The sequence below is a fragment of the Microtus pennsylvanicus genome, chromosome 15 (genome assembly GCF_037038515.1).
Source record: "Microtus pennsylvanicus isolate mMicPen1 chromosome 15, mMicPen1.hap1, whole genome shotgun sequence".
In the NCBI taxonomy this organism is placed as follows: domain Eukaryota; kingdom Metazoa; phylum Chordata; class Mammalia; order Rodentia; family Cricetidae; genus Microtus; species Microtus pennsylvanicus.
Genome location: NC_134593.1, coordinates 20,817,786 through 20,961,964, shown reverse-complemented (window position 1 = coordinate 20,961,964; position 144,179 = coordinate 20,817,786). Strand labels below are relative to the sequence as shown.

General features: G+C 45.7%; 1 protein-coding gene across 6 annotated transcripts; it reads left to right on the top strand.

Annotated features, from left to right (window-relative positions):
• Positions 1–54,410: 54,410 nt before the first annotated feature.
• Positions 54,411–142,371, top strand: Tnfrsf19 (TNF receptor superfamily member 19). Of its 6 annotated transcripts, none has more exons than XM_075949098.1 (10): positions 54,411–55,114; positions 72,374–72,466; positions 75,738–75,848; positions 95,562–95,740; positions 102,625–102,710; positions 133,160–133,324; positions 134,334–134,459; positions 135,236–135,338; positions 136,495–136,876; positions 139,765–142,371. In XM_075949098.1, the coding sequence occupies exons 2-10, from the start codon at positions 72,389–72,391 to the stop codon at positions 139,771–139,773; spliced, it is 1,239 nt and encodes a 412-aa protein (XP_075805213.1). In that variant the 5' UTR covers positions 54,411–55,114; positions 72,374–72,388; the 3' UTR covers positions 139,774–142,371. The 6 variants fall into 6 exon arrangements, with proteins under 6 accessions (XP_075805213.1, XP_075805214.1, XP_075805210.1 ...); XM_075949099.1 differs by having other exon boundaries at positions 54,660–54,882; XM_075949095.1 differs by lacking the exon at positions 139,765–142,371 and adding an exon at positions 137,015–137,139 and having other exon boundaries at positions 54,660–54,882.
• Positions 142,372–144,179: the final 1,808 nt, after the last annotated feature.

The following is a 144,179-nucleotide window of genomic DNA, read 5'->3' as shown; positions in this document are numbered from 1 at the left end:
TGGCGTTTTTCATAAGCAGCCACATAAATACTGTCTATTCCAAGGGGGTTTTCACCACCCAACATCTCTTGCTTAACACCACTCATTCTCTATGGACCCCTTTCCCCAACTCCTGGTACTTGCTAATTTAGTCTCTGTCTTCATAGTTTTGCCTATAACACTTATGTAAATGAAGTAATACATAGGAGTCGCTTATGTTTGCTTCTCTTTTGAAGCTTACAAAGGATCTCCAGGCTCCATGCGTGTCGCGGTGTACGCCGGTTACTCATCCCCTTTGTGTCCAGTCCCTCTCTGTCAATGGAGCATTAGCCTACTTCCACTTTTTTGCCATTACAAGCAATGTTGCTTTGAGCATATATACACAAGTTTTTGTGTGAACATACGTGTTCTGTTGCCCTGATCATACTCATAAGAATGAGATTACCAAGCAATGTGGTAACCTTATATTGAACCCTTTCATGAGCTATCAAGTTCTCTACACTGAAGATATTTTACAGTCCGTTAGCAAATTGTGAACGTTTCCACTTCTCAATATCTTTGCCAGAATTCATTTCCCCTTGGAAAAGTGATTATTATAAGCCAGGCGGTGATGGCGCACATCTTTATTGCCAGCACTGAGGAGTCAGAAGCAGGCAGATCCCTGTGAGTTCAAGGCCAGCCTTGTCTACAGGGTGAGTTTTAGGACAGCCAGGACTGTTTCACAGAGAAACCGTGCCTCAAAAAAAAGAAAGAAAGAAAGAAAGAAAGAAAGAAAGAAAGAAAGAAAGAAAGAAAGAAAGAAAGAAAGAAAAGAAAAGCTTATTATAGGCATTCTAGTATACATTTAGAACCACACTGTTACTACTTGCATTTCCCTAGTGACTGACAGCCGGCATCTTTCCCCATGCTTGGTAGCCACCCACGTGTGTTCTTTTGAGAAATGGCCATGTAAATCATTTGTCCCTTTTTTCTGTAACTGATGTGTCATACAAGTAGAGGAATTCATGTGCATCCTTTTGCACTGTGGCATGTGAGGGCGCTGACAAAATCTAATTTTGGATACTTCAATATTTGAGATCATATTGAAGAAACATTAATGAAATCATAAAGATCTCTGTGTATTTTTTTTTAGAAATAGTATACATATAGCTCTTAAATGTAGGCCTTATCCATTGCAAGTTGGTATTTTAAAAATGGTGGGAGGTGAGAGCCCAAGCTCATGTTTTATTTTGGGATGTCCGACTCTCCAGACAGCTGCTGGAAAGATGACATGGCCCACTTAGTGGACTTGTTTCTGGCAGGGTTATTTGTCCATGGATGCAGACAACTTACCCCCGGACTGTCACCACCTCTGTCAGAGTATCTGTTGTCACCACTGTGCCACACTGTCTTGAAGACTGCAACTTTGTGGTAAAATTTGAAGCTGAAAAATGAATTCACAAGATGGTCCTGGATTATGTAAGGAGGCAAACCTAGCAAGCTGTGGGGTAGCCGGCCAATACGCAGCAGGCCTCCACCGTCTCTGCTTCGGTTCTTGCCTCCAGATTCTGCCTGTTTCTGGATGGTGGAGTGTGGTTGGAATGTAAAATAAAATCTCTCTCCCCAAAGTTGCTTCTGATGATGGTGTCCATCATGGCAAGAGAGACCATGCCAGGACACCTTGGGTTTTGAGATAGAATTTCCCACTGGAACTCACCAAGTAGGACAAACAGCTAGCCTTCAGGCCCTAGGGATCCCCCTGTCCCCACCTCCCCAGGGCTGGATTGCAGAGATGTGCTATGATGCCTGGCTTGTTGTGTGGGTTCTAGGGCTCAAACTCGGGTCCTTTTACTTAGATAACAAGCCCTTTACCAACTGAGCCATCCCCAGTCCCCTAATAGGATCTCTCTGGGGTGGGGGGGTAGAGTATGAAAGTCAGGAGGCCACTTTTGATCATTTATAGTGTTCTGAATTTGCCGATTTTGCTTCTCAATGTATGTAGTGCTGCGGTGCGCTATTCATCTTTTTTTTATTGCTTGTAAGAGTGTCATGTTTGTATGCATGTAAGTGTGGTTAGCACGTGCCAGAGCATGGGCTTGGTCAGAGGACAACTTTTGAGAGTCAGTTCTTTTCCCTATGAACTCCAAGAATCAAACCTAGGTTGGCAGAGTTAGGCAATAAACCCTTTTACCCACTGAGCTATCTAGCCATCCCTCTGCTGTGAAAAAAGAAAAAGAAAACTAGACATTTAGATTCTTTGATTTAGGAAGAAAACATTGTTTGCTTTTAAGCCTTTAAAATTGAAACATGGATAATAATGCCCTTGGGGCAAATGATCAGAACTGACTCTTTTTTTGTCTATTAAAGTTCAGACCCAAGTAGAAGACTATTTTACAAGGGGACCATTGGTGACGTGGTGGTGTCAAGAACTCAAGCCAGCGTGGTGGGAAGTCTGCATCTCTCCCAGAATAGAACCGTGAAAAGGAGACTAAGCAACTGTCGGTGTCGGGAGGAGCACTGGATAGCTGTGTTGTATGGTTGCCATGGACGAACCCAGCAAACACAAATAATTCTCAGGGAAGCAACTGCCCTAGAAAAAGGAGATGACAAGCGAAGTCGCTAATGTTACCGGCTGCCGTCATCTGTTTGTACAAGAACCCTGCCAAAGTCACCTCCAAGGGCTTGGGGTTTAGGTCTCGGGGGAGTCTTCTAACTTGAGCAGAAATTGAGAAGGTGCTGGCTGAGGGCTGCTGGCCTTGAGGCTGGTTTAACAATTCACTGAGGGCACTGCAAAGCTCCTGGGACCTTCCAGGACAACTTTGGGTAGCCAGCTTTCAAACATGGACTCCTTATCAAACGAAGCGGGATGTGAACAGCAGTAATAAAGCCACAGGGTACCCACACAGCCAAGTAGGCCCACATGTACAGCTTTTCTCAGTGGAAGCAAATGAGGAGGCATATGCCTGCCTTTTGCTCGAATCCATCCACACTCCCCATATAAAGGTGCGAGCTTGCCTGCCAATGACTGTTTGTTGCTGGAGTTGTACGAAACCAATACAGTTAACCCTCCATCTCTCTGGGCTCTGCAGCCTCTGATCCAACCACCTGTAATCAAAACAAAAAGACCAGAGTTGGCACAAGACACCCCAGAACCAAGTTCTCAGCACAAAGGAGATTTATTTGTTCCACGGGGACAAAGGGCAGAGACTAAGAGACAAAGACAGAGAGAGAGGATGAGGGAGAAGGAGAAGGGAACAAGGGAGAGTAGGAAGGGATATTTACCCTGGAGGGACAAAGGACTTCCTCTGGATAGATGTGCCCATAGGCAAATGCAGTTTATCAAGGTTAAAGGGCAAACCCCACATTAGGATGAAGTATTTCATCTTGATTGAGCATGTTAATTAGGGTAGCCAAGGGGGGGGGGTTGATTCCTGGTCTTCAATATTTTGATAGCTGGACCATGGTAGTCAGCCTCAGGAAGAGAAAGTGGCCAAATAAGAGAATAGACCTTGGTGGCTAGCTTTAGAATTTACCAAGGAAGAGGAACGGGGGAAGGGCAAGGCCTGCCAGAGACTTGTTTGTTTGCCCTGCTTGGGCCCACTAGAGCCCTTCAGAAACCAACTTATAAATATTCGCGTCTGTACTGAACATGCACAGTCTTTCTCTTGTGGGTTTTTTTTTTTTGATTTGTTGTTTGCTTGTTTGTTTTGTAAACGGTATGGTGTAACAGCCAGTCACATAGCACCCACATTACATTAGGCATCGTGCTTTGTGTACTGGGTTTAAAGTCTGATGCAGACAAACAGTACATACCATTTTATCTGAGACCCATGGGTGCTGGTGGATGTTAGTGTCTGCAAGCGTTCTCCAGCAATTCCCCTGTGGATGGCAAGGATGATTCTGTTTCCTGCAAGGTTGGCCTCATTGCCTGGATATGCTAAGTCCTGTAGGTACCAAGGATACGGTTGAGCTGCTCTTGGTGTGTCTGTTTCTTCCGGGTCTCTGCTCTGGGGATGAGCAGGCCAACAGCACACCTGCCAAGCTGGGCTATCCTTACCCCCGGGGTTATTAGATGTGGTGGTTAGTTTAGCCTGAACTTGACCCAAGCTAGAATCACATGAGGGAGAGTCTCAGTGAGAGATTGTCTTGATCACATGGGTCTGTGATCTGTCTTGATTATGTTAATCAAGATCGTAAGGCTTGCCTGTAGTGAATGGTATCATTCTCCAAGATCGGGTCCCGGACTCTACAAGAATAGAGGAAATGCGCTGAGTACTAACAAGCTCCCATGCATCTCATTCTCTCTCTGCTCTTGACACTGGATGCAACTAGCTGCATCTAGTTCCTGCCTGTCCAGTGAGAGGCCTTGTCTCAAAACATAAGGGGGAGTGTAACGATACTTCGTTCGTTTGCGATCTAACAAATAAAGCTTGCCTGAAGTGCAGAGCTAAGTCTACTAGTTGCCATAGAAACCAGGCAGTGGTGGTGCACACCTTTAATCCCAGGACTTGGGAGGCAGAGGCAGATGGATCTCTGTGAGTTCAAGGCCAGCCTGGGCTATGCGAGATGGAATCTATCTAAAAGAGAAATGGAACTCACACAAAGGTGATCCCAGCGCTTGGAATCACATGCCCTTAATCTCAGCACTAGAGAGGTGGAGACAGGAGTGATATGGCTGGGTGGAGAAAAGAATATAAGGTGGGAGGAGACAGAAGTCCGGATGCAATTTGAGAATTCAGTCTGAGATTCATAGAGACCAGATCACCCCTTCAAGCTGAGCATTGGTAGAGGCAAGAACTCTCTTGTGGTTGGCTGCTCTGCTTCTCTGATCTTCCAGCATTAGCTTCTATATCTAACTCCAGTTTTTTATTAAGAGCGATTAGAATCTGTGCTACAGTAGAGCAAGAAAGAAGACAAAGCTGACCTCTGACCTCCATATGCTCTTGCACACACGAACACACCCATGCATGTACATATGTACATACTTGGGGGGAGGGAGAGCGATGGAGAGCGTGAGAACACAAGACCTGGAAGGACCACAGAACTTTATCATGTGAGCCTTAGCGAAGGCCTGGAGCAATGGAGCGGTGCTTTTGAGATTCTAAGGGAAAATGTTGTTCCATCTTAGATCATACAGCAAGCCCAACTGTAGATCAGCTGAGAGGACATAGGACCTTTCAAAACTTGCACACCCTCCACGATGGCAGTGGCCTCACACATCTCATGTGAAGCCTGGACACTAATTTCTGTTCCCAAGGACCAAACCAATAAAGGAGGGAGTCAAGAGGGGCTGGGATGTTGGCTGCGCACAGGTACAGAACACAAGCCCTGTACACCAGCAGGACCACAGATGCTGCTCCAGAAAAACAAAACAGATAGGAGGCCCAAGGAAAGACAAAGACAGCCTGTGAAAAGCTGGAGCTGAGTTCACAAGATGACCCCAAAGCAAGGAAAAACAGAAGTTTATGCAGAAATGAAACAGTCATCTAGATTCACTGCAAGGCCCAGACAAGGATAGCTTTGCGTAGTGGTGAGGATCTGAGGGCTGAACTAACTGTCTTGCAGTGTATTTCAGGAGAGAAGAGAACTGGAGGAGCCTGGGCGGGTGCACAGATGGAACAAAGAGGCAGGAGAATAGCCAGCATTGCTAATGGAAGGATGCCAGCTACAGAAACAAGATCGGTTCACAGGGCATTTAGAGAAATAATGGCTAAGACCAAAACAGCTCAGACACAGACAGATGCCTGGCTGGCGAAACTAAGGGCATCTGTAGACCTGACAAAAACCCTAGCGAGGACAAATAGAGGCAAAAAGCGAAAAACCAACAGTGCATTTGTGCCCAACACCCCAAACCAGCGAAGTCTGGAGCTTATGATGGTAAAATTATTCTCCAAACTGACTCAGTATGCAAAAAAAAAAATTAGACATGTACACTTTAAAAAAATCATTGGAATTAAAGTTACTGGAATTTTCTAGAATTACAAGCTTTTGGAACTGGTGAAAATTATGAAGCATATTAGAATAGGAAATAAGAGCTCCTATTATGAAATACAGCTGACTGAAGATTCACGTGGTTTCATGAAAACACAAACTGTGGGTTCAGGTTGGGGGGTGCTTTGGTGTGTCATGTGGGGAGTTGCCACAGAAAGCAATCCAGGCTGCAGGCTGTCTCTTTCCATTACGCAGCATGGCCCCACATCTGTATAGCAAGAGATGTTGTGGGGCCCTCGGCTGCTGTTCCAAGTCCTTTATCATTGTTGTTTTGTTTTTGTTGCGTGTCTCCTTGTGGAAGGCTGTGTGCCACAGCGCATGTGTGGAACTCGGAGGACAACCCTGGGAAGTGGGTTCTCTCATCCCACCGTGGGATCCAACTCAGGTTGGCAGGCTTGTGGGGCAGATGCCTCTATCTGCAGAGCCATCCTGGCAGCCCACTTCTTCCGTTTCTGCTTCATGACTGGATATCAATGGCAGAAGCTCCCATCTCAGTTTTCAAGAAAGTTCGGCGAGAGAACAGTCGTGAGGGACTCACTATGGCAGAGGAGACTCACTAGGGGAAAACGCAGGAATCGGCACAGGCACCTGGGTGGCTGAGAAGAAATACAGCCGACTAAGCTGCGAGGATCCGAAGCTAAAGCTCAGTCCTTTGGGAGGCAGCATAAAACGTAGAAGCAGGAAACAGCCCAAAGGGAACTCAGGCCCCGTGACTGACAGCACACTCTGTCCCCATCTGTTTGGGTTTACGGCTTTGCACGCTGCCAGCCAAGTTGGAAAATGCATAAAACAATCCCATCCCATCTCTGGCCAGGAGGATAGTCAGAAGGAGACTACAATGAAGCCGGTCATGGAAATGGCGGGGGCGTATCCTGCAGAAATCAAAGCCAGCAGGCATGAGCCAGGACTGCCTCTTTACAAAATACTGCTGGAATTCTCAGCTCAGCATCCTGAAAAGGTCCTGGGAAGAGAATTCTGGACCACTTCCTAAGCCCGAGAACTCTGTGACAGATGCTTCGAGAGAATGCCTTTAGAAGTACTCAGCTGGGTTCTTGGTTAATTTCAATGGGAGTCAGATACAGAGTCAACCTCAAGTAGGAAATTAGACAGCGAAAAAATCTCCAGCAAACCATCCCTTAGTCTTTTGTGTTTCCTAACCGTTGGATTACTAACCAGCACAGTGTGTGTGTGTGTGTGTGTGTGTGTGTGTGTGTGTGTGTGTTTCCATCCTTTTCCACAGGGAAAGGGGAAGGAGAAGCCAAGCCTGGTCCCTTACCAACAAGTCTCAAAGGACCCAAAATGTCACTCAAAGGATCTACTTTACAAGAGTGTTTTCAGGGACTATATACAATTGAAGGACACACTGGATGATGTTGGGCGTACCACCCTTTCACAAACACACACACACACACACACACATCAAAACAAACAAACAAACAAACAAAAACCAAACGCTAAGCACAAACCATTTTAGGTCATAAAACTATGGGGAGGCGTAGTATACTGGACTCCCCACACCCTTCAGGATTCCTCTATCAGTATAGATTGAGGCACCTATGCTATTTAAAAGCCTGTCATGTCGAGGCCAGCTTGGTCTACACAGAGAATTCCAGGCCAGACAGAACTGTGTATGTCTGGTTAATATTGCACTGAAGGTCTTATGTAAGGGCAATTTAAATCATTCAAAAATTCTAAATACTGCAAAGACAGTGACCACCTGCAGAGAAGGGATAGAAAACAGCAACCCCCTCACCAACAGGGTAAAACCCACTGCAGTAAAGGAGTCAGGGACTCGGTAGAAATAACTGCTTCTAGGGCCAAAGCAAAGAACACGTTCCTGGGATATCCTGTAGTCTTAGAACAACTTTGAATCACAATGACTCAGAGGCTAGCCTGGGCTACATAGAGGAAGCCCATCTAACAACAACAACAACAATAAAACATAACAAGAAGTTTAAAACCTTTCTTACTGATGATTATTGATGTTCTCATATGGCCTTGAAGTTTCTGCTCTTGCTGGTGGACCAGCCCTAAGACCTGGAGAGAGCAAGCGGAATAGATGTGCATGTGAGCATTATCTTTCCCAGTGAGACAAATCCCTGCTTTCACTAAGTTGTTTGAAGATTGTATAAAAAATTATATTGCTCTGAGTTTGGGAGAAAGTGGTCTTATATTTAAACAATTACAGACGACTCCTTCTTTCTTTTTAATAAAGCTATTAAAACCACAGTGATAGCATCAACGTACCACATGCCGCAAGGAGTCCTGAAACTACTTTTTTTCTTCTTCTAAATTATAAGCATGAAAAGTCGCATGTTTATGATCAGGCCTTGGGTTCTGATATGACAAGCTGCAAAACACAAGCCAGGCCCGTTGTCATGGAATGCTGTAGCAAATAGGTCAGAGCAAAGCTGGAGGCAACCGTCTTAGGTGGCTGTGACTATCATCCCAGGCTTGCAGAACATCATCAGATGCCAGGTGTGCTCCCGCAGGCAGGACTCCTCCAGGTGTGCTCCCACAGGCAGGACTCCTCCAGGTGTGCTCCCGCAGGCAGGACTCCTCCAGGTGTGCTCCCGCAGGCAGGACTCCTCCAGGTGTGCTCCCGCAGGCAGGACTCCTCCAGGTGTGCTCCCGCAGGCAGGACTCCTCCAGGTGTGCTCCCGCAGGCAGGACTCTTCCAGGTGTGCTCCCGCAGGCAGAACTCCTCCAGGTGTGCTCCCGCAGGCAGAACTCTTCCAGGTGTGCTCCCGCAGGCAGGACTCCTCCAGGTGTGCTCCCGCAGGCAGGACTCCTCCAGGTGTGCTCCCGCAGGCAGGACTCCTCCAGGTGTGCTCCCGCAGGCAGGACTCCTCCAGGTGTGCTCCCGCAGGCAGGACTCCTCCAGGTGTGCTCCCGCAGGCAGGACTCCTCCAGGAGTGCTCCACCAGGGGAAGCTGCGCGACCTCCAGGGGATGCTTCCTGGTAAAGGGCTGCACGGTGCTGCGACAGATGCCTAAAGCCTAGAACCCCGTTGGTGGAATAAAGCAAACCGCTGGCTTTCCCTGTCCCCAGTTCTGCGTTTGGCAGGAGAACGGGGCAAGAATACATTTCTGGAAGCCACCCAGACCCAAACCCAGAGAAGAAAGGAATGTCATTTTTTAAAAAAAATATCAAAAATAAAAAGAGAGGCCAAGTATTCGTTAGATAAGAAGTACGTTTCAGAGGAAAAAACATGCCAGGTGGAAACCATATTCCACCTAAGCAGACTAAATGCCCCAATGTAATACTGGACAAAGAGTTGCTAACAGATCGTCCCGATTCCCCATCTCTTCTCTCATGTGAACATGTCAGCCAGCTGGCTGTGTCCTTCCCTTTTCTTGATCACAGCCACTCAAAATGTCCATATTTTGAAAAACATAGAATTATCTTATATGGTTTTTCCTCAAATTTTTCATTCACTTAGAAACATTTAAGATTTTCTTCGAACATGAAGTTTCCAATTGGTCAGAAATGTACAATTTTAATTTTCAGAGAAAATAGGTTCCATGCATTTCCTTACCTTGTGTGTCAGAAAACAACTGAGATCTTCAGCCACATTGCGCCTCTCAGGTTTGTTGCAAGGGATTTCAAACCACCATCAGCTGTCGTACCAGGATCTTCGTTTTCAAAGTCAATGTGCATGCCTTCCCTCAAGGCAGAATCGCCATGGACCCCAAACCACTTTCCTGAAGGAAGCAATGTCTACCGTGGCTAGCCCACTTCATACCAGCTGTCCTCAGTATCCATTGGCGCATCTGTTTCAGGGGGAGATCTAAAAAAACCAAAAAGGTTGAAAGAGCCTGCTAGATATGGATAGGACAACCAGGCACAGGATGTGTTCCTCCTTCTCTGAGGAGCTCCCAGGACACAGCCTGACTGTGGTTCCAGCAGAGCCACTTCGGTAACACAAGAGTGATGCTCCAGGGTACCACTTTACAGTGACACGCAGAGGTTTGTCACTTTTCCCCAGTGGAGGTAATGTTTCACATTCAAAGTTCATGGCTACCAATCACAGTTCCTGTTGGGCTGTTGGGATTGGGAGATCAGTTAAGCTGATCTCTCTCTCTCTCTCTCTCTCTCTCTCTCTCTCTCTCTTTCTTTTCTTTTTGGTTTTTCAAGACCAGGATTCTCTGTAGCTTTGGAGCCTGTCCTGGAACTAGCTCTGTAGACCTCAAACTCACAGAGATCCACCTACTTCTGCTTCTCGAGTGCTGGGATTAAAGGTGTGTGCCACCAACGCCCCATTTAAGCTGATCTTGACAAAGTCAAGACACTGCTTTCTCTCACTGGTCCTCTTGTTAAGGCAGTCTGCCTCGGGCTGGAGAGATGGCTCAACCATTAAAGGCTAGGCTCACAACCAAAAATATAAAGTATTCTGCCTGTATTCAGGAAGATGAGAATAACATTAACACACAGGAATTTGAGTCTGGGAAAATAATTTAAATAGAAAACCTGTACAAGTCACCAGGTACTATAGAAAACATATTAACAAGGGGTAACAAAGAACCAGGCACTGAGGAGCCATCGCTGCTCTGTGGTCTCCATTACAAGGATTCCCACCGCACTAGATACTGCTTGCCAGCCTCCTCCCAGGGCCCTCCCTTCTGTACAAGCTAGGATCACAATCCTTTGCCAGCAGGTGGTGCAAAAAGCATATCACAGAAATATTGCTCATAGAACAAAACCAAGACTTCTGCTGTTGGTGTCCCTGGTGCCTGAGGTCACTGCTTCAGGAAGAAGACTGACCCCAGCACTTCTGGAGTGAATCGTCTTTTCTCCACACCTTCCTCCTTGCCAGTTGAATGTGTTTGGTTAACAGACAACCCATTTTGAAGGCCTCAGAGTTGCTATTGGTTAGCCCTTTCTCATTCTCTCTGTCCTTAAAGTTACTCCACACCTGCCCTATATCCTGAGACATTGCCGAACAAGGAAGAGGGGAGTGACACTTTGGGACTTGTCCATCTGGTAGGTTCAGGATTCAATCAGGGCCTTCCAATTCGCTGGATCTCTGAGCTAGATTTCTACACCCCACCCAGACACCTGCTCCTGTTTTCCAGAGATGAAATCCAGTACATCCCAAAAATCCAGATTCAAGTTACTACTGTTGCTATTGCTTAGAAACATTAGACTGCGGGATGCACACTGTTTTATGGTTTAAGAAGTCTGAGCTATATTCACGGGGGCGGGGGTGGAAATACAGATCAAATTCTGAGCAGCTTAAGAACTGCAAGGTTTGTCCTGTGTGACCTCAGATGAATTTCCCAACATGCGTATGCCACAGTGTATTTCCTCGTTGACAGGGCATCCACTGTTTTAACACCTGATGAGACAGGGTGTGAGAGAAGCCGAATGAACTGTAACCTCCAGAGAAAATGGCTCACATCAGACACGGGTTTCATTTTCTTTGCCATGATAGACTCACTCCAAACTTGACTGAAAGAGCTGCTGAGTGGGGCAGAGCCAGGGTTTCAGTGCAATTGTTAGTCCCTCAATGCCTTGATTCTTATACATTGATTCAAAAGTGAGAATTTAATTCTAGATTAGAGAGTCTAGGGTTCAGAACCCTGAACATCCAGAGGCTGAAGGCAGTGTGCCTCCTTAGCTGCTTAGAATGCTGCTGTGGCAGAGGAAATACTGAGGGGAAATCCTAGACACACACACACACACTCACACACATACGCACATTCACACACACACATGCACATTCACACACACACACTCACGCGCGCGCACACACACACACACACACACACACACACACACACACACACACACACATGCATGTATTACTTCATGATGCATGACAATCTTAGGAACAAAAGATCCAGGCTTGAAGGACAAGATGTTCTGGTCCACATCAGACAGATGTGTGTGTGTGTGTGTGTGTGTGTGTGTGTGTGTGTGTGTGTACTGACTCTTCTACTCTTTTGTCGTCAACTTGACACAAACTAGAGCCATCAGAGAGGAGGGAGCATCATCTGAGAAAATGCCTCCATAAGATCTGGCAGTAAGCAAGCCTGTGCAGAATTTTCTTAATTAGTTATTGATGGAAGAGGGCCCAGTGTGCCAACTTTTTCTTTGGGGCCACCAACTGGCTCCCAAATCATGACACAGAGACTTATTATTAGTTTTGAATGTTCAGTCTAGCTTAGGCTCATTTCTGGGTAGCTCACCTAACTTAAATTAACCTGTTTCTCTTCATCTACCTTTTGTCTTGGTGCTTTTCACCTTCTTTCTGTATAGCTTACTCTCACTGCTTGTCGGGTGTTGGCTGGCAGCTGCCTACCTGGTCACAGGTGTTTCCCTCATTCTCTCCTCTCTTCTTCTTTCTGAGCTTAGATTTCCCCTCTTACTTATTTTCTCTGCCTGTCAGCCCCGACTATTCTTTCTCTGCCTAGCTGCTGACCATTCAGCTCTTTATTAGACCAATCAGGTGTCTTAGGCAGGCAAGGTGAAACAAATGCAACACATCTTTACATAATTAAACAAACACAGCATAAACAAAAGCAACACACCTTATATAGTTAAAGCAATGTTCTATAGTATAAACAAATGTAACTCATCTTTACATAGTTAAAATAATATTCCACAACATCCTAGCCTCTTGTGGGTGGTGCTATCCCTGAGCTGTGGTCCTGGATCCTGTAAGAAAGCAGCCTGAGCAAGCCATGAGGAGCAAGTCAGTAAGCAGCGCCCCTTCATAGCCTCTGCATCATCTTCTACCTCCAGATTTCTACCCTGTTTGAGTTCCTGTCCTGACGTTCTTTGATAATGAACAGTAATACGAATGTGTAATTCATATAAGCCCTTTTTCCCCTTAAGTTGCTTTAATAATTATAGCAATAACCTTAATGAGGACACCCTGCTATCCAGTACCCTACTGGCAAACTGATCAACTCATCCCCCTACCTTCCTCTGTTCCCATAACCCAGTCATTTCAGGAGCTGTTCTAAGGACCAAAGATCTCTTGGATTACTCGATTCTCAAACGAATGTCCTCTCTCCTCGGCTATGGTAATGGCTCTTCCTGTCATCACTTACCTACCCAAAGGCATCTGACCTCCAATGTTACGTCCATCAACCCAGCTGTGACCAAGTACACAATTCACATTGACTGAGGGGGATTGGCTTCAAGGCCCCTGGGTAGAAACCAAAGACTTTAGAGGTTCAGATCATAATATAAGGTGACGTGGTGTTTGCTCAGAAGCCACACATCCTTAGGTAATGACAAACTCCTAATAAATTGTACATGCTAGGGAAATAATGGTTATGCTGTTCGGTTTAGGAACTGATGATAAAAATATGCACATATTTTGTACAAATGTTATTCAAAAACAAGCAAACAGTTTCCATCTCAATTGGCTAAACCCAAGGCTGCAGAGGGCCAAGCGTGGAATGTGTGGATTTAGAACCCATTGTGAAATGAATAAAGAGATTACACGGAATGCTACAAATTTGCTCTAGATATCCTCTGGGGGGGGTTTTGTTGGCTTTGTTTATTTTGTTTTTAGAAAGACACTAGCTGTTTTGGGACTGGCCTCAAGCCCATGATCTTTCTGTCTCAGCCCCCTGAGTGCTGGGGTTACAGCCACATGTCACCACCCTCATCATGAAGAGCATGTTTTGCATCAACACACTATTCATCAACCAGAATCCCTTCTGCTGATGCTCTATTAGCAAACGTTTCGATTTTGATTGTTTATGTGCTTGAACATCACACTTAAAACTAGAAATGCTGAACCTGGACCTGGTGTTGCAAGGACATCCCAGGTGCTCCAGATGCTGTGTCAGGAAGATCACAAATTAAGAAACAGTCCAGGCAACCTAGCATGACCCTGTCAAAAAAAAAAAATAAGAAGGAAAGAAAGGAAGGAAGGAAGGAAGGAAGGAAGGAAGGAAGGAAGGAAGGAAGAAGAGGGAAAAGGTGGAATGAGATGCAGCCGCAGATGCAGTGGCAGCAGAGGCAGCAACTTTCTAATAGATCACTGCCTAGCTTGCCTAGCACAGCCAAGAGAGGCCCTACGTTTAATCCCTGGTATGGAGGCAGGCCAGCATAGCAGGTAGGCTAGTGTCTGGGACCACACCCTCTCGTAATAATGTACTTGGCAGCCCAGTCCCTTCTACAAGGATTGTGTACACTCACCCCTCTAAGGATAATTCACCTAGCAACCTCAGAACCCCTACCCTCCCTCTCCGTGTCATACAACTGTCTCTGAGCAATGGGATCGGTTTCTCTGCCCCTTGTAGCAATCAAATTTAGACAGTTTCTACTCAAGTGTATTCCCAATACATCCTGGTATGAAGCCTAGAAAAGGCAATCTGGGATGAACTAGTTTGGGGCACATGCTTGGTAAGTCAAAACTGTGTCGTCTTGGTAACCTTTTAGGGAGGGTCTCTTACTGCCCTGTGCCCGTGCATAACTGGGTGAGCATATGATTAAAATCAAAAGCATAGGGGGAGTAACATGCACAGTAGGAAAAATGATTATATGACCTAACCTGTCAATCAAAATAAAGAACCACCTAGACTATGCGCACCTAAGCTGCCAACTCCTCCTTTCTCTGTCCTTCATAAGAGAAGCCCTGAGCAGCAATCTGGGCCCCTGAATATCTTTACTCACACAGGCCCTGTCCGTCTGGACAATGTCTTCCTCTACAATCTGCACCATCACTTTACCTCAGATAAAGTCAGTTAGCTTCTTCAGCAGATCTGTGTGAGCCCTTATTGTCAATTCTTCAGAGAAGAGGCCAAGAGCATGCAAACACCTAGGCCAGGTCAGCCTACCGGTTAACAGCATGGGGTGGGAGGGTGTTTGACGCCATTTTCACCGGTGATGCCACTTGTGCCTCTTCCTAGTCTACTTTCATATCAGATTTATGAAACACGTGACTTGAGAGCTGTCGGCACCCATATACCCTTTTCATATTACCACCTTATTTAATAAATAATACACAGTTTCATCCTTTTCCTCCCTCCAACTCCTCTCTTGTGCCTTCCCTCAAATCCATGGCCTCTTTTTCTTTACTTGTTGCACACATATATTCTTTTTTTTTTTTTTTTTTGGTTTTTCGAGACAGGGTTTCTCTGTGGCTTTGGAGCCTGTCCTGGAACTAGCTCTTGTAGACCAGGCTGGTCTCGAACTCACAGAGATCCACCTGCCTCTGCCTCCCGAGTGCTGGGATTAAAGGCGTGCGCCACCACCGCCCGGCTGCACACATATATTCTTAAATACATAGATACAATCTTCTCAGGCTGTCTGTTACTCGAATGCATATGGTTGCAGGGCTGAACCCTTGGTGATAGATAAGCAATTGGGGGGCTGTGCCCTAGTGAAGGCTTTGTCCCCCACTCTCAGCGTTCTTTAGCTGCCTGTCATTCTCTGTCTAGGGTTGGGACCCTGGGAGAGTCCCCCTTCCGTGGTAGCATGCCTGTTGCTATCATCATGGTTCGGGGCTTGTTTAGGCAGCCATGTTGGTGAGAGTTCATGGGTGTAGGTTCTCTGAGACTTTTAAGAGGCACAATCTCATAGCAGACATCGTGTTCCTCTGACCCGTGCAATCTTTCTGCCTCCTTTGCCTCGGTATACCCAGAGTCTTAGGCACAGAGCTGTGCTGTAAATAAATTAGTGGAGCTGGGTCCCCAATGTGGTCACTTGTCTGAATTTTAATTGGTTGTGTTTTTCTCTAATGCTTCCATCTGTTGCAACGAGAAGCTTTTCATGCTGAGGGGGAGAGCCCTACTTGTCTGTGGGCATAAGGACAACTATTTTAAATGCATTTAGGAATTACTCTGATTTAGTATGGTGTCAGTGGTAGGTGCTCCTCGAAGATTCATGACCTCACTAACCTGAGTCCTTGGCTAGATTTCCAGTGTCAAGTATAATCTCCTTTCTGTGGATGATCTTTAGGTCCAATTAGGGAGTTGTTGTCACCACCAAGATATACATGTGTCTGCTGCGCCCTCAGAATTATTATGCCATGGTGGTGGTTGTAGCTTGTAGGCACCATAGCTGGGTAGGACTTTTGCTGGCTTTCCTCCCTAGGAAGCTTCCATGATGCCTTCCGATACCACGAAAGCTAGTCCTCGGGGAGGGGACTCTCAGGTCAGATCCAGTTGGGATTTTCTGGATCTCATGTCCCAAATGTATAGTGTCTTCAGCAAATACAGACTTATTTTCAACTTCTGGGAAGTAATCTAAGGCAGGATTAATCATCTATGTTTTGGGAGTCTCTTGGGCTACCCTGACCAACAACTCAAAAGGATATTTTCACCCATAGTTGTGGTAGTTTGGATGTAATTGGTCTCCACAATCTCATAGGGAGTGGCACTATTAGGAGGTGTGGCTTTGTTGGAGTGGGTGTGGCCTTGCTGGAGGAAATGTTTTACTGTGGGGGTGGGCTTTGAGATTTCCTGTGCTCAGGACTTCCTGGTGCTGGCAGGATGGAGGACTCTCAGCCACTACAGCAGCACATTTGGCTGCATGCTGCCATGCTCCCTGACATGATGACAGTGGACTGAGCCTCTGAAACTGTACATGAGTGCCCTCGATTAGATGATTTCTTTGTTAGAGCTGCTGTGGACATGGATTCTTTTGCAGCAATAAAAACCCTAAGACAGTGCTATTGAGTTTTGGGAGGGGGGTTATGTTTGCTTTTAGGTAGTCTATGGCTCTTTGGAAGATCACTGTCAACCCAGATGGGAATTTTTTGTTTAAATTCTATGTATATATGTATATACACAGACTTATATGTGTTATTCTTTATGGCTTGTTTGAACATCTTTACTGCGATTTTGCTGCCCCCTTCCTTTTCCTATATTAATCTCCCTGCTCCCAATTAAGCATAGCCCTGTTTTTCCCATTTCCCCATCAGATTTCTCATACCCTGCTCTTTCCCTATCCATTGCTCCCGGATCAAGGTTCCTATTTCCTTTTCTAGCTTCAGTGTTTATTCCAGGTTTGGTACTCATATGGAGGTTTGGAGCTAGGAGCCACAGGGGAGAGAGAGTATGAGCTGGCTGTCTCTCTGGATCTGGGTTACTTCACTCAACAGGATCCTTTCTAGTTCCATCCATTTGTCTACAAATCTTATCATTTTGGTTTTTTTCTCACTATCTCATGGCGTGTGTGTGTCATGTTTCAACTAGCCATTCCGCAGCTAGAGGACATTCAGGTGGCTTTGCTTCGTTCACATCTGGCTACTGTGAACAGAGAGAGCAGCAATCCGTGGCACAGGGTGGGGAGTCAAAGACTTGGTAGAGGGTCATAGGGTAGATTTATTTCTAGCTTTTGGAGGGTTCTCCACACTGGTTTCCAGAGTGGCTGGACCAGTTTACAAAGGCCCCCAACAGTTCTCTTTTCCCCACATCCCCTCCAGCATTTGTTGGTTGTGTTGTTTATCTTTGCCGTTCTGACTTGGTGTAAGACGAAATTGTAAGGTTGGTTTAATTTGCATTTTCCTAATTGCTAGGGACAATAAAGATTTTTGAAATATTTCTTAGTTACTCTTATTTTTTTTCTTTCGGGAACTCTTTGTTCAGATCCTTAGTCCATTTTTTAGAATGGGTCAGATTTTCATTTTGCTTTTTACTATTTTTTTTATAATTCTTTATATATTCTGGGTATTATTCCCTGTCAGATGTACAGCTGGTGAAGATTCTTCCCCATTCTGTGAGCTTCTACTTCACTGGATTGTCTCTTTACCTGTGCAGAGGCTTTCAAGTTTTAGGAGGTCTCACTTCTCAATTGTTGCCCTGAATTCTTAGGCCAGGCAATATTTTTAAGTATAGACCAAATAAGTTACTGAGACTAACTCCTAGATAAGAAAAAAGGAAGAAGAAAATAAATAAATAAATAATAAACAAAGCAAACAAACAGAACAAAGAAGACGTCAGCACTCCCAAGTGCTTTATGTGGAGAGGGGGAAAATTCCAGAACCCAGTTCCATTTAAATTAAGAAGCAGATTTGACAGAGCTAAACAGAATAGTTTAGAGACACAGAAGAAGGAAACTGGTTTCCTGGCTGCTACAGAACTGTAGATGCTCCTGGCCCGTGAATGCTGATGCTCAGAGTTTTAAAAAAAAGCCTGGATGGATAAATAAAAACATTAAACCTTACTTAGTAACTCTGGTTTCAAACAGAAGAAATGTGACGACAGATACCAGACTGGAAAGAAGCCTCCCTGCCCTGCAGGGGCTGGTTGGTTCACCAGCTCCAGATAAGGGGCTGGGCTGGGAGGACAGGGAGGACCTGGAGGAATGGCAGGAGTTCACTGATACCAGCACGGAATCAGAGCACACAGAGGCAGATTCCTGGAAATCCACCTGTTCTCCCTAGGGCTGGGGGACTTGCTGAGTTGTAAGGAAGCTTCTGCCTGGAAGGCGCAAGGTAGAACTCACTGGGTTTGTTACAGAAGGAGGGTAGAAGTGCCTCTCTCTCCAAAATCTTTCTTATGACGTCTGCAGGAGCCAATGGTCCAGTGAGCCAGATATAATCAGCCCAGGTCATGCCCATTAGCATCCATTAACATTGTCACCACCTGTTGGTGTCTTTGAAATTCAAGAGATTTCGTTTTTTTGGCGGCTACAGAGCTAACCTGAGACCCTCAGGAGACTGAAGACAATGGGAGCTAGGAAACTGTGGTTTGCCTTGTTTCCAAGAAGCTGGGGCTGGGTTAGGACATCCATTGAAGACTTGCTGTGTAGCTGAGGCCAGTGGGTCACCCTCTGGGACTTCGTCATCTCCTCCACCAAGCAGAAATTATGATGGACAGACATGATCCTGGAGGTGCTTGTCTTAGTTAATGTGAATTTGAGTGTGTGTGTGTGTGTGCGCGCTCGCGCGCGCGCGTGCACACACGCAAGCATGTGTGTACAGAGAAACATCCGTTAGAACTGAAAAACTTAAAAATCTGAATATTTTCCTCCTTTTTTATTATATTTTATTTTTTAGCACATCACTTCCAAACAGCGCTGCGGAGTGAAACACATTCCAACACAGAGCTGATGGAAATAACATTCCTCATTCTCGACATCATTGTGTCGTGTCAAAGAAGTGCTTTTTAGAGATTATGGAGCGTGTTATTGGAAAGCTCCAGTAAGCCACATCTTGTTTCCCTAGGAATTTCTGGAAAGTTCTCCTAGAATTGTTCAACATGATTCATAATACTCCCACATGGCTAAAAAGAATCAAAGGGTACCTGTGGGCTGGAATTAAATCGTGTTGCCACAACAGCATGAAGAAACGCTCAGGACTGGATTTTAACCAATGCTCGTTTTTCATCAAAGCCAAGTAGCATTTAGGGGTTCTGAAATTCACTCTTGCTGTGTAGCTAGCTCATTTAAAGTGTAATCTTCTCCATCGCTTTGATGTGTAGATTTGTCTGTTGTGTAATCATTTCGTAGATCTGTTCTGTAATTATTTGACTGCTGTGCCCATTCTTTCAATCCTTGGGTATTGGTTGAAAGCATCACCACAGCCCCTGGCATCCATTTCAAGCCCCCTCCCCTGGGAGCTGCCTTGGTCCAGACTCCACCTCTGGGAAAGCCCGCCAAGTGGTGACCTTTCCCCAGGGAGGGTCAGGACCATTCCCACAGGCTATTTAGGCTGCCACCCAGAAAATGAACAGGTGGTCTCTGGGTTTTTTGTGGTCTCCCCTCCTCTCTCTTCCCCTCACCATGCTCTGCGGTCACATCAGGAGCACTGAATTAAACATGGGCATCTTCTATTTGGTGTAATTTGGTTTGATTGGAATTATTTGCGTCGGCGGAGAGACTCGTCCTTAAGAAATATTCCTAACATTGGGGTTTTAAAGTAGTACCTGTCACAGGCAAACTCCAGACTATTCTGCCAAGAGAGAATGGTGGGAATTAATGTCCCCCACACAGGCAAGGGATACCGGGAACCTGGTGCAGCTAAAGTGTATATTAGATCAAGGACAAATGCATCGTCAACTTCAGAATTTGCGCTTTAAGAACCCTTCTCATCTAGCTGAGACTGTTGACAGTCAGTCTTCTGGGATGGGTGGACTAGGTACCTGTCACTCTTTGGAAAATCCCACACAGTGACTTGTTCAACAGGCCACCACGTTCTGCTTTTATTTTCTACATAAAAGAAATATTGCTAAGGGGATGTGCTAGGCAGGTAGTTCAGTAGGTAGGAGGGCTTGCTGTGTGACTATGGTGGTCTGAGCCCAAAACCTTTAGCCCCCAGGTAAAAAGCTGAGCGTGACTGTGCGTACCTGTAATGCCAGCATTGGGTGATGAAGACAGGGAGTTTCTGGGAGCTTGCTCTCTGGCAAGCCTAGTCAAAATGGCGAGCTTCTGGTTCAGCGAGAGACCCTATCTCAAAGGAATAAGGCAAAAAGCTGCTGCAGAGGAAAACATCACACATCCTCTTCTGGCCTCTGAATGCATATATGTGGAAATATACAACCACATACTCATGTATATGCAACACTACACACACACAATTTACAATACATATGCAAAAAGAAACAAAGAAAAGAATTAACTCTTCTCAAGAGGCAATCCATGATTCTATTTCCCCAGATACCCATTTCTTACCACCTGCTGTTTGAAAGCCACCACCTCTGCACAGGTGGCTCTGGAGGGGAGCCTGAGAGCAGAGCCCTCAAGAAAGCTAGGCTAGTGAGTGTCCTAGGAATCTGGGACATTTCTCATTATGCCACTTTCCCATTAAATTGCTAAAGTAGAGAGAAACTCACTCAGGTTTCTCAGTCGTGAATTGTCACTGTCAAAAGTAGTACACGAGTTGACTCTGTCAACCACTGAACATGTCAACGTTTCAAAATAAAAAGCAGATGTCACCTCCACAATGTTGGGATTTGTTATCATTATGACAATGGTTCAAACCATTCTTAGTAAGATGCAAAACACTTTCCTAATCTTAGCTAAGCAGGGCAAAGACGGCAGGGACAGTGGTGACGGTGATGACGATGGTAGTGACATAAGAAGGGTACAGCTGTCAGATTTGCTGTTCTGCCTTTCTATCGACTATTCTGTTCTACTATAGAACATTACGAGCTCTATGTCAAAAGTGTGTATAATTATTCCTTGTGTTGCATTTCTTGTCCCTTACGTGGTAACTATAGATCCAAGTCTGTTGATCTGGGTATAAAAGGATCCTTTAACGTGTTTCAAGTTTGGTTTTATTTGAGGCAGGATCTCATGTAGTCCAGTCTACTCTCAAACTTAGTTAAGGATGGCCTGCAGCATCTGATTTTCCTGCTCCTGCCACTCCAAGGCTGGAATTATAGGCACATGCCACCACAGTGAGTTTTTTGGGTTCTGGGGGTGGAACACAGGGCCTTAGGCATGCTAGATAGCACTCTTTGTCATTAGTACATTTTGGTTAATAGAGACCCCCTGTGTTCAGCATGCCTGGCCTGCTCTGCCACAACTACATACGAAAACCTCAGGCCTGAGGACAGAGGGCTCAAAACTGTTGCCTTTCTTTCCCAGTAGCATCTGAGTCTTCTGCAGAACCTTCTAGGCCTCTCGCATGCAGCACTGTGCCTGGCAACACTTGAGAGTACCTTGTGCTCTTCTGGGGTGCTTGTAGAAGCTTGCTGTTTATCTCTTTCTAAACACTGATACCTCCTGGATTCATTTAGAAAATCAAATGATCCAGACACAGAAATATGCCTTTCCTGTCCTTAACAAAATGTCCCACAAGTTCCCACAGGTTAGGTACATTCCACTTTTTTATACAAATCTGCTTTGATTTTTCTCTCTCAGGTACTGATCCTCCACAGAAAACTTTGAGTGGTTTTGTGGCTCTGCTGGGCCCTCTCAACACAACTTCAATGACCCAACTGTACTGTGGAGTGCATTCTTTACCTGGGTGCCTTTTAATGGATAAACTGCATTTGTTTACTCACAGTAAAACAAAACCCAGCCAACGTGGTACCTGGGCTGCTGGTATAAAGGGCCAGTGGTTGTGGTACATGCTGCGTGGTTACCTAGTTACAATGCACTGTCTCAGCAGAGCCACCAGGAAGAATCTTTGTGTTATAACTCACTGCTTCCCTTTCCTTATTTATTTATTTTTTCTTGTTTGTTGGTGTTTGCAGTACTGGGGAATGAACATGGGGTCCTCCAGATGCTAGGCAAGTGTTCTGCCTCTGAGCTACATCTTCATCCCATCCCTATGTAAAATTTTATTTTGAAGGGTTGGAGCAATAGCCCTGTGTTTAAAAGGCTCCCCTTGCAGAGGAGCCGAGTTTGCTTTCCAACACCCACATGGCGCTCTTATAACCACAGCTCTGGGAAATTGATGACCTCTTCTGGATTCCGAGGGTACCAAAACACAAGTGACATATACTCACACAGAGACAGACACACACAGACAAACAAACACACACACTCACACACATTTTTTTTAAAAAAGGTAAATTTTTGCTTTGAGACAGGGTCTGGCTAATTTGCCCAGGCTGACATCAAACTCGATCCTTCTGCCTCAGCTTCCTGAGTACCTGGAACGATGGCCACTGGCCAGCATGACCAGTGAATGTTCCTTGGTCATTATTTCCTCAGACTTTCAAGCCTGATCATGTTCTCGGTGGCAATGATTTACAAAAGAGAGAACTAACTAGGAAACTGATCTAACCCAGAAGTTCTCAGATGGGGGCAGCTGTTGTCCCCAAGTGCCATTTGCAAAGTCTGGAAAGAGCTCTCATCGTGACAACTGGGGTTGAGGACAGGAGTATCACACTAGCCAGTCCCCATGTTGCAGAGACAGAGTCCCAAAATACCAGCAGCACCAGGCTGAGACCTGGCCTGGATTGTACCCAAAGGCTGTGTGTTTGGTTTTGGTGCTGGAGGCTGATCCCAGGACTGGCCCTGTACTGTTAAGCAGATGCTCAGTCACTGAGCTGTTCCGCCCCAGTCCTGCTCTTCTCACAGGTAAATGTTCTTAGCACCCCTCATCAGATTCTGAACTGCACCCTGGGCTTTTGAAACAGAAACAGAACAGATAGGAACACACAATGCTAGTGAATCCCATCCTTTTGTCAACAGCCACTGATACTGCGAAGTCCTCACAAGCATCCTTCATCTGTGCTTGCACCCATGAGAGATCCTGCACGGGGGAGGGAGGAGCCTTCCGAGGGAGGCAGCAGGCTGAGAGGGTTCCCTGAAGAGCAGCCTGAATTTTCTCTCCCTCTCCCTTTTCTGAGCTGGTTTGACTATGGATTGGCACGCTCTTCACTCTGCAGTTAAGGCCTTGAAGCAACGCTGCCCTCCAGCATCTCTGATAACCACCTCAGTCCTGGTTGGATGGGTGGAGCAGGCAGGTTCTATCTGCCAGGGGAGCCTTAAATTAAATGCACCTAAATTTAACTTGAGAATGTTCTCTGTCAATTTATTTAACATGCTTTGACCTGCTCAGTCCTGCAGCAAACAATAGAAGAAAACGAAATAGATTTTTTTTTTTAAGCATTTAAATTCAGAGCAAACAGTAACCCACATTCAAGGTATTTGAAATTCCAGGAAGATGTGAGGGGTTAGAAGGCTTACCCACTCATTCTAACAGTGTCTAGTATAATTGCATTGAAAGGTACTTATCATAATTGTTGTAGGTTTGTTTATCTAATGTGTGTGTGCATGCATGTGTTTATATGTGTGTTTGCATGTGTGATGTGTATGTACATGTGATGTGTGTTTATGTGTATGTATACATATGTGTTTGTGTATGTTGATGTTATAGATTTCTTTATGTGTGTTTATGTATATGTACATCACGTGTGTGTATATGTATCACATGCTTGTACATGTGATGTGATGTGGTACATGTATGTGTATGCGTGTACATGTGTGGAGGTCAGAAGACAATTTGCAGTAGTTCCCTCCCACCACCATGTTGGTTCCAGGAATTGAACTCATGTCACTAACTTGGCTGCAAGTACCTTTATCTGGTTCTCTTCTTCCAGCGTGGAGTGTGGAGATTAAAGTCCGGTCACCGGGCTTCCTTGGCAAGCCCTTCTGCCCCCTGAGCTGTCTCACCAGCCCTAACTAGACATTTTTCTTAATTTGAAAAACATTGTATTGCTTGGCAGTGGTGGCACATGCCTTTAATTCCAGCACTCAGAAGGCAGAGGCAGGTAAATCTCTGAGTTGGAGGTCCTCCTGGTCTATAGAGTGAGTTCCAGGACAGCCAAGGATACACATAGAAACCCTTTCTCAGAAAACAAACAAACAAACCAGACCAAACAAAAAAAGAAAGAAAAAAGGAAAAGAGTATTTAAATATAATATTGAATAAATCAAAACAAATCAAAAGCTATGGTAGGGTGTGTTTACATGTGATACACGTACAGTCCTGGAGAGGGAGCAGGACAGATCAATGAGATCGCATAGAGTGTTCAAAACCTTTCAGTCTGTCACTACCTGTGAGGATTTTGACCCTTTTTTTTTTGTAATCTTCAAGTTCTAAGTAACATTTGGTTGTTGTTTTTTTTTTAAAGTTTGAACTGTGTTAATAAAAGTCAGAAATTTTAAATACCCTCTTTCTTGCTAATGGTATTTCAGCAAGAGCCCCCACTGCTCTCAGCTGGTTAGACCATATATGCTAGGACCATATATGTTAGACCGTATAGCCTAGGACCATATGTTAGACCTTATATACTGGGACCATGTACGTTAGACCATATGTGCTGGGACTATATACATTAGACCGTATATACTGGGACCATATATGTTAGACCGTATGTATGGGACCATGTACGTTAGACCATGTATGCTGGGACCATATACGTTAGACCATATATGCTGGGGCCATGTATGTTAGACTGTATGTACTGGGACCATGTATGTTAGACCGTATGTACTGGGACCATGTATGTTAGACCATATGTACTGGATCATATGCGTTAGACAATATGTACTGGGACCATGTATGTTAGACCATATGTACTGGATCATATGCGTTAGACAATATGTACTGGGACCATGTATGTTAGACCATATAAGCTTGGGAGGAAAGTCTCCCATTACAATGCACAAATAAACACAAATGCGGTAGACATCTAAATTCAGAGAGCAAAAGACTGACTGTGAGAAAGATGTGTTGGCCATAGATTTCAGGTGGTTTGGGGAACAGGGAATTCTAATTTTGACAGAGAAAGATAATAACCTCTCATGAAGGTGTAAGTCATAAACAATGCCACACCAGTTTGGAATTATGATTAATAGGGTGGTATTTATTTAAAGGGGAAAAAACTTACAGATCACCGTCAGCCCTCTGCGCAACCAGGAAGGGAGTCTAGTCGCTGGCGGAGCAGGAAGTGAAGAGAGAGGAGAGGGAAGTGGCCGCTTTTTTAAAGGGAGAGAGACCACGCCCCAAGGGGCTGGTATCTCAGCGGCTATTGGCTGGAGGAGTGGGAGGACCTCCCGCAACACTCTCAGTTTAAAAAAAAATGTATTTTATTATCTTTTAACTTCAGTATACTTATTTAACTTTAGCACACACGAAGTATCGAAGTATCGTAGGCAAAGATAGAAGATGACCGCTGCAAATACAACCAGCCGCGAATCGCTATTTGAAATGTACATATAAGATTAGGCAAATGAAGAAGCAGGAAGCAAACCTGTGAGGAAGGTGGTGGAGCATGGTGGATGGGCAGCTTACAGAGGACCTATTGGGAAAGACTGGTAAGCCCTGGATTCTGACAGGCTTACCCTCCTCCCACAAAGCTGGGCCACCATGACGAACAGCAAGGTTGTCCTGTGGCCTTGTGCCCTGGAGGAAGGAGAGGGCCTCCCCAGTCGCCAGACCACACATGAGGGCTGGAGCTTCAACACCTGTGCTGGAGGCTCCTGATCTGTCAGCTTCCAGAGTGCTCCAACAACATGCTGTAAAACGGATTTCAACAGCAACCTGAGGTAGCCATGTCTAACCCAGAAAGCTAGATGTGCAGAATTCTGCATTCCCTGGGGTCCAACAGGAGCTGTTTCGCCCCTGAAGGCGACTCCGATGTTCTGCTGGGCACTCAGATGCCCACTCTCTAGCAGAACTAACTCAGGTTCTGTTTGTCTCAGGCACTGGAACCTGTGTTTCAGCTCTAGCTTCAGGCGGAACCTACCTTCCTCAGTCGGCTGAGAGAGTGCAGCCTAGTGCAAGACCGAGGAGGGTATGAATGTCCTGCCTTGGGACATTCTTAATGGCTCCATATCCCACCAGAGCTACAGTGCGAAAGAGAACCTGCGAGTCTGAACACTGGAACAATGGCCTGCAACCGTCTGAGGTGTCACCAACCAGGAGACGTTCAGTATGCTTTAGTCTGATCTGCTCCTGAGTGAGTTCTGTAAGCACACTTTGTACACCAGCTCTGCACAGAGGATCACGTCAGCCCTGTCCATATTGGTTCCATTGGCCTGTCCAACGTGCTATTTTGCTAAGAATTAGCTAATAAACATTTAATTAACTAAACTTTTGGCCGCCTGGAACAAGACCAGAGGCTTTTATAAACACTGTCTTCGTGCACAATGGTTCTTAGGACTTTAAGAACAAAGCCGAGTGCCTGCTGGAAAATGTCCCCTTTTGAGTCTAAGGTATGACATTGTAGAAGGAATATGTGCAGAGGGATCGCTAACTTCAATTTTTTTTTTAACAACAAAGCAAGCCTTTTAGAACTCATGGGAAAGATGCCAAGACAGAGATTTGTCCCTTTGCCATTTCCAGTAGGAGAATTCCTCGGGGGGTTTCTCTGTGTCTCAGACAGATTTCAACAGTGGCTAAGCAGCAATCGCTGACTCAGAAAGCTAGATATGCAGAACTCGGATTCTCTGGAGCCTATCAGAAGCTTTCTATTTCCCTTCTGAAGGTGCCTCAAAAGCCTTGATTTAATCTACACAGATCTTCTGTCCATAATCTGAAATTCCTTAGACGGCTCAATTCCCTTTATACTTCCCACGGCAAGAGATACCCAGGCTCCGACTGCTTGGGGAGGGAACACCTGACCTCCGGGGGATATGAAATTTGAAGACAATAATACCCTGAGCATTAGCAATGTCCTACATGCGAACTCATGTTGAGTTCAGCAAGCACAATCCTGACTAACATACTAGCAGTCTTTTTGCAAAGTTTGCAATCCATGACTGCAAAGGTGAAATACTTTTTCACACGTAAAATTGAGAAACAACATTAAAAGAACAAATATTTAGGAACCATGCAAAGTAATTTATAGAGCAGAAAAGCAAAGGCACTGTGTTAGAAACCTAGGTATACCCTGGACAAAATGAATATTAATCAAGCAAAATGGAATGGATCAATTCAAGAAAGTTCTGAATCCTGACAAAGATCAATCATGTGTTTTTTCAAAATATTCTTTTTTGGTCCCATGCAATGACACATGCCACAGGACATGTCAAGAATGGCTACTTATTTATTTATTTTTGGGTGTTCGAGACAGGGCTTCTCTGTTAATAGCCCTGACTGTCCTGGAACTCACTTTGCAGACCAGGCTGGCCTCGAACTCACAGAGATCCACCTGCATCTGCCTCCCAAGTGCTGGGATTAAAGACAAGCACCACCACTACCCAGATAAGAAAGGCTATGTATGTATATAAGGTATTGATTGGGTCTCCTAAGTTTCCTAAAGGCAGGGCTAATTTGGACCCAAACTCTGAGATATATAACTTTTGCCTTCAGCTTTCCTATTCTTGATTTTGCAAACTTCTGCTAGTCCCTTTTCTCTTTATAGTTCAATTTTTAATTCTAAGTACCATGACTAAAACAAATAAACACGTTAGTAATTGTATATCCAGCTATAGTGGTTGTAACTTTCTTACGTAAGTACTTTATTTACATCATTCCCACTTCTTCCCGTTTCCCCTCCAACTCCTCTCTCACTCCCACTCAGACTCAAGACCTTTACTTTTCTAGTTATTATTATATATTATATATATTAAATGCTGTGTACTATATACACACATATGTATATACATATACAATAGTATATGATATACAATTACATTGAGTCCATTTACTGTTGCTCATAGGTACATGTCTGGGACATTTTACCTCAGACGCAGTACCACGATCTTCGTGATAGTTTTGTTGCGAGCTGTAGTATCTTTACTGTTCAGACAGTTTTCTGCTTTATAACAGTTTGTAGAAACATGATGACAAGAAAAGACAAAGACTTTCTACCTTGCCCAGCGTCATTTCTCAGCACGGATGTGTGGTCAAGTGAGTATATTTTGGGTTGGCTGGAAGCAGAATGTCTGATCTTGAGAGTTGATTTTTAAGCTGCTGAGTTGAGTTTTATTTTTAAAAACTCTTTAAAGGACGTTGGTTTGGGGTTAAGGAGAATTTCCAGTTTCTGAAATGGCCTTAAACATGTCTCTGCTATTTTGTACTACATGTTGATGTGAAATGGTATTCTCAGCATTGATTATTATAAAATCAAAACATTAATCAGCTCTGAGAAGTGTTCTCCAATGCTCTACAATGCCCTGAAGTAGCAAACACTCTGCCAAGATTTAATTATTTATGTAAAAACAAACAAGCACCTCATCTCATTACAATGCAAATTTACTTTTATCTAACACACGATAAAAAAAATGTCTGCATGCTGAAGATGTGTTTTAAACTGACTTAAATTTATTATCAGTGAATAATAATAATGTTTGATGTGTATAGCTACTTTATATCCCTGTAACCCGGAGTTGTATAAATATTTTGCAAATGGAAAAGGAGTCGTGTGTGGAAAAGCTGAAGATATGCCACTTAAACGTCAGAAAGTCACCTCTTAGCCTTCTAGACTGGGAAGTGCAGGATGGAGCAGCGGGCAGACTGAGTTTCTGGGAGGTCCTTCCTGGATGTCAGGCAGCTGAGCTCGTGAGAGTGTTGCAGACTCACAGGGAAAGAGAAGAAGCAAGCGCTCCGGTGTCTCTTATACTGTACTGTTTACCCCAGGAGCCCCATCTCCATATCCTCATGGAAACCTAATTGCTCCCTCTAAATAGCACCAAATTTGCAGTTAAGGCTTCAATATATGGAGTATCCATATCTTAGAACGTATCCATTCCAATTGAAAAAGCAGGGTGGCAAATCGGAAGTGGAAAGAAACTCCTCAGTGGAATGTGTCGCTTAAAGGGCCATCTTGTTACCCATGAGTCAAACTATGTTACGTTTTATCATAATTAGGACATTATTTGAACGGAAATCAGTTTTGCTTGAGGTTCCTCACAGGGTCATGGTTTGGACATCCGGCATCTGTTCTAGAAACATAGAAGGCAGAACTGAGCTGGAAGAGACAGGTTACTGGGGCAGTTCACTGACAGGGCGAGGGGAGCATAATACCCCTGGCTGCCTCATATCTCGGTCTCTGCTTCCTGGCCTTCCATGGTATGTGCAGCAATGGTCTGCCACAGCTTCCCCAACGTGGTGGGCTTGGGCCCTCTGAAACTGTGAGCCAAAAGAGTTTTCCTCTCTGGGGTTGCTTCTGTCAGGTACATTGATGCTAGTGACGCTCATTGACCCTAGTGACACAACATAGCTAACACACGAGTCTACTCCTTCCTTCCTTCCTTCCTTCCTTCCTTCCTTCCTTCCTTCCTTCCTTCCTTCCTTCCTCTCTCTCTCCTACCCACCCTCCCTCAATTCTTCCCTTTAAAAAAATTGACAGCTTAATTTTAATTTTTATTGATCTGTGTCCATTATATATAGTAACAAGTTTCACTGTGCCATTTTTATGTGCTTGTAGTGTAATTTCATCATATTCACCCCCCTCTTACTCTCTCTTGTCCCCCCTCCTACCCATGATCCTTTTCTTCTTTCCAACCCTCTTCAACTGTCATGTCTTGTTTGTTTGTGTGACTTAATGAGTTCCACACAGGACTACTTACTCGAACACGGGTTAGGGGTATTTATGAGAACACGAACGACTTACCAATGGCTACATCACTGAGCTAGCTTTCTTTCTTTTTTAAAACAGGATCTCACTAGATTGCCCAGGAGGGCCCAGAACTGAACTCAAACAATCCTCTTGCCTCAGCCTCCCCAGAGTTTGGGACCACAATCATGCACCATTGTACCCATCTCTTAACTGTACTCTTCAGGGAGCTTTAGTGGATGTTGAAAAGGAAACCTTGAGCTGAGTCCAATGCTGCAAAGGTTTACATCATGGAAAGAAAGAAAGGAAGAAAGAAAGAAAGAAAGAAAGAAAGAAAGAAAGAAAGAAAGAAAGAAGGCAAGGCACCAGGAATGTACTCTCTGTGATCTGCTTCTCCAAAGACCAGCTGGAATGCTGCAAGTGACAGAGGAGCTGTTATCGCCAAGAGGGTCTGAGCACTGTATCCAGATGATCAAAGGAACAAATAGTGCATTAAGATCAAACGCCCTGGTGGTGCAGACCAGGTAGCGGTGGGAGGGAGACAGCCAGGACTTGATAAGAGTCCACAGATATTTAAAAGTGTTAACAGGGAGGAAACCAAGTCCCTATTTTGTCTGCCTGGAGGAGCTAGAATGGGGACTAGCAAAGGCCGAGCTCACAACAGAGAAATGTGTGGAGAAGAGCAGAAAATACTCCCAACAGAGAAAACTGACGTTCTTTAAAAAAAACAAAAACAAAAACACAGTAGGAAGACCTGTATCTATTTGTCAAAGCAGAAAATAACCATGGGTAATAACTACTCCTTGTTCGCAAAGCATTAAGACTGACCGCTGTGCCCCTATTAGCACACTATTTAACACCCTACCTGACCAAAGGCTTTCCCATCTTTGTGATCCTATCAGTGATACAGGGTGTTTTCTCTGGGTCTCTCCATGGAGCTCTCTGTTAAAGGCTTACTATTCAGCATGGTGGTGGTGGTACACGCTGTAGACCTTCAAGAACTGGGACCAAGCTAGACCCCGTTAAGGATCAGAACCTCTAAAAACATCGAGTTCTTTCTCTTGGGATTCTGAGTTAAATTTTCTGCTAAAGCTGTCACAAAAGTCAAGCACGTGCCCACCTAGCTCTCTAGGCAGCCTGGGATGAAATGTGGCCACTTGCTCCCACCGTTATGTGACACTGAGAGCCCACAGTATAAAGTTTCCTGCCCAGTCGGGATGGAGGCTCTCTGATGGCCAGGAAACTTTAGCCTGGAGGACAATGGAGCAATGGGGGAAAGAAAAGAAAACTTCCCAATGGCACAAGGGACAGAGAGAGGACCAGAGCAGACCCGTGACCAGTCTGGAAGAGCAGCAAATGGATGTCTGCAAAGATGCTGCAACCAGAATGGTGGGCAACTGACAGCTAGCTCTTCTCTGATTGGCTGTATGTGGTTAGCGACTCAGAGAATCAGGGCCCAGCTGGTCCTGCAGATTGGACACACTCTCTCTGCAGAATTTGACAGAGGAGGAAGATGGGATGACTTCAGAACTGACTCTTCAGGCCAGGACCCTGTGGACTGGCAATTCACATGCCATTCCTGAGACTTCTGTCCAGGCAGAGTGATCACGTGAGCCAGCTTCCAGGACTCCACCAGCAGTAGCAGGTAGTGGGACTCGGTCCCTAAACCGCAGAGACCAGAGACTAGAGACTCCAATCCTCAAAGTCTGCTAGAGACAGGAGGGGAGTTCCCACTTCTTCTGCCAGTGACCTGAGGACACTGTGCTCACCTGGTACCTGAACTCCTGAGCTTCGGGCTATAACACTTTCTAGAGTTTTCCCAGCTCTCGTCATCCCACTACCAAGATCTCAAACTTGTATCGTTTAAATTCTTCTTGACAATCCATTTTGTTATCTTACCCAAATTGGCAATGAAGCATTGCCTGTTGGTACTCTGCTCTCTGCCCACTCTATTCTTGGAGGCAGAGTGGACATCAGGGTAGGAAAGAGATGTGTCTCTGCCCACTGACTGTTTCATCACCTTCTGCTGTCCACAAGGCTACCTGAGCTTGAACTCTGAACCTCCACAAGTGTGAACTAAATAATAATAAGTGTGTTTTTATAGGCTGGCTGTCTTCCATGTGTTGTTGCACTAACACACGGCTGACCACTGGTCTCTGGTAGACCATGACTCCAACAAAGCCACGCCTCCCAACAGTGCCACTCCCTGTGAGTTTATGCTATGAGCTTATGGGGGGGGGGGGTCAATCACATTCGAACCACCACAACGAGTTTCAATTTTTTTTTTTAAGAAGACAAAGTATTAGATGGTAGGTCTGGGAGTGAATGCTATCAAAACACATTGTACAAAATCATCAAGGAACAAATTATAAATGAGAAAAATGCAATACAATAGTTTTTAATTAACAAATCTTGGACTCTATTCTTTCTGTCAGATTCTCAAATTTCCATGCTTTTCCCACTGATGGGGTAATCTTAAAACTGAAAGCTAGGTTTATGATGGTGTAGCACTTGTCTTCACAGAACATGACCTCGGATCATTGTACAAGTAGAGGTTATCCCAACCATGGCTTTGTACCCAGTGAGATGCTTAGGTAGAGAAAGGACTCATCCTCACACGTGGCATTGCTCTGTCCAACCTCCCCACTCATCTCCCTCCACCTTGAGTAACCAAGACCCATGATGACTCCTGGGAGCCAGGACCACCCAAGGCTTTCCTTGAGGCCGTGGTGTGTGGAGAAGGAATGTATCTCCCTGTTTAAAACCAGGAGCATGCTTGGCAAGGCCAGTAAAGGCCTGGATCTAGGGCCTTGGGAGAGCTATGACTTTGGATCCTGAGAACCCAACTCTTCTCCTGGAAGGGCTATGATTATCAGTCCCAAGGCTGTGTGTGCTGCAGCACACTGAAGATATTCTGGACTCCCTTTGAGCAACGTTGCTTGATTAGCTTCCTGCTGACTTCATCCCATTGTATGATAATTTTTGCTTTATCCCCCCCTTTCCCAACTTTAAACTGTATATAAGATGCTGTACTTCCTTTTTATATATAATTTATTTATGTTTATTTTATGTGCATTGATGTTTTGCCTGCATGTAAGTCTGTGTGAGAATGTCAGATCTTGGAGTTGTGAATTGCCATGTGGGTGCTGGGAATTCAACCCAGGTCCTCTGGGTGAGCAGCCAGAGCTCTTAACCACTGAGCCATCTCTCCAGCCCCAACATGCTGTACTTCTTAATAAACTCACTTGCATGAACCATCAGCTTGTGAGAGATTCTCCCATTCCCAACTTTCCTATCTTGTTTATTTTCTCATCTCCTAGTCTTCTTTCTCAGGAACCTACCAATGAAGAATGACCAGGACAAATGATATTCTAAAAAGATTTTGGAGATTTCCTTACCAAATTAAGTGTGTTTAGAAAGTTAAGATCATGGTGATTTCTAAGTATGTCTAATCAGAAGATGACTGAAGTGATTCCTACTCCATTGGAGAGCTATGTGGTCCTCAGTGTTGAGGACAGTGGAGAGGGTGTGCCATAATTTCTCCCTTCAGAGACCAAAGTGGAAACAGGGACCAATTTATAGATGGTATTCTTTGTGTTTGAGAGCTAGTTCAGCGCTATGATGAGGAGTCAAAATTCAAAGACAGTTGATTAAGAAAGACTTCAAAAAGAGAAGTACATTTTAAAAGTGTTCATCTCTCTGTCCCCCTGTATGTAGGCTTCTGCATGGAGACTTTCTGGGTTTATAGTACACATGTTGTTCTATGCCATGGTTAATATAGACTGCCAATTCCATTAAGATCTGGAATAACCTCAGAGACAAGCCTCTTGGCACACTTGTGAGGAGTTATCTAAATGAGTTTTCCTCTGGTCATACCTGTGAATAATTATCAAGATGGGTTAGCCTCTGGGCATGTCTGTGAAGAGTTATCTATATGGGTTAGCCTGTGGGCATACCTGTATGGGTTATCTAGATGGGTTAGCCTCTGGGCATGTCTGTGAAGGGTTATCTAGATGGGTTAGCCTCTGGGCATGGCTGTAAGGGTTATTTAGATGGGATAGCCTCTGGGCATGCCTGTGAAGGGTATCTTGATTAGGTTAATTGAAGTGTCAACGGGGTGACAACATCCCATGGGGGTTGGGTCTGGACGACAATACAGAGATGAAGCTGGATGAGCAGCCCCATCCATTCCTTCCTGACTGTGAATATGAGTGAGCAGCTGCAGCAAGCTCCTGCCACACAGCTTCCCTACCATGAGGATGCACCTTCAAACTGTGAGCCAAATAAAACCCTTCTTCATTAAGTTGCTTTTGTCAGTGTCTTTTACCAAGTAATTAACACTATATAACTTGTTTTTTCTTTTAACTTTCAAAACAACACATTCATCTTCCTGTGCATACATATAAACCTCAATTTGTCTGATAGGTACAAAATGTACAAGGTGTGTATTTCCCTTTTTCATTGCTAACATAGTCTGGAAGACAGTCTCTCCCTCATTATGGTCTTTACAAGGGGTGCTATTAGTTGAATATGTCCCCCCCAAAGTTCACACTTCAGAAACCTAATCCCTAGATTTGTACGCTGATGCTCTTTAAAAGTCAGACCTTGGAGAGGTAATTAGGAGCAGACGAGGTCATAAGGATGAGGCATCTCTGGCAGCCTCGTAAGAAGGTAGAGACTGGAGCAAGCTAGAAGATGGCTCTGCCTTGCCGTGTGTCTCTATCATACTGTGATACAATACAATGCTATGCAGACACTGCTTCCATGCTGTCTGGTTTTTTAGCTTCCAGAGATATGGGCCAAACAAAATTCTTTATAAACCACTCAGAGCCGGGTATTTTGTCATAGTGGCAGAAAGCAAGCCAAAGCAGGAAGTGCATGGCTGCCTCCTGGAGGGGAGTCATGATGGGTCCCTGAGATTATTCCCAAAGCTCCTGGCACTGGGTCCACAGTTGCCTGGCACCCTGTTTTCCTGATGGATCACAGCAAGTTGACTGGTGTTTTTCAGAAGACCAGGATGAGGACACAGACTCTTTCAAAAAGAAACATGATTCCCCTCTGCTTTTTTTTTTTTTTTTTTTTGTCAAAGAGACAACTCTCTGCGTAGATGCAAGAGGAAGACATTTTCTGAAATAATGGTGCACTGCCCCAGGTGTTCTGGAATCTTCGAGTTGGTGGAGGCAATGGTTATAGATTGTCCTTTTATTTTGTTGTCCCACACAATGTCCCTCGGTTCTGACCACTCATGAAGCAACCTTGACTGCCCAAGCCTCCTCAGATTTCCTAGTGTCCAGTCTCCTATCTGCACCCCATGTCAAGAGACCAGGCTCCATTCTGGAGGGCACAGATTCGGCCCCCTGAGTTTTGAGTAGCAGCCCTTCTCTGTGGCATGCTTTAGGAGGAGCATGCTGACTGAAGGACTGTAGACAGGAACAGGCATGTCTCCGTGCTTCTCCACCAGAAACCTGAGTCTGGCTAATCTACTTGGGACTTGAAGAAAATACAATTTACCACAAATCTGCACCTGTGGAGGGATCCATGATCAAGCTGATATGCCCTCCCACTTGGACTCAGACCCCATTCCTTATAAAATGATGACCCCCCTGAACTATGCCAAAGGTGCCCTGACCTCCCCAGCCAACCACCCCAGCCTGATTTCTATGGCAAAGTTCTCCATGGTAGAGAATGTGATGTGGGATGTATATATGTTGCTTTGTTGGTTGACAAATAAAGCTGTTTTGGCCAATGGCTTAGCAGAATAAAGCCAGGCAGGAAATCCAAATGGAGATAGAGAATAGGCAGAGCAAAGAAGGCACCATGAAGCTGCCGAAGGAGAAAGACGCTAAAATCTTTCTGGTAAGCTACAGCTTTATGGCGATATTACAGATTAATAAAAAATGGGTTAATTTAAGATGTAAGAGTTAGTTAATAAAAGTCCTGAGTTAATTGGCCAAATAGTGTTGTAATTAATATAGTTTCTGTGTGATTATTTTGGTCTGGGTGGCCAGAAATGAATGAGCAATCCCCGATACAAAAATGCCTCAGTGTGGGGCATCAGAGTGACTCCCAATGTTCTCCAACAAAAAACAGGGACAACGTTATTATTTCATCTGCCAAACAAATCATGACAGAATGGACATCTGTCTCAACTCTTCATGCACGCAGCCCCAGAATCACAGTGGGTAAATACAGCTGTCGAGTCTTAACACTTTTATGAGCCCCTCACCTGGACATATCAAGCACCCATGTCTCTATGTGTCTTTCTTCAGAGAAAGAGCAGAGGCTGGGCTTGGTGACAGGCCTGCAATCCAGAACCTGGGAGGCTGAGGTAAGGACATCGAAAGTTCAAGATCAGCCTGGGCTGCTGGAACAGGGCATCTGAGGCAGAGAGGAGAGGAGGAGGCCAGGGTACTGCTCAAAAGACAGGAGGAGAGGCACTGGCATCAGCTCTGAGGAGAGCACAGGGAGTGAGGATCAGCTTAGGAGAGGGGTCAGCTCTGGAGAGGGGGTCAGCTCTGGAGAGGGGGTCAGCTCTAGGAAAAGGGGGTCAACTCTGGGGAGTCAGCTCTGGAGAGGGGTCAGTTTTGGGGAAAGGGGGTCAACTCTGTGGAGGTCAGCTATACAGAAGGAGTCAGTTCTGGGGAAAAGGGGTCAGTTCTGAGGAAGTGGGTCAACTCTGAGGAGGGGTCAACTTTGGAGAGGGGTCAGCTCTCAGGAGAAAGTCAGTTCTGGAGATGGGGTCAGCTATGTAGAAGGAGTCAGTCCTGAGGAAGTGGGTCAGCTCTGTGGGAGTCAGCTATGGAGAGAGGGGGTCAGCTATGGAAATGGGGTTAGTTATGCAGAGGGGCTCAGTTCTGGGGAAAAGGGGTCAGCTCTGGGGAGGAGGTCAGCTCCAGGAAGAGTAATATATGCATTACTTGGTTTTGCCTTCAGTGTATAAGCCGAGTACCCAGGAAGCAGCTTCATGACTTCGGTTCAGTACAAGGAGACCCGGTTCAGAGAGTCAGCAATCTTAACAGCAAATCTGGAAATCTAGAAAACAAGTACAAAATGTTCTCTCTACGTTAATAAACAGGAGTGAATACTGAAGAGATAGAAAATTAAATTCTAAATATGAATAGAAAGGAAAATATATAAAACACAATGAATAAAAATACAATTTCAAGCAATCCTATGCTACAGAATACACCAGAAAAGTGTTGGAAGACTGCTCCAGCTGATGATGTCGTGTGCGCAAGTTTAAAACACAAACCGCAGATCTGAACAGTTTTTGCAATGTAGTAGACGGACTGTTACTTATAAAAATCATCTCCAGTCAGTACTAGTGTGTCAACTGATCTGGAAAGAGAAAAAAATGAAAGCAGCGCGAACAGAATGGCCCGGGATTGCGGGCGCTGTCTGACCTCGCACAAGCTACTAAGAGCAGAGTGAACCGTGAGATCCTGTGTCTCACCTAGCACGCATGTGTGAGGACTGTTTGAGGGCTGTAGAGCATTGTGGTGTGGGTACATATGGTGTGAGGTGTGTGTGAGGCATGGCCTCTGTGGGACTCTCCCCTAAGTCCTTGCCCGTGGGAGGAATAGGCAGCATCCGCCCCTTCCACTATGCCCACTCTTGCAGCTTTCCCAGTGGACGCCGCATGTTGCCATTCCACCCCTGGAGCTGCTCTCATGCATTCTCACACTGGCCGCCAGGGAGGTGGGGCGGTCTCTCTCCTCAGCCCGACACAAGACACCTTTCTCTCAGAGTCCCTTAGTGGTTGCTTCTGTCTTCTTGAGCAGCCTCTTTTCCGGCCTCGGAGAGGTCTCGATTAAAAGAGTGATTGTCGAGGTGGAGGGACGGCTCAGCAGTTAGGAGCAATGGCTGCTCTTCCAGAGGACCCGGGATTCAACTCGCAGCATCCACCCGGCAGCTCACTTCTGCCTGTAATCCCGCTCCATGTGGTCTGACACCCTCACACAGAATACATGCAGGAAAAACATGAATGCACATAAAAAAGAGTGATTGTCAGCCATGTCTGTGGTAAACACCCTACCTGATGAGAACGTGAGGGAAAGTGCTGGCAACACTGTTCAAGTATTAATGTCACTGAAGGAATTGTACCCACCCCACCCTCAGCACCCAGGACAAAACAGGAGAGGAGGCACACTCCCGGAAGGGGCAACCTTCTTTATTCAGAACTTGCCAGAAGAAAAGAGGCAGTGTAGCAGCAGAGCTGGGTCAGAGCTCCCAGCCCCAGGTATCTGTCTGGGAAGGGGTATCTGGCAGTGGACATGAGGTCTCTGAGAATGATGGCTTCCACCTCTTTAATTATTTGCAAGTAAACCATTCCTTAAAGAAGAATAAGAATTACATGTATCAGTCTTTTATTTTTTATATACTTTATATACTTACCCATTTTCTGCAGTATTCAGAAAAAAAAGAACTTGAAAGTTAGTAATTTTGTATCAATGTACATAATTAAGGCTTTATTTATTACAGTGAGGAATATAAATACTGAAGAAAAAAGGCTTATCAAAATATTTTACACAAGGGGCCGATTTGAAAACAGCACTGCAGAAAAATACCTAATGCTGGCTGGTGATAGCACACGCCTTCAATCCTAGCACTCGGAGGCAGAGGCAGGCGGATCTTTGTGAGTTTGAGGCCAGCCTGGTCTGCAGAGTGAGTTCTAGGACAGGCAAGACTGTTACACAGAGAAACCCTGACACACACACACACACACACACACACACACACACACACACGGCACATGCCTTTAATCTCAGCACTAGCGAGGCAGAGGCAGGAGAATCTCTGTAATTTCTTTTTGTGTTGTTGTTTTTTTGTTTCTCGAGACAGGGTTTCTCTGTAGCTTTAGTGCCTGTCCCGGAACTAGCTCTTGTAGACCAGGCTGGCCTAGAACTCCCAGAGATCCGCCTGCCTCTGCCTCCCGAGTGCTGGCGTGAATCTCTGTAATTTCGAGGCCAACCTGGTCTACGCTTCAGGATGAGAAACACTTGGGAAGAGTAGAATACACTGGGTGGTTTTGTATTTCCTAAGGAAAACAATGTTTTTCCTCACCAGCTAAGAATGAAAAACAAAGTCTTTTTTTTTTTTAAACCAGGGCTTTTTAAGTGTTCAGTTCTGGGAATTAAATCCAGGGCCTCATGCATGCTGGGTCCACCCTCTCGGAGCTGCAACCCAGCACATTCTTGATGCTTTAAATAGCTGGTTAGCATGCTGTGTGCTTTCGGCATGATTCTGATCTACAGCATGTGAGAACCCTATGAGACAGGTACCCTGCTATGATTCTCATCTTATGCATCCCCTAAAGGCCCATGCGTTAATGCTTGGCCCCCAGCATGCTCTCCTTGAGAGGTGGTATCACCCTTGAGAATTAGGACCTATTGAGAGGAAGTCAGGTCGTCAGGGCCATGCCCCTGAACAAGCTGTTGGTACCCAGCCCCATCTCTTCCAACATACATTGCCACCCAGGATGGTGATGCTAACCAATGGTAGGATCTTTAAGACATCATTGGGACATTGCCCTCAGAAGAGGGCAACCCACTATTTCCTACAAGAATGGGTTGTAACAGAGCTTCTTTGTCCCTTAAATCCTCTGGTTCTCTGTCTTGCCTGTGATCTCCTCGGCACTGGCGTCATTGTGACACCGTCTGCCACAAGGCCCTCGTGAGAACCGGGCGGCGCTTTTAAATAAAACTATGATCCAAATTGACTTGCTTTCTTCCTACAACACTGAAAGCCACATGTTTCGTCACAGTGACGGAACGTCGCTTTCATCTTTTCTGTTGTTGGACTCACTAATTATAACTGACTTCAGAACTTCCTGAAGGGGGCAGATTATCTAAACCACTAGCTGCTTCAGTGTCTTGTAATTATAGTTAATTGATTCTCACTTCTAAGCTTACACAAGGGACATTTAAGAGCTGAAGTTAACGGTGCTGCAGCAGCCAATGTGAGATAAGTGTAAGGTCACCAAAGCCAAAAACTGGAGCTGGGCACAGTAGCTCATGCCTGTAGTGTCAGCTACTTGGGAAACCAGGAAAAGAGGCTGAAGGGAGTCTGGGCATTCAAGACCTGCATGAACAACACAGAAAGACCTATCTTTAAAATGCATTTTAAGATTAAATCCTAGAGGCAGAAGAGATAGCTCCATGGTTATGAGTACTGGATGCCCTTCTAGAAGACCCAGGTTCGATTTCCAGCACCCGCCTGATGGCAACTCATGCCAAGGAATCTGATGTCCTCTTCTGGCCTCTGAAGGCATTGTACACACATGGTACACAAGCATTCATTCAAGCAAAACATCCATACAGGTAAAAACAAATAACAAAATGAAAAAAAGCCCTTGCACCAGGCATGACTGAAATGAACTGTATTGCTCTAATGGCAGGCAGATCAACCGTCCTTTTAATTAACCCATGGTGCCACGAATTTTTGTGTGTGTGCACGTGCGTGCATGCATTGCTTTAATGTGTATGAATGCATACGCAGATGAACAGAGGCATGTGTGTCTGTGTACGCATGCATGCGTATGTACGTGAACACGGAAGCATGAAGCTGCCATTGAATGTGTCCACCGTCGTTCTTCCCCTTCCCCTCATCACTGTGGCAGGGTCTCTCAGGTGAAAGTCAGCTCACCCATGCAGGTGGTCAGACAAGCCAGCTCGCTGCAGGATCTTCCACCTCCACCTCTAAGCCGCTTATGCCAGCTCCTGTCCCTGCATTCACATAACAAGCACTTTATTCACCGAGCCTTCCCCTCGGCCCGTAATGACATGTTATTAAGGTCACAGAGAAAGCCACAACAAATCAGAACTTGAAATAACATTATTCCCAGTGTTTGCTTACGGTTTTTGTACAAACGGACTTAAACCGAGTGTTGATGACTAGGCAAGAGGTGTTGATGCCTGAAGCCACACGTGAAGCACGTATCAAGATGAAAAGTGCTATCTGGGTAATAATGAAGATTGTGGAAGCACGGTGGCATTCAGAGGACTTCCGGTTCCCACGTCTGTGTGTGAAGAGCTTGGAATGCATCACCCCAACCTCACAACACAAAACAAAAAGCTGAAAGTCACTGATTTTTTTTCTAGATTCACCCACGGACTGGGACTGAGTTCAGAGGGCAAACCTGTTTCCCCAGTCTGGTAGTCTATGCCAATGCGGCCTCACCGGAACCACATCAGTTTAACTGAGGCCCAGGACATCAGAGCCAGGATGACCGGGGTGACTTCCAGAAGCTGTGTGTAGAGTCCTGTGCATTAGAGACCATTGGAGGACCAGGGAGACACCACACCTTCATGGATTTTACCTCTAGAAACCCCCACAGGGTTCTTACAGAGACAAGAGAAACCATTTGCATGGCGGGGGGGGGGGGGGACGGGGGAGGGAAGGGGAGCAAACGTCAGAACTATGGACAAGATAATCTCCATCACACAGTCCGCCTTCCGAAGATGCTGTCTTACTTGAGCCTTACCTGTCCCGGAAGAAGAAGCACATCCCTTCTACTCCTGCCATTCCTTTGAAGCCTTTCCTAAAATCTCCAAAGAACTTCTGGAACTCACAGTGCAGGGATGGGGCCGGCTGACACCTGGGCTCTCACGGTGAAATACAGGAAGCTTCCCACCACATCAAAGGCAGTGGGTTACACAAGAAAGCTGTAAGATTGCAAAAGGAGTTCCTGGGGATACCAGGCCTAAGGGGCGGGTGGGGTTGGGGTGGCAGGGACAGGCGGGGGATGGGAGGAAACTGAGTCCTGTGGCTGCCATAGAAAACACTAAACACAGATTCTGCACCAGCAGAATAAAACCTTACACTACAAGCCTCCTCACCTCCCTTTGTCACCTCACACGTTGCGACCCACTTTCAGTAATTAATTAGTTGACTGACTGAAATGACAAGGCACACTTCCAGAAAGAAACAGTCTGAAGGAGACACAGCAGCATCGGAACCAGGCTCCTGCAATAAAAGCCTCACTGTGTGCAAGGACCGCTCAAGCTATGACAAATGGGTAGTGGGGATCCTAGAGGAGAGAAATGCAGAAGAAACTTTAAAAATAGTAGTGGGCACTGGAGAAATGACATGGTAAGAGCTCCTGCGGCTCTTGCTGAGGACTGGAGTGCAATTCCCAGCACCCACAGGGTGGTCACAATTGCCTGTAACTCCAGCTCAATTGGGTCTGACACCCTCTCTTGGCCTCAGCAGGCATCTGCACTCAAGTGCACCCAGGCGCGCGTGCGCGCACACACACACACACACACACACACACACACACACTTAAAATCAAACAAAAATAAAAACCAAAAATCTTTAGTGAAGGCTGAGAATTTTCCAAAATTAACAAAAACTTCCAAGTTACAGATCCAGGAAGCTCAGACGCTATCTGCCAGGAACCAAACAAAACAAAACACTGGCCTGGCGGTGGTGGCACACGCCTTTAATCCCAGCACTCGGGAGGCAGAGGCAGGCAGATCTCTGTGAGTTCTAGGCCAGCCTGGTCTACAAGAGCTAGTGCCAGGACAGGCTCCAAAGCTACAGAGAAACCCTGTCTCGAAAAACTAAAAAAAAAAAAAAAACACTGGAAATATCTACACATTGGTGTGGCACATTCAAACAGCAGAAAACCAACCCAAGATAAAAGAAAACAGCTGGGCGGTGGTGGCGCACGCCTTTAATCCCAGCACTCGGGAGGCAGAGACAGGCGGATCTCTGTGAGTTCGAGGCCAGCCTGGTCTACAAAGGGAGTTCCAGGACAGGCTCCAAAGCTACAGAGAAACCAGAGAAACCCTGACTCGAAAAACCAAAAAAATAAAATAAAATAAAATAAAAAGATAAAAGAAAACAGGACATGTGTGCGTGTTGGGGACACCTGTAATCTCATCCCTCAGGAGGCTGAGACAGGAGGAGCATGAGCTCCAGGCCAAATGAGGCTACCCAGAGAGACCCTGTCTCTAAAAATCAAATCTAATCTAATCAAATGTAGGCAGGCGATAATAACAAGGACACCTTTTCCTCCTGAGAAGAAAGGATAAGGACACAAGCAGAGCGTGGAATGCAAGGTGCAAATAAAGCACAAAACCATGGCGCTAGGGTTCTGTATAAAACAAACCCCTTCGCAACTGAAGGGGGAAAGGACTTGGCCGGGCAATCAAAGCTGAAGATGTTCGTTACTAGTAGGGCCTGGAGAAGCGGTGGGTATTCAAAGTTCTTCCAAGAAGGGACAATGACAGGGGTCAAAACTTTGACCTACATCAGGGAGAGAGAGTAGAGAAAGGACAAATCTTCAATTTTCCTTTTTATGGCTACCCGAGTCTAACATTTTGTAAAGCTACACTCTTAGCGAAATGATAGGAAAATGGGCCAGTGGAAGCAGACACACGGGAATATAATCATCTGGTCTCAGACACGGAAGACATGGGAACTCAACAGAAAAGGAGTCTCCACCCTTCCCCAAAATTACCTAAAAATGGGTCTCAAATCTAAATACAGAAAATTGAAACTTCTAAGGTGAAATATAAAGGAAAATCTGAATGACCTTAGGTTTTTGCAGTTTTTTAAAAATATAAGATACAGTAGACACAATCTATCAAAATTAGTAAGTGGGCTTTATTAAAAATATGAAAGCTTCTGTCCTGTGAAAGCCCTGGGGGGAGATCCACAGACTGAAATGCAGAACAGCCTCTTCTCTGTAACGGCGTAAACAAATGCAAACAGATTGTAAAAATATATACAGCTTTAATGGAGAAATAGATTTACAGAACCACAGGTCTGCGGAGACCAGGAAAGCAGAAGCAAGCGCCCTGAGCACGCTCGCCAGATTTATAGGTAAACATTAGCCCGAGGCGGACACGCCCCCTAAGGGGCGGGACTTATCCCTACACTTCTCTACCGTGGAGGGGCCAAGATCTGACCCAGAACACCTCCAAGTCCCACATGTGCTGTGTACAACGGTGATGACATTTAATTTATAGATCAGAAACAATAGGAAATTAGCAGCAGCTGAACAACAGAATAGACAGCCACAACGGATGTGCTGCATTAGACATTGTGTAAATGCTGCTTCTCAAGAATATCTGCTGTGTGCCGGGCGGTGGTGGCGCACACCTTTAATCCCAGCACTCAGGAGGCAGAGGCAGGCGGATCTCTGTGAGTTCCAGGCCAGCCTGGTCTAGAAGAGCTAGTTCCAGGACAGGAATCTGCTGTGCTGCTGACTTCAGCAATGGCTACACACAACTTTCCTCTTTCCTTAATAAACCAAAAGCATTCATCCTCTCCCTTGTTGGAAATGTTTCTTTGCTTCCTATTGCTGCTCTTGCACTTTGGAGTTGTTGTCAAATGGCAAAACTGGGGGTCCATTGAACATGGCACCATCGGCACCATGAGCCCATGTGGTGGCTTGAATAAATATGGACCCCATAGGTGCCTAAGAAGTGACACTATTCGGAGGTGAAGCCTTGCTGGAGTAGGTGCGGCTTTATTGGAGGAGGTTCGTCAGTAGGGGTGGGCTTTGAGGTCTCAGAAGTTCAAGCCTCGCCAGTGTGCCACTGTCACTGTCTGCGGCCTGCAAGTCCAGATGTAGACTGCTCACTCCCTCTCCAGCACCACGTCTGCCTGCCTGCATACCACCATCCTTTCTGTTATGACAACAACAGACTGAACTTCTTTTTTTTTAGATTTATTTATTTATTATGTATACAGTATTTTGCCTACTTATGTCCTATAGGCCAGTAGAGGGCACCAGATCTCATTACAGATGGTTGTGAGCCACCATGTGGTTGCTGGGAATTAAACTCAGGACCTCTGGAAGAGCAGTCAGTGCTCTTAACCTCTGAGCCACGGCTCCAGCCCCGGCCTGAACTTCTGAAGTGTAAGCCTGCCCCAGTGAAATGTTTTCCTTTGTAAGTGTTGCCCTGGTCATGATGTCTCTGAACTAAGACAGTGACTGTGATAGCCAGGACAGCTATGAAACAACCCATCAGGTGAGCGGGAGATGCAGCACACATGAGACACTGGACAGGATTGACTCGTGCTATAGACAAGACAGAACAGACTGGGCCATTTTTTTCATTGTATTGCTCACCATGACATGTAGACTGCTGTTTTTCTCCTTGTGGTGACAGATTTGCCTAACGCAACTTAAGGGAGGAAGGGCTTATTTTGGCTCCCAGTTGGAAGGGGACAGACTACCACGGGAGAGAAGAATGACTACCATGGCAGGAGTGTGAAGCGCATTGTGTCAACAACTGGGAAGCAGAGAGAGATGGTGCTGTGTTCAGCCTGCTTTCTCCTTTGTGTTCGGTCTATGAGCCTAGCCTATGTAACATTCCCATCCACTTCGAGGGTGGTTCTTCCTACTTCAAGATCCAATACCAGGCACTGGGAAGGAAAAAAAAAAACCCAAAACTTTTGTTTTGTGTTGTTGTGTTTTTGAGAGGGGGTCTCATGTGGCCCAAGCTGGCCTCAAACTTACCATAGAGGATGACCTTAAATTCCTTAGATGTCTGCCTTCATCCCTCAAGGGCTGGGATTGTAGGCACACACTATTATATAAACTTGGTCACAAAACTTAAAAACTGGGGGCTGGAGAGATGGCTCAGAGGTTAAGAGCACACTGACTTCTCTTCCAAAGGTTCTGAGTTCAATTCCCAGCATCCACATGATGGCTTACAACCATCTGTAATGAGATCTGGTGCCCTCTTCTGACATGCAGGAATATATACAAGTAGAACATAATAAAATAAGTAAATATTAAAAAAAAACCAAAAAACTTAAAAACTGTCTGTTCCTGGAATTTTACATTGATGTTTTCTGGTAGTTGTTGATATTAATGACTAAAACCAGGGATACAAAATTTTAGATGGTGTTGGGGGCTGCAGACCCCTGGCCCCTTGACTTTCTTTGCCTACCTCAGACCCTTTGCCTGTTGGAGTGAAATGAGCAAAACCCCTGTGCCTGCAGCTTCTCTGAGCATGAGGCCTTGATGGCAGGGAAGTGGGTTCTGGTGAGGCCTGTGCCGCTGAAAGATCCTGAGAGCTGGGGCATGGCTATCAGTTAAGAATCCCTATATAAGCTTCATTGGAGCACAATAAACTTGACACTCCTGTATCAAGGATGACCTGTGTCCCCATGTCGCTATCTGTCTGTGCATGTGTGTTTTTAAGTCTCCAGCTTAGTTCCCGGCTCTCATACAGTCCCATAGTGCAGGCTCTACAAGATGGGGGTAAATAATGTGTGTTTATAAAACATATATCTGATAAAGAATTTATACCCAAATATGCAAGTAACTGTTAAAATGCAACAATGTACAACGTGGTGAAGATCTGGGCAGAAACTTCTCTGAAGATGGAAAAAAGAGTGCCAGTTAACATGTGAGAAAGTGCTCTGTGGCAGAGCCCACTGCAAACCAGAGCAGGGGCAGGTCATTGCACTGCAGAGTGGCCAAGTTTCCAACAACCTAGCATTGCTAAGGTGGCTGAGAACAGAGCACAGGTTGGTTTCCTTCGTTGTTAGAGAGAATGCAAATTGCAGGTGTTTTATAAGACAGAGTAATGGCCGTTTCTTCAATCACTAGCAATGGTCCTGCCCTGTGACCCAGCCTTTGTGCCCCTAGGTACGGACTATCATTCAGTTGAAAGCGTATGTCCACATCGTATTCACACCAAATTCCCACTAGCCTTATTCACAGATACAAAGCTGAAGAAGCTGAGACGTTGGTTCACCATCATCTTTGAATGAACAAAGAAACAGGAAATGCCCAGACAATGAAAATTACCAGTCAGTAATTTTAAAAACACCCTAGTACTTTTTTTCTCATAAAGATTTCTTCTTTGTACTTAGGTATCCTCTTCCCCACTCTCTCTTTGGGTGTGGTTGTTTGAATAAGAATGGTCTCCAGAGGATCATATATGTGAATGCTTAGTCATCAGGGAGTGGCACTACTTGAGAAGGATTAGAAGATCTGGCACCGTTGAAGAAAGTGTGTCACGGGGATGAGCTTTGAAGTTTCAAAAGACCAAGACAGGCATAGTGTCTTTCTCTTCCTGTTGCCTCTAGATGCAAATGTAGAACTCTCAGCTACTTCTTTAGCATCATGTCTGCCTGGGTGCTGCCATGCTCCCCTGCCATGATGATAATGGACTAAACTTCTGAAACTGTAAGAAAGTCTCAATTTAATACTTTTCTTCTATAAGAGTTGTTGTGGTCATGGTGTTTCTCCACAGCAATAGAACAGCGACAGAAAGAAACAAGACAGAAGAAGTTGGTTCCAGGTATTTTTATGGCAGGCCTGATTGTGCCATTTGTTGGAATAATATGGAAGATTTAGGGGCTCTGGATTAGGAAAACAGTTGAACATGTTAAGCAGAGTTTAATGAGCCATGCTAGTGGGAGCAAGGAAGACAGTGGTGCTGACAGCAGTGTAGATCATGATGGCCCAGCTCAAGAGATTTCAGAAGGGAAAAATATTAATAAGTAAGAATATTAGCAAGTAAGAAATATTATGATATTTGGCAAAGAGTGTGACTGCTTTATGATCTTGTTAAAAAGAAATCTGCCTGATGCTAAATTAAAGAGTTTTGGATTAATGGTATTGGCAAAGGAGATTTCAAGACAGCTTAGTATTAACTGTGTTTGGGTGGTTATTTGTGGACACTCTTATGAGGGGAAAAAGAGCACCAGGAAGTATGTTGGTGCTAAGTCCAGTGCACAAGGAGATAAGAAGTTAAAAGAAAAATGTGTTGCTAAATGAAATAAAGGGAGTGGTGACCTCAGGGCAAGACCCCCATCCAGATAAACTACTAACTTGTAAAAGGAATTAAAGAAAAGCTTAAGAAGTGAGGAAAACAATCAATAAAAAAGTAATTGAAAGAGAGGGACATGTTCTACTCCCAGCAAGCCACAGAATTTGTCAAGTTGGCCATGTGGTCCCAGCTTTAGAGTCAAGGATACAAGAAAGAGGTTGTGAGATCTCCCTCTATGACATAGGAAAGCCATTGAGGACAGACATGATTCAGGGGTGTCCCTGCATGGAGGCCTAGAGAATCCATTGTGTGAAGCTGTGACGGTGAAGCTTGGATTACCTTGAAGACCCCAAGATGTTGGAGATGCCAGAGTCTTGGTATACTGCCAAGGAGAGCTGCTAACAGGGCGTGTAATCAGTCCAAGCTAAAGAAGTGTGTTGCAGTCAACAAAGCTGGAAACAGCTGGGGTTCTGAAGAAAATTTTGACATCAGGCATAAAAATACAAAATTTGGAGTTCTCCCTGTTGGCTTTAGGTCTTGCTTTGGCCCAGTATTTCTTCATTAAACTTTTTCCCCTCCATTTTAGAATACAATGTATATTCTGTGACATTATATGTTAGAAGTAAGTGATATAGAGATGAATACTTTGCATTAATATGGATCTTGGTTTATTGATACAAATTTAAGGTCAATTTTGTTATTTGTATATTTCTGTTCTTGATTAAAGTATTGTGTTTGTGCAGCTCATTTAAAAATATAACATATAATTAAGAAAAATAAGTTAATAGTGTAATGATTTGTCCTGACTCTTTAAGAGACAAGTCCCACCCACCCCCTTCCTCCATTTGCTGAGGCAGGCAGATCTTCCTTCCTGCTTGCAGCCTGACTCTCTTCGTTTTCCATCCCTTTCCTGAAGAGGCAACTTCTGCCTCTCTTCATTCTCCCAACTTTTCCCCTTCCCCCTTCTGTTTCTCTCTCTCTACTCCTCTCTCTGCTCTTCACCCTTCTCCCCTTCCCTTCCATAACCCACTAAATAAATATCCAACCTCACTCTGCATGGCGTGCCTATCCATCTGTCTCTCACCTGCAGGCTGCGTAGATCCCTGCCCAGGACCAGCCTGTGGTGTGTCTCATAGCATGCCTTTGTGTCTGTCTCTCCTGTGGGACTGGTTGCCCCATCAAGGTCTCTCTCCCATCATGTGGCTCCCTGACTGGGACTTGCCTGGGACTTGTGGCTTGAATCCATTACAAATAGATAGTCATTTATAATAGTCAAGCTTGTAGTCATGTTAGGTTTTCTAGATATATAGAGATATATTTCAGTTAGATAGGCATTCTCCAAACCTTTCAAAGACTATAGAATATGGTATTTAAAATGTTTAAGAACTTAGAACTTATCATGACAGTGAGACACATCTGCTCCTGGCAGCACCAAGGTACTTCAAGAGTATGATTGGCACTGAAGAGGTTTCTTATGGCATTGGTTAGCCATTTGGGTAAGAAACTGCTCTTGCCTGGACTGCTTGATGTTATGCTGTATGAACTGAACATGCAGGATCCACAGAGAAATGACTGCTGAACTTGCCTAAAGGTGAGAAGGTCCTTCAGGGTTCCTGCTTCATGAAAGAGTCTGCCAAACATTCTGCAGGACACAGAAGAAAGTGACTGACAAACTGCCAATATAGTCAGAGCAGTCTTTGAAATTTCCTTCTTCGTGGAAAAGTCAGCCAGGTATTATGAGCCTGTAGGCTGAAGATGGATGTCCCAACATTACAGAAGAACTTTGGGTGACTGTCCAAGCAGCAAGATGACTCGTTAACTCTAGAGTTTTAGAAGTTGCTTACAATGCACTTCCTGTTTACTTAGGTAATATTATATCTTTCTGGAGTCTTTGATGGAGTTGGAGAATACATAGTTATAATTATACTTTTCCTTAGTTATGATAAAAGATTATATATAAATGTTGTAATTGTAATTCTTGCTTGATACCTATTTTATTATATGTAAATTTGCTATGTTAATGTTAAAACCTTCCTTTTTATTTAAACAGAAAAGGAGAGGTGATGTGGGATTTTCCTCTGTATGCTGTGATTACCACTGATTAATAATGAAACTGTTTTGGATCTATAGCAAGGTAGAACAGAGCTAGACAGGGAAAACTAAACTGAATTCTGGGAGAAAGAAGGTAGAGTCAGGAAACACCATGTCGCCACCAGAGGGGGAAGATGTGAGCTGCCAGCTGGAACTTTGCCAGTTGACCATGAACTTCATGGTAAAATATAAAATAATAGAAATGGGTTAAATTACTATGTGAGAGCTTGCTAGGAACATGCTATAGTGATTGGCCAAGAAGTGATTTAATTAATACAGTTTCTGTGTGGTTATTTTGGGAGTCTGGCAAGCCAGGGAAACACACAAGCATTCTCCTACCAAAAGTAAGTTCTTTTTTAATTTTGATTTTACAGGGTTTTATAGTTGAGAGGTTGCATTATAACATAGCTATAAACCTGTGGTGGTTTGAATAGGTATTCCCCCACCCATAGACTCATGTATTTGAATGCTTGGCCCATAGGGAGTGGCACTATTTAGGAGGTGGGACCTTGTTGGAGTAGGTGTGGTCTTGTTACAGGAAGTATATCACCGTGGAGGCAGGCTTTGAGGTCTCATATATGCTCAAGTCATACCCAGGGAGACGGTTCACTTCCTGTTGCCTGTGGATCAAGATGTAGACCTCTCAGCTCCTCCTCCAGCACCATGTCTGCCTGCATGCTACCATGCTTCTCACCATGGCAATAATAGACTAAACTTCTGAAACTGTAAGCCAACCCCAATTAAATGTTTTCCATTGTAAGAGTTGTCATGGTCATGGTGCCTCTTCACAGCAATAGAAACCCTAACTAAAACACTTTCCCATCGCATAGTCCAGTGACTGCAGTGCACCTTTGCAAAGATAGTAAGAGGCACCATTTATGCTGGGACAAGATCCTAGGAGTCAACAATAAAATACTGTGACTCGCTGTTCCTAAGACAGCATTGTCCCAGAGTGACAGTAGAGCCCACGAGGGACACCAAGTGTGAGGTTGGAATTTCGAATCTCCATAGATGTTAGAGTAACTTGTCACTCGTGTGGTATGTGTGTGTGTCTGTATGTTGGGGGGGGGGTGATGCTGGTATGAACACAGTATGCTATCAGTTGCATGAAAAATAAAGCCATCAAATTAGGGATATTACATAATATATATTATTAACAGTAACTTGCAACCATGATACTGGTTCGTGTATTTATGTTTTTTATTACCAGGAGTATAGTTGTCTTATAAAATTTTGGAAAGGTCACTGTAACACAATAGAACTGTCATACGGCCATCAACTTTGTGCATCTCACATCCACCACATCACTGTCTCCGAGTTCTGAATTTAATATTGCTTGGTTCATCATGAACAATATGCTAGACTAGGAGTGTGTGTCTGTGGTGTGTGTGTGTGTGTGTGTGTGTGTGTGTGTGTGTGTGTGTGTGTGTGTGTGTGCCAGATTCCCCAAGTGTATGGTAGATGACCCTGAAGGGAATGGTATCAACACAAGACACCCCAAGACTAAATTCCCAGCACAAAGGAGATTTATTTTCCTCAGAGGGACAAAGGGTAGTGAATTAGAGACAAAGACAGGTGATAGAGGAAATGGAAGAAGGGGAAGGGAGCAAGGAAGGGGGCAAGGGGATATTTGCACCAGAGGGACAAAGGATTGCCTCTGGACAGAGAGGAGACAGACGTGGACCATAGGGAAATGGCGGTTTATAAAGGGAATACAGGAAACCCTGTGTTAGGAGGAGTTGGTTTGTTTTGCTTGGGCGTGTTAATTAGGTCAGCCAAAAGGGGGCTTTTGATTGCTGGACTTCAATACTTTGAAGGCTGGACTTTGATAGTCAGCTCGAGGAGGAGGAAGTGGCCAAATATGGGAATAGATGTTGGTGGCTAACTTTAGGAATGCAGTCTAATGGTTTTTAGCAAGGCAGAAAGAATGGTGGAAGGGCGAGGCCTGCCAGAGTCCTACTGACCGTGTTTGGGCCAGCTAGAGTCCCTTTAGACGCTGTCTAGATCTGTGTGACACATTCTGATGTTTGCCTGACAGATTTCTCAGAAGAAATCCCCGCAGTTAAACGGCACATGACTGCATGTCAAGTGTGCTTCTTGCCACAGAACGTGTGACGTGTTTCTTGCCACAGAGCGTGTGACGTGTTTCTTGTCACAGAGCGTGTGACGTGTTTCTTGTCACAGAGCGTGTGACGTGTTTCTTGTCACAGAGCGTGTGACGTGTTTCTTGCCACAGAGCGTGTGACGTGTTTCTTGCCACAGAGCGTGTGACGTGTTTCTTGTCACAGAGCGTGTGATGTGTTTCTTGTCACAGAGCGTGTGACGTGTTTCTTGTCACAGAGCGTATGACGTGTTTCTTGTCACAGAGCATCTAATTTTATTTCACTTATCTGTGTTTCCTTTTAATTTTTAAAACTATTTTTAAAAATGTAAAAAGTATTGCATTTTTTTTTATCTATTTATTCTATGTGTGTGCATGTGAGGTCAGAAGATCACTCGTGGGCCCTAGGGACAAACATTAGGTCATCCGATTTGGTAGCAAGTTCCTTGACCAGATGAGACATCTTGCTGTCTCTCTTCTGTACCTCTTGGAGGTAAGGGGCAAGAGCCTCCTAATCAAGCCCTTCACAAAGCTGGTAGACTACAAGGGCAGGGCCAGGTCTCACACTGAGGGGAGTTCAGTTAGTTGAGCAAAGTGCAGACAAGGTTCAGGCCAAAAGGTCATTCTTCCTTAGAGGTCAGGTTTTAGTTGCCTTCCGCATCTGGGGACGGATGAGGCTCTGACTTCAGGCCTTTTTCATTTCCCACAGGAATAGTTCTTTACTCACAAGGACCAACTGAGAACACTTCCCAGAGCACAGGGCACAAGAGCAAAGATGTTTGAACAACCAGTGTTACTTTATGAGATTTATGTAGAGCTAGTTTGGCTGGTGTGTTCATTGAAGCTGCCTTCTAGATGCCTTCTGGAAGCTTCTAGAAATATAAGAATCTGAATCCAACCATTGCCCATTTCCCATGGGTGGTAACTGTAGGGACCCATGATCCACCTGCTCACCCAGAGGTAAGGGCACTCAGCAGTTTCCATTGATGGTGTATAGGGAATAGCACACCCAGTGCTGGCTGTGGACATGGTCCCCATGCCATGCAACAGCTGGGTGACCCCAAAGAAGAGTCAGCCTAGGCCTTCTTGAAGACAATTTGTCCCTGTTTTTGTGAGTCCCAGGAGCTATGTAGGTCCAGGTGTTTCCGGGTGGCATGCAGAAGTGTACCTGCTATTTTAGGGCTGTGGGGCCTGGTACGTGGTTTAGTTGGTAGAGTACCTGTCTAATATTCATGAAGCCCCAGCTAGTTTCAGGACCCATAATCACATAAACTTGCTGTAAATCCATGCCTGTAATCCTAGCATCTAGGAGGATTGAGTCAAAGCCATCTTTGACTAAACAGCAAGTTTGAGGCCAGCCTAGGATACTGGAGACCCTTTCAAAAACAAACAAACAAACAAGCAAACAAACAAGCAAAATGCACAAAGTAAGCCCTGTGTGTCTCAGGTGGAAACTATCAAAGAATCTAGACTGGGGCTCAGAGATGGAGGGCTCACCTAACATGAGCAGGTCCTGGGGTCCAGTCTGGACCACACTGGGGAAAAAAAGAAAATTACTATTGGGAACTAAAGAGCCCTATTTAAATGCTACACTGAACTCATATGCTGTTCAACCCAAGTGCCTTGCTATCAAGATTTACTCAGGAATCAGAGATGTCTGGAGATAGACAGATCATAAACTATTTTCAAGTATCACATCAGGGAAAACAAGATGCCACAGATAAGAGAAGGTAGTCATAGGAAGGAAGGGCATTCTGTTGTCCTCTGAGCGTGCCACAAAAGAGTTTTCACCGCCTTTCTGCAAAATGGCATATTTCCATCATAAAATGGAAATCTTTCTTCTAGAATAAACAGCTCCAGGTTCAGAGCCTGCCGCCTTCCCATTGCAGGGCTTTATCCACCGCTGCGGGTGTTCTAAATAACAGGCAACGAGTCTCATTATAAATACGAAAATCAGGCGGCGATTTCTTAGCTGAGTCCAAACTTTGGGTTTGTGCCGTGACTGAGACAGAAGCTGTGGTGTGATCGAAAGCAAACGCTTTTCTCTAAGAAACGCCTTTGTGAATTTTCGAATTCGTAAGAGCTGTCCATGTATTACTTCTAAGAAGGAAGCATCCTTAAATCAGATAATTTGGGGGGTTTTGTTTTGTTTTGTTTTTGTTTTTTGAGGCAAAAGTTTCTCTATATAACAGATCTGGCTGTCCTGGAACTTGTTTTTTAAACCAGGCTGACCTTGAACTCACAGAGATCCACCTGCCTCTGCCTGCCAAGTGCTGGGATTAAAGGCACGTACCACCACCGCTGCCTGACTTGTTTTTTTTTTTTAAGGACCCCAAATTTAGATTATGAGGCCTTTGACTCAGGTGTCCTGTGAGGATGCGGTGGTCTTCTGATAAGTTGTAACCTGGGCGTTCACTGCTTCATGAAAGTCACTACTTCACTGAGGCCATCTGTAATAATTTATTTCACTGGGAAAGACGTTTTACTAATTCTTAAAGACCTGTCATAGTATGTGTGGGGTAGGGGTGGGGAATGGTGAATCAAGCTTTTAAAAGGTTTGCCTATGACCCTAGCAGTGTAAGGCAGGTATTCAGAGAAACAGCCTAGTTAAACACTGTTGCGAAGCTCTACTGCGTTTCGGACACTCTGAACTGGTGGGACTCCGTGCATTTTTGTCACAAGCAGGGGAGCGATGCTGTCCTCGGGAACCTGCACGGGTCCAGGATCTTACCGGCCAGGAGCACAGCGACAGCAGTCCTGATGGGTTCCTCCCATCTAAAAGACAGACTGCAAGGCTATCGCGGGCGAGGCACAGACCAACGCGACTAGAAAACAGGCTGTCTGGCTTCTCCCGACCAGCCCCACGGCACGGCATGATGTCATGGGAGCTGCCACTCAGCGAGATGAAAGGGATGCGGCACAGCCTGCTGGCACTAGGCAGCCCCGCTGGGGCACCGCGAGAGAAAGCTGCGGATCCAGAGGCTCAGGCCGAGGAGAAGCCTGTTCTCCAGAGCCGAGGCAGAACAACGTGGCCCACGTTTAACAAAAGAACTTGTGGCCCGGGAGGCGGGAGCCCAGCTAAGAATCCGAGGGTAGCGAACTTTCTAGATCTGCGTGCATACTGAGTAAGTTCATTCAGCCTTGGCTTTGATGCGCAGCAACTGATCGGCGATCAGATTACAGGCACTCCATCTCCCAGCCTGCCTGCCTTTGATCTGCGCGGGTAATCCATTTTCCTGGATTTGAAGTTTCGTCTGGGCTTGCGCCCACACACATTTTTGGGAAGGTAGAAGCGTTTGGCGCGGAAGTGCTACCACGCTGCCGAAAGCGTGGGGCTGGAGCACAGGCGGGTAGCAGGTAGGCGTTTGTGTGTGTGGTTGAAACTTTCACTGAGGTTTTCTTGCGTGTTCAAAATAGAAATGGCTTTCTATCAACTCCCAGCAAGCATGCCTGTGGCCAAGTCCTGCACCAGGCTGCGTGCCTGCGAGACTCAATTTGATTCTTGATGCAGTTGTTTCGCGGTTTGCACGAGAGTTTTCGATCTGTCATGCAAATCTTACTTGGAAGTGAGTAGCTCTAACAGGACAAAAACAGCCGCGCTAACAATTGTTGGATGGAAATTCTCTCTCTCTCTCTCTCTCCCTCCCTCCCTCCCTTCTTCCCTCCCTTCCTCCCTCTTCTCCCTTCTGCCCCCCCCCCCCCCCCCCCCCCCCCCCCCCCCCCCCCCCCCCCCCCCCCCCCCGTCTCTAGCAACACGAGCAGTTTATTCTCTGGCCTCCAAGATATGAATCTATCACACGTGTGTCCTTGCCATTTGCATTCCCAAGGGAACCTGTGCAAGGCATTTAGGATGGAAGCCTTTCAAGTGGAAAGCGGAAGAATTTAGAAACAGCAAGGGCCAAGCTGCCCTAGGTTTGGCTGAAAATACTCAAGTCAGTCTCTGTAACCTTTGAAAATAGCCGGAGCTTTGTTTATAGAAACACTCACGAGGCTAATATTCTTAAATTAACATTTACTCTAAATATATAGTGACAGCTGTTGTGAGTTACAATTTGCCAAGTGTTTACCAAAACTATCTGGCAATCAACAGTTATTATGTTACGTGAAGTATTTCAGCCACATTTTCACTTCAATTAGTGCCCTACAAAATCAAATTATACAGAGCTTGCCAGTTAACTGCTGCTCGTGAATTCATCACTTCTACACACAGAGAGAGAGAGACAGAGAGGCAGAGATAGAGACACACAGAGATAAAGACAGAGAGACAGACAGGCAGAGACACACACAGAGATAGAGACAGAGAGACAGACAGGCAGAGACACAGAGATAGAGACAGAAAGACAGAGATAGAGACAGAGAGACAGACAGGCAGAGAAACACAGAGATAGAGACAGAGAGACAGACAGGCAGAGACACACAGAGATAGAGACAGAAAGACAGAGAGAGACAGAGAGGCAGAGATAGAGAGACAGACAGGCAGAGACACACACAGAGATAGAGACAGAAAGACAGAGAGGCAGAGATAGAGACAGAGAGACAGACAGGCAGAGACACACAGAGATAGAGACAGAGAGGCAGAGATAGAGACAGAGACAGGCAGAGACACACAGAGATAGAGACAGAGAGAGACAAAGACACACACACAATGATAGAGAGACAGAGACACGTACACAGAGAGAGACACAGAGACAGAGGCACACACGCACACACACACCTTTACACTGACCTGCAGGCACTCAGGAAGGGAGCCAGAGTGCTGGACCCACACTGATCTATTCTAATGTCCTGGCCTCAGGTTTATTTGGTAAAATATTTCATTATTGTCAAAATGCTCTGTTTTGTGTTAGCTGGGCGATGAGGGAATGTTAATGATAAGACCAGTTGTTCTGGATTCTGAAATTCTGATGAAAGGTCTAGAGACCCACTTATTTTTGTGATTAATCTTTCTGATCCAACTAATTAAATTACTTTAACAACTTTCCTTTTGCTAATAGGCACTTCTCATGTTTGGGTTAACTTTAAAACCTTCGCAGCTATGAAGCGGAGATTCTTTAGAATCACGGCAGAGTTACTGTGTTTAGAAGCCTATCAGTAGGAACTGAGCCCAAAGTTCTAACTTGGGTTCAGTTGCACCAAGAGGACGTTTGCTTTCTCTTTTTCTTTCTTTTTTTTCCTTTTTCCTTTTGTGAGGGGGAAGGGGGTGCTGCCAATCACGCTTACAAGAGCCTGAGTTTTAAACGTTTGATTAGAAGGGTCTCCCAAACAATAACACTAAAGGTAGTAGTTTAAAAAGCAGTGGCAGAGGTGGTGAGCTTGGAATGTGCTGTCTTGGTTCAGTTGTGGGCTCAGAGAGTGTTCTAATGACTGTTTATTCTGCTGCTAGGTTCATTTTAACAAACAGACTCTCCTCGGCGCAAAACAAAGGGGCGAATTAGCAATTATCTGATTTATTTAGGCTTTGTAGAAAACTAGCTTGGGCAAGTCAAGTCCTTGAAAATCCACTTCAGTGCCTGAATTAATTCAGTTAATTGTTTACTCCTTGTGTCTTTGTTGGGAACTGAAACCTAGCGCATTTGGTTTTAAAGAGAAGACTTCCAATGGCACTGGGGTGCTTCAAAAGGCCTTTCTTAACTAATTGCCACAGATGCCCCTGCTGGGGATTTAGTGGCTGTGTCCATGACAGTTCTCCCTTACAATATCCCAGTTTTTACAAAGCATTTCCTATCTCCTGCTTCAATGGCTGCTTTGTTCCTGCAGAAAGGCCACGTCTTCAAAGGACTCCTCTAGTCCACTCCGTGACCTTAGGAGAGCCTGTGCACTGGCTGAAGTGAGGGCCTTGACGGAATCGGTTTCTTTTCCTGGAATATCTGCAGCCCTCTCACACATGGGGAAACTGAGACCGGAGGGTGCTCTCGGTCTACCAAAGTCCCACGGCTGACTTTCTGAGCCCCATGGTCTACTTTCCAGTTGCTTAGAAGAATGTGCTGTGGGGCCAGTCAGAGAACAATGTAGGTTTGAAAGGTAGAAATAGCCATTTCCTACTATAATCCCTTTCTTTGTCCCCATGAGAGGTTTGTCAGCTGGATCTGCAGGGACCCTTCTCAACCCCTCCTCCACTTCTGTTTGCCTAAGAATTTCTGAGTTGTCAAAAGACTGGCGGCCATCATTTTCTTTTGCCTTTTACTGTATGTGTGTGTGTGTACCATATATGTGTGTACATGGTACATATGTACATGTGTATATATGTGTGTGTATATGGTACATATGTACATGTGTATATATATGTGTGTGTGTGTGTATGTTTAGGGTTTTTGTTTGTTTGTTTTGAGGGTGGCCATGTGCTGCCTCCACTCCTCAAATGCTGGGATCACAGATGTTTGCCACCATGCCCACCCTCTATAACATTTCAAATAATTCTCATGTATCAGTGGTATATAGAAAATGTGTGTATGTTAGACGTGGGGGGCAGGAAGACTATATATATATAGAGAGAAGTTGGCATATGAACTGTATCTTTGGTGTTTTTTTAAAGATTGGTATTTTCTTAGGAGGTGTCAGTAGGATCCATGAAAAGTTTAATAGTTAATTAAAAATTATTACTTCTCGATGGAGATTGGCCATGGGATTTTCTGAGTTCAGTTTGTAAATCCAGTACAGTTTCACATATGAGGGGCTGGCCTGTCCCACTGCCATACTGAGAATCATGGTGTGCATTCTCATGTACCCTTTGGCTTTCCTGGAAAGGTTTTGTTGTACAAAAAAATTAGACTACTGGTTCCATTTTATACCTGTCTATTGCTTTCAAAGCCAACTAGCTAGCTGTCCTTAGTATTATTTCTTTTTTAAGACTTATTTTTAGTTGTATGTTTGTGTGTGTGTGTGTGTGTCTGTGTGTGTACAACATGTGTGCTGAGGCCAGAAGATGGCGCTGCATCCCCTAGAGCTGGGCTTAGACGTGGCTGTGAGCCTCCCAACATGACCTAGGTTCTGGGACCTAAACTCGGGTTTCCTGGAAGAGCAGGAAGTGTTCTTAGCCACTATGCCACTCTCCAGTCCCCTATAAAGGTCAATCTATAAAGGTTCATGTAAATCTTTATGGATGGTTCCTTCCATTTATTATTTCAATAATTATTCATGTAATAATATCAAGCACTTCAGCCACACGAATAGTGTATTTAAAAACTTTACCATTCAAATTAACAACTAATAAAATTGCGAGTTCCCCCATTATACGCAGAGGCAAAGTGAGTCTGAGAGGAGTTGAATTACAAGTTCAGGGTCACAGGATTAATTCAGTGGGGTGCAAGCATCTATCTAACTTCACATCTTGCATCTTTTGTTCTCAGGCTAGGCTGTTCCTCCAGTTACATAAAGCTGAACTCCACTGTGAGCAAACACTGTACCTAAAATTTTGGCCAAAACAAACAAACGAAACAAAATGGGTCCTATTTTTTGTCTTTCTTTAGACATATTTTATAAGAATTAGCTGGCTTAGAAACTCTCAGTCATAAAGGGACTCCGAACATAAACCTTCCCTTTAAGAGTGAACTGAACTCAGGCAGCCACCCCCACTGGTTGGTCAGACACTGCCTCTGTGACGCCAGTGCCTCTCCCGGACATTCTGGGAAAACTTAGGAGTCTGAGCTCCTCTAAAGAGTGATCCCTTCACTTGCATTTGTCTGGTTTAGAGGAATGGATAAGACTGATGAAGAGAGGAAATAGGGAGACTCCCTGGCGTCTTCTGTATCGTCACAACCCTTTAAGTTTGGCTTCCAAAGCCTTCCTTGTGTAGTTTGCCTGCCCTAGGCTCATATCCTAGATTAAGAAGGTACTTACTACCACCCCCGGTGACTTCCATCTCTGATGAGAAGGGAAGGAGAGGCCAGCAGGAGGTCAAGTGACTTTAAGAAGCTTTTTCTTCCAACAATAATATGCTTTCTTCCCCCCTGTTGGCTGTCTCCAGTATATGAGTAACCCAATAGCATGGCACCAATGGGCTGCAGCCTGACCAGCCTCTTCCTTAATCTAGCCTTGTGTGGCGAAGGGCAAGGAGCAGAGTGGGTGGATGGCCATCTACTTGGGGGTTAGAGGTCATGAACTCGTGAGTATCCATCCAAGGGCTCCAACTTGAAACAAGTTTGCCCTGTGATTGTGCCAAGGCTGACTAAAATAGCCGCTTTTCCCCTTTGCATAGATGTTAATGGTATGGGAAAGATTAAGTTAGGATTTGGGGAGCCCAGAATTTGATCCTGGCTCAATTATTAACTTACTGTGACTTTGAACATGGCTCCCACCTCTGGGCTTCAGTCCTCCCAATTTCCCACTCTAATCGGCAGCAGTGCTTGTTAAAAATACATGTATAACTGGGTTTGGAGTCCCATGCCTGTTTTTATGGCCTGTATTTACAAACTTCCAAATTAATTCATTCGACAGTTATTTCGAACACATTTTGCTTATTTAATTTGTGTCCATGCGTATGTGGAAGAGTGGTGGTGTGAGCATGTGCTGCGTGTGTGTGGTGACCAGAGGGCAGCTTGCTTGAGTTGGTCCTCTCCTTCTATCATGTGGGTCCTGGGGCTCAAGGCCGGAAGCTCAACCTCTTTCTGCCATTCATCTAACTGATTTTCAATAAATATCTGCTCTGTGCCCCATGCCGTGAAGTAGCCTGATAAAAACCCACTATTTTCATGTAACTAGCATTCTAGTCTGTTTTCCCACGGAGTCATGTTTTATAGTGGGAACCCTAGGAGTCAGGCAGCTTTCCATGAGCAAAGAACGGTGTCAGTGAGCGGTCTTCCTGAAACGTCACAAGTAATGTTACTCCACCTCTTTTCATTGTGGATGAAAAGAGCCTAAACAAGTGTGTTCTATGATACTTGGACAATGCCAAACCTAGATGTAGAAGCCAAGCATAGAATCTGCTTGTGGTGGTATATGCTAATAAACCCGCTACTCCAGAGGCCAGGCTGGGAGATGCTGCAGACACAAGGCTAGCCTGGTCTACATAGTGGCTTCTAAACCAGCCCGCCCTATGCAATGACATAACAGGACCCTGTCTCAAACAACAACAAAACCTACCTTAAAACTAATCTTAAAAACAATACCTCTTTTTAAGATCCTCAAGTGACTTAGCTTTTCCACTTAAAAGCTCAAGCTGTTGGGAAGATCCAGTGCTTAACGAGAGGAAAATGTTCCCAGCCCGAATTCAAAGCACAAGTTTCATTCTGAAGGAACCTAGCAATCTCTTCTCGTTCTCTCTTTGTTTTTGACAGGGTCTCACTGTGTGGCCCAGGTTGACTTTGAACTTCCAACCTTTCTGCCTCATCCCATCATGACCCCGCACTCAGCTAAAGCTTGTGATTCTTTAAGAGGGCCATCGGTGCTCGGTTGTGAGCCTGAGGGCTGATGAGTGCTGCTAGTGGGTCTTAGGAACACTCAAGCAAAGCAAAGGAGAGAACACTGTTTAACTAAGGGTTAGAGTGCAGAGGTTCATGTCCCTCTTCCCATTGTCAGTTGTTATTTCAGTAATTTACTGTCATTTTATTGACCAGTGTCCTACCTGTGAATGGTACCATTTACTAAGCATGCACTCTCTGCCAAGTACTAGCCTAGGAGTTTTAATACCCGGTGTTATTTATCATCCTCCAGTGAAGCGACTTGTTTTACAGATGAAGGGAAATATCCAGTGGTTAACTACTCCAAGGTCATACAACTATTGGGTGCCAAGTTGGCATTGAGACCAGATTGTTTGATCTCGAAGCCTGGTGTGTTCACAGTTGGGTCTCTCTGCACAGCGAGCTAACAAGCTAACTGGCAAGATCAATCAAACACGCGAAAGGATCCAAGAACGAATTAGCTGGATAATGGGTTGTTGTCTCAGAGTACAAAAGGAAGGCGGACAGGACAGCGGCACTTGGCTGAAGTCGGAGAAGGTAGTTCCTGGTCAGCAGATTAAATTCCACCAAAACCCATTTAGCTAGCATCTGATCCAGTGGTTGATGCTATCAGAGGCACACGCTGGGACGACATCTGCCTCTTCTCTGGAAGTGTTTTAACTGCCCGAGGAAGAACATGAAGATCTTGCTACAAGGATTGTGGCAAGTGCTAAAACGATCACACACCTTGGAAGGGAGGAAGTCGAGTTGAGGATCAGGAGGAAATGTGGGAGTCAAGACTTTGTGAAATATGAGAAAAGATGCAGGAGCATGGAGAGGAAGCTTCCGGAGCTCAGAAAGGGCAAACGCAGGACACAGTTGAGGCCAGGCAAGCAGACCAGTTTGGTCAGAATATAAAGCTAGAGGTCGAGAGGGAGATAAGGCTGCTAGCGTGGGTGGAGCCCAAGTGTGGAAATCTTTACATGCTAATAATCCAGGGAGGATAGAAGTGCCCCCTCCCAACAGGGGCAGCTGAGAAAGACAGACCGCAGGTTGGGGAGCAGGTTGGGGGACTGTGGCCCGTATTCTGGGGGAGTTGAGGTGGGGGTGGAGACACCGTACTGTGCAGAAGGTGGTAACAGGAGGTAAAGGAACAAGAATAGTGAGTGCCAGAGATTTTGCAAAGGAGGAAGCAGAAGCTGAGTTTGTTAAGGATGAACGAACTATGTGAGGCTCTGGGCTATCAAGAAAGTAAGATGCACCCTCAAAGAGATGGAGGCATGTGGGGAAAGAAACACTCTGCGGATGGCTTCACCACCTAATCAGGGTGCTCAAGAGTGTTAGTGATGCAAGGGTCAGGGACAAGCACCCTTGCCTTGACATTCAAATAAACTCAAGCACATTCGCTGTAAACCACCTCCAAATAAATCGTTCCGGGATTTATGTTCCGAGTGTGTTACATTCAAAGTCTCCACCTTTAAAGTTGACGCTTAGGAGTGGTAAGGTTTTCTTCACGGGTACCTAGTACTCCACCACGTTGTTTGCAGTGTGGGGTCACAAGCTGTGTTTTGGGAGATAAATGATAAAAGCTACCCACTTTTACATTCACTCAGCAAGATAGCCAATGAGGTTCCAAGAAGCAAATTCCATACCCAGAGAAGCACGGTTGACTTAGGGAAGGTCAGATCAGCAAAGAAAACAGCGCTGTACTTCTGCGTTAAAGTCATGTGGGGTTCCTTGGATTTGAAGGGCGTTTCACACTGAACCAATCACTGAACACGCAGGGCAGTGATGGCTCACATTCCTTTGGCACAGCACAGACCTATTTTAATATAAAGTGGGTACCGCTAGCTCCTTCTTCCTAGATGCTCAAACGAGGCTCAGAATTATAAACATGACCTCGTCACACAGTACATGGAAGCTACTGAGTCTGGACCTGCCTTCTGTTATGTCCCCTTCCCATGGCCAGTGGTTCAGGTTTAATGGTGATGCTAGCCCCTGGACCAGGTTCCTGAACAAGGAGGAGGAGGAGTCCTTGGCAGTCCGGCACCCCAGGCCCAGCTCCTGGAGGTTATCATGCAGTTAGCTGGTCCTGTTATGTGAGCTGAGTCCTCACAGTCTTCGGTGACCCAAGCTGAGGGGTCATAACTGTAGATCCAGCTGTCATCTTCTCTGGCCCCCCCCCCGTGAAGAAACAGGCTCTGGGTGCGATGTGATCCGGCAAAGGAAAAGTACAGAGATCCTGGGGAAATACTCTAGATGTGAAAGGAAGGCTCCCTTCCTGCTCCTAAGGAAACCTGATGGTCTTAGTTCCTCTACTCAGTCTTCCCCTGTTCATCCTGCATCCACTGGCCTAAGCAGCCTGATGCGAAAGAACCCATAACTAGAGCCCAGGGCAGGGGTTGGGAGAGCCAAGGCATGCCTGGCTGCAACTGTGGGGTGAGACCCAAGGGTTGTCTGGGACTGGAGGGGTGGGCATGGTGACAGATTAGAAGCGGGGCGTCGTCAGTGGGAGTGGCTAGCTTTGGGCTGGGAGTGTGGTGAGGTACCTGGGTTAAGCTTTTTGCACCACGGGGACTAACTAAAGGCGGGTTGAGATTCTGGGAGGAGAGCGGGATCCGGGGGCGGGGCTCCCGGCGAGCAGGGGCGGGGCGGGTTCCGGCAGCGGCGGTTGCCGGGCTACAGAGCTGAGTGGCGGCAGGGCTGCTCTGGATCCCGGTGCAGTCTAGCGTCTGCACCTCGCACCGCCCCAGCCTCGGACTGCAGTCGGGCGCAGCAGGGCAGGACAAGAGAAAGGTAGGTGTCTTTGCAAGGCTTCTGCAACGCTGCGAGGCCCAGCTGGCCTGGGGGGATCAGAGCCGAGGGGCGGAGGATGCCTCAGGCAGGAGGGCTCGCAGCCCAGCCGAGGCGCACGTGCCGGGAGAAGCACCCAGGATAGCCAAGTCATTTGGGGGGCGAAAGCATGAGTGACAGGACTTAGCTAGGGTTTAGTCCGTGAAGGATGTGTTTGTAAGGCACATGTGCGTGCGTGTGCAGATCGCGCCTAGCCCACCCACCCTCTCACTTTTTCCAGTGTCTCTGGGCAGGCACCCACAGCCCCCAGCTGGCGCCCACGCCCTACTGCGCAACTGCGGGGGAGAGGGCCGAAGGGGAACGTTTAGACGATCCATCTGTAGCCCAGAATCATTCTCATTCCGTGCAAAAAGGATTGAACGCCAGAGTTGCTAGCACATATGAGCAGAGCATGCCATAGACTGGAGGAGAGGAGCCAGCTCTCACGGGCTTGTCAGCGCCCCCTTGCCATTTCTTGAACTGAGTTAGATACATTATAGTTTGTTATCTCAAGGGTCTCTTCATGTAGCTCAGCCTGGCCCCAAACTTTTGTTGCCCAGGCTGGCCTTGAGCTAAATCCTTCTGCCTTCCGAGTACTGAGTACTGGGGTTACCAGATATATTCTCAGGTTTGGCGGCATCCAAAACCCATTATCAGTTTTAATAGTAGTAAACTAACCACTAAGCCTAGAACTCAGTTGGTAAACAAAACTATAAACACTGTTGGGTATTTCTCTAAACGAAACAGTTTAATTCAATTTATTTCTGAAGATATGATTTATTTTTATTTCAGTGACATGTCTTTTGACAAGGCAATTTATACACACAGGAAATGGGTATTGTTAGACACAGCTTATGTAAACAAGAATTTATTTTTGTGTTGTCATTTTATGATTAACTTCTTATATGCACAGGGAGGATTATATTACATTAGTTCAGGATTTGCTTGGGATGTTTTCTGCGGAGGAAGACATGTATCTAGAGGGGCGAAGAATTAAGTACTAAATGTAGTAGACAGTTCTGAAGGATTCAGAGGCATGGGTAACAAAAACTAAACTTTGCATGTTGAGTTGGTGTGAAAGGAACATAAAATATAAAAGTGTGTTGTGAAAAAATTGCCTTAGCATTAATGCCTTATCATAAAGCTCTGTAAGTTCTTTTTAATCAATGAAAATGTCTTATGACGTCTACTTTATTATCAGGGCTGCATGACTTTATTGACTTTAGAATTTTCTTTTCCATGGTAGATGTTAACTCATGAGATGGTATGCTAATATTTTCTGGACAGTTGTAGAAACTGTTTCTTTGGTGGAAGTGATGAATGGTGAGTCCAGGCTGGATTTTAATCTGAAGCCAACAGATACGAACTCTTACACACTGGAGATGGCAGTAACCACAGTGTAAAATGACTTTCCCCGTAGACTTGTATGAGGCGGATCGCTAATGTGCAAGGTGTGTGTGTGTGTGTGTGTGTGTGTGTGTGTGTGTCTGTGTAGACTTGCGGAGGCTGGAAGACAGTTGAATATCTTTATTACCATTTACCTTATTCCCTGGGGACATGACCTCTCACTGAACCGGAAGATTGTTTTTTCAGGCAAACTACCAGACAGCTGTGATCCACCGTCTCCAATCCCCACACAGGGACTTGTGGTCACACCTTGTGTGTGTGTGTGTGTGTGTGTGTTTATGTGGGTGCTAGGAATCTGAACTCAGGTCCTCATGTTGGCAGAGCAAGCACTCTTACCTACTGAGCCATCTTCCAGACTCCTATAAAAATGTTTAAAGCTTTCTTTAACCTTTATTTTTATTTTATGTATGGCTGTATGGGTGTTTTGCTTGCATGCATGTCAGTGTAGCAAGTGCATATTGTAGTACCTGCAGAGGTCAGGAAATGGTGTCAGACACCCTGGGACTGGAGTTACAGATAGCTGAGAGCTGCTATATGGGGGCTGGGAATTGAACCCTCGTCCCCCGGAAGAGCAACCAGTGCTCTTAAGTGCTCTTAACCACTGCTGAGCCATCTTTCTAGCCTCTAAAATGAGTTTTTAAAGCCCTCCAAAAGCCCAGAACATCAATGCAGATGATGAAATGATTCAGAGCTTAATTCATGTATATTTGAAAGTTCAAATGAACTGTGAGCCCAAAGACAAAGAACATGTGACTTTGCATGTCCTCCTTAGGACATTAGTGTAATCCACTTGTTTAAATCTGTGAGCCCAGGCTCACTTTAGTTCAATCCTCTAGACCAGCTAGCTCCACCCCACGTGTAGCCACGGCACAGCCGGAAAGCTCCATGCATGTTCAATTCAATCACAGAATTCCAAATGGCTTTAAATCTGACACATCAGTATTGAAAACCGTCAAGTTCCTCCGGTGCTGAACCCGGCTGGCTAAGAATGTCCTCCTGGGCTAAGCGGACACTCCAAGCGAATGAGTCAGCAGCTGCCAGCCAGTGGGCAGAGGCCACAGAACAGTGAAGTACATGTGGCCTGCAGCAGGTGACTAGGGGATGGCATAGGCTTCGTAAAGGAAACCCCAGCTGAAGGAAAAGACAAACAAGGCCGTCCGGACAGAATTGCCTCTGCTGAGCCGGCTAAGATCCAGTTCATTCATCATACTTTATTTGTTGAAAGTGTTTACATTTGAACGCACGATGTTTAAACAGAGCTGGGCTATCTTCTCTTCCACACATTGCGAAGCATAGACTTTTTAAACTATAGGCTGAAAACTCAGGGTTTGAAAAGAAGAATCATCCATCAAGCCAGCAATTATACGAGGCTGCGGTTATTGAGCTTCTCATAAAAAAAATAAAAGAAAAGAAGTTTGGAGGGGTCTCATGAGGAAATTCTGAATGAACGGAGACCGCCTCTGAAGGAGGACACTCCAAATGGTATAAAGACCTTTTTGGAATCAACCCAGGCTTCCTTCCAAAATACAAATTTAAACAGCTGTGGCGTAGGGATGGCTGTGTACAGGCCTGGAGCAACTGTGTTTGAGCACTTGTGGCCAATGATGCTGTGCTTGTTCTACTTGTATCTTAGGATAAACAGTCGATAGATTTCAGAAAAAGTACACCATTTATTATCGGGGTATTTATTGAGTGAACATTTTGAGAATCCCGACATCTCCCCAGAGCAAGCATGATTGAGTTTACAACTCAAGAAATAAAAGAGACTTCATCTGAGGAAAACCCTGCCGCGGGTCAAGTTCTGTTAAAACAAAGCAAACAGAGCTAGAAGCCTGACAGTGGCCTTTGTTGATTTTGAACTTGGGAGAATTTGATTCGTTGTATTTGGCAGCAGAAAATCTTAACGTTTGTAGAGTTTTTGGTCGCAAACATTTTGTTATTTGGAAGAGAAGTCACTCTCCCTTCCCGTCCAGTGTGCACATTGCTCTAACTTTTGCACATCTCTGCAAGCCTCCTCCTAGGCTGCCAGGGATTCCAGCTCCCTTGCAGTAAGGATTTTCGGAATACAGGGAAGTTAGGGTGAGATTCAGAGTAGCCACCAGCTGAGGCTTATTGTCCTGCTTGAAAATGGTGTCCTAACTTTCTGTGTTTTCTTCTGCTAGCGGGCGGGACTAGCAGTATTTCTAAGCCCCTGCTCCATTGTAAGCATTTGCATTTATCGCATAGGCTTCGTTTCCATGGTGATTTTTATAAGCAGTAAGCTTGTGGATTTGCTTTCGTCTCCTCCCATTTCTTGAATGTTCTGACTTATTGCATATTAGAAAAATTCATGGGTCGAACCCTGCTTTGCTACATAATGTTAGTATGGTCTTGCTAGATGAAAACTTACCTGTTCCATCCACTTTTTTATATTTATTTATTATGTATACAATAGTCTGTCTACATGTATGCCTGCAGGCCAGAAGAGGGAACCAGACCTCATTACAGATGGTTGTGAGCCACCATGTGGTTGCTGGGAATTGAACTCAGGACCTTTGGAAGAGCAGTCAGTGCTCTTAACCGCTGAGTCATCTCTCCAGCCTTGCTCCATCCACTTTATCTGAGGGTTAAGGAGTAGTTTTTGAGAGCTAGAAAAATAGGGGCTGAGTGTGGTGGCTTGTGCTTATACGTTCTGCAATAGGGAGGATGAGGCAGGAGGTTTGCTGTGAGTTTGGCCTACACAGTGACAATTGACCTCCAAAACCAAAAGTAAAATAAAATAAAGCAGAGAGATGGAAGAATAGAGAAAACCAATGATTCATTCTGTCAAAGATTATGCAGATTATTCTAAGCATCCCCCCAGGCATATGCTTTGAGAATTTACCTGTAGTATGGAGGAGCGGGCGGTGTCCGCCACCCGGCTAGCTTTGCCCCTGAAATAACCACATGGAAATTGTATTAATTAAATACTGCCTGGCCCATTAGTTCTAGCCTCTCCTTGGCTAATTCTTACATCTTGATTCAACCCATTTCTAATAATCTGTATTCACCACGAGGTCGTGGCTCACCAGGAAAGATTCAGCATGTCTGCCACTGGCGGCTCCATGGCGGCTCTGTCTGCCTCCGCTTTCCTCCTCCCAGAATTCTGTTCTGTCTACTCCGCCCAACTAATTTTCTGCCCTATCAAAAAGCCAAGGCAGTCTCTTTATTTAACCAATGAAAGTAACACATAGACAGAAGACCCTCCTACACCATTTACCAGATTAAATATGCAGATGGTTCTCAGATGCTACTTCTTGTTTAGGCTAGGATATAATTAACAGCTTCCCCTTCCTAAAGACGGCTGCTGCCTGCGGTTAATCATCCCTGGCCCAGAAATCCAGAATTTGAAATTTGCCCAAATCTGAGCCCTATGTCAAGCATGAGTTCCTTTACCTGGAGTTTGTCCTCCTCCAGTCACTTTATATTTTGGTCTTATGTTATCTTGGCATGTATTTTTCACTTATATTGTTTCATCCTTTACCACTCTGAGGGATAAACTATCACCTCACCAGGTGGTGGTGGCACACGCATGCCTTTAATCTCAGTACTTGGGAGGCAGAGGCAGGAGAATCTTTGAGGTCGGGGATGGCCAGGCTACATAGAGAAGCCCTGTCTCCATAAACAAACAAACAAAACAACAACAGCAAAATATCATCCCCAATTTATTCTTCATGTAGCATAGATCAGGCCCATACTTTATGTGAGTTACAATTCTGGACTGAAATTGATGTCCTGGCAATCGAGTCTCCAAACTCTGACTGGGGGCAAACAGACATGACTGGTAGGTAATGGGATATGAGAAGGGAGGCCAGGTACACAGTGGAAAGAGGAGATGAGAAAATGTGTTCTCACACGTGACGGCCGACCCGTGCTTGGCTCTGGATCAGCTCACCTCAGTATGGACTCAATGCTGACAGATTGGCTAATGTTCCAGGGGTGTCCTTCATAACACTGAAAATTGTTTTCAAAAGCCCGGGCATGGGGTCTGGAGCGATGCTTCAGCAGTTAAAAGCATTTGTTGCTCTTGCAGAGGATCTGAATTCAGGTCTCAGCACCCACATGGTAGCTCTTGTAACTGTTTGTAACTCCAGGATCAGGAGGCACCAGGAACATGCATGGTACACATCCATGAGTACAAAACACTCATATGCATAAAGAATGAATATATATGTATATATATACACACACACACACACACCAGGAACATGCATGGTACATATCCATGAGTACAAAACACTCATATGCATAAAGAATGAATACACACACACACACACACACACATTGCCTTGGCTAAAGAAAGTGTTTGCCAGAGACAAGGAAGAGAAGTAAGCAATTACGAATGCTGGGAGGTTCAGTCCAGGGTACATCATGCCAAAGTACCCAGACTACATTCACAGGGTTCCAGATCTTTGACAGTTAAGCTAGGGCAGATGCTGTTTAGGGACTGCTCTACAGGTCTGCCCAGCCTAGCTGATTTAGAGTCCCCTGGGCATTGCTTTCCTAAGCTGCTGCCTCTAAGGCCCCTTTGCCATGTACACACAGCAGTTTTTTTTTTAAATTTATTTTCAGCGAGCGCCAGGGGTGTGCATCTCTAGCACCTGTTCTATTCCCGACCCTGCCAAGCTAGGCCAGTTGAGACACATCTGCATTAGTACTCATTCACACAAATGAGCAGGCTGAGTGACTTCATTTGTAAGAGCCTCCACAGTGCAGCTGGCGAGATGTGGCCAGCCCAGCACTTTGGATTCCCGTACCTCCGCTTTCTGGCCTAGCTCTGATACCATTAGCCTGCTTGGTGTGACGAGGGGCAGTTTCTCTGTACCTGTTCCATAAACATGGGTGCTGGGTGGTTAGAAGATGTTTTCAGTGTGGACATTTTGGTAAACTAGAGAATCTTCAGACTTACAGACGATTATACAGAAACAGTAATAATTTGTATTTTTCGGCCTTGATGAGTTCATGATATCGGGAGGGGGATAGTCACACATAAGTAAAATGAAGAGGAAAGAGGAAGCAACGGGGAAGGATGTTAGGTGGAGAGATAGATTCAGGTTGGGTAGAGAAGGGCGTTGGATGAGCGATAACTATCACTAAGGACGTGATCCAGCCCTACAAATCCATATCTCTGTATCCATAGCTCTATACAGCCCTCAGACCTCATTGGAGAAGTCTCTTTGCGCAGTAGGTGGCAGTTAACACAGAAATAGTTAAGTCTCTGGTTGAAGTGTAGAGAACCCTATGAAGTTTCCAGCATCTCTGGTTGAAGTACAGAGAATAACTGTCTATGGAGTTTCCAGCCACATTTGGGACATCTGTATCACATACGTTCCCACAAGGCTCAGAGACCATCAAGGAAGACAGAATAGGAAAGCTCCAAGGGACGGAGGTGGGAACTGGGGTGAAAAGTGTCTTCTGGAAATGATGAGACTGCCATACTAGTGAGCTCACAGCAGCGGGGCTAGCCTGTGAAAGACCTGCACAAGGGTCACGCCATTCAACATTCCCGTATAGCCCCCACCTCTAACCAAGAAGCTATTGCCAGCTGAGGACTCTTGGGGAGGGAGAGCTGGTTTCCTTTGAGGGTCGGTCTGCTGTCCAGTGGGTCGCTTCACAGCCATTAGCGCATGAGCAGCACAAATTAGACATGATGTATTACTTTTATTTTTAAAAAGACCCAAAATTGGGAGAGGTGGAGAGTTGGGAGTGGATCTTGGAAGAGTTAGGAGAAGGAGTGGGGTGGAAATATGACCAAAATGAATTTCATACATGTATGAAAGTCTCTTTTTTTAAAAAAATATTTATTTATTTATTTATTATGTATACCATATTCTGTCTGTGTGTATGCCTGCAGGCCAGCAGAGGGCACCAGACCCATTATAGATGGTTGTGAGCCACCATGTGGTTGCTGGGAATTGAACTCAGGACCTTTGGAAGAGCAGGCAATGCTCTTAACCTCTGAGCCATCTCTCCAGCCCCATGAAAGTCTCAAAGACGTAAACAAAAGTATTATTTTAAGCCCCATAACGTGATGGACAGTGGTTGCTAATATTTGGTAGCAGTTCTCATGTTCCAGAAGCGCCGTGGATCAGTGACCTCTCCCACTGTGCTGGAAGGCTCCCTATCCTGCTGGGATATTTGCCTTGCAGGAGGCTTATTCCCCACAGGCCAAGGGGCTTGTTCTTTTTCACACAGCTGCCTGTGATGCTCCCTGTTGGCAGTGGGACCAGGAACCATGGCCACCATTGATTGAAGTTTATCCTGAACTGGGCGTGGTTGAAGCAGACCTCTAAACCCAACCGCTGGGGAGACTGAGGCAATAGGAGATGAATTCAAGACCTGCCAGGGGCAATTTAGCACAGCCTTATCTCAAAAATAAATAAAAAACAGAAACCTCATGGTTCGTGGGGAGATCACTTAGGGAGATGGTTGGGGAGATGGTTTATGTCATTTCCCCATCTCTAAAAAATGATATATTGATGGTCTAGAACAGTGGTTGTTAGCCTGTAGGTGTCAGCCCCTTTAAGGGATGAACAACTTTGAACAACCCTTTCATGGGGATTGCCTAAGGCTGTTGAAAAATACAGATATTTACATTATATAGTTCATAACAGCAGTAAAATTACAGTTAGGAGATAGCAATGAAGTAATTTTATGGTTGGGGATCACCACAACATGAGGAACTGTATGAAAGGGTCGTGTGGCATTAGGAAGGTTGAGAAGGTCTCTGGCGTAAGCAAATTAGTATGCTAGACACACACTGGTGCTTAGAAATGTTGTTTTGTAACTGTTATTACCCTGTTGGCCCTATTCATGCAGGAAACACATGCATACATAAATAAAATACAATGGTTCTTTTAAAAAAAATAAGTAATATTCAGTGCCTTGTATTAGGGAAAATGGTGGTCATATCACTGTATAAGAGTGCTCCCTAAGACTCTGAGTGCTAACTGTGTCTCCCTTCTTCTCGTTGTTTTGTCTTCAGGGAGAAACACGTCTGATGAGAGCCATGGCTTCAAGGGTCCTGCTTGAGCAAGGGAGAGTGCTCCTCGTCACCATGCTTGTCCTAGGCTGTTTGGTAAGTACACTCTTCTTTCTTTCATAAGAACATGGAGAAAGAATTCATATAGTGGCCTCAGGATTATGAGTACCAAAATCCCAGCCCTCGAGGGTGAGGCAGGAAGATTGCAGGTTCGAGACCAGCCTGGGCTGTGTAGCAAGATCCTTTCTCAAAACAAACAAAAATAATACTACCAAGACTGTCTTCTATTTATGAAATCATTGTTTTTTAATTTTTTTCCAAGTTATGCCTGCTCTCTTTTGTATTTAGGCAGTGCTGCTGAGCCAGGAAGTTTGCCACAGGTGTTGAAATTATCTCACTTAAATCTAGGTAGAGTCATAAAGCGAGTTGCCACGTGACTCCTCATGTTATATTAGGCTAATGACATTATTTTGGGTTTATAAGCATAGTTCTCTCATGCAGAGATTCTTTACTAGAGTTCCTCGTGTTGTGGGGACTCTCCAACCATAAAACTATTTTTATTACTACTTCCTAAGCGTAATTTTGCTACTGTTATGAAGGATAATATAAATATCTGATGGGTAGGATATCTAATATGCAACCCCTGTGAAAGGGTCTTTCAGCCCTCCCCTCCCGAAAGGGTCGCGACCTACAGGTTGAGAACCCCTGTCTTAGAGCTAAGAAGACCATAGATTCTACGCTGATTTCCAGGATCCACACAGTTAGTGAAGAAGTTGGAATAATTGGTTGTTGTTCTGTGGGATTGAATTCAGGGCCTTGTGCATGCTAGGTACCTCATGTACCACTGAACTACATCTCCAGTCCAGAACAGACGAAATCTATTTGATGTGGTATTTGCATCTATCATGAGGTATCCAGTAGAATCGACATTTATTTAATCTGGGATATAATAAGGACCTACACCTATAGAGAGAGCTATTAACCTTGGAGACAGGACCCAAGGTCTTAGAAGGTGAAGTCAGTGTAAGTCAGCCCAGAGCCCGAGTCTGTGAGGAAGCCATGTAGCCATGAGGAAAACCTCCTTTCTGGCCTTACAGTTGTCCAGTACATGGCCTGGGACAGAGGTAGAATTTCTTCCTCAAGGAGATTACATTTATCTGGGGCAAAAGGGAAACTTCTGTCCGGAGCTATGGTCTGTTAGACTTCTACCCACAGAGGACTTTCTAGTTCCGAGCCTCCCATGGCTTCTCCTTCCCACTGGCCTGGAGGCGGAGGCTTTTGATTGGCAGACATGATGGGAGCTCTGGCTTCCCGCACTGTGGTGTGATTGGTCAATATGATCTGTGTGATATGTAGATGTAAGGTTGATGGAAGCTGTCCTCACAGGATCTCTAAAGACTTTTAGCTTTAATTTAGAGCAGCAAAATGGTCATTGACTAAGTTAATGAGGGCGTCCCTGCTTAGGGTAAAAGGCGGAGCCAGTGGTCTTCTGAGACACCATTAACAAGGCTGCTCTGTGTATGATTTCACGAATGTTCATCCTGAGAACTTCTCAGTCAATAAATAATAATTAAAAAAAGAAGTTTCCCGCCTTCTTACAGCTCAGCAGGTAATTGTTGCTTTTGTTATTCGTAGATAGGGTCTCCAGTTGTTGTGATGACCTTGAGCTTGCTACACAGCTGAGAACGGCCTTGAACTGGTCTTCCTGCTGTGGTGCTTGGCTTGCCAGCACAGACGGCCACACCCATATTACCTCGTGCTGGGGATCAAGCTTGGGTCTTTGCGACTGCTAAGCAAACCCTCCACCATTTGAGCTATGTTCTCATTTTAAGATAACCTTATAAGTGTATTTTTAAAATTTTTACTTAGTTGTTGTTCAACTTTTGTACAGGTTATATAATATGTTGAAGTCACCCTCCTCTCTGCCCTCCCTCTTTTTGCCTTCCCCCCTCTCATTTGTCCCTTATTTCTTTAAACAAATCACTTCTATTTTCATTTTTTTATAGAGACACATGATTTTATGTTACTATGAAAGACAACGTTATGTAGCTCAAGTTGGTCTTGAACTCATTAGCCAAGGATGACCTTGAACTTCTGATCCTCCCTGCACCTCCCCAATGCTACTATTATAGGCATTCACCCTACCACATAGGGTTACAGTGCTAGGGACTGAACCCAGGACTTCATTCATGCTAGGCGGGCAATTCTACCAACTGAGCTACATTCCCAGCCTGATACTAAGTTTCTCAATAGAACACTGTCCATCAATAAATAAGGGCCAGCGAGATGGCTCAGTGGGCAGGAACACTTGCCTTCAAGCCTGATGGCTTCCGTTTGATGCCTGGAACCCACATGGTGGAGGGAGAGAATGGACTCCCACAAATTTCCCCTGACCTCCATGAGTGCTGTTGCGTGAGCACTACAGACACACACAAATATGTATGTAAATAAATTAATAGATGTTAGAAAAAGGCAAATAAGCACATATTTATAGAATGACAGTAACAATGTGAACTTGTGTTTAGTAGATAGATAGATGTCGCTAAATCAATTAAGCGAATGAATTGGGGGAATTACTTATTGCCTTGTTTTTGATCCCGGTGTGATTTTTCTATGTAAGGTCTATGCTCTGAGCTAAAGCACACTGTTCAGGCCCAGGAAAGCCTGGATGGCCATCAGTGAGGATGTGAGTTCGGGTTTACACAGCACTTCTGTCTGGAAGAGTCCAGAGCTGGCCGTTTGTCATCTCTGCCACCTCCCTCGGGAGGTATGAACTCATGGTTGTCAGATAGGAGTTTTAAAGAGCGTCTCCAAGTGAGCATAGTGTACCTGGAATCTCCATCCAACCAGGTGGCAGCCCTTGGGAAGAGGAGGCATGAGGGCTGGGAGTTTGAGGCCAGCCTGGGCTACATCTTGAGACCCTGGAGTTCCTGTGATGGTCTGAATCCATCTCACCGGTGTATGCATTATGTATGTTTAGATTCCCTTAAGATCATAAAAGGTTGTTGGTTGGTTTTAATTCAGAAATTTTCAGGTAGTAAAAGCCCTGGGTTCCCTACAGGGTTACTTCTTCATAAATCATGTTAGAGATAACCAGAAAAATAACAGATGGTAGAGTATTTAAGTCTAGAACAAGGGGTCCCTGGTTATGGGATGAGTGAACATTCTCTGGGCTAGGAAGGATTTGTCATAGGTTGACTTGTCCCATGGACTCATTCAGAGAGTAGCGGTTCTTCTAAAATCAGAAACTGAAGTGAACCCCACGCTAAGGCAGTTTTTGCCCTCACTGTGTGTCATTCCTTTCTTGCAAACAGCCTGAGGCATGGAGCTGCAGATTAACATTTTGGGAACCATTTTTCTTTTCCAGCTATGTAAAGCGATGTGTGAAACCGGAGACTGCAGGCAGCAGGAATTCAAGGATCGGTCTGGAAATTGTGTCCTCTGCAAGCAGTGTGGGCCGGGCATGGAGTTGTCCAAGGTACAGACCAAGTACATGCGTGGACTTACGCTTGACAAAGCATTCTTTGAACCAAATTCTTGTAGTTGCTTTAGTTAGACGTTGGGTAACAAGGCAGAATTCTTGGCTCACTTTGCTACTTTTATAAGATATTATAGAATTCCCTGTTAATACTTCTAATCCCTGTATCTGTTGAAATCAGTAGATTCTAACAAGCAGGATGCGACAATTACCATTGACGTATATAACTTGGTATTTCACTAGTAGAATATTTTAGGGGTTAACTGGAGAGAATCGATATTCTACCTAAACCTGAAAAGTTAAAACACAAAGAACTAAGGGTGAAATAAGGAAAATAGAAGTACTACCATTTTCTGGGCCCCCTTTTTCTTAAAGCGAACAGTACCCTTGCTGGTCAGTCAGTCAGTCAGGTTCTCAGTAGGGATGTCTGAGGCAGGCCAGGGTACTGAAGGAAGAAAGCGTTATAATCTCACGACTGTAAATGTCCGTCAGTCCCGAGAGAACTTTCGCATGTGCATTTCAAATCCTACGCATTAAGAAGTCTTCCTCACAGCTGTTCATATTTCACAGTTTCTCCTCCTGGCCTCTTCAAAGATAAACATCCTTTTGCCTTATTCTTCCATCTTTTGAAGATGTCACTAGCTGTGGGGAATTGGTGCAATGTTTTGCTCTCAGTAAAGCATCAAAGCCTTCCGTTAGGAGAGAGACAATGGATTCTTGTGTTTATTGAAAGTGAGTTTGGGAAAGTCCTCTCCCCTGCAGAGCGCTCTTGGGGGAAAACTGAGTCTTATCGTCCATAGATTGTTGATCAATGATCTACAAGCAGCAGGAAGCAAAGAGTGATGCATTCCACAAGTTCCATCCTTGCGGGGGGGGGGGGGGGGGGGGGGGCTTTTCTTTCTGGTTGCTGTGTTGAGTAAGTGGTGGCTCTCAGAGTCCTGACCTTATATCTGGGTTGAAATGAAGGCTTTGGCCCCTCTTGGCTGTGCCAATGTTGATTTCAGATATTAGGCTCTGCCTTATTTGTTTTTTGTTTTTGTTTTGTTTTTCGAGACAGGGTTTCTCTGTGGTTTTGGAGCCTGTCCTGGAACTAGCTCTTGTAGACCAGGCTGGTCTCAAACTCACAGAGATCCGCCTGCCTCTGCCTCCCAAGTGCTGGGATTAAAGGCGTGTGCCACCACCGCCCGGCAGGCTCTGCCTTATTGGGTAGATAGCAGGTCCTCTTGTCCAGGGCCAGCAAACAATGTCAAGTGCCCAGGCCCCCAAGAGGAAGATAGATGTGTCTTCCATCCCCTGAGAGCCTTTGCCGAACACCATGGAAAGATGAGTGCACTTCACGGATTCTGCGATGAGTAGACCACTGCTGAACTTTTATTCTCTTATTTTCATCCTCTGACTGTCAAGAATATAAAATAAATATTTAGAGGATCAGACCAGAAGGTGAAGTTTCAATCACCTGGAAGTTTTTTAAATGAAAAAAAGAAAAAAAAAACCTCATTCCACAGTCTGTGACTGAACTGACCAGGAGCGCCTCTGCAGCTGAACAAACTCAAGGACCAGCGGGCTCTGAGATCTCTGAGAGAAGTGAGCCGTTGGAGGTCAGGCAGAGACAAAGAAAGTTGTAATACTCTCCCAGCCTCACAACCTCCCCCTGGGCAGGAAGCGGGAACTATCATTGGCAAATTGCCAAGGCCTTTGATGGCGACTAGGAGAAGGTAGAGCTCTGGAGTCCAGAGCAGTGTGGGCTCAGTCCGTTTCACCTCCAGGGGATCCAGGAGATGCTCAGAATAGGGATTAAAGCGAATTCCTCTCTTTCAACAAGGTGCCGGGGGTGCCTTCTGAAAGAGGCCAGAGCAAAGCACTCTTGAGAAGACCCACCCTTTGGGGAAGCTGGAGGGATATCACCATAGCCTAAGTGACAGAGGAGATGGAAAGACCAGCGCGCCTACTCACTCTGGTTATCCTGTCTCAGAAGCAATGGGAGAGAGAGTGGGGAGGGGTGAGGGTGAGGATGGGGGAACAGAGGGAGGTGGGAGGGAGAGAAATGGATGAAAACAGGAAATCAAAAGGAAAAATTAACAAAAAATTGATTCTGCAGAAAGATAAAAAAAAAAGATAATCCTCTAACCAGGCTAAGTGAGGATCTAGGAAATAGGACACATACTACAAACATCACAGGTAAAGGAGAGTGTCACTGCAGATCATGGTCATGAAAGATTTGACACCTGTAATCTTATATATAAAATGTACCAAGTCCATGAAAACCACAATCTACCAACGCATATGCAAGAAAAACAGTCTCCGAAGACCTTTACCCCCTGTGGAGATCCACTCTGTTATGGTTATGCCAAGCCAGAACGAGCTCACCAGTTAAGGGTGCCCAGTCTCTCCTATAACACAGAAGCAGAGAGCACAAACTCTTGCAGTAAGTTTTAGGCTAAGAGCATCTACTATCAAAATCAGAGAAGACAATAGCTCTCATGACCATGGACATGAAAATCTCCAACGAAAGCTCAACAAGATCATGCCAAGAACATTCCACTTTGTCCTCATGATCTCTCACCAGGCCTCATGACAAACCCCTCATGTGGGATTTGTTCCTGCCATGCAAGGCTGGCTTAGCATTTGAAATTCAGTGGGTGTAATCCATCACAACAACACACCGAGGGAGAAGAATCATGTGCCATATTAGTGGCCATTTGAAAACCATTCAAAATGAAAACTCCTAGGCACGGAGGGGGAATTTACTTAACCTGGTAAAGAATACCCGACTGGAACAACCATGCTTAATATTTTTCCAGAGGAGTTAAAGGAACTCATGTCTACATAAAACCTGCACAGGGTAGACTAGAGAAGCAACTTTACTCAGGATCCTATGGTAGGTGAATGAGAGACCAGACCATCTGGGCAATGGAATATTATTCTGCAAAAAAAAACTGATATCAAGGATGGTCAATGAAATATTATTCTGTACCAAAACTGATATCAAGCTATGAAAAGATGTGGAGATCCTTAAATGCATACCGTGTGACAGTCTGGAGATAGCAAAAACGGATGGCCTTTGCCATAAATCAGGGAAAGGGGAGATAAGTGGGTAGAATACAGGGTGTCAGTATGTAATTGATCACACCTGTAAAATGTATGACACCAGGACTTAACCCCAAGAGAAGTAAGTAAATGCTTCCGGTCATAGAGCGGCTGTCGTGGAGTGAGTGGTCTGAAACGCATCATTCAAGTACAGGAAGTTTATAATGGAAGAGGCTATGGAGGGGTTGGGAGAATGGATGCAGCTGATGGTTCAGCCCAAAACTGGTCTTTAAAAAATGAAGTCTTGAGCCAGGCAGTGGTGGCGCACGCCTTTCATCCCAGCCCTCGGGAGGCAGAGGCAGGCGGAGCTCTGTGAGTTTGAGGCCAGCCTGGTCTACAAGAGCTAGTTCCAAGACAGCTAGGGCTGTTACACAGAGAAACCCTGACTTCAAAAACCAAAAACCAAAACAAACAAACAAAAAGAAATCTTGAGGGATGAGGACATGACTCAGTTCGTAGTGCAGTGAATACAAGCATCAGGCCTGGCTTTGATCCCCTGGATACCGCATTCAAGAAGGAGATTCCTGGCATGGTGATGTGGTGTGCACCCATGACATCAGCCCTAGGGCTGTAGGGACAGGAGGATTCCCTAGGGTTGGCTGATTTCTAGTCTAGCCAAATTGGCGAGCTCAAGGTTTAGAATGGGGCCCTGTCTGAGATAGTACGTTCCTGAGTGTATGAGGAGGATCTACTAGACTAACTTCTGCCTCTGCACACGCATGCTCATTTCCCACTCTCAAACATGTACACAGCACTGTTTTAAAACACTAATAAAATGAAGACTTGGTTGAGCGTGGTGGTCTACGCCTGTAATCCCAGCTACTCAGGCTGAGGCAGGAGAGTCATGAATTGGAGGCTAGCCTGGGCGACAGATTCCTGTTTCAAAAACAGTATTAAATAAGAACAAACAAACAAGAAAAGCATGAAGTCTTTATAAAATGATCGCCAATCCATTTTTTGAGACTATTGTTTCTGTATTGAACAGCCACCGTGAATGAGATACAGGATTATTTGGCCTCATTGAATGAGTGGATGAGTAAATAGGATTCTTCCATTTTTTTTCTCGACTTTCAAAGTAATGAACAAGGTTCCTCTGACTGTCCAAAACCACCCTCTTCCCATCCTGCCTTGTTCTCACTCAAGAAGCCTACTTGGGTTCTCATTTTCCCACCTTGCTCATTGGTTCCTCCTCTACACAGATCTGGACCCTCTGCAACCTCTGCTTTCTATCCCTTTACCAATGTCAAGCATTCTCTGTATTTTCCCAGTTGATAGGCATGCTTGGCCCGTTAGAGATGTGTCTTTGGGTGACATGCACACATTCATCAATGGTTTCATCTGCAATGAAAACTGATATGTAGATCCTACAACCCCAGCGTTACAGAAGCAAATGAGCTGCGGATGTGTCTCAGTGGGAGAGTGCTTGCCTAGGACACACAAGGCTCTGAGTTCGAGCCCCACTTATTAAAAAAAAATCAAATAAAAAAAATAAGAAACAACAATAAAAAGAGAGTCTCTGTATTTCACATTCCCGTGGACTCTGTTTCTCCGGTGTGACAATCTGAAGGAGAACAGCCCTATGGGTTCATGTGTTTAAATGCATGGGCCCCAGTTGATAGAATTGTTTGGGAAGGATTAGGAGCCATGGCCTTGTTGAAGGAGATGTGTCACTGGGCGTGGCTTTGAGGGCTCAAGAGACTGGTGCCATCACCACTGCTTTCCCTCCTACTCCGTGGCTGACTGGGTGGCTGTGTGGCTCGGTGCTGGTGTGCTCCTCCCTCCTGTCATTGTTCCCCCTCATTTCTCCTATTTATTCTCTCTACCTGCTGCCTGCCACACCTACCCTTTCCCCTGCCTCGCTATTGGCCGTTCAGCTCTTTATTAGGACCAACGGTTTAGCCAGGCCCAGTCACACAGCTTCAGGCAGTTAAACAAATGCAGCATAAACAAAAGCAACACACCTTAAAATAATATTCCCCAACATATCCTAAGTAAGGACTATGATTGTTCTCATCTTAGGGGTAGACAACAGTCACCCAGAAGTTGATCGATTTTTCGTTGTGGCTAGCCACCGTGTGCCAGGGTCAGGGTGGTGCCAGGGTCAGGGTGGTGCAGCTACCTGGAGTTCAGACCCTTTTCATTCTGTTGCCGCTCTCATCTTGTGGATTGCTGTCTACGAGGTCTGTGCATCTCTCACTCACCTTGGGAACAACTAGCCACTGTGGCTGTTGGACATTTGCCGTGTGTTTAGCTAGTGCTTCTGAGAAAATAGACATAGAGTTTTATCTCATTTGAACAGTTTTCACTTAAGTGAAGCCCTTTGAGATCGTTTTATGAATTGCAAGGTACAGCTGAGAAGTCAGAAGATGTCTTACAAAAGTTCTGACGGAGGACCACATTCTAAAACAGGTCTCCAACGCACACCCCGCTGACACCCATGTATAACACAGAGGTGGAGCTACCTTTCCAGCTACCTGCTTCCCGTCTTTCCTCTCCACAAATGTCCTTGTCCTTGCCCCCACCTCACAGAGCAAACCCCCAGCTTGCAGTCTCTAACCCCAACCATTCCCCACCCAGGTGTTCCCAGCACCTGGCTGAGCTGTCCCATTTCACTGGTTCTGTTTGGTTCCCTCGCGCCTCTCCTCAAAGGCCTAAGTCTCTCTGCTCCTTCTGGTTCCCTGTGGTCACATAGCTTAATGAAGTCCCTGTGACTATATTTTGGGAAAGAATATATATGACAGATAACTGAGCCATTTGGAGTCGTTTGGGGAACTTAAGCCTGCTGAGATGTATACACACGCACACACACACACATACACGCACACACACACACACACACACACACACACACACGCACACACACACGCGCACACCTTTATAGATCTCTCTTTTGAAAGTTTCTAATATGGTTTTTTTCCATGTCAGACTCAAAGTCCCAAAGATTGTTCACATGGCCCCTCGGGTGGTACCTGCCAGGCACATGGGGCCGTAAGCATGATTGGGCGCCACTTGTTGTCAATGCTCTGAGACACAGGGGAAGGGGGGGATTTCTGTTTGCCCAAAGTAACTACACTGGAGTTTTTAATCCCTCCTGCCTAGAATTCGCCAGCACTGGCCCCTCCCCCTCCCAGAGAATAAATGCCAGCAATGTGCTTTTAACATGACCGCCTCACAGCAGTAAACCAGGAAACTAGTTTTTGCACGAACCACTTGAAGCAGGCTTCAAGCCTCTGGCATGGTTTTCAAAGTAAGCTTTTCTAACCAATTATTGGAATGACTTTCGTCAATGTAAAAAAAAAAAAGGAATTCTTGTAAACAACCCACTTTCCCCACAGGGCGAGCAGCCAACTTTGGGTTTGAAAAAGATGTCTAATTTTTGAAAATAGTTCTTGTCCCCGTGAGTAAAGTCATCAAAAATTTTCAATTCCATATTTCAAAAAGCCTCGCCTCTGTCTCTTAAGTCACTCCTTGTCTTCTTCTGTGCGCTGGGGAGCCAGTGTGCTCCACGGAGAACAGCACGTCCCCTCTTGGAATTTTTCTTTAAAGCCCCCAACCACAAATTTGCACAGCTCCTTGGTGTTGTTTTCCTAAAGGAAATGAAAAAGCTGATTTCTGAACATGAGCCATATAAACCTAATTTGACATTTCCATTTTTCATACCCTTGATTTTCCCCGCGAATAACATTTTTTCCCATTTAAATTTGGAATTTAACATTTCAACTTTTAAAGTTCAAAGAACCAAAGCAAATAACTTACTGGCTGTGCAAATAAATAGTGCTGTTAGGCCCAGAGGCCCTAGGGAGCCATTCCTGGACACAGAGGGTCTAGGAGGCCCCCTGCGGTCTGGGGAAAGAGCCTTCCTCTGTAGGTGGCACCAGCCTGTGTTTTATTAAGTGTTGGCTTTGCAAAGGCAAAAGAGAGAGAGAGAGAGAGAGAGAGAGAGAGAGAGAGAGAGAGAGAGAGAAAGAGAGAGAGAAGGGATTTAGGGACTGTCAGCTTTGAGTCATCTTGCTACTGGATAGCCACCAAGTGTGGCTTGAGAATCTTGGGCAGAGAGCTGCCAGCTGGGGTGGAAGCAGCTGGGCTGGATCCGGAACCTGAAAGGAAGTCTCCAGGCTGCCCTGCCTTCCCACACCCACATCACCCAAGACTCCCGGTTGGCTGGGGAGCCCTGGCCGCAGCCTTTACAGGTTTTGCTCTTGAGAATTTATTTTCAGAGGGGAATCTTTCGGAAATACTGCTTTGAACAGTTTGTTCAGCAAGCATTCCCATCTACCTCCCTGCCCTGCTGTGGTGGCTGCAATGGTTGAGGAGCGCTGGTATTTAGGGCTGCTTTTCGTACAGTTTCGGAGGGAATAGAAGAACACGAGGGTTCCTGGCTACATGGCTATTTTATCTAGGTGTATATTTTCTCACTTGAGAAGCTTAGCGATAGGGCAGTCTGCTCAGGTATCTAAGGGCGCGTCAGGTACTTCCTTCAAGCTTTTATAACACCATTTCGTTATTTAAAAAAATTAAGTTGGTAGGGCATTTTAAAGTCAAAAACTAGACCCTTGGTATTTATGGGAGAAAAGAAATCCAATTCTAAGTTCGAGGCAAGTGATGGGCTCCCCTCCTCCCCTTCTTCCCTTCACTAACCCTGCATACTCTTCTCTACCTTCCCACCCTGAAAAAGTCAAAGAGCATGCAGAGCTAGACAGTGGAGCACTAAAATAGATTTTGTGTAGGGTTACCACAGTAAAGGAAGGACCTCAGAGCAAAATTGGACTTCACCGTGAGAGCTGCATGGAGAGAGGGTTTTGTACTGAATGTAGAGAGAGGGTGCAAGGAACAAGGCAAAGTCAAAGACTGGAAAAGGATGAAAATGATCATGGGGATTTTGGTTAACCTGACCAGACAGGATTTTTAGTAAGACCGTCCAGAATGAATAGTAACAACCTGAGGAGCGGTGCGGGGTGTGAGGCCTGATCAGATACGGTGGAGAACTTTGAATTAAACAGACCTGATAGATCCCTTAGACAGCTTAGCTCTTGTAGCCAAGGCCCATCAAGGGCGCAGCTCAGAGGAGCCTGCCAAGCATTTGACCTAGAGGAACCTTGTCAAAAACCAAACCCGAACACAGCCTGTGCCCTTATCTGCCTGCTGCAGAACAGAGTGTAGCTAGAGAAATCATTTCCTTCCGGCTAAGAATTATAGGGACTAAGATTCAAAGTTGTTTTCATTCGATGGACGATGATCTGATCAGTGTACAGGCAACTAGCAAAGTGTGAATTCCTTCCGTGCCCACCCTGTGGGTGCTGTGTGAGGGAACAGCGCCAGCCAGGCACATCCTGCTGCATCCCCACCATTGGTGCTCCTTGTCGCTCATGGAGCACTCCCCTAGACATGCCAAGTGTGATGTAGCAGAGAGCTGCAGAGCGGTGCACAAGCCTGGACACAGGAACAAACCCATTGCTGTGTCCCTGTGTAGCAGGGATGGGACTTTAGGGACTGAGACAGAAGGTCCTACTGTTTAAGTTATTAAGAAGGTGTATGTAGTAGGTTTCAATTTACAAAGGAAAAGATGTAGTCCCAAGCTAGGAAGGGGCACGAGTGTGCAAAGATGCGGGTCATGCACCTGCCCGGATGGTGATGGTTGGGGGCTGGGTGGCGCCGTCAGCTGTTCACCTCGTTTCCACTTGCTCTATGTTTCTTGACCTCAGTGGAGAAGACTTCAAGGCATTTGAAGCACCTGGTTTCACCTAATGAAATAAAAACATCAAAGCAGACATGTATATTGGGGTAATTTAATGTTTATGTGCTGTTTACGTCCAGCCTGGATTATGAGTAATTGCGGCGCTCTGTGTTTATGGTGCTTTGGACGTGTGACTGCTCAGCGAGGCTGCCCCAGCAGACGCTGGTTTCGTTCCAGTTTCCAGTTCACTCAAAGTTTCTACTTAATTCAGCGTGTAGGGTTATACACCGAGCTACCATTAGTTTGTTAGCTTGTTACAAACTACGGCTTTTTAAAAATGAATTTAGCAAGAATATTAGGCAAGTTTTCTAAGATTATTTTTGAAAACAACAAGTCTCAAAGAAAATAGATTTTAAATAAAATTCTCCCCAGTAAGGTGATAGAGTTCCCAGGGGACTATATGATTCATGAGACTATACAGTCCATGAATGTTATTTTATTAATTATATTGGATGTAGGCTTTCCTTCCTTCCTTCCTTCCTTCCTTCCTTCCTTCCTTCCTTTCTTTCTTTCTTTTTTTCTTCCTTCCTTCCTTTCTTTCCTTTTTTTTCTTTTTTGTAAGACAGGGTTTCTCTAAGGGGGCTTGGATGCCTGCAGCTCACAGAGATCCTCTGGCCTCTGCCTCCTGAGTGCCAGGATTCAAGGTGTGTGCCACAACAGCTGGCAGGGATATAGGTTTTCATTGCCCTAAACACAACCCATTGAAAATGGCTCTTGCTGTTACCTGAATCTGTAAGTTCAGACACAGTAAGTTGGTATCCATTAAGGAGATATAAGTGTGGGGTTCCGGAGCCAGACTGGATTCCTTTTTGTATGATTAAGTTTAGTGTAGAATGGAATATGCACATGCCTGCACATACACACTTGGCTGCACACACACATACATGTACAAGCATATTCAAGAGATGCTCCTTCTATAAAACACAATGGACATAAATGACACAGGAACCATACAGGATGAACACATTAGTCAAAATGGTGCTTGTGTGGTACAAATTCTAGGTACTCAGAATTTTTTTTTAAGTGTAAAAGATCTCCCTGTGTTTAGAAACCCATTTTTTTAAATGAGACCCTCCAAACTCCTATTGATGTTTAGTTATTGTTTTCTGAGATAAAGTCTTACTATGTAGCCCTGTCCATCCCCTTCCGTAAGCTCTTGAGTGCTGGAATTACAGACACATGCTATTATGGCCACTCTCTTATTGATCTTTGTGTCCAGTTGGATTATTTGCCTGGTTCTTCATGGTGGGAGGAGGTGGAGTGTGGAGGAAATGATCTCAGCAGGAGCCGGGAGCGACAGTGGACTGCCTGGCAGGGCCACGGAGCCAGCACAGCCAGCACAGCTGCCAGTGTAGACAGCACCGTGAAGCAACCCTGCAGGTGCCTCAGCAGGGGAAGCCCAGTTCCACTGAATGATGCTGGTTTTTTTTTTTCAATGTAGAAAACTTGTAATGCATTTTAGGGTAATTTCTTTTTTTCACCATAAAATGGGTTAGGGAGAAAGTAGTATGTTTCAGGTAAATTAAAAAAAAAAAAGTTGGGGCTCAGAAACCTAACCATGTTTCTCAAGGAAGCATTATTGTCCTTCCCCCCCCCCCTTTTCAGTCCTGAAAATTGAGCCCAGGGTCGTGCACATGCTAGGCAAACTCTTTACAAGACAGAATCTCACTATACTGCCCAGGCTGGCCTGAGCTCACAGCCTTCCTGCCCCCAACATCCAAATATGCTATTAAACTTTAATCAGGAAAGTTGCTTTATTGTTTGTAGAAAATCCAAAATAATAACAGCAGCCATCGGTATAATTTGTTTAGTGGGTGCCCACTGTGATTGATTTCGCTTTTATATGTTTTCCCATTTATTCTTCAAAATAACCCCGTAGAGCAGAAATCAACCCCTCCCATCTCACTGAGGACAAGATTGAGGACCAGGGGTCCCAGGATAACTGGGCCAACAAGTAGCAGAGTTGGCACACCAACCAGTCCATGTAGCTTTGGAGCCAATGTAGAAAAAAGCATCCTTCTTGCTTCTTATTTCAATGCTGGCTTGAGAAGAAAAGGGAAGCCCCGCTTCTTTGCAGTTCACACACACTCCTTTCCTTTCCTTTCCTTTCCCCTCTTTCTGCCTCCCTCTCCCCCCTCCTCCCCTTTGTGTTGTGTTCTAACTTGTACACGGGTCTCTGACAGTCCTGGCTGCAAGGATCAAAGCCTGACTTTGAAATGCTCTGCTCTGGCTGGGCTGGAACCTTTGACGAGAAGCTTCTCAAGTGAACAATGTGGCACCCGCCCCCGAGAGTCACGTGTGCAGCGCTTTGATCCCCAGAGACTGTGGGTGTGGGGGAGGCCCCTCTGTAGGCAGAGAAAGCCTTTACAAGCTCCTGGTGCTCTGAGCGGCAGAGGTGCTCAGCAAAAGCGTGAGTCTGTCCACGGTACAGCCACAAGCCCCACACAAAGCTCAGAGCCTGAACAATGGCCTCCTGCAAAGACCCCTCACAGTCCAAAGAAATTCCTTCTGAATGCCTATCTTTATGATTGTTCTGATTTCAAGGGGGACAGATGCTTTTGCGAGCACTGAACTATAAGTGGTAGAATTCTAAAAAATTCAAAACATCACAGATTACCACGACTGGCCAGGAGACAAGTCTCTGTTAACTTGAAAGAAATTCTAACTCGTAAATTCATTCTTTAGATCATGCGTGGGTTTTTTTTTTTGCATCGTTTTGTGCTGTCTATGTTTGTTTCAGGAGATCATATAGGTGAAACATTGGAGATGAAGACAGTTGAGGTCCTTAGCCACTCCAAAAATGCAAATCAAAACTGCTTTGAGATTTCATCTTACCCCGGTTAGAACGGGTAGATAAAAACAACAACGAAATAACAACAAATGCTGGATGTTGCTGGGCGTGGTGAAAGGGAGCACTTATTCACTGCTATTGGGTGTGCAAACTTGCACAACTATTATGGGAATCAGGGTAGAGGTTTCCTCAAAACACTAGAAATAGAGCTGATACATGATCTAGCTACACTACACCCAGGCTTCATCCTACTGCAGAGACACTTGTTCATCCGTGTTCACTGCCGCTGTATTCATAGTAGAAATGGGAAACAGCCTAAATTTCTATCACCTGATAAATGGATAATGAAAATATGGTGCATTTATGCAATGAAATGTCATTCAACTTTTAAGAAAAATAAAATTTGTAGGTTAACAGATGATGTGAGAAACAGTGATCCTGAGGGAGGTAACCCAGGTTCAGAAAGACAAACAGCTCAGATTTTCTTTCCTGTACAGATGTTAGCTTTGAGTTTTCAGATATGTGTGTTTCATTTGGAATACCCAGAGAGGCTAGGAAACTTGAAGAAGACATGGACCTTTCAAGGGAGGAAAATGAAGTGTCATGATATAAAGGGGGAAATAGTGGATTATTGAGAGGATTAAATGGGGTGGGGCTGGGAGGGGAGGGTAGCGGAGGAAATGTGGGGAGGGAAAACTAACGTTAAAGGCCTTTTGAAAAAGTCGTAGAAACATTACTAAAAAATAAGCTTCCTAAAATATATACATTATATACACATACACATATATGAGTTTAAATGTCCCCATAACAGGAGGGACAGTGGATAACCCTGTGTTAGAAAATAAAAATCCTAGTACAAGGAGATTTGGAGTTGTAGGCCAGCTGGTTCCCACAGAACCCTAAACATCACAGATCATGACCGTTGCTCATGCTCACCCTCCAGAACTTGGCCATAAGGCCCTCTTTCTCAAGACAGCACTTACTGGAATCAAGAACATTTGCTACTGACTGGGAGGATTCAGCCCATTGGTCAGCTTTCATATTGCCAGGGTGCTAGGTATGATATCAGAGGAGAAAAGTAAGCATCTCAGCCTGTGAGCTACAAAAGAGAAATGCCCACCATTGCAAGAGCGGCATGGAAGTTGTGGGAACAACCAAACATTCTTTGATCGGATTTTAGGCCTATGCTGTGAGATAGAACAAATCCCTGGCACTGTTAGCAGGGCTGTGAACGTGAAGCTAGAGAAGTTACAGACCCCAGGGGAAAACCTACTGCTAGCATTCTGCTAAATGGACATAGTATTAAGATAACTCCTAGTAACAATGCTCTGCCCACAAACCAGTGTGCGGCTTGGAACTCTCCTCAGATACGTTTCTTCATGCTGCAGTTAACACAGAGACCCACACTGGTCAACATACAGAGAATAAGAGGTTGTGGAGGGCTCAGCCTTAAATGGGACATCTGTAACGTCCCCCTCCCCTCCCGGCTCAGGGGTCATCTTAGAAGAGGAGGCAGAGAAACTGTAAGAGCCAGGGGTGATGGATGACTCCAAGGGAACAGTGAGTTCAAAGGCAGCCTGGAGTGCCTAGCGAGATGCTTTCCGAAATAAAAAGTAACTATGGGGTTGGAGACGTAGCTCAGTGATGAGCATTTGCTCAGCTTAGAGAGGTCCTCGGTTCAATCTCCAACCCTGGGAAGAGAGAAGCCAATGGACTTTCTACCCTTCCGCTCCCTAAATATCTCGGAAGCGTGTGCAGGATGTATACATTGGAGGGGTGTAGTGATTCACTCTATAATCCCTGTGGGAAGCTGAGGCAGGGGGCTGTCCATTAGAAGCCAGTTTGCACTACAGAGTGAAGCTCTGTCTAAAAACACAGACAAAAATGCAGTTGAAAGAGGCATAGTAACTGAGAGGACACCAGGTTCTGGGAGGCGATGCTTATCGCAAAGGGGATGTGTTAATTGATGAAACCTGGGTTGATTTTGCCTGTCCTTTATGATTAGCTTCTAGCACAGGCCATCCATCCTTGGTGTTGGTTCAGGTTTAATTTTTTGGCCCAAAAGTGGTTTTATATAAAAATAAAGGTGACACTTTATAGACAAACGGAGGCTTTTCACAAGCTGGGCCCTGTATTACAGTATTCGGGGGTACAGATTAGAAGCTGAAGCTCTAAGAGATGTTACCTTATCCCTGTTGGGACATCCCACCTGCATCTGTGGCCTTCTCTAACGTGCTCTGCAAAGGTGATCTTCTCAGTTCCTAAGTTGGTTCTGTGTTTGAAGTCACTAACACTGATGTCCTGTGTTCTCGGTGTGCCGTCTCTTCCCTGTGATCATCTCAGTTCCTAAGTTGGTTCTGTATTTATAGTCACTAACACTGATGTCCTGTGTTCTCCTTGTGCCGTCTTTACCCTGTGGTGTAGCTTTTAGCAAGGTGGCATCTCTGCAGGTGACCTGTGAAGGCTGGAGTCTTAGCTCTCACACCAACTGGGTCACCCTGCCTAAGGTCAACACTTCTCTAAAGTGCCGTCCCCTCAGGCAATGTCATTAGGGCAGTGTTTCCCTCCGTGGGAGTGAGTGTGGCTTTAGACTTTATAAGACTCTCAGGGAGTAAGCACCCAGGAGTGCTAGGACTTTCCCCGTCATAATTAAGAGTTTATTGGTTGTATTGAGATTCTGTGCAAAGACACTTCCGTTTGGATACAGTCCTTAACAGATGTGCTGAAAATCTAAAAGCCCTGAATCAAGATTCTTTTTGTAACAGACACTCTAGTGATGCTCTGGCTTTAAAGTTAGAGACAAGTTTTCCTTACGGGGTTAGTATGTTTCAGATAGTGACAGGCTGGTCATGCTCTGAGCCCACCAACTCCCGATTCTTCCCATATAAACCACATCCTCAGATTTTCACCCTTTCATAGCACATCAACAAAAATACCAGGGGAACTGCACTTTGAGAACCAAGGATGTCACAGAGTGCACACGTGTATGTGGCCTGGGTGCCCTTGGTTTTTTTTTTTTTTTTTTTTTTTTGGTTTTTCGAGACAGGGTTTCTCTGTGGTTTTGGAGCCTGTCCTGGAACTAGCTCTGTAGACCAGGCTGGTCTCGAACTGGGTGCCCTTGGGAAGCAATTCTCCGGTGAAAACCAATGTGGCAAGTGGGCTGGTGATGCTCTCTGTGGGGCCACAGGTCTGCTTCTCTGCCATACTGACTGTGACAGCTATTCTTGGTTATCAGTTCGGCAACATCTGTACTTAACTAAAACCCCAGCAGCTGAGCACAGAATTTTTTTTTCCTTTATTAAATCATTTGAAGTGGGAAGCCCCACTTTTAATCCAGATCTTCTGAGATGGGAGGATCCATTTCTAATCTGGGCCACAGCATCTGCTGGCAGCCTATATATAAAGGGCTTGGAAGAAGGAAGTTTTCACTCTCTGCCTGCTTGCTCTTGCTAGCAAGTCCATTCCTTCATTGGCATTAGAGCCTACTTCTTTAGGATTCTACTGTATGCTGAAGACCAGCAGAGACATCCAGCTTCGTGGACTGAACAACTACGGGATTCTTGGATCTTCTCTTGGTAGACAGTCATTGTGGAACTAGTTGGATCACAGCCTGTAAGCTACTCTAGTAAATCACACACACACACACACACACATTCGCGCGCACACACACACACACACACACACACACACACACACACACACTATAAGTTCTGTTCCTTTCGAGAACCGTGACTAATACAGATATTTTGGTACCAGAAGTAGTTCTAGAACAACAGAAATATACAGATGAATTTTTTAAATATCCGGAATAAGCTTTCCAATATGCCAACACCTACAGCTCCAGAAGCCTCTATTAGCTCAGAGAGTGTTGAAAGCCCATGGTAGGAACTATTTTATAAACTTAAGGAGGCAACTATGTTGGATTGTCCTGATTCACTAATGGTGAGAGGCAATGGATTTGGTGAGCCCATATATAAAACTTTTAACAGTGTGTGGAAAAAATGGTGATGATCATTAGTTGCTCATAGTATTTCTGGATAAACTGGCAAAGGAAAAGAATGAAGTCGGTGACAAGATTAACCAGCTTCAAGCGTCTCAGAAGACAGTGAAGGACGACAGTGAACTCAGTGCTACAGCTGACCGTCTCCCAGATGTGCGGTCTCAGCCTAACGTGTGTTTAGACTGGAGGGGAATCTTCCCTCCGGCAGCCACAGAGCTCAAGCTGCAGAAAATCAAACCGGAGCCCTCATTATAGGGTTGGCTGAATTACAGTGAAAATGAGAATCTCAGCCTTGGAAGGTGTCAGCCGCTAGTCAGGGCATTAATTGGTAAAGAACAGGATGCTGTGATGTGGGGGAGGAGATGAGTGGGAGGACCCCGCTGAGGCTCAGATTCCCCAGGGTTTATCTCACCTGAGGAAGTAGTCTCTTTCCCTCAGCAGAAGATGTCCCCCACCCCCACCTGCGGAAATACTGCCTTTTCCACTTTTGACTGAGGAAATTATTGTCTGCTAAACCAATAAAATTCAAGGGCCTTCTACTTCAGTGAAATTCTTAGGAGTATAGTGGTGTGGGGCATACAGAGATATTCCTTCTAAGGTCAAGGATAAGTTATTGCGTCTGGCTCTGCCCATGACCAAGAAAGAAGAGCAACATTTAGTGGGCTTGTTTGGGTTGGGAGATAGCACAGTCTCCACTTAGGTGTTTTACTCCTATTATACCCCATATATCATATGACACAGCCCATATACCAAGCGACACAGAAAGCTGCTGGCTTTGTGTGGGGCCTGGGACAGGAGAAAGCTGTTCAGCAGGTGCCCTGCAGGCTGCTCTACCACTTGGACCATATGATCCAACAGACTTGATGGTCAGTGGCAGATAGGGATGCTGTTTGGGGCCTTTGGCAGACCCCTATAGATGATTCACAGAAGAGACCTTTGGGCTTTTGGAATAAGGCTCTGCCATCATCTGCAGACAACTAGTCTCTATTTAAGAGACAGCCCTTGGCCTGCTATTGGGCTTTAGTTAAAACGTTTTGACAATGGGCCACCAAGTTAGCGTGCAACCTGACTCACTGAGCCAACAAGTAGTACATGCAACACAATCCGTCATCAAATGGAAGTGGTACATGTGTGGTCAGGCCTGAGAGGTCTCAAAGGTTACACAAAGAAGTTGCCTGAATGCCAGTGGTTTCTAGTCTCAGTATAATGCTGTCTACCCCCCAGAATGCCCCTGTATCTTCATGGGGTTTGCCCTATGATTGGTTGACTGAGGAAGATAGGACTGGGGCACAGTCTGCTGACGGTTCTGCGTGGTATGCACGCACCATCCAGAAGTGAACAGCTGCAGCATTACAATCTCTCTCTGGGAAACCCTGAAAGACACTGCCGAAGAGAAACCTTCACAGCGGTCAGGACTTCGGGCAGTACTCATGGTCATACAGTTTTTTTGGAAGGAAAAATGGCCAGGAGTGTGATTGTTCACTGATTAACGGGCCAAAGCCAATGGATTGACTTGGAGAAAAACGTGATTGGAAAATTGGCGAGATAGACATCTGGGGAAGAATTATGTGGATAGATCTCTCCAATTGGGCAAAGGGTGTGAAGACACTTATGTCCCATGTAGATGCTCATCAAAAGGTGACTTCAGCAGAGGAGTTTAGTAATCAAATAGATAAGGTGACCTTTCTGTGGACAGTCAGCCTCTTTCATCCATTCCTGTCCATTGCCCAATGGGCCCATGAACAAAGTAGCCATGGTGGCAGAGATGGGGATTAGGCATGGGCTTAATAACATGGACGTCCACTCACCAAAGCTGACCTGGCTACAGCTGCTGCTGAGTTCCAGATCTACCAACAGCAGAGACCAACACAACCCCAGATATGGCAACCATTCCCCAGGGTGGCAGCAGCCTAGAGGGCTGGGGCAGTGTCCTCCAGAAGGTGCTATATGCTTTGGATCAGTGTCTAATATATGGTATGGTTTCTTCCATAGCCAGGGCCCATGGTTTCAAGAATGAATCTAGGAGATGAAAAGGGAATAGTTCCACTCACTATCACCCCAGAAACCCACTAGGAAAATTTTTTTCTTCCTGTTCCCACAACCTTAAGTTCTGTTGGCCTAGAAGTTTGGGTTCCAGAGTAGGAAACCCTTCCACCAGTAGACACAACAAATGTTCCATTGAACTTAAAGCTCAGACTCCCCCTGGCCACTTTGGGCTTCTGGTCCCCTTAAACCAACAGGCTAAGAAAGAAATAACAGTGTTAAAAGGAGTGGATGATCTAGATTACCAAGGGCAAATCAGATTGCTTCTCTACAATAGAGATAAGAAAGATTATGTCTGGAGTGTGGGAGATCCTTCAGGGATCCAGGTAGAATGACGAAGAGTATGGATCCTTCAGGAATGAAGGTGGGTCACTCCCCCAAGAAAAGAACCAAGATTTGTTGAGGTACATGCTGATGGTGGAGGAAATGCAGAATGGATCATAGAGAAAAGTAGTTATAAATACCAGCTGAGGCCACGTGACCAGTTGCAGAATTAATGATTATGGTTGCCATGAATGTTTCTGTCTTATTTTGCTAGGAATGTGTTTATACAGATATTTGTGTTCTTCCCTCAATTTCTTTATCATGCATTGTAACGTCAGTTAAGAAAATATCAGTGGTTATCATATTTAAGTTTCGAGATGCCAAAAGAATGACCCTCAAGGGACATTGCCACCTATTCTAAAGTTTATTATGTGTTTGTGGTTTATGAGGAACAGTTACATCATATTAGGTGTAATTACGACCTGATGACATATATAATGCATTTGCGATTGTACATGGCATAGTTATATCATGATAGGTGTAATTATGACCTGGTTATTGTCTTCATTTGGAAATTTTGCAGGCCGTAAGGAGATAAGGCTGTGTATCAAGTTCACAGGGGGTGGACTTGTGATGGCTATTCTGGGTTGTCAGCTTGACTGCATCTGGAATTAACAAAAACCCCAAGAGGCTTGGTACAACTGTGAAGGATTTTTTTCCTATTAGATCTTTTTAAGCTGGAAGACCCGCTTTTAATCCAGATCTTTTGAGATGGGTGCACCCTCCTTTAATCTGGGCCACACCTTCTGCTGGCGGCCTCCGTAAGGGCATGGAGGAAGGAAGCTTCTGCTCTTTGCTTGCTTGCTGTCACTTACACTGGCAAGTCTGTCCCTTCGTTGGCATCAGAGCCTTCTTCAGGATTCTCAGGACTACTGAAGACCAGGCGCGACATCAGCCTCGTGTATGAGTGAACAACTAGTCTTGAATACACAACTGCAGCCTGGAGTTTATGCTGCATGACAATCATATTATGTGATTGCCATAGCTTAGGTAGCTCTTGAACCTGTGGAAGTAATCATCGGAGCGCCGAAGAGCAGTTTATTTCGTTCATCCCGGAGACGAGCCAACAATCAGTGCAGTGCACCTGACGCTGGAGGCCTTTAGGTGGTTGGTGTCCTTTGCAGGACTAGGGCTTGAACAGGGCATCCTGACGCTAGGCAGGCTCTCTGCCTCTGAGCCGCAGTCCGGGCTCTGGCTGGTAACCCCTTCGGACCACTTTTGCTCTCTTTGAACAGATAGATAACAGGCCTTCTGCTGACAGAAAGTGTTCAGCCAGTCAGCGTTTTAAGGCTTAGGAAACCTCTCACACAGCGGCCTTTATCTTCTGAAGCTGCACCACGGATAGGGGCGCACTTATTTTCCTCCTTGGTCAGTGAACAAGTGTCTGAGTGGCCCACTGCCTTCGGCTTCTGAGCAGTCACGTGGCTGGCTTAATTAGGGGAGAAGAAAGGGCCACGATTCTGCCCTAATGCCCCAGTGGGAATCCGTGGGAATCTGGGAGACTGTTTCTTATACACATGTTCACCGCCTCTGGCAAAAAGTGGATGGCTAAGGACACTCAGGCAGGCCGCAAGAGAGATTATCAGCCAGGGAAGACACATTTGAACTTGCTGAAAAGGGCTGCCTTTGTGCCAGGGAAGGCGGGCCTCCGTGGGTCTTCTCTATCCCAGCAGCCTTTTCTTTTTCAAGCCTGCGAAGTATGAATAGCTGTCTTTTCTCCACTAATCCCCGCAGGAATGTGGCTTCGGCTACGGAGAGGATGCACAGTGTGTGCCCTGCAGGCCGCACAGGTTCAAGGAGGACTGGGGCTTCCAGAAGTGCAAGCCATGCGTGGACTGTGCACTAGTGAATCGCTTTCAGAGGGCCAACTGCACACACACCAGCGACGCTGTCTGCGGGGACTGCTTGCCCGGGTGAGTTGGGCCATTTCTTTGTTATTTAATGTGATGTTTCCCAAGGTATTTCTCTGTTCCCTCCAAACTTGAAAACACAGAGATAAGAACATGAAGATGTTCGGGCAACATTTGGAACTTCTGTTCCATTCCATCTGTGGCCTCTGAGCTTACTCCATTCCCGGCACTTGTGACAAAGCAAGAGCAGTCACACTTTCAAAGGAGTGTGCCCTGAAAACCTAGGGTTTCTGCAAAGTAGTGAACAGGGGCACTTAGACAAGTGGATGAAGAGAATGCCCGGCAGCTCACAGAAGAGGAACCCTGTGAGCTGCAGCAGTGGGCATTCCCTCAGTCCCTGGAATAGGTCAGAGGAGAAGGTGGCGGAGATTCCTGACCGTGCGGAGCTTGCATCATGCTGGCTTTTTCTTTAAGGTTTAATCCGGGTCAGCAGAATCTTCGAACAGGTAAGAATGCTTGCCTCCAAGCCTGCTGACCTGTGTTCGAACCCCAGGTCACTCCTAGTGGAAGGGGAAATCTAACTCCAAGTGAGATGTCATGCCACACCTCCACCGCCCCAAATAAACACTCGAGATAAATGTCTGGAAAATGCCATCTCCCCGTGTTTTTAAGGAGAGACAGGGCTAGGGATGGAGCTCAGTGATTGCGTACTTGCTCTCCCTGCCTCTGCAGAGAGGCCCAGGGAGTCCCAGGAGGAGAAAAGAGTAAGATAGGAGAAAAGTAGAAGAGACAGAGGTGGGAATGGCGAGACTCTTCCGTGGACTCTTTGACATGCATCCCGGGTGGTCCACATGGGTCTAGGTAAACGCACCTCTTGTCACACGTGGGACTTACCAACATTTCAGCCTGCTCTGTGACTGACTTTTCGCTCTCTGGATGGTGTCTTTGGGGCACGAAAGTTTTTTATTTTTGAAGAAATATGGCATACCTTTTTGGTTTTCATGTGTGTTTGGTTTTAGACTGCTACTTTCACAGCTCCTTGGGTTCTGGGTCTCTGCCGGGGGGAGTCACTTGACTCACCATAGTCTCCCATATTCTTTAGGCATAAAGAATTCCTGCAACTCAATAATCCAAAAAGACAATTTGAAATAAGAATAAAGACTTTGAGTAGATGCTCTCCAATAATAAAAGCCAATGGGGAATATGTAGAAAAGCTACTTGCCCAAAGGGAGCCACAGATCCAAACCACACCCATGCACGCCCAGTAGAGTAGCCATAGATGAAAAGACAGGCAGTCTTAGTTTAAAGATACATCCTTTCTTAGGCAGCATTCATAGATGAGCAGATGGTACTTCTACACTGTTTTTAAAGTACTCCTATGGATTACCTAGCTTTCCATGGAGAAGGCAAATAGCTGAAATATATTTTTGCAGACAGTAAACTAAGGAAAAATCAAAGTATTTCTTGCTTCGAAGCCAGTGCTGTCAAGGTCATGTTGAGGTGGTCTTTGTCATTCTCCCCCTCTGCCTCCTCAGCCTCACTGCTTCGGTGAGGGTGACTAGTGTCGTGATTCCGAGGCCACACTCACAGGAGCCACCTGACCCCTTCGTACCGTGTGTGTGTGTGTGTGTGTGTGTGTGTGTGTGTGTAGCTGGCTTCAGTGCCCACAGGCTAAATAATGACAAAGACCCAGTTCCTTGGCTTCGACATATGTTCATTATCTTTCTGCCAGTCACTCACAAGCTAAGACCCTTTCCACCCTGCAGTGTTCTTGGAGGGCTAGGAAGGTAAAGCATAAAGCTCCTAGGGGATTGTCCAGTCCAGCATGAACACAGTAGACACTAGACAGGGTTGCCCATTAGTGGCCTTGCAACCAGGAACACTTCGCATGGCTGTATCCTGCTTAGGTTTTTTTGTGTTTTGTTTTTATGTTTTATGTTTTGTTTTTTTTTTTCCACAATTGGACATAAGCTAGAATGTTATCTGGGAAGAGAAACCTTAACTGAGATGACGCTCCCATCAGATTGGCCTGTAGGCAGGTCTGTGGGGCATTTTATTCATTAAATGATTGATATGGGAGCCCATCCCACAGTGGGTACCACCCCTAGGCAGATGGTTGGGGTGTATAAAGGCCAAGCTGTGCACATCACAAAAAGAGAACCAATAAGCAACACCCCTCTGTGGCTTCTGCATCAGTGCTGCCTGCAGGCTCCTGCCTTGGTTTCCCTCCGTGGTAGACTGTAGCTATAAGCTGAAATAAACTCTTTCCTCCCCAAGAGGCTTTTACTCATGGTATTTATTGTAGCAGTAGAATGCAAACTAGAAAAGGTTGTTTACCTCAGAGTGACAGCAGGCCTCTCGTGACCTGTCCTTTCTCTTCAGTGGGGAACTAGAACCCAGGTCTGAAGGCATAACCTGCCCTCTCTAGCTCTTCCATGCTTCTGCTGGCCATACCATTTAATGAGCTCTTACTACTAGCTGAACACTTCCTGGGGGTTGCACTGTCACCAAACCATGCTGCAAACCCAGAAGGAGCATTGTCCACTCCTTACAAAGAAGGAAACTGGTCCTGAGAGAGATGGCTGATGCCTGGAGTCTCCTAGCTGGTGAGTGGAGGGGCAGGGCTGTTCCCCCAGCGCTGCTCCTCCTGTTCAGGTAGGTGCCCGTCGAATGAGGAAGTCTTGCAGGAAAGGGTTCCGTTCATCTGTCCATTCTTTGTCCCATGCCCCTTCTATGCTCAAGTTTTCTATCAGCTCCTAGCTCTTGAGAGCTTCCCAGACTGGCTTGCACATTTCCTGTCCTCCTCTCCTATTGCTCAGATCCTGTCTGTAGGCGACTGTGACATTGCTGATGAGGTCTGGGCTCGGAGGCTAACACTTCGCCCTATCGCTGACATTTGTGCAGTTTCAAATATGGGGTCACTGTGGACTGCTGACAAGGTACACTGTGACCTGGCCAGTCAGCCTGAATCTGGAGTGCCAGTCTGAACAAAGCTGTCTCCGAGGCATCCTGCATCCATCGTCCATCCTGTGTGCGGCAGAGTTGAACCTTGGCTGGACGGTGGCTCAGAGGTCTCAAGCCAGGGCGCTGTAAAACCAGAGCCGACTGCGCCATAGCTCTGCTTGGTGGCAGAGCTCTCGCTGGTGGGAAAGTGCCGATCCACCACAGGGTTTCTTAGGATGTTTTCAAACGTGTCCGCCAGGCTAGCCAGTCTAGCTTGGAGTGAGTTCAGTTAGAACTGTCTCCTCACAATGCCGTCAGTGAGTTTCACATCCGTACGATGTGTTTACATGACGCTCTTCATCCCACAGCGAGTAAGCGAAGGTCAGTATGGGTTTCTTTTGTCTTTTCATATTGTCTGTCCGAAAGCCAGGAACAGATTTATCGTTCGAGCTTCCGAAGCCAGTTTAGCCAAACCTTTTATATAATGGATGTCTGTGTTCCCTTTCATTTGCTTCATTAAAAAAAAATGTATTTCCTACCTCACTTGGACAGGAAATGCAGTTTCAAATGTTTCTGTGTCCCAGATTGTGGCACAAACTAAGAGATGGCAAGGTGGCTCAGTGATGAAACATGTACCTAATTAGCAAGGGGTGTTGGCCACGGAGACTCGGAGACCAGAGTTCCATCTACAGAACCCACAGTCAAAAAGCCAACCCTAGTGTGTGTGTGTGTGTGTGTGTGTGTGTGTGTGTGTGTGTAATCCTAGCTCGATGAAACCTGTGTGATGAGTTCCAGGCTAGTGCGAGAAACTGTCTCAAAAAACCCAGAGTGGAAGGAACAACGCTGGAGGTTGACCTTTGACCTCAACAGGACCATGGATGATGCAATAGGAAACTGTGCCACTTGTAATGCGAACAAATCTAAAACTGCATGAACTGGATCAAATCCCGGCTGCATTCAGCGATTGGTCAAACTTCTACTCTGATTTGACTATGAAAATATGTTCAATTAATATCTGATCTAGCGCTTTCCTACCAGATTCTCATGAAGTTACTCACTTACGGGCATATAAAATTTACAAAGAGGAGATTGGAGAACTCATATTCCCTCTTTTTGAAGCACAGCACTAAGCTACAATAGCCAAAAGTATGTATTGGCACAAAGAGCAATAAACAGGCCAAAGGAACCCAAGGGGAGCCTAGAAGTCAGCCCTTGCTTGGCCTTGTGAAAGACATTAGTCTCATCTCTTGCTCCAGTATGGATAACATGCTATGGAATAGGCCAGTCACAAGCTGGCGATGCTGTGGTTGCCATTCAGATGAGGTGTGTGGAGTTGTCACCTTCACAGAAACAGAGGGAAGAGCAATCGGGGAGCTACTGAGCCTGAAGTAGGGGCCGACAGGACCAGAGCCTTAGCCGGGGAAGCTGAGGGAGCCTGGCGCTCGGCTTCACAAGTGCCTGCAGGCAGCACAATTCAAGCGCACACCTGAAGCTGCTTATGATGGGAAACCTGCTGCTGTGTGGTTTTTGCCACAGCAGAAGGATGCATATAAAGGTTTTTAAATAAAGGCAACAGATGCCAAATGTGGTGGCCCACGTCTTTCTTTTCAGCACTCAGGAGGCAGAGCCAAGAGGATCGTGAGTTTGAGGCCAGTCTGGTCTACCTAATGGAACCCTGTCTCAGAACAAAACCACCAAGGGTGAAGGGAGATTTCTTATTTAAGCGTGTCTTGTTAGAGACTGGAACGCATATCCGAGGTGGTGGAGCATGCCTTTAATCCCACCACTTAGAAAGTAGAGGCAGGTGGATCTCTGAGTTCCAGGACAGCCTGGGCTATACAGAGAAACCATGTCTCAAAAACCAAAAATAAATAAATAAATAAATATTGTGATTTTTTTTATACCTCCGTCAAGGAAATTACCAAATATAATTTCATTTATTATTGGCAAAATCTATAATAGTTTTTTTAAAAATATTTATTTATTATGTATACAATATTCTGTCTGTGTGTATGCCTGCAGGCCAGAAGAGGGCACCAGACCCCATTACAGATGGTTGTGAGCCACCATGTGGTTGCTGGGAATTGAACTCAGGACCTTTGGAAGAGCAGGCAATGCTCCCAACCTCTGAGCCATCTCTCCAGCCCCCTATAATAGTTTTTTAGTACAGAAGAAAATTTGTGTAAAAAAATGAAAAAGTAATACCCAATACTCTCAACAGCAGACACTAAAGGCACAAAAATACCTTTTCTAAAGCCACTTAAAAATAGAGATAGATCAAGTATTGGAATTGAATGTAGACATTATTTAACATTTAAAAAATAAGAAATTCCCCTCGCTGTATGACTGTTTTGATGTCTGTTTTCCTTAATAAGCAAATAAATAGATAAGTTTAAAAAAACCCAGTTACCAAAATAATTTATTCAAATAGATTATGTATTTGAAAACCATGCTTGTGAGGCTGGAGGTGGAGAAGTCCCGCCATGTTTGAGTGACCTGTAATACTGAGTAGAAGACTAGCCAGGAAGGGGTGGCATGGGCACAGTTCACAGGCAGGGCCAGAGGAGGCACCAGCGCTGTTAGACAGGCAGAAACGTCCAGAGCTCGGTCAGCTGCTATTTTACTCAGTGGCTTACCAAAGAATCTGGGAATTCTGGGTGCTGTTTTGTTTCGAGGGGTCTCCCTGCATAGCTCTGGCTGGCCTCAGTCCTCCTGGGTTCTCAGACATGCCACCACATGGCAAGCTCAGCTGAGACCTTTTTCAACTGTTATCACGTTTCCGGGATTACCAACCTGCTCACAGTGCCCGGTAAACTCAAGGTCAGACGCCAACACACAGGATAATCACTAAATTGCCAGTCGAGTTATTGGTTGTAACTTTAAAAAAGCCGGGACTCAGAAACTAGAGGTTTCAAGACAGGACGTGAATACATGAATATAGTTTGGGAGACCTTAAAACTTGTGTTCTTTTTTCTCTTGAGCGTTTTCAGTTTTATTTATTTCTAGGGATGGTACAGGGCCTCTTTTTTATCTGTCAGTGTCGACCCCTATAACCCCCACCCTGTGTGCGTTGTGTGTACGCACTAATCTTTTCCCTACTTTCCAAACAAAAATGATTTCCACATCAATTAGCATTCATTTGATTATTTAAGAGTTTAAGCATTTAAAACCAGTTTTAGCCAGGCATGGTGGTGCACACCTTTAATCCCTGTACTCGGGAGGCAGAGGCAGGTGGATCTCTGCGAGTTTGAGGCCAGACTGGTCTACAGAGTGAGTTCCAGGACAGCCGCTGGGTCTACACATAGAAACCCTGTCTCAAAAAGCAAAATAAACAAACAAACAAATCATCACATGAAGACTTTGGTTTAATTATGGATGATGCTCTTTGCTGTTTGTCTAGTTGTAGCATCACCTTCACAGCGGTGGTTGTAAGTTCGTCCTTGTAGTTTCATTTCCATAATCATAATTGTAATGGTCCACTCTGTCCCTTTAAGAGGCAAGCCATGCCCGCTAATTTTTAATTTGATGCTGCTCATTAGCTATATTGTTGATGCTTTATGTTTCCTTTTAAATAAATTTAATTTATTAATTTATTGATAGAGTTTTGAATGACTTGAATTCCTACCATCTAGAAGCAACCACAATTAATATTTAGTTTGTAACACCCTCCCACAAACATGTCTAATGAAAATATATGTGCTGGGTTTGGGCTCCTAAGTTTCAAATGCTAACTCTAGTAGTTTATTTAAAAGGCTTAGGTTTAGGTTACGACAGAATTGCCAGAGCCCACTGGCTTCACACCCCCTCTCCAGCATCCCACCCTAGTGGGGATGTTCTGTGTAGGGAACCAGTCTGTGCAGTGTCCACCACCTGCCCAGCCTTTGGGTGCCTCACTTCACCAAGTGCTGGTTCTAGAGGCTGCTGGTGACCGATGACGTGAAACTCGGCTTCAACAGCGAGCTTAGATGACAGCACTAACCAGGACTCTCTCCTTCCTCTTCTAGATTTTACCGGAAGACCAAACTTGTTGGGTTTCAAGACATGGAGTGTGTGCCCTGCGGAGACCCGCCTCCTCCCTACGAACCGCACTGTGAGTGACATGCCAAGTGGCAGCAGGCCTTTCAGAGAACCCGTCTCTGCCACGGGGCTCCTAGTGTGTGCTCGCGTCCAGACCCTAGCAGAATAGAGACCTCTGCTTTGCATCCCCAGGAGACAGACACTTTGCATTGCCACACCCTGCTCCTTTGCATCCTTCCTCTCAGATGCTCAGTGCAGGAGACCTGGCTTCACTGGGCTGTCCAGGTGCTCATCCCCAGCTATGCTACTCTGGCCCTGATAGGATCCCACAGGGCTGTCTGCCTTTCACAAGTTCCTCCTAGGATACCCTTGCCCTCCATAACATATTCCCTGCACTTCCTGCCCATTCCTGCTTTTGTTTCTCTCTCCTATCAAGTCAGTGAGGAGAGAGGACTCATTGTACTTGTCCTTGGTCAGGGCACCAATACAGGAGACACTTAAGTCTTTGTGTTAATGTTAGTCCTTTTGACCATTAGCTTTGTGTGTTTCCCCCCCTGGAAACAAGAGCATTTATTGTGTTCCCAGCCTGCCTGGTGGCTGCTCACTGTCTTAATGCTAAGCAAAGTGGATGAACAAACACCACAGGCAAGGGATGGGGTCAGCCAGCCAGGGGTGAGCTATGATCTGCTATCCCAGCTCAGCTTGCAGCCAGGCTTCACTGCACAGGAAAAGCAATGGGCCAGGCAGGGGGGTGGAGGTGCATGTCCCCCTGGCATCTATTGGCACAGCCTTGCTGGAATCCTTGTTAAAGTTTCCAATTCATGGTATGTGCCCTCTTGCTTCTTTCTGTAGCTAAACTTCCTTCCAAACAAATTGCGAGTGTCTGCATCCTTTGATAAGATCCCGCCAGGAGGGTTCTGAAACTTTTGCACTCCACCTTCTTATTTCCTTTACGAAAATACAATTACTTCGTATTCTTCATTTGAAGGGACAGAACTTCTAAGCCAACAAACAACAGCAAAACCGACCGTAGACTCTAAGACTCTGCCATACGGGAGCTACCAGTGGCCCCTCCTTAGGCATCTGCACGTGATGCGTCCTGTTGCCAATTAAAACCCAAGGACCTGGTCCTGCTCAACCCTTTGTTTTAGCAGGCAAGCTCATCTCACAGTTATTAAACAAATAGCATCAGCAGAGCCCAGGTTAGAGCTGGAAAGTGCTAAGGTCCTTCCCTCCCCCGCATACTTAATGTGGTGGGTTTGATGTCGATGTAATCCCCAGGCTTTGGGATGTTTTGCCTTTAGGGTTCTAGCTAAACTTAGGTTGCGTGAAAGGGCCTTTGAACGCAGAATTCACGTGCAAGCCTCATGTCTCATGAAGCCTTTGGTCATACAAGTTGGAAAAGACGATTAATTAGTTTAACATATAGAGATACATATTTCTCCATGTGTCAAACTTTCTAGAAAGTAAAGACAAATATTTGTGAAGTTGGAAGTGCAGCAGGCCCAGTTGAGGACTTTGACATCTCAGATGGAGAGAGCCTGGGGTCTTGGTGAGCTTCATCTCTGTCAGAGTTTGCTGTCTTTGGCACCCTCCTTGGGAACCAGTCCAGAGTTGGACTAATCTCCTCAAAGGAGATCTAGAAGTCTTTGGGGGAAATTATGCATGGCGTCTTGTGTTTTTACTTCTCCTCCGGGCTTTTCAGTTTATCCACAAAGAGCTTCTTCTTCAGTCCCTCTGAGGGGTTCCTGTGCCCTTGAGCATCCTGGCTGTGGGAAGTAGGCGTCCTTCAGGCTGCCTCAAGCGGTGGGGTGCGGTGCGTGTGGAAACAGGCTCAGCTAGGGCTTACAGACTCAGATAAAGAGTTGTAGTCCCAGGGACCCCCGGTACTAGATTGGAACAGGGTCCCAGGACCTCCCTTTCTCTTTTTCAAAACAAAACAAAACCTGGCCTCACACTGCTATTGGTTTCCAGAGACTGTCAGTTCATTTCCTTTAAAACTTGGTTTTGTTTTCTTTAAAAAAAAATGTTCCCCGGGCACTTGACTCTCGGATCACTGAGCACTTCATGTAGAGGGATGAAAGTCGTAGTACCACTCAGGCATGGTGACTCACCTGCAGCCTCAGCATCAGGAGACAGAGGCAGGAGGATGGCCTTGAGTTTGAGGCAAGCCTAGAGTAATACCTTGTCTAAATGAACCAACAAAAAGCAAAAACAAAGCAAGTCATATTATCTTTGGACACACAGGCACTCAGAAGGGGCTGGGTGTGTCAGTCTCCATGACGGCCAGCCTCTGGCTCCCCTATGCAGGGTAAGAGCGACATGGCTAGCAGAGACAGACTCGGCCCAAGTGTTTCTGCGACACGCTGCTCCGCAAGGCTAATGAATAATACGTTGGAAAAGCCAGACCTGAAGTGGGGAGCGGTACACGCAGTGTGCACAGTGCATTGCTTACCCTACGGGGAACCAGAACCTAAGGCTTCACACGTACCCGCTCTCCCACCAGGCTCCGTCTCCAGCCCCTACCTCTATCTTTTGGAAACCCATAGAGGTAGAAAACAGACTAGAAAGAACTTCAAAATACTGTGTTTGGCTTACTGAATTTCAGAAAGCTCTGAGGCTAGAAATGTGTTGTTTGGGGGACAATTGATGTTTCCCTTTATTTCTTTCCCCTCAAGCAAACAAAAGTGTTCAATAAGTTCAATTTTCTTTTTGAAGTTAATTTTTGAAATGCCTTTGGTTTGTTATATAAGAAGGCCTTTTAAGTTCCCATTAGAAAACCATCAGTGTTTAGCAATACGGCTTATTACGCATCAATACGAGGAGCTGGAACCTTTGCTGAGTGCTGAGCCACGCACAGCCACCAAGCCTGCAGGTCACCGCGGCTCCTGCTCTGCTCTCTCCCACACGCAGGGATTTATCTGATGGCTGTGACTTTAGATTCACGTGGCTCGTTACACAAAGCGCTCGAGAACAAAGCAAACATCAAGTGTAAACACACTTTAAACACAGTTGTGCTCTGGTGGAAGCCGCTTTGAATCATTCCTAAACCACTTACTTCAGCCCCAGCAGCCTTCCCAATCGAATAAACATTACTCAAAAAAAAAAAAAAAAAAGCCACAGATGCTTTACTTCTCATCAGACCCACGGCAGGATTTAGCTCTAAAATGTCTCGGGTGTTTTCTTCTCGCACCTTACTGTCCCAAGCGGGTGCACATTTGAAACAGTCAGGACAAAGCGTGCAGTTGGAAATTTAACAGAAGTGCCTTTGTCAACATGGCCACTGTCAGCCCCATATGTCAAAGTCACCCAAGCACTGCTACCAACTCATGGTGTTAACGACCTGGCCGAGGGGCTGTGGGTGGATGGAAGCAGCTCTTGCACGGACTACATTGTTATGGGGGTTCCCAGCATGCATCTGGTGGGGGACTGGGAATGGGAAAGGAGGAAACCAAGCTGAAGTCAGGGTTCTTCAGCTATCAGCATATCAAAGAGCAGGCTGCCCCTTTGTGCTGTCCTTTGCTGGTTACCTACGTCAGAGAGAGATGTATCCCGACACTGTCCTAGGAGGAGCCAACTCCTGGACTGTCATATTCCCTAAGCACACACTCAGGGCAGGGGAGCTAAAGGCAGCAGGCAGGTGAAATTATAGCCTGGACAAGGCAGACGGGCGCAGAGATGGAGGTCCTGAGTTACACCTGCGGGTTGTGGCACCATACTGGACACGAGTTCTCTTAAGTCATATCCCAAACCTACTCCCTGGGTGTAATTATCGTCCAGGGAATAAACATAGAGTCAAAATGGAGCCCCAGCTATAGGCCACTCAAAGCTGGGGTCTACTCTGCACTCACCATCACCCCTTCCAAATTTCACACAGGAAACAATGTCAGGGTGTGATGTCAGCATTATAGGTCAACCGTCAGGCTCAGGGATCACCTCGGCCATAAGCCTGTAGGCACACTTGGGAGGGGTTGCTTAGTTAGGTTAGCCGCTAGCCATGCCTGCGAAGGACTATCTTGATTCGGTTAACTGGGGTGAGGAGCTAAACAGCAGCCTTCACCTGCCTACCTGTGAAGTGTGACCAGCTGCCTCTGGCTCCCGCCACATTGTCTTTCCCACCATCACATCAAGGACTGTACCCTCAAACTGTGGAGCGACATAAACCCTTCCTTAAGTTGCTTTTATCAGGGTGTTTCGTCATAGCCAGAGAAAAGTAACTATGGCAATAGGGGACAGTCACTTCTTTCTTGTGTTTAAATCACCTTGGGGCGGGGCACGGGCTTCCCTGTAGAGAAGGAAATGCCTGTGTAGGCAATACCTATTATTAATTGATTTCACCATGCTGGCACTGAGCCCTGTGATGTTGGGCAGTGCTCTGCCACGCCACTTCTTTTGGCTGCAGTCTTGAACTTGCCCAGGTTAGTCTTGAACTCATTTCAAGCAATTCTCTTGCCTCAACCTGCTGAGTAGCTGGGCATATAGGCCTGTGCTACCAAGCCCCATTTTAGACTTTCTTCGTTATACAAGTGGGCTGTGGAGAGACTGGTTCTCTAATGACCAAAATCTCCCCCCTCTCCCATCAGGTCTTGCCTTGTGCCCAGAGCTGTTCACGGGCCACTCTGATTTTATTGGCGTTCTTAGACCCACTGCCTGTACTGAACACCACACTCTTGGGATAGTCCCTGTTTCCCCTAGGAGACAGCAGCTCTCGAAAGCACTAGGAGAAAGAGCTGGGGGTGGCTCGGTCGGTAAAGTGCTGCCTGTGCAAGCATGAGGACCTGCGTTCAGATTCACAGCACCCACATAAATTCTGGAATTGTAACCGTAGCACCAGAGCCTGTGGGGGCTAGATGCCCCCCATCTAGCAATCTGTGGACTCCAAATCCAATTTCAGTGAGAAACCTTGTCCCACAAATGAAGATGGAAAGTGACAGAGGAAGACACTGAAGACCTCTGGCCTTCAACACGTACAGACACGTGCAAGTGTGGCTGAACACACACATCGAGCAGAGAAAAATGGCAATGTGCAGATGCAGGAGAGATGCCCATGGTACAGCATCCTCCACATGGCAGTAGTATGTGGATGCAGGAGAGATGCCCATGGTACAGCATCCTCCACACGGCAGTAGTATGTGGATGCAGGAGAGATGCCCATGGTACAAGGTCCTTCACATTACAGCAGTGTGTGGATACAGGAGAGATACCCATGGCGCAGGGTCCTCCCTCCACACTTGCTGTGTGTACATGTCAGGGTTTTGTTTCTGCAGTAGCGATTTGGTGAGTTTGCTAATACTTAGAGGCCAGATTTTCCAGGCCGCTTACTGGAACTGTGGTCCACAAAGCCAGTGTGCACTAATGAAGGGCTCGGCTTACTGGGGGTTTTGAAGTTGTCTCTGGTCCCTAGACCAAGACACGCTGGTGTCCAGCCAGGTCACTGCTGGCAAGAAGGCTGTTTATGGAGCCTCACTGTGGTATTGTGTGGGGAACAGTTGAGTGTGGCTTGTGTGCTTTCAACAAACACTTTCAGCAACCCAGAGAGGAAACCGCTCCCAGAGATGTCTGAATTTAACTGACTCTCTTCTCCTAAACGGAGCCTGCAAGATAGGGAAGATGGGGATAAGATCAGAACACTGCAGAGGCAGCACAACCCTGGCGTGGGGAGCATTAGCCTCCTGACCTCATCTGAGCAGAGACTCCCCACTTCTTCCTCTTTGCCGCTCTGTTTAAGGTGCCACTGCCCACGCGGTAAAAACAAACCCAGATACCCACACAGCCCCTGTCATTACAACCCTCTCTGCAGAGGACACCCTTCGAAGGCCTCCTGAAATCTTTTCTTTTCCACACTAAGGATCAAACCCAGAGCCTTGTGCATGGCAGGCGAGTGCCATACCACTAAGCTATGTTCCCAAGTCTTGGTATTTTGAGACCCTGTCTTCCAATATGGCCCAAGCTGGCTTTAAACTTGAGATCCTGTCACTTTTGTCGCTAGAGCACTAAGACTTCAGCCCTGTGCTATTACACGGGGCTGATCCCAGAGCAGCCCAGGCACCCAGAGCACACTGTATTTTGTGACGTTTGGTGCAGAAGAAGCAGACCTAGTCATCCTAATGACTGACCTTTGAGGTTTCCTCTAATGGCATTGAGCGTGGTAATTAGAGGCTTTGTCAAAGGGCTGGGGAGGCGATCAAATGACATTTGTGGGAGTCTTTTTTCTTCTGTTTTATTTATTTATTTACTTTTATTCTTTTTTTGTGTGGATTTTTCGAGACAAGGTTTCTTCGTAGCTTTTGGTTCCTGTCCTGGAACTAGCTCTTGTAGACCAGGCTGGCCTCGAACTCACAGAGATCTGCCTGTCTCTGCCTCCCAATGTGCTGGGATTAAAGGCGTGCGCCACCACCGCCCGGCTATTTTTTTTTTAAAAGTCTCACTCTATAACCTTCCTAACGCTTTAATATAGTTCCTTATGTTGTGATGACCCACAACCATAAAATTATTTCATTGTTACTTCATAACTGTAATTCTGATACTGCTATGGATTGTAATGTAAAAATATCTGACATTTGACTGCCAAAGGGTCACAATACCATTGACCTGACTATCCTGGAAGTTGTGCTGGTACTTCACCAGCCTCCCAGTGCTGGGGCCAGCGGTGTGAGCCACTATACTTTCTTTGTTTGCTGATTTTTGGTCTTGGTCATGCTTGGGATTCTGGGTAAGCGTGGGCCTAGCAACACCCCGCGCTGTAGCATTTCCAGGGAAGCGGGGGACTGTTGAAGCTCCGTCCACATGTCCTGGCCTCTCTAGAGAGCTGCTGCACACTTGCTCTGTGTGGTTGTTCAGCTGTCTCAGACTCGTGCCCCTCAGTGGCTCCTTGGCCGTGTGTTTCCTCAGCTGTCCGTACAAGAAAGTCTTCTGAAAGTGTCCTAAACTCACACGGTCTGCCGCCATTCTTTTCTCCCGGTAGATACGAGCCGTCAGTTTTGCCTGTTACCAGTGGAATAAAGTTAGACATTCTGACTAGATCACACCATCCCCTGAGCCTGGAGCTTCTTTTGTTGGTCCCTGTCTGCCCGACTCTGGAGAAGGGGAGCATCCTTCTGAGAAATGGGCAATCAGTTCTTATCCAGCCCCGGCCCCCCGCACATCTACCTTCTCAGCTCTTATCCTCGGCCTCTGTTGGACATTTAAAGCCCATGGACTGATTTAAATATTTGTTCATGGAAAAAAATAAGCTGCATCTGGTCAAAGGGCACTGCTAAACGGAACAAGTTTTAGATGAAATGCCGCGTATTTTAAAAACAATAAATGAGATCTGGCCAGCCCATTTCACCAAGCTGTGGAGGTTTTTTAATGAATGAATCTGTGATCCTCCAGTGCCCAGGAAACACTGGAAAGAAATGCGTGGGAGGGAATGGAGAAGCGAAGTCATCAGCTGGAGCGTTGACTGCAGCCGCAGATTCAGGGCCCATACCAGCGGGTCTCAGAGGGCAACCTTTCATCCTGAGCGTTTATTCTCAGGGGGTTGTTGGGGACCCCTTTCGTTCTAGTGAGGACCAGGTTAGGTGGCCTTTGAACTCGATGTCCTGCTACTTCCAGGACCCCTGAGGAAGGGGCTTAACCCAAGAAGTTTTATTTTGAGGAGCGAATGAAGAAAGGACCAGCAGAGTACAGCAGAGCAAATCCCTCTTTATTTCAAGAAGGCACCAGAATTTTTACTGGCATTTCTCAGCCTGCTCCCTGTGTTCCTCCTCACGTGGAAGAAGAAAAGGGATTCAGCTGGGGTCTGCCTGATGACGCACAAGTGCCCAGCTCAACACTGCTTCTTAAGTGAGCTCCCAGATGCCAGGATTAAGTCATTGTAAATCACAATGTGGCTGGGAGCGTGGCTTAGTGGTACAGTGCCTGCCTAGCATGCATGAGGCCCAGGTTCTATTCCAGAACTGTAAAAATAAACACAGGCATGCCTTGGTGTCCCCAGGGAATTGCAGTGTTCTAGGGTGAGACATCCAGCCCTAGATCCCAGTGACCTTGGATGCTCGAGCCTCTGGCACCAACGGCTCGGCATTCCTTTAAGACCTAGGCACATCTTCCCATCATTTACATCACCTCTAGGTTTGAGTCAGCCTGCATGGCTCTCCTGAACTATTTTGGGATTAATGACGAGGAGAAGAAGCCTGCACATGTTCAGCAGCGTTTCAGATTCTGTAATTAACACAGCGAGAGACCAGCCAGCCGTGTAATGGAGTCCCTGATGAAAAATGCTAGGTCAAAATACCCCACAGGCCGAAAGGAGCCAGAGCTGACCCAGGCCCGGCAGCCTGTGCCTGTGATTGCGGCACTCGGGAGACCCTGAACACAGGCCCAGCCCCTCCTCTTTAAAAGAGAAGCTTGAAGTTGGATGTCAAGCAGGAATTAATTCAGTTGGAAAGTATCTCCCTCTGAGTCTTTAAAACATTGTCCTAACTTCTCTGTTTATTTTGAGCATGCCAGAGAAAGTATTTTAAGAACTCACAAGAGAGGGTTTTATCTATACTGTGATTCACGGCAGGTGTCTTCCAAACACACTTACACACACACAGATACAAAATGAATAGCTCCTAGACAGCCTGCGGGTGCTGATAGGAATTGTGCTCTTCTTTAAGGTCAGCTGCTTTTTAAAACTCCTAGGGGTTGCTGCGTCACCCAGGGGGCATGCTAAGGGATGGCCTTTCAAATGCCAGGATGCAAAATAGTCTATTAAAGGCGATAAAGTGTGGAAGGAAGCCCAAATATGGAGACCCGAGGACAGAGTCCCACCCGCGACAGGCAGAACCCACCATGCAGAGGCTGGATCCCAGTGTGAGTGACAGATGGAGTGGCGTGTAGGTTAGAAGGTTGGCCGGGATGGGAAGACTCCTGCGGGCAGGGCAGTGTTAGCCATAGCAATAGCAGTCATTGAGAAGAGACTCCTGGGGAGCAAGGGAGGAAGCAGGGACTTCGTATTCTAATTAAGCAGTCTGTGCCCAGCTGGTTCAGTAAACACGTGTGCTTTGAGGAACAGGCTCTCTGTTCCTTTCTCAAGACCTGATAATTAATTTAATTAATGCAATTTAATTAATTTAGCTTAAATAAATGTCACTCGGCTGACTTAATTACTGGTTTGACTCTAAGAACATAATAATCTTAGTTAATATAGCCAGCCCTCCGTATCTAGGGATTTCACGGTTGCAGATCTACCCAATTGGGGTGTCAAAAACATCGTAAAGACATGTTTCTGCACAGAACATGAACGGGCATCTTTGTTTTGTCGTAACACTGTATGCTATCCACCGGCCTTTACACTGCATTGGGCGTTCCACGTCCTGTAGACGATGCGTGTACGGTCCAGGAGGATGTGTGTGATCATGAAATGTTAGCTATTTTAAAAGATAATTGAATATCATGGATTTTTGGAATCCAGAAGACAAACATAAGCCCTGAAGCGGAGCTCCCAGGACACTAAGGGATAACTACTCACCCCACCCCATCCCTGACATAGTGGAAATGACAGAGAACAACTTTTTGTTTTGTTTTATTTTTGATTTTTTTCTAAATTTGGGGTATTTTGTTTCCTATTGTGGTCTTTAGATGAGAATTATCCCCCTCAGTCTTAGGCATTTCAACAGTTGGTTCCTGTTGCTGGTGCTGTTTGGGGACATTTTATTAGAAGAAGCGTGCCCTGGGGACTGGCCGGCTTTGAGAGTGAAAACCTTCGCTACTTTCATTTGTTCTCTCTGCCTCAGGCTCGTGGTTGAGACGTGAGTCCCAGCTTCCTGTCCCCGTGGCTTCCCCACTGTGGTGGACCCTTGTCCCTCTGGTTACCCTTTTCCCTCTGGCACTGTAAACCAACGTAAGCTCTCACGTCCTGGTGTTTTACCACAGCAGGCGAAAGTGGCAAATATGCCTTTGCTGTGGTAAAATGCCTCGACTAAAGCAAGGCAGGAAGGATTTGTCAGCTCACAGTTCTAGAGTTCAGTCCGTCGTTCCAGGGAAGCCACAGGAACAGGAACTGAGACAGCCAATGTGTTATACACAGTCAAGAGGAGAGAACAGTGGGTGAATTCCTGCTTCTGTTCAGCTCACTGTCTCCTTTCCATTCCACACCGTCCTGCCCATGAGATAGTGCTGGTCACATTCAGACTGAGTTCTCCCACCTCTAGTAACCTAATTAAGAAAAACCCTCCGATCTAGACAGTTCTCACTGAGACTCCCTTCCCAGGTTGATTCTAGACTGTGTCAAGGTGACAGTGAAAACTGACCATCCTCAAGAAAAACCGCACATCGGGATGAGGGTGAGGGGAGTTCCCATCATACTGTGTCTTCAACAGCAGCAGCAGCAGCAATGTTTTCTGTGGTTTAGGCTCCAGGAATATAGGTAGACTCCTAAAAACACACCCAGGGGAAGTCCTGGGTCAGCTCTAATACCAGAAGGCAGAACAGTGCCTATTCGATGTCTGTCTCTGATGGCCACATCCACACTCGTCAGAGTCTTGATGGAGTCTCAACCCTAACACCTGACAGGCAACTCCATTTTTGTGCCCCTGTTTTTCTTGTACCAGGTGGAGTTCTAATAACTAAAGTGATTGCAAAACATGGGTTGAATTTTCAGATTCATCCCATGTCCTAAGACTCAAAAGAAGTGCTTTTTCCAACTTACTGCAAACCTCTTCCCTCTTCCGCCTAAGTCCTGTTGGTTTTAAACTATAGACGAGTTAAGCCCAGGAGCAGTTCTGCTGGGATGGAAGGCGGCGGGAAACATCCTCTAAATCTAGATCTTTCTTTTCCCCTAGACTCAGTCAGAAGTTTTAAGTTATGCACTACGCTTATTTGGGAGGGAGGTGCTATAAATAATTTAAGTACCATCAAATGAAGATAATCCCACAATTTACTTCATTTTAATTACTACCCACCTCACTAATTCGTGATCCCAAGAAGATTTCTGGGGCTTTAATGTGTCTGCCTCAATATGACACCCCGCCCCCGAGCAAGGCCCTGCTTTCCAAGGGCTATGGTGGCACGTGGCATTCCAGGGGTTAAGGAGAGTGCACACTTAGAGCTGGGAGGGCAGGGCCCGGGTTTCCCTTGTTTCAGTTCCCAGATGGCCATCCTGCCTCTATCCCTTTGAGGTCCTATTTGAGCTTCCTGTTCCTCACCACAGATGGTCAAAGCTGTCGTGATGGATTTCTCTTTTATGGTGTCTTTTCTGTTTCTTGGTGCAGAGTTTCAAAGCTTCATTGTTTCTCCGGGCAAATAAACACCAAGAGGCTTCTAGGTGGGTGGGTCATAAAAAGAACAAAACATCCTTGAGAGCAGGAAAAATTCTTTTAACTTTATTGCGCTCGCAAAGAAATGCCGCAGCCGATCAGCTGCTGTTTGATGGCTTACGATTTTTCCAGCGTTAATTATAGCGTTTATGCTAATTAAAGTACCAAGTGGAATCCAGCAAGTGCTAAAGAGGAATGGAGAAGTGTGAGCTGTGCTTTGGGACAGACTTCCTATGAAGGCACAGGACAGGCTCCTCACACGGCCTCAGTGGATGTAGTCATCGCCTCTCTGCCCTTCCAGCCACTCTCCTGCAGCGTGCGCAGCTCTTCCTGACTCCCTTTGTCCTTCTGTTTCTCCTCAGAGACCAGTACGGTGATATTTGATTTGTCTAATCCTGGCAGGAAATAGATTAACCTTTAGGCCAATTGATCTATAAGCCAGTAGAACTGTGGAAACTAAGTCTGTAAATTCCCAAGCTTCGGTCGTCTGGTACCATCATCCTGGCCTCTGGGCTCTCCTGTGGTTATGTGTCCACATCTCTCTTACACTTCAGGGTCTGATCTCTTTATCTCAGTACCCGCCAAGCTTTCCTGGATGCTGCTAGCCAAATATCTTTTGCATCCCCCCCCCCCCCCGCCCCTATCAATAACCCTGACCTCTGGCCATCATGCCTGCCCTGCCCGGCCCTGGCCTGCTCCTGGCTACTGGTTCCCTCTTGCTTTATCTCATTAGCATCTCTACAAGTGGAGTGTGTGATGCACACGTCTTGAAGAGTAGAGAGCATGGCTTCATCTTGTCCGTCTCTAATTTTCTTCTGTCGGCTTGAGAAGAAGCAAGAACCCTACAGCTCACATTGTGTCTGTTTCCTAGCTAGAGGCCATCACATTTGATGCTAATAGATCCAAAGTCAAGTTTGAAAAGTCTAGAACTCTTAACTAGTAACCACTGACAATAGAGCCAGTGTCGATTTGTAACCAGATAGCCTGGGCTGGGTGCAGTGACTAATGGCAGGTCTTGTGGGGAAAGACACTCAAGATACAGTTCCTTCTCCTCCCTTTCTCCGAAGACCTTCCTGGCCCCCCACTGTGAGGAGCAAACCACTGAAGATCATGGTCCTCCTAAGCCATACTTTCTGTCTAGTTCCCAGGTGGCTTCTGAACCAGTCAAGTAAGGTATGAACTAAACAGATTCCTGTAACTGATTTAGCTGAGAGAGTGGTGGTCCCGTGCATGCAGGGTCAGGATGGGCATGGATTTGTGACCATGCGCTCGAGAGAGGAGAGGGTAAATCAGGGACCAAGACCCTGGCAGGAGGGAATGAAGGAGACTCCTCAGGCTTAGTAATTTGGTTTAAGGGGTCTACTAAAAATCTTTATTTAATTTTTTAAGCAATTAAGATGTAAGCTACTTACTATTTCAGTCATAATAAATTATGAGACTGTCTTAAGTTTTTATTTTCGGCTTAGGAAAAAGAATAAAACTGGACCAGCCAGAGCACAGTGCCTCGTGCTGAGGCTGTTAATCCTATCATCAGTTGACTATGGTGTAGGTGGTGTTTACACGTGGTGGATCCAGTTGGGTGCCAGTGAGGAGCAGTAGGGGTGCCGCTGTCTCCACACAGAGTTTGGCAGCCTGAGATTGCTAAAACCTGCCGTGAGCGGCCAGTTACATAGCTAGAGGGGGTCAGCATGGAAAATGATAGTCTTGGCTGGACAGAGAAATATGCCCGTGTCTACACTCACCAGAGAAACATGCCCATGTCTACATTCACCAGAGAAACACGCCCATGTCTACACTCACCAAAGAAACACATCCGTGTCTACACTCACCAGAGAAACATACCTGTGTCTACACTCACCAAAGAAACACTCACCAAACAGAGACTTGTATTTGAAAATCAGTTTTAGTGACCCCAAAGATCAATAACAGAAGTCAGAAAACATGTCTGGCTGTGCTGACAAGGCCAACTAGAAACATCTATGTTTCTACTTGACTGCACACTCCCAGTTTACTGATAAATGTGTTGTTGCAGACAGTGGGTTGTGGGTCTGTTTGCTCTGTTCAGGTGGAAACAGCATCTGAGCCAAGACTAACCTAATCCTAACTCTGACAGTTCCTCAGTGTTGGCTTTCTGGAACAAGTCAGTGACAGAAGCTCAGGGCTGGGCTTTCAGGCCCCATGGCCCATAGCACAAGGTCCTAAAATCTGGAACCTTACAGCTCCCCACTTAAAAGCCAGATACTTACATTCTAGATGCTCAGGTCAGTGCAAACTCTGGGCTCGTAAAGCCAGAGGCCTGTGGCTTTCTGCCCCCAGACCACAAGCTTTCAAAACCAGAGGTTTAAGCGTTGGTATAGATGCCCAGGTCAGAGACTTATTGTTCTGGGGTTTTAGTGTCAGTAGGAAGCACCCAGTTAATGTTCTAGGCTCCCGAGCTTCAGGTGTCAGGACCGCAGAGTTTTTAACTGTGGTGACCTTCTGCAACCCTTCCAGTGTTCACAGCCTGTTGCCTCCCATCGCCTAGGCCTCCAGTTTTCTGTTTTAGACTTCTCTATGGAGTGTTCCCATTGCCGAAGAGTACTCGTGGCCATCACTGCTGGGATTGAATCCCAGGCTTTTGTCTGCTCTTTATGAAATTAGCTCCTTCACTTTACCAGTGAGAAACAACGCATAAGCAAATGAAAGCCCACACTTCACTTCAAACTGTATGGAGGCCAATGTCACAACACCGGTGTGCTGGTAGATTTGGATGCTTAGTCACCAGGAATGGAATTGTTTGAAAGGATTAGAAGGATTAAGGGATGTGGTCTTGTTGGAATGGGTATGACCTTGTTGCAGGAAGAATGTCACTGGGGGGTTGTCTTTGAGGTTTCAAAAGCCCAAGCCAGACGCTCCCTCCCCTTTGCCTACTTCCTGGGGATGTCAAGTTCTCAGCTCCTCTCCCGCACCATGCCGGCCTGCCATCCTCCCTGCCATGGTGATATTAAAGTCTGACACTGTAAGTCAGGCCCCGATTAATCAATTCCTTTTAGGAGAGTTGCCCTGGTCACAGTGTGCCTTCAGAGCCCCAGACCGGTGACGAAGACACCAGTGGACAGTCGTGCACAGAGGAGCAGCTTCCTGACTGAGAATCAACACACAGATAGAAAAGGGCACGTGTACTTGTGCACAACTTCCTAATCCCCCTCCCCCATTTTGAGCTTCAGACATGCTTCAAGGCAGCTTTGTGCTGAGCCAGCAGGGCAGTTCTCTGCTCTGCACCCAAGATTAGATGAATGGGGTCATGACATGTCATTGAGACTTATCTTGGCTACAGTGCAGTCTCTCCGGAGCTGCTGCGGGCTGTGTGGAAACAGTCACGAGTGGAGGAAGGCCTCCCGAGAACAGCGCCATGGTTTCAGCTGCAGACACAGCTGCAACAGTTTCTGTAGCTAGCACAATTTCCTCAGAACATCCCGGAAGAGTTCCAGCTATTGTCCCATCACCAAGGGTCAAAGAAGTGGCTGCTGGATTGACAGCTCCCCAATCAAGGCCACTAGGTACAAGGGAAGGGTCAGCTGTCTGTCAAATGACCGGGCGAGTTGGCCATAAAGGCTTCGGTCATTGAAAGGAGGAACATCAAAGGCAGCTACCAGAAAGGTCACGTGGCGAGGCTCAGCCGAACCTCACAGTGCAGAGGCCCTGGCCAGATGCCTGCAGGGAGACCCGAGCCCCTCTGAGCTCGTGCTCCCCACTCCCTTGATTACTATAATGTACCCATCCTTGATTGACAGCTTAAGTCTCTCCAGCTGAAATTAAAAGGTAAAGCCGAGGAGAGAAGGAAACCGTTGGGTAAAGTACCCTTGCTGCTGGATGTTGTTTTCATGCGTTGGCTATCCTTGAAGTTATATGTGCTTCTGTGGGCCAGGGAATTGTCCAGACCTTTTCTCTGCATGTTTTTCCCCTTCCCTCCCAAGTACAACAGTTTCTCTCCCTGTCTTTAACCCAGTGTGTCAGAGATGTGTGGCTAACCATTCTCAGTCCCACCTGCGACCGAATTAACTTGCCCACAAAGAGAATTATCATGCGCTTCATTTTACTGCTGGCTACCTCTGCACACTTGACCAGTGAAGTTCATCTGACGGATACTCGTTTACGGGATATGGTTTTTTTCTCTGCCTTCTTTCAGACTCGTGTCCGTCGGTCCTGATCCATTTCCTTTCATATCCGTTCTACATATGATTTAAATACTGTCATTTTTGCTTAATGTTTACATTTCTATTTATTTGTGGTTAATTCTTTCAAACCATTAAAAGGCAACCCTCTAACAAATCTAGATAGCCGATCTGCCAGATGCTAGCTTGTATCTGTGGTATTTGAGTCTCGTTTGACCTCTAGTCCACTGTGACTGGCTGAGCCTGGGAACTTGACGCAAAAGCAGGTTACAGTCACTCTACACGTCAGGTTAGGTTGTGGTTCACTATTACAGTGACATTAGGTCACACTGTACAAGTCATGGCCTCAGTGAAACTAGGGGAGGAAAATCTCTTCTAGTTTGTTCTGTTTATTGAGTACATCTCTACACTTTGGGAAAGGATCAGAAAGCTCATGTAGAAACTATACCCACATGTAACACCGTCATTCACACCAAATCCTCTGTGTTTCAAGTAAAGTAAGAACATCCGTCAGTTTCTTGTCACTGTTGCAAAATACCTGGCAAAAGGAGCTGAAAGGGGGAAAGCCCCTGTCCTTCCCTCAGTGTGGGGACAGCAGAGTAGCAGGAAGTCCACGTCCATCTGAGTGGAAAAGGCGTGGTGACAGGAAGTCCACATCCATCTGAGTGGGGAGGACGTGGTGACAGGAAGTCCTCGTCCATCAGTGTGGGGAAGGCATGGTGACAGGAAGTCCACGTTCATCAGAGTAGGCAAGGCGTAGTGACAGGAAGCCCATGTCCATCAGAGTGGGGAGGGCATGGTGACAGGAAGTCCTCGACCATCAATGTGGGGAAGGCGTGGTGACAGGAAGTCCACTTCCATCTGAGTGGGGAAGGTGTGTTGACAGGAAGCCCACATCCATCTGAGTGGGGAGGACGTGGTGACAGGTGCATGAGACACTGTTCACATTATGTCTGCCTTCGGGAAGCAGACAAATGAATTCTACTTCTCTACTCTCTGTCCTCCTTTTGTTAAGTCTAAGATCCCAGCCTGTGGGATACCATGTCTACACTCAGCCTGTGGGATACCATGTCTACACTCAGCCTGTGGGTAACCATGTCTACACTCAGCCTGTGGGATACCATGTCTACACTCAGCCTGTGGGATACCATGGCCACACTCAGCCTGTGGGATACCATGTCTACACTCAGCCTGTGGGATACCATGTCTACACTCAGCCTGTGGGATACCATGTCTACACTCAGCCTGTGGGTAACCATGTCTACACTCAGCCTGTGGGATACCATGGCCACACTCAGCCTGTGGGATACAATGGCCACACTCAGCCTGTGGGATACCATGTCTACACTCAGCCTGTGGGATACCATGTCTACACTCAGCCTGTGGGATACCATGGCCACACTCAGCCTGTGGGATACCATGTCTACACTCAGCCTGTGGGATACAATGGCCACACTCAGCCTGTGGGATACCATGTCTACACTCAGCCTGTGGGATACCATGTCTACACTCAGCCTGTGGGATACCATGTCTACACTCAGCCTGTGGGATACCATGTCTACACTCAGCCTGTGGGATACCATGTCTACACTCAGCCTGTGGGATACCATGTCTACACTCAGCCTGTGGGATACCATGGCCACACTCAGCCTGTGGGATACCATGGCCACACTCAGCCTGTGGGATACCATGGCCACACTCAGCCTGTGGGATACCATGTCTACACTCAGCCTGTGGGATACCATGTCTACACTCAGCCTGTGGGATACCATGTCTACACTCAGCCTGTGGGATACCATGTCTACACTCAGCCTGTGGGATACCATGTCTACACTCAGCCTGTGGGATACCATGTCTACACTCAGCCTGTGGGATACCATGTCTACACTCAGCCTGTGGGATACAATGGCCACACTCAGCCTGTGGGATACCATGTCTACACTCAGCCTGTGGGATACCATGGCCACATTCAGGGAGGATTTTTCCACCTCAGTTCAGCCTCTCTGGAAACATCGTCATAGATGTACCCCGGGAGCATGTGTCTCAGGTGACTCTCCATCCTGTCAAGCTGACAGGGAAGAATAGCCTTCCCAGCAAGAGTTGGTAGCTTGCTTCCCTTGAATGAGACGTTTCACCCTCAGGGTTACCTTGAAGATTTGGCGGGTGGCCCTCACAGAGCTTGTCTGCACTAACTCTGTAACTGAGGTAAATTCAAGTGCTCTGTTAGCCTGTCAAATTAGTTGTAGCCTTATCATTTCCATTCAAATAATTCTTAAAGATTGATTAGTTTGCTAAGTGTTATAAAGTATCATTTGATGTCACTGGATAACTTCGGTAAAGTTATTTGTAGTAGTGTCTATATTGTTTACAGAAAAGAAAAGTCAACCTTCAGAGCAAACACTCTGACTTGTTTCTACCGTTAGTTTTGCTTCTTAGTTTCCCAGGGCTTTGGAGGTGTGAGGACCCAAGCACAGACAATCCCTGCAGCCCATTCTGTCAATTCCTGGATGTAGTCGACGGCCTTGCTTCATTTGATCTCACTCTCTGTGTGAGTTGTGTTCCCTATATAGGTAGTTTCATTGAGTTTAAAGGAACCACAGTCATCAAAGAACATAATAATTACAGTGTCCAGTTCTAAATACTGAGGAGAATGCATGGCGATCTTATGGAGATACTGCCTGTGTTGGGAACCGTGCTGGTCCCTTGAGGGTAATGTCTCCCTAGGATCCAGAGTCTAGGTGCTCACAAAAACCCTACTAGCCACTGCTACTTCTTGATTTCATTAGTAAGGAAACCGAGTCACGAGGTTACCATTTTCTGGTGATAACACAGGTAGACAATAACAACGTTAAGGTTCAAATACAGAACTTAGTTACAAAACCCTTAGCCCTTAAAGTGTACAGCACACACCAGGAAAATTTAAAGGCAAAAAAGGTGGCAAGGCTGAAGGAGTAAAGGTCAGCTGATGTCACACATGGACCAATGGAAGGAGACTTCCAGATAAATCCCATAGCTTTTGTCCAACTCCTGGTTATATACATGTCTGTAAGGTACCATGCGGTGCTTTGACTTGTGTCTGTTGGGGCCATCTAAATTGTACAGAAATTTTCCTCTGTGTTTTCTCGGGAGCAAATGCTCACCTTGATTAACAAGCAGCACTTCGCATGTTCACAAAATCTGCCCCCCAAATCCCCTCAGTCATTGTATCGGCCTTTGGGGGTACACACATTTGCTAGTTTTCTTCCTTAGTAAAGCCAGGTGCTATGAGCACAGCTTTAAGATGAGTTTGGAGTCTTCGCTCCTCCAACCTGCTTGTTCTAGATAAACCATGTGCATTTATCTAGAAAGCCATTGAAGGCACTTTATACATCAATTCTAATGAAAACGATGGCTCTTTATAGTTAAAATACTGACAGTTTTCCTTTAACCCTTTGTTTCCCTACAGTGCCCTAGCTAGTTCAGTACTAGCTACACACCTTGTTTCTCTCTGCATTTAAGCAAAAATATGAGCGCAGAGCTAAGGTTTCCAGCTGAAACCTGCTAGGGTAAATCTTCAGTCAAAGTAGCTTTTCTCGTAACAGCCTGCTGCCTTAAGAGAACCAGGGAAACACTCCGATGCGCATAAGTGCGTGGCTTGGACCCTTCCCTTCTAGAATCCCGAAGACAGAAAAGCGATAAGGAAAATCATCCTTGAACGTCTGCAGTAAACTATCTCTTAAGATGTTTTTTAGGAGAGAGTAGAGTTTATTACCAATAAATATGTACAACTATTTTTTTTTCTCAAATAAAAATAAAAGAAGGGCCTGCAAGGTGGGTCAGTAGGTAAAGGTAAAGATACATGCTACCAAGTCTGACAGCTTGAGTTTGACTCCCAGAGCCCCTAGCAGAGAGAGGAAGCCAGCTCCCACGGGCTGCTCTCAGACCTGTGTGAGTGCGCAATGGTATGCATGCACCCTCCAAAAATAACAATAACTTAAAGCATAGACACTTAATCAGCCTCTATCACATAACAATGAGATGGAGAAGGCCCACTGGTGTCTTTGAAGTATATGGAGCATTCCCTTCGTTTCAGGATCTGCCTGTGACCTTACTTTTGCCTACACTGTTTTTGCCTTTCTACGTAATGCAATACAGAAACCCAATTGGGAAATGCAGATGCAAAGCTGCACTTGGAGGGAGTGCCCTGCTCAAAAATAAAATACTGAAGAATCCATCACTGGCTTGACTGTTAAAACAAAGTCAGCTTGGAGCCATCAGGACCCTGCCTCAGGTTCCTGACATCTAAAGCCCAGGTGAAGAAAGCAGTGCCGACCAGAGGAACTGGGATGGACAAGCAGGCTCTGGACTTCCGTGTCTGTAAACACTGCACTCCTTCTCGTGGGAGATGCTCCGGTGTGACTTCTCTGCTTTTGAGGGGCACTTAGTTCAGAAGCAAAGCTGGGTGAGAACAGTGCTGGGCGCGGACTGGAAACAGCCCTGAGAGTGTTTGACAACAGTGGTCTGGCAGGGTGAAGTTTGCTTCCGCTTCATGCCCTCAGCTGTCTGTCCTAGGTACAGGCTCAGAAGCTTGGCTGGCCAAGTCTCAGCTGCTAGTAAGCAGTGATGTCAACACACACACACACACACACACACACACACACACACACACACACGCACACATCCCAGACAGACAGACTGAATGATTTCTTAGGGACAACATGCAAATTCTTCTATAACCCCTTTGTTGTCATTCACTTGAAAACTGGTGCTTTTTTCTGGTTAAACTAGCTTTACAGATACGGATGGAGATAAGTATTACAAATTTCCACATAAGTGTTGTGATATAAGTTTGCTTCCAAATCATGTTTCAGTTCCCTGTGTTCAGGTGCACCAAGTCATCCCCCTGGGTTGCCATTTGGTGGGGACTGCAATCAAATCTGGTATCAATGAATTGTCTGGTCCTCTGAACAATAACAAGTCTCCTGATCTCCAAATGTTGGATGTCTTCCTGTGTACTTTGTGCTCTTAAGTGGTTTTTTCTTTTTAATGATATTTTATAGTCTTCATTGTTCAAACATCGGCGCCATCAGGGCTCTGCCTCAGGTCCCCATGGAAGGAGCAGTGTGGTTCTAAGTGCTTTAGTCTTTTTGATGACTTGCAAACAGAATTGCTCTTTCCTTTTTCTTTCTTTCTGTTTGGTTTGTTTTTAACAGGAACACTCTGTGCCTAACAGACATCTACATGCCTCCCAAGTGCTGGGATTAAAGGCAAGCACCACCACACTTGGCCTTCATATATATATATTGGTTCATTGCTAACACTGTAAGATATAACTGACTTTGCTTATTTATCTGTATTGTGCAAATCTGTTGAATTCTTTTGTTCTTTCCCATCATTTTCAGTAATGCTTGTGGTTTTCTGTATACAGACATGTCATTTGCAAACAGAGATGGTTTTCCTTCTTCCTTACAGTTTGGAGACTAGTTAGTTAGTTAACTTGGCTAGTATGCAAGGTAGAAATGGTAACAGTAGACACTCTTAACTGCTTAGGTTTTGAAGAACTCTGTTTTCCTTCCCATAAACAATGTTAGCTGTGCGATGCCCTGAGTGGTTTCTAACATCTTGAGGAGGATTCTTCTTGCTTCTTTGTTTTTATCAGAAAAAGAGGCTGTATTTGGTCAAGTGATTTTTTTTCTTGGCTTTATTGAGATTATCCTGTAGTTCTTTTTTTCTTCTTCATTTTATTCTTATATTGATTGATTCATTGAGTAGTTGATTAATTAATCAGTTAGCTAGATGACATCTGTGATTAACCCTTGCCTTCATGAAACAAATCCTCCTTGTTGAGTCTACGGGTCTGCAATTGTTCATAGTGTTCTTGTAAAACATTTTGTTTCACTTCCTGATCTTAATAGTTTTAGACTGTTGTCCTTTTCCCTAGCCAATTTTTTAACTACTGTTTTGTTCTATTGATAATGTTTTTTTCCCCTAGTCTATTTCTTTGCTCTCAGCTCTAATTCTTACTTTATATCTAAAGTTTTAGAATGAAAGATTATGAATTGTTGATTTTCTCTCTCTCTCTCTCTCTCTCTCTCTCTCTCTCTCTCTCTATATATATATATATATATATATATATATATATAATTGATTTTTATTGAGCTCTACATTTTTCTCTGCTCCCCTCCCTGCCTCTCTCCTCCCCTTCAACCCTCTTCCAAGGTGCCTCTGACTCAATTTACTCAGGAGATCTTGTCTTTTTCTACTTTCCTTGTAGATTACATCCATGTATGTCTCCCTTAGTGTCCTCATTGTTGTCTAGGTTCACTGGGATTATGATTTGTGGGCTGATTTTCTTATGAGTGAGAATATATGATAATTGTCTTTCTGGGCCTGGGTTACCTCACTTAGTATGATGTTTTCTAGCTTCACTAATTTGCCTGAAAAATTCAAGATGTCGTTAGTTTTTTTCTGCTGTGTAGTACTCCATTGTGTAAATGTACCACATTTTCCTTATCCATTTTTTGGTCAAGGGGCATTTAGGTTGTTTCCATGTTCTGGCTATGACAAACAATGCTGCTATGAACATAGTTGAGCACATGTCCTTGTGGCACGATTGTGCATCCTTTGGGTATATACCCAAAAGTGGTATTGCTGGGTCTTGAGGAAGGTGGAACAATTCTATAAGACTTTAAACTAAGAATGAATACCAATACTCCTCAAATTATTTCACACAAGAAACAGAAGGAACATTGCCAAACTCTTTAAGAGGGTATGATTACCCTGATACCCAAACTACAGAAAGACATTACTAAGAAAGAGAATTACAGACCAATCTCACTCATGAACATTGATGCAAAAATACGAAATAAAATACTGGCAAATCAAATATATGTTACTTGACCTTTTTCCTTTGTAACTCTTAATATTCCTTCTTTACTCTGTATGTTTAATGTTTTGATTATTATGTGGCAAAGGACTTTTTTTTTATTCAGTCTATTTGGTGTTCAGCGTACAGATACAAAAGTCTGTACGCTTTTGTATCTTGATAGGCATATCTTTCTTTAGGTTGGGAAATTTTTCTTCTATGATTTTGTTAAGTGTATTTTCTGTGCTTTTGAGTTGAACTTCTCTTTTTCTTCTATAACTATTATTCTTAGGTTTGGTCTTTTCATGGTGTCCCATTTTTCTGGATATTTTGTGTTAAGCTTTTGTTAAATTTAATGTTTTCTTTGACTGGTGAGTCTATTTCCTCTGTTATATCTTCAGTGCTTGGGATTCTCTCTTCCATCTTTTTGTATTCTGCTGTTCATGCTTGCGTTTGTGGTTCCTTATCATTTTCTCATGATCTCTGTTTCTATAATTCCCTCAGATTGTGTTTTCTTTATTGTCTCTATTTCAATTTTCAAGTCTTGAATAGTCTTTCATATATAGTTGCTTTTTCTTGGTTTTCTTTAAGGGATTTGCTGATGTCTTCCAATTTTTTGTTTGTCTTTTCCTCCATTTCTTTGAGGGAATTTCTCATTTCCTCTTTAAGATTCTCAAACATTCCCTTGACGTTATTTTTTAGGTCATTTTCTTCTGCTTCATCTATATTTGGCTGTTCAAGACTTGCTGTTGTAGGGTCTCTAGATTTTATTGGTATCGTGTTGCTCTTTGTGGTGTTGCATGTGTTCTTTCCTTGTCTACTCATCTTTTCCTCTAATAGGTGTGGTTGGGGCTGTCTGTGACTCTGGTGATTAATCTTCTAGGTGCCAGTGGATCCAAGGCTCAGATGGTTGCTCCTCCTGGTACAGTCAGTGTCACGGTTTTAGTTACTCTTTTGGTCACTCCATGTTCCTGAAGTTGCTCAGCACTCCTGGGATTTGCTCTGCTCAGTGGAGTTTGCTGTCTCAGGCCTGCTCTTGTCTAAGTTGCTGGCTCAGACCTGTTCCTATAAATATCCCTGGTCTGGATCTGCCCCTGTGGAAGTCCCTGGCTTGGGATTGGTCCTGCAAAGGTCTCTAGCTCTAATCTTCTCCCTCAGAGGTCTCAGACTAGGGTGCACCTGGATCACAGAGGACCTGGCTCAGGCCTACTCCCTCAGAGGTCCCAGACTCACACCCAGACCTGCAGGGATCCTGACTCAGTTCTACCCCCTTGAAGGTCCCAGCGGTCTCTGGCTCTGGCCTGCTCACTCAGCAGTTGCTCCTGTGGCCTTTGCTGTCTCAGGTCTCCCCCAGCCTAGGTCACGGGCCCAGTCATGCTTCCGCAAATGACCCTGGTCTGGATCTGCTCCTGCTCCCATGGAGCTCACTGTCCCCCTTTTTCTCTCTTTTTAAAACTCAGTCATTTATCACTTTAAATAGTATAGCTTTTGCCATATTCTACAAATTTTGGTAAATTGTATTCTGATTCATCTCAAATTGTTTTCTAATTTCCTTGCCATTTTCTTCTATGTCTTGTCTATTTATAAACATGTTAACATACCAGACATTTGCAGAATTTTCCATTTTCTTTCTTCCATGATCTCTAATTTTATTCCACTGTGTTTGGAAGATATTTTGCACAGTTTCGGACATTTCAGACTTGTCGTCACCCCGTTTGTGGCTGTCTCATATGTCCTGGAGCCTGTTGACCCCTGTATTGCCAAGCACCTTCCACTCTCTTTATAGGTAGAGACCATTCCTCATAGAAGTTAGTAAATTCCCACATGAGCTAGCTCTACCCAGCTGCCTTGACATATTTCCTTCAACCCCTGGTCTCATTCTCGTTCAGAAAGTATTTTTGACTGATTTATTCAGATAAGCTTAGTTACTATGACTTCAGTAATGGATGTTTCAAGAACATGTGGACCAATCGGAGTGTATGCTTGTGGAAAGTTTTAAGATAGATTGAAAAAGCTTGTGTTTAAGTGCTCACGGCAGCATTACCTAAAGTAGTTAGCTACGAGGGTCAACACAAAGATCATCAAACGAATGAACCAACCTATTATGATATATCAGGTCAGTGAAATACTAGTCAGCCATTAAGAAGGAGTGGATTCTGATGCATCTAACCCTATAGATGAACCTTGGAAATATTGTTAAGTAACAGAAGCCAGACACAATGGCCACAGACCATCATGTAATTCCATTTAAGCAGAAATACATGGAATAGTTGTTTTGATAACAACGGAAAGCAGCTTAATGCTTGCCAAGGTCTGGGTGAGGAAGTGCTTGCTTAGAAATGGGAATTTGGGAGTATGTTGGTGATGAATATGTTTTGGAATTTGCCATGATCTCTACATAACATGGTGAATATACTCAGTGTCTTTGCCGCAGAACCTTGTGCTTCTGTGGTTACAGTGAGAAAGCGAGGGCCAGTGAGCTGGTTCAGTAGAAAAAGGTGCTTGCTGCCAAGCCTGGACCAGAGCTCTGAGTTCCCTCCCCAAGACCCACATGGTAGGAGAGGACTGACCCCTAAGTTGTCCTCTTGCGTCCACATGCATGACATGGCATTCATGCTCAGACACAGCACACACAGAGGCAATAAGGGAAAGGTGAAAAAAATTAAGTCAAAGAAAATAAATGTTTGCACGGTTTCAGTTAAAATAGAATCATATCACTTCCCTCCTTTCCCTTCCTCCCGCCAGAAAAATCCATTTCTAAAATATAAATATGGCTATAGATAGAAAAACAAACATAAAAAGTTTATTCTGAAATAATGTTTTTATCAGTTACTATAAAAATAAGGATCAAAGTCTAGAATGAAGAAAATGTGAATGACTATGGCTTACGTTCATCCATCGTCAGAATGCTCGGTATGAAGCTGATAAAAACCCAGCTGTTTTGTTCACTGGCAAACCGTGGCACATCTGGACTTCATATGCTGAACATTATCGTGAATATTTTCCCCAGCTTAGATGAACAAGATAAAGCCTTTGCTCTGGGGCTGTGCTCCTCTCCCACTAAAACAGCCAGGGTCCTTTGTTAGCGGGTTTTCTTATCACTAAAGAGCGTGGCTAGAAATCACCATCACCAGGTTCTAATTGTGCTAAACCTCTGTTCAACTCGGAGTTTGGTGCTGATGGTGCTGGAAAGTCACAAGAGCAGTGGAATGAACCATAGCTTATTCGAAGCATATCTAATAGTAAAATGGATAAAATAGCCTATTGAGAAACGTTGTGAGATGTCTGAATTGCACTCACATTCCAGAGTTATGAATAGAATTGCCCATGCCGAAACGTGGTCATCAGCAAGGAAGAGTACTGACGCTTCCTACCGTGCCACAGTTTGCAGAGAGATCATCTCACACAGGACCAGCCCAGATTAGTATCTTCATGTCCTAACACTGTTAGAAACGTATAAGGAACTAGGAAGATCCTGAAAGTAATAGCCCAGACCCAAAGCATCTCTAGTTCATCCATTGCTGTTCTTTCCCACTGTGGCAGCAATACTGATCGGATTATGTAGTGTGTGCTCTGAACGTTGCAGTTTAGGAATAACACTAGAAGCCATGTGTTGTTTCTCATTTTAATAAAATTCAGTAGCCTCTTCATTCTTAGGGATAAAGTGAGTTGAACTTGAGAAGCCATGGTATTAGGTCAAACCACGATGCATATGTTAGCTGCTTAGAATTTATCTGCCTGTACAGAACTTGAGCCAATAATCCCTTACACTGCAGTTTGCATATATGTTTTATTCTAAGTGGCTGTGAAGAATTTAATGTAATGTAAAAACACTTGCACGGGCTAGGCATGGAGGGAAGGATTGCCATGTGAAATGCTGTCTACAAAAGCAGCAAACTTGAGGCACAGAGTTTAGATCCCCAGAACCATAGAGACACTGGGTGGATGTGGCCGTCCACCTGCAGTTTCATACTGGAAAGGGGGAGACAAGGGATCCCTGGAACAAGCCGGCTAGCTAGACTAGCCATAAGAATGAGTTCGGAGAGACCTTGCCTCAGTGAACAAGGTGGAAAGCAATCCAGGAAGACTTCTTCAGTACTCACACATATGCACATGCATGTACATGTGTGTGCACACACAGGTATATGCACATAAAAATGTTCACACACACACATATATATATAAATGTATGCATGTATACCACGTTCATGTGGAAAAGGAAGAAAAAGGCTTAAGTTTAATAATCTGCAAAACCTAGGTCTAAATATCTACCCAGCTTACTGATTATTTACATGGAAAAAAGTTTGTGAATATTTATGGCTTCCTTAAGTGTGAAACCCTTACTGTGGAGCATTATGCTAGCACTTAGAAAGAGGTCAGGGGCTGAACAGGTGCTGTTAGCTGGAAGGGTCTTGATGGGAACTTGGGAAATGCCTTGCAGAAGATGATCGTGGGCTCTCATTAGCAGCTCTCTAGACCATCTTGCCATTTCTTCCCTCCCCCTGACCTGCTGCGATAGAGTCGGGATAAGGAGATGTTAATTTGCTCGTTTGAATAAAACAGAGTGAATGGGTTATTGGTTCCCTAAATAATGATCTTGGCACCAGATTTGCTTTGGTTGGATGGAAGACATGACTTGTGGGCATTTCTTGTAGATCATCTGTCATTTTCTGTGAGTTATTAGGATAGAATTTGGCATCCCCCTCTCCGTGACCTCATGAGTTGTCATTACAAGGGGATATTGGGCTCTTGCTGCGTGTTCATTCTGTGGATAAGGTCATGATCTTCAGGGTTTGCATACTGATCAAACCCACAGTCCTTGCTCTGTCTCCCTGTAACGGCGGCAATGAAGCCGTTCTCTGTAAATATAACAAAGGCTATAACCGAAGCTGCTCTTTGCAGGAGCTGTTTCCATCTGCCCTGCCACCACACAGGAGGTTCTCAGCAAACAATCTCATCTCGTTGACCTACAAGGCCCCCTAGAGCCAATGCTCTGGAGTACTCAGCAAATAATCAGCTGGCGTGTCTTCAGCAAATACTCCTTTGCTCTGCTGTTCATCAAAAAGCAGGGGTGTGCCAGAATCCCTTGGAGTCAATACCAATAAATAGTAAACAAGCTTAACAAGAGCCATTGCCTTGTGTTGTATAAGGGATGTAACTAGCTCGGGAGGAGGCCAACCTGCTGTACTGAAAAGGCCCAAAACTATGTCTGTCAAAGTAAAACAGAAGTTTTGCGCCAGCCCAGCCAGTTGGGCCAGGGAGCATTTCCGCTGGGTGAGTTCAGAGGACAGCTTCCCACCCTGGTGCTGGGCCAGCCTTACTGGAATGCCTCACCCATTGGGTGGCCTGCTTTCCCCACTTCCAGTTCGCAGATCACAGTGGAGGGAGATCTGGAGAATGATTTGTCCATGAACTGATATGATCCACATATCTCAGTTCCCACCCAACCACCTCCCCAGTGATTTGTGATACCTAGCGGCAAAGGAGGCTAGAACCGTGGCCTCTTTCCAAGCCAGCCTAAACTGCAGTAGAATAACAATGAGCCGATGTGAAGTGTATGGATTGTGGGGTGACAGTAGTGTCACAGAGGAAAAGAAAGCAGGGGGGTTGGGGTGAAACCCTGGAGATGGCTAGAGCAGCTTTAGTTCAGTGAACAGCATCACCCAGCAAATGACAGCTGGGGGAATGGTCTGCATGGCCGGGTGGGAAGAGCAAACAGAGGCCATGGCAGATAGGGAAGATTTGGGAGACGTAATAGTCACTTTGCTCATTGCTCTGACCCAGTGCCTCACAAAATGCAACTTAAGGGATGCAGTGTTTATGTAGGTTCATGGCAGGGGGTACAGTCAATCATGGTGCAGAAGGCGTGGCAGTGGACCAGCTCCTGACAGCGGTGGCGTGAGGCTGCTTATTCACATCTCAGTGAACCAGGAAGAGAAAGGGATGCTGATGCTCAAGTGGCTTTCTCCTTTACCCTTTTCGACCCCAGCACATGGGATGGTATTGCCCACCATCAGGGTGGGTCTTCCTCAGTCTTCTCACAGGCAAACCCATGGTTGCGCCTCACTGATGCCCTAGGTATTTCTTAATTCAGAAACAAGATGACAGTTCAAATTAGCCATCACATGAGAAACGGATTTTCTTTTAGGAGCCTGTCTGGGCCTGTTGAGCTCTGATGTACCTCCTACCCATGGAGACAACTAGCAACCATGGCTCATGTGAATTTGGGGTGTGGGCCATATGAACCTGGGGCTCAGAAAAAGCAGCGCAGAAGTCAGAGCCATGGGATTTAGTGAACTTCTTCACCTAGGTCTATAGGGTAAAGGCCAAGTTCCTCTCCATGGGAAACAAGCAGGCCACAAGGTGACCACAGTATTCCCTACAGTCCAGATGCCCAGTATCTGATCGAGTCCACATTCCTTGTTGGAATGCCAAGTCCCTCAACTTCAGAGGGGTTCAGAGTCTGCAGAACAAGCCCCTCTTTGACCTACCCTGGAGGAAACATACTCAGGAAGGAGAAAGGGTTGTTAATGCCAGAATGCAAAATGGAGGAATTTCCTGGATTTTTGACCTCAGTTCCCTCCTTTCCAGCCAGCCCTGACTGAGAAAGACCCTTTATTTGGAAGATTTTCTTGGTTGAAGGAAAGAACTTTTGTTTTTAAAAATAAAGTATAAGGAAGCATGAGAGATACAGACAGGGTGGTGTAGAGAAAGGAGACTTAGGAGGGTAGGAGGCCCAGGCTGGGTCCAGGCATGAGCTTGGTTCTTCCAGCAGCTGGCTCTGCCTGTCTGTGGCCACTCCTCCTCCTCACTGAGCTCTTTCCAGGCTCAGCCATCTCTGTCAAACACCTTCTCTTCCTTCCTCAGTAATATCCAAGCATCGTTTGGTGTCCGTGACTGACTGCCACACCCATTCCCCATTCTTAGAAACTGCTTTGCAGATTCCAAGGTCCCATTTTTCCCCATCGCTCTGCAACCGTGTCACCCCAATGAGGCTGATCGGGCTGAACTGCTTGTGTGAAACCAGTTTCTGTGAGGAGTGGGCTGATTTGCCCAAGACTTGGGATGACTGTTTCTCTTAACAGAAGAGAGCTGGCCTTTGCACAAATAGAACAGGCTGCATTTCATCTAAGTCTGCCTATTAATTTGTCTAATTCCTCACAGGTATTCAATGTGTTTGGTGTTCTTAGGGTGGGGCATGCTGCTGGGGGACATAGCATGTCTTTGATAGCTATGGATTGGTCCCGTCTGGCAGCGGGGCAATACTTTGGCTGCTTAGATTGGTCATTTGAGGAGTCCTCAGCCATATCTTAGCCACAGCTTAAGAGAGAAATCCTTCCATGTAGCTAATGAAACCTCTTCCACTCCATTTTTTTTTCTCTTGGACTTTGAAGTAAAAAAAAAATGTAAGAAAATGGGCTTTTTAAAACAGGAATTTGTATGAAGGAGTTTGGGGACTGTTGTGAGGACCAGCTGATACTGAGTGTCGGGTTCCATGGCTTCTGTAACTTCTAGACTGTGTCAGTACTGCTGTGAAAAATGAGGGAAGCCGACAGCCATACCATTCCCACAGAAGGGAAGATGCGGTGGACTTACAGCTGGGCTTCTTCTCCATGAACTGCCTCTTGCAATAGATGACACACAGGATGAGCAGGGCTAGCAGCACCGTGGCCAGGGCGCTGCAGATGACAGCAGCCAGGGCTGTGTCCCGAGGGCTCGAGGCTGTGGTGAGGCTGTGAGCATCACCTTAGGTAATCCATACAGACCGACATGGAGAGCTCTCTGAATGGTTACTGAACCCATACTGTGTGTTGAAGGCTGTGTTCCCCAGTGTTATGGGGCGGTGGGTGGCATACGGGACACTTGGGGATACAAGGTGCAGGTGGAACATGAAAGAGGGTGGGGTACTTGAATACCTTCAGACCTCTCAAGTTGGTTTTCTCCCCTTTTATTTCTATCGCGTCAAAGCAATTGCTGGGGATATATCCACCCGCTTCAGTGTGTTACATCCAGCCTGCAACCCACAGGCTGGGCATAGCCAAGAACAGCTATGAATGGGATCCAGCAAACAAACAAACAAAACCCATAAACTTGCTTAGTGACCAGATTACACAGTTCTGGAACGGGACCTTGGTGGGTGACAACGCAGTGTCACGATGAGATAAGGTTGGACGTGCCTGGAAGCCTTCCGAGTCCATGCTTGCACAGGGTGTGCTGACCTGTCCCTTCCTGTCCCTTTCAGGCACCAGCAAGGTGAACCTTGTGAAGATCTCATCCACAGCCTCGAGCCCTCGGGACACAGCCCTGGCTGCTGTCATCTGCAGCGCCCTGGCCACGGTGCTGCTAGCCCTGCTCATCCTGTGTGTCATCTACTGCAAGAGGCAGTTCATGGAGAAGAAGCCCAGCTGTAAGTCCACCGCGTCTTCCCCATCTTACTGCAAACTGGGTTTGTGAGCATTGTCATGCAAGAGTCCACAAGAGACCTGGGTAAGACAAGTGTCACCCGCTACTTAGGATCCAAGGCATAGGAAAACAGGCCTCTGCAGGATTTGGGGGCCGCATACGGATGCTGACCAGGCTGTGATGTACCCAGGCTACAAGGCAAAAATCAAAAATTATCTATACCCCACATTCTTAGCAAGTTATTTTAAACTGTGTATGCCTCTGTATAAGAAGAAATAGGAAGCCCCCAATTTACCATCGTTCAGCTTAACAAGTTTTTTATGTTACGGAGGTCTGATAGCATATCTGCTAAGCCATCTGCTCCTCACTTTGAGCCCATATGCAGTAAATTACATGGGCACTGTTATAAAACAGGCTGGGCTGTAGCTTGGCAATAGAGTGCTTGCCTAACATGTGCAAGGCTCTGGGGTTTAATCCCCTGCACACACAGAATGTGGAGACCAGAGGCTGGAGAGATGGCTCCGTGGGTAAGAGCACTGGCTGCTCTCGTCAAAGAAGGTACCATTCCCAGCATCCACAAGGCAGCTTGCGGGAGTCTGCAAGTCTAGTTCCAGGGCATCTGATGTCCTCTCCTCACCCCCATGGGCACCAGGCATGCATGTGGTGCACAGACAGACATGCAAGCAAAGCACCCTTATGCACAATAAAATAAAAGTAGTTTCGAGTGTGTATGTGCATGTTTGTGTGGATGGATAATGGCATAGGCTTTGCACTAATTGATTTTGCCCACTGTAGGCTAGCAGAAGTTTGTGATTAAGTTATTCTAGACCAAGCACCAATGTTTGGAAAATTGGCAAACAGAGTGTCTTCATTTTACAGTCAGTGTCTTGGGGTAAGCAGAAGTATATAGAATAATAGTGTTGACTCACACACACACACACACACACACACAAATACAAACTGCCAGGCTTCTTACGGAGAAGTGTTAACTATGGGTGTCTCCTTTCCCCTAGGGTCTCTGCGGTCACAGGACATTCAGTACAACGGCTCTGAGCTGTCATGTTTTGACCAGCCTCGGCTCCGCCACTGTGCCCACAGAGCATGCTGTCAGTGTCACCGGGACTCAGCCCAGACATATGGTGAGCTGGGCCACCAAGGGCCCGGAGGAGGCAGGAGTGCGGAATGGGACTGCAAACAGGGCATTGCCAAGTCCCGCTCTTGCTCTTCAGAACGGGTGGCAGTGGGTCACGGGTTGATTTTCCAGTCATAGCTGACCCGTGTCAGGACTCTCCTCTGCCCCACATTGGTCTGGGTGCCTCAGGTCTCTCTAGTATTAAGAAAACAGGAGTCTCCACAGAACTCAGGACTGTGTTAGCAGCTGTGTAGGCAACTCGGCCATCTCATTGGGAGTCGGTTTCACTTACAGTCACTTCTGGTGTCAATCTGGCCCAGGAGCCCTCTCAAGTGTCCTCAGTTTCTAGTTTGTCTGGGTATAGTGCCTATGACAATATCAAGTCATCTCTTAGACACTATTATCTGTTCTAAGGTACTCATACTCCAGGCTGGTTGGACTGGCCTCTTGGAATCGTCCACTGTCTCTCTGTAATGCTGCAAGATGGACTATCTCAGTCCTGTATGTCACACATAGAATGAGACTGTTTCACCCTTATCCCCCCTCCCACCTTCCTGACGGGTTTCATTGTGCAGCCCAGGCTGGCCTAAATCCTCTGACCTGCTCCAGCCGTGACGCCCATGCCCAGTTGTGCCTCTGTATCTGAGGTTTGCCTCCCTCCTCCTGCTAAGTAGTCACCCGCATGGGATCTGTCACCTTCCCAAGGGGGCCCAGGCTTAGCTGGTGTGGACAGGAAGGTTCAGGAGGAAAGCCCTGGGCCTCATGCTTTTCTGTCTTTCCCAGGGCCTGTTCACCTGATTCCGTCCTTGTGCTGTGAGGAGGCCCGCAGCTCTGCTCGTGCAGCCCTTGGCTGTGGGCTGCATTCTACCGCCACCCTTCAGGAGAGGTAACTGCTCCTCTAGTCAACGGTGTCATGCTCCTGTTTGCGTATGTGTATCCTCCTGGTGTAGCAGCTGTGTGGGAGACTGTACAGATCTACTTCCTAAGCACTACCAGCGACTCCCGACTTCTGGGAACCCGAGGGGAGAGCTTCCCCTCAGGGGTTGCAGGGCCTGAGGGTGGCGATAACCTGTACTATTTTCGGGTGCCTTTCTCCCCACCTGCTTTCTTTGTGTCTTACATTCATGTTCATGACATTTCTCTATTTCCACAAAATTTTGTTTTAAAGCATATCTGCGTGTTTCTCTGTGTGAGTGTGTACACACAGTGCTGGTGCCCCAGAGGCCCATCACGTCACATCCTCCTGGGGCTGGGGTTACAGGTGCCTGTGGGTCTCCCGATGTGGATGCTGGGAACTGAGCTCAGGTCCTCAGAGGCAGTGCGCACATGTGCTTACTGCTGAGTCGTCTCTCCAGCCTCTTCTGCCCCTGACATTTCTGTTAGGTCAATATCTCACTGGCGCACTGATCTAGAATAATAATCCAGAGAGCTCGGTTAAGACCTAAGAAAGTGCAGGTATTAGACATTGGATATGCTTGTATTAATTAGAAATACATACAAAATTGTTGTAGGAGCTGCGGGCTTCGTTCCTGCTGCCCCAGCTTTCGGCCGCCTGGCTAGCTTATGCCCTAAAATAATTACACGGAAACTGTATTCTTTTAAACACTGCTTGGCCCATTTCTATTAATGTGTGTAGCACCACAAGGTGCGCTTACCAGGAAGATTCTAGCCTACGTCCATCCTGGGTCGGAGCTTCATCGAGTCTGCCCTGGGGAGCAGTGGCAGCGGCATCTGAGCTCACTTCCTCTTCCTCCCAGCATTCTGTTCTGTTTACTCCACCCACCTATGTTTTAACCTATCAGGCCAAGCAGTTTCTTTATTTAATTAACCAATGACCTTCCTCCATCACAAAATCACTTTTAAGATCAATGGAGTAGCTGCAGTTGCCACACTGAGGGAAATTTAAAGCAATAGTTAGCCCTGGAATTCTCGGCCTGTTGGTATTGCAGCCTTAGAGCCGAAATTATAGCTGAAATGCTGTTCTGTGCTAGTGGTTTCTGTCAGCTACACAATACTCACAGACCTTCCGGGTGTGTGTTCAGAAACACAGCTTCAGTGGCGGATGCAATGCCAGCTTTCTTCGGGTCTGTCTCCCGGTCCATGTGCGGCGAGTTTTCTGACGGCTGGCCTCTGATGCGGAATCCTCTGGGCGACGGCTCTCTTTGTGACTCTTACCCTGAACTCACTGGAGAAGATATTAACTCCCTCCATCCAGAAAATGAAAGCTCAATATCTCTGGATTCCAGTGGTGGGCAGGATCTGGCTGGGACAGCGGCTGCAGATTCTTCTGGAAACTTCACAGAAACTACTGACTCACCTAGAGTCCGGGAGCAGCCCCTAGCTCGAGATGTTCAAAGGACTCCAAGCCAAGGAAGTTGGGAAGGCAGCGGCAACCTGAACCTAGGCACACCTACGCCCTTCCAGGTAAGACAGTGATGGGTTTCAGAGTGAACTTGGCCATGGCCTGTGCTAGCCTGCAGGGGTCCAAACTCTGTTCCCGCTGTGAAACCTGGGGAAGTAGATGAGCAATAGCTGTAATTTCTTATTTCTCGTGCGTTACAGACGACTGTTCGACAGTGAATCTCAAGTCTTTTTTCCTAACCAACAGAAGCATTTTATGAATGCACGAAGGGCACTCACGCCTTAACTTGTCTTCTTACATCTGACGGCAGCGTTGGAGAGCTTCCTGACGGGGAGCTGGCCAGTGATGGAGGCGTCTGGCCGTCCGCCCCCATCTTCGCTGTTGTCAAGCGATAGATAGTCTTAGGCTTGACATTCCCGAGCATTTTTTCTGAGATCTCGAACTCCTCTTTCCCTGCTGTACACTCGGCCACTGTCACCTGCTTGATTGCGTTGATTCACTGTTGAGTCTGGTCAGAAGCGGACAGGTGGTGGTGACCCGGGACCAAGCGCGTGCAAAGGATCTCCCTGCACAGACGTTTCAAATCAGGTTCAGTGTCGGGGAGGTCAGGAGCAGAGGAGAGTAGATGTGGGGGCTTCCTGAAGCCACAAAGCAGGGAAGGTCTCAGGAGACCTGGCCCTCCCTCTGCGTTCTCATCTGGGAGAGGATGTTACCTGGGCTAACTTGGCCTTCACGTTCATCAACACTTCCTTAAATGCATTGCTAGCAGAAATGGCGGTGAGAGCTCTGTGTAGCCAGGAGAGACTGCTTGCTGGTCTGATTTTGATCCATCCCATAATTTGCATACCACTGATGGCAAAGGCTAAGAAAGAACTTGAGAATTTCCCTAGTTGTGCAGAAACTTGATAGCTGCTGAGTAAAACTTAAGCGCCGAGGAAAGGAAGCTGCGCAGAGCGGAGACCAAGCCCCATGTCTGCCTAAGGAATGGCAGAGTACAGTACTCCACGGAATGGGTCCTGCCCAATAGCACCAAAGCCATCCACCCAACACCCTGTCGAGCTTCTCCTAGACACCCTGTATTCTCTGCAGAATAAGGGCAGTTGGCCTGTAACTGATTCATAGGTGCTACTTTATGTCAACTTGACACAGCAATGGTTGTTTTAGAAGAGGAAACCTTAATTGAGTAAAACCCCCTGTGGATTCTCGGTGATTCAAGAAAGCAGGCTGATGAAGCCATTAGCAAACCAAAACCTGCATTTCTTGATTGATGATTGGTATGGGAAGGCCCAGCCACCCTGGCTGATGGCCGTAGGTTCTATAAGAAAGCAGACTGAGCAAGCCTGCTCCAAGGCAGTAAGCAGCACTCCTCCATGGCCTCTGCATCAGTTCCTGCCTCCAAAGTTCCTGTACCATATGAGTTCCTGTCCTGACTTCCCTGGATGATGTACTTACCACAAGCTGTTGGTCATAGTGTTTCATCACAGCAATAAAAACCCACAGAAGAATCTTGCAAGAAAAGGGAATCACCTTTCCTCTCTGTTTTATAGTGCACAAAGAAGCAGGGTGTGGTTATTACACATCTATAATGTAAGCACTTGGAGATAGAGACAGGAGACACAGGAATTTAAGGTCATCTTTGGCTACATAGCGAATTTGAGGCCAGCCTGCGCTACACGAGCTCCTGTCTCAAGAAACCATGTTCGCATGCATACTTAGTTTCTATATAAACTGATGTCTTAGTTAGCGTTTCCATTGCTGTGACAAATGAGAGCATCTATAAAACACTGCTGCCCCAGTGGCTCAGGGAACATTGCAGAAGAGGGGTGGAAAGACTGTCAGGGCTGGAGGACCAGAGTTTACTGTGAGACTGTGTCCAGACGCATCAGAAGCTACACCCATAAGATCTCACCACCGTGACTGCCCAAACACGAGAAGAACAAGGAGGCCACCAGTGAGCGTGTCAAACCACATGGGGAGAAACCTGTGCACTGCAGGCAACCAAGGAAAGCTGGGAGTGGGAAAGGTGGTCGGTCCTCAGTGCACCAACTGATTGTCCAGTGCCAAACGGTCAGCCCTGAAAACATACATACGAATAGCATTATATGGACTCAACAGGTTCTATTTAGGAAAATGTATGTGTATACAAATGCATATGTGGTCTCCGCTTTCTGAATATGATAAAATGAGGGTGGCTTGCTTCCTGCAGTGAAGTCAGCATCAGTTGGTCAACATATTTGGTAGAAATTGTTTCCCAGTGTTCAAACAGACTTCAGACCCTCTGGTTTCTAGATAGTCTCTTTACCTAGAAATGTTTTCCTTAGGTTTTCCTATGTTGCCAATGCAAATTAGTGATGAACACATTGCTAAGGGGCAGTGCATGAAAACAAGGTTCTAGGCCCTTCCAGCGGCATTCAGCTGGTCGATGCCTGGTCCCCTTTAAAGGGAGGCTATACTTTCTGTAATGCAACCCCTTGCAGAGGGTAATCATCTTAAGAAGACTGTCTATTCCAGGGGGACCATTAAGAGCCATCCCAGTCCCTCTGTCTTTGCAAACATCCACCTGGAGTGGAAGACTGAGTCTCTGTGACTAAGGTGACAGATAGGGTGGCAGTGTTCACTTGCCACCTTCGTTTCTGGAGGTCATGAATGACTTACCTACCGTCCTGAAACAGTGCCTGCAAATGTTTGAATGAGGTTGATGAGCAAAAAAAAAAAAAATGTTTTTATGTCATTGTGATTAATATGGTTACATTGTCATTTTTCAAACACATACCGGTAATTGTGTTGTTGCAAAACTGCCCCTACTTCCTCAGAGGACGCGGTATGGGATGCTTGAGTGTGTGAGACATCTCAGTAGCTATGCACAGTCAGTTCTAGAACGACCATACGGCAGCTTTAACGGAGAAGACACCATTTTCTTCAAGCCTTTCCTCTGTTGTTGTTGTTGTAGGATGCCTGAAGGCCGTCAGCCTGAAGTGGAGGTGTGGGTCTGGACACGCCTGTGTTGAGGCTTACAGACTGAGCAGTCTTGACCTCCAAGGCTTCTGGAAGCAATAATAAAACTGAATCAAACTGGCAGCATTTCCAGCCTTTCAACCAGTTGCTTCTGAGCCAGCCCAGCTGTAAGCTGAAGCCCCAGCGAGAAGCAGAGGAGAGACTGTAGGCGGCCTCAGGACCCGCGCTTCCTCCCCAAACAAGAACCTCAGCTGAGGGCGATTTGAAGGGCCGATGGGTGGAATGTGCTGCCTGCGAAACGGTGGGCACGGCAGGACTCAGCCTGGCTCCGACTTACGTTATGGTGAATGTGGTTTCACAAGACCCAGAGTATAAAGCTGCATAGACATTCTCTTACAGAAATAGCCCACTACCCTACGAAGAAGCTATGGCAGATTCCCTTCTTAGATTTTAGGTAGAGCTCTGGGGATTTCTATTGGAAAAACGTTACTTTCTCATCGGCAGTATGCTACACAAGTGGTTTGAAGGGGCTTTGTAGCCCTGCCTCAGTCGTGGTTTGGTGAAGTTGACTGGCCTGTCTGTTACAAGCAGCTCTTTTGGCCTCTTCCTCATGAGTGTGTGACGCAGCTGACAGGAGAGGAGGCCCGGCTTCTGGATGTGTCTGTGAGTGTGGTTAGAATGCGGCACAAGGGGACGACGGGAAAAGGGCACTACCCTACTGCTCAGACCACCTACTATGCACACCTGAAGACTGGCTGTGCGTGCTAGGACTGGTGACTGTGGAAACGCGTGTTAGGTCTACACTGTGCAGAGCTTCCAAGGCCCAGATTCTTATATAGAAAGGAGATATTTATAAACATAGCAATCTGTGACCTGCACCTGAGCTCATACAAAAGGCTTCGGCACACCCAGTGTGCTACTGAAGGGTCCTTCAGTGAGAATCCAGTGCATATTAGAACCAGGCGTGGAAAAGTGTGGTTGGCAGACAGTTTGGGGGAACAGGCTCTCTGGTGCCATGAATCTAACCAAGCTTTTGTAATACTCATGGTGTTCTTATGTGGAGGTGTTCTGTAAGGTGTTCCATCTTCTTCCATGATGGCATTTGCCTCCCAGAACAGTCTCTAAGGTTAAGGAAGAACTAGGGCGAGTTTTTCTCTTCAAATCTTTTGCCCTATGGCTTCCTTGAGCAGGATTTACTTTGTTTCCAGTTTGAATTTACATCATCAGATCTGACCTCTGCCTCTCACCCCTTCGCTGTTGCGCTCTCTGTTGCATTCATGCTTTAAACGGAGCCAGCTCTGTGAGCATCAGTAGATAGAATGCACTAGCAGATCCGTTCTGAAGATGCCCTGCTTAAATCAGGCTCCTTTCCCTGACACAAAAGCCAAACATTGAGATGCTGTTTTCCTAGATGTTTTTTATCTTCTGTCTCTCCCCATGGTTTTTTCTCTTTGTGAGACATGAGTAAAATTTAACAAGCCCTCTTTCTCTGGCCTCTGTCTATTCATGATTATAGCCTTTGATGTGTGTCTTCAGGCTTGTCCATATCTATTGCTTCTCATGACATCTGTTCTTTCACCAGATGTAGGAAGAACATAAGAGTGTTTCATGATAGTCCACATCTGCTTTCATGTCCACGTGGTGCCCAGTCATAACCGATTGGTATTTTGTTTGTGTGTCCCCAATCATTGTGAGATAAAATATTGGGATTTAACCAGCAGACTTCCATGAGGATGCAATCCGAGCTCCCCAGAGTGGCCTCCTCATAAAGCACATGTGGGCGCCATTGTTTGCAACCCAATCATCTGTGTTATGACAGAGGGATGATCAAAGTCAGCGGGGTTGTGTTCCTTTATGTAACCTGAATATATTTTCCACATGCTGAGCCCTGATGGACTTCAAAGACAGACACTGCCAAGGAAAGCCAGACTGATTGGAAGTGAGACATTGGCCCTGAATCCCGAAACATCGCTCTCAATCAAAAGAGAAATGCTGCGGGTTAAATATTGATTTCATTTGATACTGTGCTTGGAAGATCCTGGATTATCATCAAAAAGGAGACTTCTCCCACTGGCCACTCTAGAAACATGCAATAGTTGTTTTTATACTCTATAAACAAGAGGGGAAAGCTGCAACCTGCACTCATGTTATTGGAACATCTTACAAGGCTGTTTACATAGGAGCTGGAGCGCTATGGTCAGAAACTGGTATAGAGAGGCATCCAGGCATAGGGGGCACCAGCGCCACCTTTCACGTGGCAAAAGCAAGGACAAGATGGAGACAAGGATTCTTGGATAAGTCAGGGCAAGTCATGTGTTTTCTATTTTGAATATATAGAATATATTTTGAATTGCGGGGTTTTTTACTTTAAGTTACTGCTGCTGTTACTTAGGATAAATACTGCTGTCTATGTTGGAAGAAAAAGAACAGAAAAGGACAAGAAACAATCATTGCTTTTAAGATACTTTGTATCAGTTTAGATTTTATCACGACTGTTTTATATACTGGAATTTATAAATTGTAAGTTATCGCTTTCCAATACAAGCCTTTTTTTAATGCTTCTTAAGTTGTGAATAAAATTGATACTTGTCATTCTTAGTTACATATGAAGTCAGAATGATTTTGTGGTTGTAATTATATTTTACTTACTTCAAAAATTCATCCGAGTATAATAAATCATGAACAGTGATGCACAAGTCACAGTGAGGGCACACACAGTCAGTGTGAGGGCACATAAGTCATTGTGAAGGTCACAAGGAGTCTCATGAAGGCTACACAGCCTCTTTGTGAAAGCACACAAAGTCATTGCTTGGATCATAGAGAGTCATTGTTAAGGTCACAAAGAGTCGTTGTAGAGGTTATACAGTCATTGTAAAGGTCACACAGTCATTGTGAGAACACCCAAAGTCCTTGTGAAGATACGCAGTCATTGGAAAGATCACACAGAGTCAAGGTCATATAGAGATATAGTGATAGTTACACAGTCACTGTGAAGTCAGACATAATCATTCTTAGGGAATATGAACTCATTATGAGGTCACACAATGTCATTGTGAGGCCACACAGAGTCATTGTGAAGTCAAACAAAGTCATTGTCAAAGTCACAATCAGTCAAATTTTATTGTGAGAGTATGGTATGATAAAGATCACAAAGAGTCATTGTGAGGGTGCATAGCCTCATTTTGAAGGCATGGAAATCATTGTGAAGTCACAAAGACTCATTGTGAAGGTCATACATAGTCACTGTGAATATTACATATTGTCATTATAATGGTGAACAAAGTCATTGTGAAGATAACACAGTGTCTGAAAAAGAACACAATGCAATTTTGTGAATTACAGAGTCATTGTAAGGACACACATACTCATTGCCTGTCTGTTCACACATAGTCATTGTGAGGGCACATAAAATCATTGTGAGCATCACAATAACTCACTGTGCGTCTCACACAAAGTCACTGTTAAGGTCATACAGAAAGCATGTGCATGACATGAAGAGTTATGATGACACGGTTCATTTGAGGGAATGACAACATCATTAACAGGAAATGACAAGGTCATTATGAGACCACACAAAGTCCTTGTGTGGGCATAGAGGATCATTATGAGGGCACAGAAGTCACTGAAGGTACATGATGTTATTGTAAAACTCACAAAGTGTCATTGTGAGTAGCACATACAGTCATTCTGAAGAGTATACAAGTCATTTGAAGATCACACAATGTCATTGTATCACAAAGAGTCATTGTGAGGCTCACACAGAATCAATGTGGTGGCACACAAAGCCATTGTGAAGGTCACACTGAGGCTCTGTGAAAGCACAGTCATTAGGAGGGCACATAAATTATGGTAAAGACACATTGATTGTGAAGTTAATGCAAACTCCCAGCGAGGGCACTCTGAGTCATTGTGAGGATATAAAAGTTACTGTGAGGGCACATAAGTGATTTGAAATGCTCAGAGTAATTGTGAAAGTCACAGAGTAAGTATGAGGGCACACACAGTAATTGTAAGGTCGCACACAGTCATTTTGAGTACACAGAGAATCATTGTAAGGGGACACAAACTCATTGTGTCACTCAAGAACTCATGAAGGACAGAGATTCACTGTGAAAGCACACAAAAATTACTGTGAAGGTCACACACAATCATAGTTGGGGCACACAAGTCATTGTGAAGATAAAAAAGTGTCATGATGTCACATATATTCATTATAAGGACACATGAAGTCACTGTGATGGCACAAAACATCATTGCGAAAGGCTCGCAACATCATTGTAAGGGTCACAAAGAGTCATTGTCATGAGACCATGAAGTCATTAATGAGGGCATGTAAGTCGTTGTGAGGATCACAAAATGTCATTCAATACCACACAGATTGTGATGATGTAATTACTGAAGGCACACAGA

Bases quoted from the DNA above. Each gene is read 5' to 3' on its own strand.
- Tnfrsf19 (XM_075949095.1), top strand. From the start codon at position 72,389: ATGAGAGCCATGGCTTCAAGGGTCCTGCTTGAGCAAGGGAGAGTGCTC. The intron at 72,467-75,737 runs GTAAGTACACTC...TTTCTTTTCCAG, and splicing joins TGCTTGTCCTAGGCTGTTTG to CTATGTAAAGCGATGTGTGA. The intron at 134,460-135,235 runs GTGAGCTGGGCC...TGTCTTTCCCAG, and splicing joins GGACTCAGCCCAGACATATG to GGCCTGTTCACCTGATTCCG.